This window comes from Malania oleifera, chromosome 13 (genome assembly GCF_029873635.1).
Source record: "Malania oleifera isolate guangnan ecotype guangnan chromosome 13, ASM2987363v1, whole genome shotgun sequence".
Lineage (NCBI taxonomy): Eukaryota > Viridiplantae > Streptophyta > Magnoliopsida > Santalales > Ximeniaceae > Malania > Malania oleifera.
This window is the reverse complement of record NC_080429.1, coordinates 33,033,353-33,152,121: the sequence shown is the minus strand read 5'-3', so window position 1 is coordinate 33,152,121 and position 118,769 is coordinate 33,033,353. Positions and strand designations below refer to the sequence as shown.

The 118,769-nt window shown below is 37.0% G+C and overlaps 2 protein-coding genes across 5 annotated transcripts; both read left to right on the top strand.

The window, feature by feature from the left end:
• Window positions 1-53,429: 53,429 nt before the first annotated feature.
• Window positions 53,430-102,947, top strand: LOC131146097 (peroxisomal membrane protein PEX14). 4 transcript variants are annotated; one of them, XM_058095411.1, is made up of 13 exons: window positions 53,430-53,661; window positions 53,773-53,853; window positions 72,475-72,713; window positions 72,813-72,846; window positions 72,969-73,165; window positions 73,343-73,532; window positions 73,690-73,779; window positions 89,925-89,998; window positions 90,133-90,175; window positions 90,261-90,328; window positions 100,305-100,349; window positions 100,439-100,507; window positions 102,240-102,947. In XM_058095411.1, exons 2-13 carry the CDS (start codon window positions 53,796-53,798, stop codon window positions 102,711-102,713), a joined length of 1,581 nt encoding a protein of 526 aa, XP_057951394.1. In that variant the 5' UTR covers window positions 53,430-53,661; window positions 53,773-53,795; the 3' UTR covers window positions 102,714-102,947. The 4 variants fall into 4 exon arrangements, with proteins under 4 accessions (XP_057951394.1, XP_057951393.1, XP_057951397.1 ...); XM_058095410.1 differs by having other exon boundaries at window positions 72,813-72,861; XM_058095414.1 differs by lacking the exons at window positions 100,305-100,349; window positions 100,439-100,507 and having other exon boundaries at window positions 53,466-53,661.
• Window positions 102,948-106,440: 3,493 nt separating this feature from the next.
• On the top strand, window positions 106,441-107,517 carry LOC131145791 (uncharacterized). Its single transcript, XM_058094978.1, has 3 exons — window positions 106,441-106,873; window positions 106,985-107,271; window positions 107,413-107,517. The coding sequence occupies exons 1-3, from the start codon at window positions 106,441-106,443 to the stop codon at window positions 107,515-107,517; spliced, it is 825 nt and encodes a 274-aa protein (XP_057950961.1).
• Window positions 107,518-118,769: the final 11,252 nt, after the last annotated feature.

Below are 118,769 nucleotides of genomic sequence, written 5' to 3'. Positions count from 1 at the left end.
TAGAAACAGTCAACCGACCTTGTCTTGGTCAACTGAACCCACGAAGGGGTTCAGAATCGCCCTGATATGGTCGACCAAACTTGCAGTTCAAATTATCCTTGATCGACCGAACTTAGTGATATGGTCGACCAAACCTTTAATATAGTTGACCGAACCTCTCGGGATGACACATTTTAACTGTAGTAATTACGGTTAAAATTTAATTAAACTTTTCTAATAATACCCTACATGTCCCCAACAGTCAAAAATTTTCCAAACTCTATATATACCCCATCATAAACCAAGATTAGTAACTTTGATTAGTTCCAAAATTCTCTCAAATATTATTTAATCAAAGTTCCCCCATTTGAACTTCTATTTCAAAAATTCTTTTTGGGGTTAAATTTTTATACTCTCCAAACTCTCTTTTAGTTTTTCTTGAAAATCATTTTTACAAGAGAGTTTTTTTATTTGGGCATTTATTTCATTCGAGGGTCTTACTCTCTCTTGCTTACATGTTTGAGAAACATTTTTTAGAGTAAAGCCTTGGGATTTCTCCACATATTTCCATGGTAAATATTTTGTTGAAGAAATATATGCTTGCTTTGATTTGCACATAAAGTTTTAAATGCTTGTATTTTGTTTTGTGTGTGCAAAGCTTTTGAAAGTAAAACCCCAGGCTCTCCTATATCTTATTTTGGAGAAATATTTGATTTATGGTTTAAATCTTTGAGGTCCTCATCGTACATATTAAATTCAAAGATTATAAATATTATTCTCAAAAGCACCCTTTCTTTACTAAGCATAAATCATATCCTAAGAGAGTGCATAAGTCTTAGAGCTTTAGCATTATACATCTCTGCTTGTATTCAGAAGCATATTTTTGTACGAAAAATATTTTTATTGTAGATCGGTTGGGTTTAGCCTGGAATTGAACTGTGGAGTCTCAGCTCTGTAAGTGAGATCGGTTGGGTTCAGCCCGGAAATTGAACTGGGGAGTCTCCACCCCCATAAGGGAGACAAGTTGTACTCAGCTTTGTAATTGAACTGCGGTTTTCTTTGCCCCAGAAGGAGAGGATGTAAATGGCATCTACTCCGCCCATTTAAGTGAGCAGGGATAGTGTAATTCATGAGGGGTACGCTCAAGGCGGGGACGTAGGCTGGTTTGGCTGAACCTTGATAACAAATATCGTGTGTCTCTCTCTCCCTATCTCATTTAATTATTGCACTTTAATTTCCATATGTGTTTGCTTTCTTACTCACTACTATAATTATTTGCATGCACACATTTAATTTAAATGAGATATATACTGCACACATGTATGTTTGCACTGATAGCTTAATCATTCTACATACACGTTTTTAATATTGAATGGGATATGAACTATGGTGAATCCAAATTTCTTAATTAGTCAAAAAGTTTTTAAATATCCAATTCACCCTCCCCCTCTTGGGATCACACCAATTCCAACAGATTTAAAGCTAGCAAGTTACAATATTGCAATCTCTGAATTTAAAGGGCTTATCAAATCTGGAATTTCAGGATCTCAAGCAATGGCTTACAATATGAAATAATGGTTCAAACGAACACTGAGTTTACCAATGAATATGATGGATGACTTAACATTATCCAAAACAAGATTAAACAAAATGTAGGAATATATATAAACTACTAGAATTCAAAGGCTATTTCAACTAGGACTATAGGCTTCAAACAAGAGTTCACTGTTAGTTTAAGGGTTAAGAAAAGAACAATCTTACCTAAGTAAATCGTTGGATGACTCAGTTCGATTCCCCGCAAACTCATAACACACCTTGGAATTCCTTAATCAAGCTTTGAGTTGCAATTGAACTACTGTATACTTGTAATGGTCCAAATAATTACTGAAATTACCGATAACTATGAAGGATGTCTGAAATCCTTTATGCACACTTGATCTATGGATATATATTCAACAAATGAAATGATGTATTGTTGGTCGTGTGGAAGTAACCTAGTGGTAGCCGTTTGGGTGATGGATCGAGGTCGTGAAAGAGGGGAATGAATGGAGTTGTTGGATAGTTTAGTGGTCTCTCACCACCTGATCTCTGGGGAGAATGATCATAGCCTCCGGTACATGCATGGGAGACAAAGAAAAACACTCAACTCTCAACACTCCAACTTACAAGACTCACAATTTCCAAACATATTAATGACTCTTACAAGTTACTAAGCACATGTGAACAAGCTTGGTTGCAATATTACATATTAAATAAAAGTCAAAAGAAGCTTAATTTGTGTGGGGCCATCTGGGACTCAGCTCACTTGTTTTGGTGTTCAAACGATGATAATTTCGTCTATGTCGCACGCTCAAGGCTCTTGTTCGCACTCTTTGTAATGACCCGAGGAATAATGGTATTTAAATAATAATTAAGAGAGTGGAAATATGAAAACAAAAAAGAAAATGGGGAAGCAAGCTTCGTCGACGAAGGTGCACTTCGCCAATGAGAAGATACCGAGGGGAGGTTTAGGCAACTCTGAATTTCATCGACGAAGGGGAGAGTTCATCAACAAATTGCCTCTTGACCTCATCGACGAGGTGACGTGGCTCTTCGACAAAGCCCCTAGTATAAATAGCCCAAACCTCAGAATTTACGCAGAAAAATCGGCAGAAATCCCTCTCTCTCTTTCTTTCTCTCTCCTCCCTACGGTTTCTCTCTCCTCTCTCTTTGATTTCAACTCCGTCGTACGCCAGATCGACGATCTGAGGCCACCACGATGCTCCTGGGGAAGTTCTCTCCAAATCTGCCGGAGCGGATCAATGGTGGGACCGAGTTGAAATTCATCCCTAGTTTAAGGTAAGGTTTTTTATGCAAAATTTGGTCTTTTAGTAGTTATAGGAAAGGTTATTCACGGAGAAATACTGAAGTTTAGTTCTAAGAATTGTTGGATTCAAGGTGTTGAATAGGGAACGCTGCGGGTGTAGGACGAGCGTGTTTTTGGGGGGTTTCTTTTCAGTGTCACGTAAGGGAATAAACTAAAGCAGTTATTTTTCATGCAAATTATTATTATTTATCAGAAAATTAATTCTTAGGAAAGCATGTATTATATTTGAATATTGTTGAGAAAATACATATTTGGGAAAATACTGTTGTTATATAGGAAATATGATTTTAGAATAAAATATATGATTTTACTCAGCATTGTGTAGCATGAATATGGTTTTACATGATAAGTATTATGTTATGGCAAATTTTACGAGTAAAGCATGTTTTCAGGAATTATGAAATAATACAGTACATTATGATTTTGAAATACATGATAATTGATTTATTTATTCATAATGATATGTATGAGATATTCGGCGCAAGGCCGTATTTATGAAATGTTCAGCACAATGCCGTATTTATGAAATGTTCAGTGCAAGGCCATATTTATGAAATTATAAAAAATGCTATCAATCTATTTATGTTAAATGCTATATTATCATATATTATATGCTATCAGAACTCGGATGTTAGTTTAGTTCAGTTTTAGGAGCACGGTACCGTAGTTATATAGATTAAATATCTATGTTCAGATTTGTGCTAACCGCCCCACAAGGGGGTGGGAAATGGATAGTCGATGTGACTTTCAATGTAGAGTTGTAGACGTCCACTTGGCAGTCCGGACCAGGGTGTGGCGGGCCCATCGTACTTACAGACATTTTTTACTTGACAATGGTTAGCCAGCCATTGTCAGGTCCTGCCTTCGGGCTGCACAACCCGTCATGGGGGGTAATACATGACATCAACTAACTATTCATCCTAGGTGAATTTTCAGTAGTATCAGTTATATCAAACATTTTATGAATTGTATGATTTATTAGAAAATACGAAAGAATAAGATTATTCAGTATGTTATGATGAATGTTTTCAAGTATATGAAATGTACTGTATATGTATAATTGCATCAAATATTCATGTTGTTACACAACTGTAATTAGTTTATTTTCCCTTACTAAGAAGTGTCTCACCCTTGAACTTAAATAACTTTTTAGGAAACCCAGAAAGACCGACGGATCGAGGCCGTCGTTGAGTCTGTTGAGTTACCGCTTGGAGGGTAAGTTTGGGCTAGGATCAGAAGTTTTTGGATGTGGGATCCTAGAGATGTCTTTTTATAATTTTTGGGAGATGCATATAAACATAGTCTTTTGGTTTATAGTTAAATCTGGTATTATATATATTTTATGGTTATCTGAATGATGATTTATATTTACTGCTGCCTAGGTTCTGCTATGTATGACAGGTGTCCCCGTTACCCACGGGTTCGGGTTGACTGTATTATTTAAATATTTTTTATTTTATGATAAGTTAAGCAGGTCATTACACTCCTAGTCGAAGTTCTTGAGATTTTCATAGTGTGCAGTCGACCTAGTCACACCTCATGGTGTCCTAGTCACGACCTAGTCGAGACTCTAAGAAAAAATATGCAAACTCCTTATGGATAATTTCAGTTGCGAACACCCTTTAGTATTTGGGACATAACGTTTTCTATAGAGCTCCAAATAAAGCGATCTTGGTATCAAAAGAAAGCTAACAAAATTTACCACAACTTTTGTGTTCGAAATATTTGAAGATAGTAAGGTTTTGATAGAGAAATTTTCACATCAATTCATGGGTTCCTGTAAAATAATTATGAACAAAAGGACCATCCGGAGCTTGTTCATGTGTTAACATGTCGGCGAAGGAAATGTGGACTTCCAGAGGTCATCCACGTGTCAGAACATCTAGAAAAGAAAAGCGTAACACATGCTAATCCCCATCATCTCTCCCGGGCCCAAAAGAAATCTTCTCAGAAGAATTAAAGGCAAAGTGTTGGGAGTAACATTCCGGGCTAAGATGAAGGAGGTCTTCCTTATGATTCCAGCTCCTTTTGACAAGTGGCTCACCTCTCCACTTGATCAAGAATTTCTGATATGATCTTGATTGTGTGAAATTTTCCTTGTCATCCAAGATTACATCAAGGTTCTTGGGTAAGGGTAAGGGTAAAGGCAACAAAGACAATAACGGGTTTACAGGTTCAAAAGGAGTTGGGAATTTAATGGGATCACCTGCAGAGTTAGAATTTGAAGGCTCCATAAAAGAAGATGCTACAAGAGATGGGATTAGATTTTCAACATTGAAAATATTGCTTATGTAGAGATTTGAAAAATAGTAATTAATGAAATAATAAAGGAAAGAAAGGAGCTAGTTTGGCACAGGTCCAAACCGTCGATGATTACAACAACTGAGAGCATTTTAAGTGCCAAACCGTCGACAGTTTCATCAAGCCCAGGAAAACCATGGACGGTTTTGAGTTACTACAACCAAGTAAAGGAAAAATAGTAGAAATGGTTTGGTTAAAAAGGTCAAACCGTCGATGGTTTCCCCTGCGCCAACAATCCTATATAAAGGGTTTAAGTTCATTTTATGTTTAGAAAATCAAAACTCTCTCTCTCTCTCTCTCTCTCTCTCTCTCTCTCTCTCTCTCTCTCTCTTCGATTTTTCTCCCAAAACAAGCCCGAATAACCTAATAAACATCATTTCGGCATCCCTGCTATGATTCTATGCTGTTTAACTGGAGCGATTTCACTGTTCAGGCTTCCTAGGCATCACTCCAAACTTACGGTAAGGAATTTTTTTTTTCAGGTTTAATTAATTATTTGAATATGTGGGCCTTGGGAACTTTAAAATGATAAATATTCTGGGGTTGAACTGATTGAGTTAAGGTATATGGATACATGGTTTGTGCGAGCACCACGGGCATAGTTTTGGGATCCCTGCAGGCATAGCTCCTGGAAATAGGTAAGGGGAATAGGTTTTGTCAGGCTTATACAAAAATTTTATTTAATAAATTAAAGTATGAGATTTTTGAGTAATATAGATGTTTTCTTGACTATAGAAATTTTTTAAAATGGGAACTTTGGAAATGATATACACACATATATGTTTTGAGAAGGTGGGTTAATGGGATGAGTAAAACCCTAGAGATGGTTATATTATTATTTTCAGCAGAAAAGTATCACTCAATTTGTGTGGCATGAGTTTGAATGTATGCATAAATAAGTTCGCCAGTTTTTATGGAGAAATATATATATACAGAGATATGATTTTATATGGTACAATTTTTATACATGATTAGAGCGTCCTATTAAGGACTATAGTACAGATTTCATACAATATTACAGCGTCATATTAAAGACTATAGTATAGATTTTATACAGTATTACAACGTCATGTAAAGGACTACAGCGTCCTGTAAAGGACAACAACATTCTATATAGAACAACAGTACACCATTTGATACAGAAATACAGAATAATAGCAGTCTATATAGAACTACAGTATGAAAGTATTTTATATAGAATTACAGTATTTTCGTGATTTTATACAGATTTATAGTATGACAGATTATACTGATTTTTGAAATGAAATCATGTGATTATATTGTTTTGGAAATCACATTATATCGTTTTAGAACCTTGATGGACCATAGCTAGGCATGGTACTATAGCCCCATAGTTGCTAGTACAGCCACACTTCTTAGATAGAGTGCTAGTGGCATAGTTGATTGTACCGTAGAAGTATAGAGATTACCCCTTGGAGTCAGGACTAGCTGGGTAGAGCAATTGTACTTATAGTTATAGACATAGATACAGATACAGTTGACTTAGCCTGGTTAGGCCAACCATGGCTAGGTCCAGCCTTCGGGCCGCACAACCCGAATCATGCAGGGTTAATACATGACGTTATTGTTTATCCATCCAGGGCAGTTCTTCTATGCATATATGCGCATTTACTTATGCAGAGTTATTGTTTTATAAAGAGTATGAGTAGAAATGGAAATATGTATTTTGAAATATATTTGTATTTACGTCTTTACAATTTTACATGATTTCATAGTGAAAGAAAAGGTAAGTTATGGTTGTATAACTAGAACGCTAAAACTCATATTGCCACACATTGATGATAACCTATTCCCACTTACTGAGAGGTGTCTCATCCCAAAATTCAAATATTTCAGAAGATCCAGATAAACAGGCGGAGCGAGCTCCTAGGTAGAGGAGGTTGTGGTACTACCCTAGTTTCAAGGTAAGGTTTTAAGCTGGGAGATATGTTTTTGTATAATACCTAGGGTATTTTATGGATTGTTAGGGATGTATATGTATATGTATGGAGGTTATAGCGCTCTAGTATTATATATAAGGTTCGAGTATTTTACGTCTTCCACTGCATAGATGGTATGTATTTATGGACAGGTTTAACCCTAGTACCCCACTTTGGGTCTGAAATGACATTGTGAATGTTATTATCGATATCATAGTAATTTTATATTTTTAACAGTATGAAAAAAAATATATTTATATAGTAGAATTTTCGGGTCATGACAATTTTTTATCAGAGCCTAGGTTGCTAGGTTCTATAGACTTTAGTGTACAGCGGAAAGCAATACCAGAGTATAGGAATGGATTTTGATGAGAGTAGGAACTAGGTAGATCAGGATATCAATAAGTCGTTGTTGGAGGTTAAGATGATAATTTAGAGTTTTTTTCTTTTGGCCTGGAGGCAGGAATTCCGTGACAGTTTCTATGACTTTCTTGGAATGACGATTTCAAGAAAGCCATGGTAAACTATTGTCAATTTTTTTTTCTAAGTGGTAAGACTAAACCATAAATTAGGGATAAGGATGTTAAGTTAATTGGTGGTAAAAGGATATTTTATGGTTTATAGTTAGATTAATGTATTAGTTGTGTTATAGAGTTAGGATTCTCAAACTATGTTGTTCTATTTTCAGGATGGACCTTGGAGATGGCAATACAAATGGTGGTGGTGGTGATGATGCAAGGCCTTCTAGTATGAGTGACAGTGATTCAGATGCAATATTACGCAGTATCACCCAACAAGTAATGGCTAAGATAGCAAGGAATTCAGGGGAGCAGGGCTGCCCACCAGCTCATCAGGGCTGCACGATGGAGCAGTTCACTCAAATGAATCCCCCGTCAATTTTTGGAGGAGCTGACCCGTTCGTGGCTGAGAACTTGGTTAAAGAGATTAAGGAGACATTGGCAGTTGTCTCGTGCACTGAGTAGCAGAAAGTTTTATTCTTTACTTTTAAGTTGATAGGGGAGGCTAAACAATGGTGGAGGTCAGTGAAATTGTTGGAGGAGTACAGGCCAGTGCCTATAGATTTGACCTGGAGCCACTTCCGGAAGGTATTCTTTGAGTGGTACTTCCTCGCTACTACTAGAAATGCTAAAGCAATAGAATTTCTGAATTTGACTCAGGGGCACCTGACGGTCCAGCAGTATACAGCCAAATTCATTGAGTTGTCCCGATTTGCCTGATACATGGTGCCGGATGAGGAGAAGAAGGCGAGGAAGTTCGAGGAAAGTCTAAGACATAGAATCTATGAGCAAGTGGTGGCATTCCAGGTACAGACTTTTTCAGAGCTAGTGGATTAAGCCACAGTGATAGAGACCAGCCTGTAGAGAGGTGTGAGTATAGAGTCAAAGGAAAGGGCTTATGCCTCCTGATTTCCAAGCAAGCACCAGTTAGGGTCAGCGGAGGAGATATGATGTGGTCCAGCGGTAGGTTGGGGGTTGCCTAGCCCCTCAGGGTGATCCATCACCCCCTATTTGTACTAGGTGTGATCGTAGGCATTGGGGGGATTGCCGACTCAGGTCGAATGCCTACTATCGATGTGGTCGACCCGAACATATTGCAAGGGACTGTCGTGCGCCACCAGCTAATGCACCTACTCCTAATTACTACCAAGGAAACAATCAAGCACCTTGAGGCAACTAGAAGAGGAACACTGCCCCGGCGTGGGTCTATGCACTGACACCATGAGATGTAGAGGTGGCCAGCGATGTGGTGACAGGTATCATTTCTATGTTTTCAAATAAAGCTATTGTTTTTTTTTATTCAGGTGCCACATACTCTTTTATATCTTTGAGATACATCAAGTTATTTGGGATAGAAACACAGTTGTTAGACATAGAACTATCGGTAGCCACACCAACGGGATTAGTAGTGATATGTAGAATGGTGCTCAAAGACTATCTAGTGAATATTCAAGGGAAAATGCTACCAGCCAATCTAGTGGCATTTGACATGCATGGATTCAATATGAATTTGGGAATGGACTGGCTAGCCGCCAACTATGCTAGCATCGACTGTCATAAAAAAGAAGTGGTATTTAGACCTCATGGGGAGCAGGAGTACAAATTTGAGGGGTCGTGTGTGTGCTCTCCACCACGGATGTTGCGGCTATTCAAGTGAGGAGGCTACTACTGGATGGGTGCTAAGGGTATTTAGCTTGTGTAAAGGAAATTTCAGGGAGAGAATTAAAACTTGCAGATATTCCAATAGTAAGGGAGTTCTCAGATGTCTTCCCAGAAGATTTACTAGGATTGCCTCCCGACCGTGAGATTGAATTTGCCTTTGACCTACTTCCAAGGGTGGCGCCGATATCTAAAGCTTCCTATAGAATGGCTCTAGCAGAGTTGAGAGAGTTAAAAGAACAATTGTAGGAATTACTGGATAAGGGGTTTATTAGGCCCAGTGTGTCACCATGGGGAGCACCAATTATATTTGTAAAGAAGAAAGACGGGACGATGAGGATGTGTATTTACTACAATAAAGTGACAATTAAGAATAAGTATCATCTTCCCCGTATTGATGATTTGTTCGATCAGCTCTAGGGAACACGAGTTTACTCAAAGATTGATCTCTGCTCCGAGTACCATCAAGTGAAGGTCAAGATAGAGGATGTTTCAAAGACAACGTTCCGAACTCGGTATGGCCATTATGAATTCCTAGTTATGCCATTTGCACTGACGAATGCTCCTGCAACATTTATGGATCTGATGAATATGGTTTTCCATCAAAATCTAGACCAGTTTGTAGTAGTTTTCATTGATGATATTCTGGTCTATTTGAAGAGTTCTGAGGAGCATGAAGAGCATTTGAGGATGGCACTACAAATGTTGAGAGAAAGAAAGTTGTACGCTAAATTCAAGAAATGTGAATTCTGGTTGCAGGAAGTTACATTCCTTGGACATGTAATCTCCGAAGACGATATTTCAATAGATCCAAGCAAGATAGAAGCAGTAGTGAATTGGGTGAGACCGAGGAATATTTAGGAGATCAAGAGTTTCTTGGGTCTAGCAGGATACTACTAACGGTTTGTGGAGGGCTTTTCTAGACTATCAGGGTCCTCTGACGTGGTTGACGAGGAAGAATGCGAAGTTTGAGTGGACCGATGATTGTGAGCAAAGTTTTGAGGAATTGAAGCAGCGAATCGTCACTGCACCGATTTTTTCTATTCCATTAGAAGATGGTGGATTTGTGATATATAGTGACGCATCTCAGATGGGACTCGGGTGTGTCTTGATGTAGCAAGGGAAGGTTATTGCATACGCTTCTCAGCAACTTAAAGAATATGAAAGGAACTACCTGACGCATGATTTGGAGTTGGTTGTAGTTGTGTATGCACTGAAAATATGGAGGCATTATCTGTATGGGGGGAAGTGTGAAATATTTACAAATCATAAAAGTTTGAAATATTTTTTCACACAAAAGGAGTTAAATATGAGGTAGAGGAGATGGCTAGAATTGATAAAGGATTACGACAGCACCATTAGTTACCACCTAGGAAAGGCTAATGTGATAACTAATGCCTTGAGCCAGAAGTCAGGAAGTGCCACAGTATCAGTAGTAGTTGCGCAAAATCAGGTCAGAATGGACATGGAAAGACTTGGTGTGGAGCTGGTAGAGGGAGATCACCGGACATTTATTGTTAATCTGGTACTTCAGTTGACTCTACTAGAGAGAATTAAGGTTGCCCAGATGCAATATGTAGAGTTGGTAAGGATCGGGGATAAAGTGTAGAGTGGACAAGAAGCCAATTTTAATATTTCAAATGATGGTGCTTTGAGGTTTCGTACCAAACCGTGTGTACCTGATGACATTGAAATTAAAAAGACCATTTTGGAAGAGGCACACCGTTCTCTATATATGGTATATCCAGGAAGTGCAAAAATGTACAGAGATTTGCAGGAATCCTTCTAATGGAACAATTTGAAAAGAGAAATAGCCCAATATGTAGAATAGTGTTTGACCAGTCAGTAGATAAAGGCTGAGCACCAGAGGCCAGCAGGATCATTGCAACCACTTCATATTCCAAAATGGAAGTGGGAGCATATCTCCATGGACCTTGTCACGGGATTGCCACCAGCACAGCATGGGCAAAATGCCATATGGGTCATTGTGGATCGATTAACGAAGACTGCCCATTTTCTTCCCATCAGAGTTAACTACTCCATTGGTAGATTGGCATAACTGTATATAGAAGAGATAGTCAGACTGCATGGCGTGCCTGTGTCCATCATTTCTAAACGGGACCCATGATTCACGTCTCAGATCTGAAAGAGTTTATAGAGAGCTCTGGGTTCCCAGTTGGCTTTTAGCATGGCCTTTCATTCTCAGACCAATGGACAGACAGAAAGGACCATATAGATATTGGAAGATATGTTGTGAGCCTATGTGTTAGATTTTCGAGGCAACTGGATTCAGTATCTACCATTAGTGGATTTTGCTTAAAACAACAGCTGTCAGACAAGTATTGAAATGGCACCATATGAAGCACTATATGGTTGAAGGTACCGAACTCCACTATACTAGGATGAAGTGGGTGAAAGATAGATTTTAGGGCCAGAGATTGTATAGCGAACTTCTAAGAAAATCAGGCTTATCTAGGAAAAAATTAAAATAACTCAAAGTCAATAGAAAAGCTACGCAGACACCTGCCAATGAGCGCTGGAATTTGGTGTAGGAGATAATGTGTTTTTTAGAATTGGACCAACGAAAGAAGTAAAGAGATTTGGGAAGAAGGGTAAGCTTAGCCCTAAGTACATTGGGCCATTTGAGATACTGGAAAGAATCAGTCCAGTTGCCTACAGATTAGTGTTACTCCCAGCATTATCCAGAATCCACAACGTATTTCATGTATCTATGTTGAAGAAATACGTCCCAGATCCATCACATATTATAAGTTATGAGGAACTGGAGCTCAAAGATACTTTATTGTATGAAGAAGTGCCAGTTTAGATCTTAAATCATAAATAACAAGAGCTACACACCAAGAAAATCCCACTAGTACAAGTACTTTAGAGAAACCATGTGGTTGAGGAAGCCTCGTGGGAGCTAGGGGAAGAAATGCATCAGAAGTACCCACATCTATTTAGTGGGGCCCAACACTAGCCAGAAAAGAAAATGGTTCAGGTAAGGATTATTGTAGGTAAGTAGGTTTTGTGCAAGTTAAGTAATTCAAGTGTGTTTAATGATAGATTTTCATGTAATATTTTTCTTTTTTGAGTGGTTTTGGGAGAGTTTTGTTTTGGTTATTTTTAATCTCCCAGAGCTGTTTATGTTACCACAGTATTTCTCTACTATAAGTGAGGGTAATAAATAAAGATTTGGTGGATTTTTTTTCAGTTGATGGTATAAATGTCGATTAGAAAATTTTAAGGACGAAATTTTTATAAGGACGGAAGGATGTAGAGACTTGGAAAATAGTAATTAATGAAATAATAAAGGAAAGAAATGAGTTGGTTTGGCACAGGTCCAAACCGTCGACGTTTTGAGGTCGTCTCAAAAAACTTTGATGGTTACAACAACCGAGAGCATTTTAAGTGCCAAACAGTTGACGATTTCATCGAACTCAAGAAAACCATCAATGGTTTTGAGTTACTACGGCTAGGTAAAGGTAAAAAAGTAGAAATGGTGTGGTTAAAAAATCCAAACCGTCAACGGTTTCCCTTGCGCCAACAACCCTATATAAAGGGTTTAAGCTCATTTTATGTTTAGAAAATCAAAACTCTCTCTCTCTCTCTCTCTCTCTCTCTCTCTCTCTCTCTCTCTCTCTCTCTCTCTCTCTCTCTCTCTCTCTCTCTCTCTTTGATTTTTCTCCCGAAACAAGTTCGAATCATCTAATAAACATCATTTTGAGATCCCTACTAAGATTCTCCGTTGTTTAATCGGAGCGATTTCGCTGTTCAGTCTTCCTAAGAACCACTCCAAACCTGGGGTGAGGAAGTTGTTTTTTAGGTTTAATTAATTATTGGAATATGTGGGCCCTAGGGATGCTAAAATGATAAATTTTCTAGGGTTAAACTAATTGAGTTAGGGTATATGGATACATGGTTTATGCAAGTGCCGAGAGCATAGTTTTGGGATCCCTGCAGGCGTAGCTCCAGGAAACAAGAAAGAGGAATTTGTTTTGTCAAGCGTATACAGAAAATTTATTTAACAAATTAAAGTATGAGATTTCTGAGTAATATAGATGTTTTCTTGAGTATACTGATTTGTGAAAATGGGAACTTTGGAAATGATATACAAACATATATGTTTTCAGAAGGTGGGTTAATGGGATAAGTAAAACCCTAGAGATGGTTATATTATTATTTTCAGCAAAAAAGTATAGTATAAAGTATCACTCAATCTGTGTGGCATGAGTTTGAATGTATGTCTAAAAAATTCGATAATTTTTATAGAGAAATATATCTATATATATCTGTGTGTGTGTGTGTGTGTGTGTGTGTGTGTGTGTGTATACAAAGATATGATTTTTTACGGTATAGTTTTTATACAAGATTATAGCATCCTATTAAGGACTACAGTACATATTTCATACAGTATTACAGCGTCCTATTAAGGACTACAATATAGATTTCATACAGTATTACAACGTCCTATTAAGGACTACAGTACAAATTTTATACAGTATTACAACGTCCTATAAAGGACTACAACGTCCTGTAAAGGGCTACAGTGTTCTATATAGAACTACAGTACATCATTTGATATAGAAATATAGAATGATAGCGTTCTATATAGAACTACAGTATGAAAGTATTTTATATAGAATTACAGTATTTTAGTGATTTTATATAGATTTATAGTATGGCAAATTATAATGATTTGTAAAATGAAATGATGTGATTATATTGTTTTGGAAATCGCATTATATGTTTTTAGAACTAATGGACCATAGCTAAGCACGGTACCATAGCTCCATAGTTGTCAATGCAGCCACAGCTCTTAGATATAGTGTTTGTGGCATAGTCAATTGTGCCATAGAAGTGTAGAGATTACCCCCTGGAGTTCGGACTAGCTAGGTAGGCCAACCGTACTCATAGTTACAAATACAGATACAATTGACTTAGCCTAGTTAGGCCAACCATGGTTAGGTCCAGCTTTCGGGCCACACAACCCGGATCATGTGAGGTTAATACATGACGTTATTGTTTATCCATCCAGAGCAGATCTTCTATGCATATATGTGCATTTACTTATACAGAGTTATTGTTTTATGTAGAGTATGAGTAGAAATGGAATATGTATTTTGAAATATATTTGTATATACGTGTTTACAGTTTTACATGATTCCACAGTGAAAGAAAAGGTAAGTTATGGTTGTATAAGTGGAACGCTAAAACTCATATTGTCACACACTGATGATAACCTACTCCCACTTACTGAGTGGTGTCTGGACAAGCAAGCGGAGTGAGCTCCGAGGTAGAGGAGGTTGTGGTACTACCCTAGTTTCAAGGTAAGTGTTTGAGCTAGGAGATATATTTTTGTATAATTCCTAGGGTATTTTATGGATTGTTGGGGATGTATATTTATATGTATGGAGGTTATAGCACTCTGGTATTGTATATAAGGTTCGGGTATTTTACGTTTTTCACTGCATAGATGGTATGTATTTAAGGACAAGTTTAACCCTAGTACCCCACTTTGGGTCCGGGATGACATTGTGGATGTTATTAACGATATCAGAGAAATTTTATATTTTTAGCAGTATGAAAAAAAATATATTTATATAGCAGAATTTTCTGGTCGTGACAACTTATGTTAAAATCAATGGGAATATTAAGCATGTAAGCATTAGAACTAGTTTTCTTTAAAATTTTGAAATGATCCATCTTGTTAGCACCTAACTTTCTCACCTTTCCTACAGGAATCTACTTAGGACGAATACGAACTATAACCATATCTCCCTTTGAAAATTCTTTCAACATGCAATGTATATCAGCACAAGATTTATAATGTTCAAAATTCAAATTAACCTTCATTCTTATTTCAGATTGTAGATTGTGTATATACTTTGCAAAAGCATCAGTCGGCTTACTCACTCTAGACTTAAGTGATAGCGGAATAAGATCTACAGGCTTTCTAGGACTATATCCCGTGACATCTTGAAATGGGTGGAGTATTGCTATAGAGACCTAAAGAATTATTGTAATTAAATAATAAAAGGAATGAGAGAAAAGGAAATTTCAAAGCGGGATTAAACAGGGTCTCGTCAACGAATGTAAAATGTTCGTCAACAAGAAGTCTTCTTGGACATGTCGACGTGGACATGGGTCTCGTCAACGAGAACTTACCAAAAGGGCTAATTTCAGTGCCTGAAACTCATCGATAAAGGTTATGTGTTCGACGATGAACCTCCTTCTTGGACTCGTCAACGAGGTGTTGTGGCTCGTCGACGAGGCCACGTGGACAAAGGTCTATAAATAGCCGAAAATGATATTTCATTGAGGAAAATCAAAATCTCTCAGCTCTCTCTCTCTCTCTCTCCAGTTCGGTTCTCCCTCCTTCTCTCTACCATTCTCGCCTCGTTTCTCCCCATTTCAACAATCAGAAGCCGCCACATTGATCCTGGGAGATTCTCTACAAGTCTGCTGGAACAAATTGTTGATTAGGGCAACTTGGGCACTATCTCAAAATCTGGGTAAATAGATTATTTAGATATTTCCAGTATTATCTGAGCCCATATTTTGTATTGTATGAGAATATACTGGTGTTTTGTGGAGTAAAATTAGGGTGTTACAATTTCAAAGTTATGGTGTTTTTAAGACCCTACAAGCATGGGTTGAGGACCCCAGCGAATATTTTTCTAGGAGCCTAAGAAAATTATAGTTTGGAAAATTACAAGTAGGCAGATTTAGGAAATATGAGTCTGATGATTTTCTAGGAAATTTAGTGTTTTACTGGAAAATTTGTATATACGTAATTGCAGGATTTTGAGGTTGGTATGTCGAGGGCATGAGAGTTGAATTGGAGGCAAGCCTCTAAGTTAGATAGGTAAGGGAAATATGCTATGCTAGTAATTTTAGGAATTTTATCAGTAAAATATATATGTTTAAGGAAAATTCTACAAATTATATATTACTTTTATTATCAGTAAATACAAATTTCAGTACAGGAGTTTTTATTTATTTAGTTGTGTGGCATGAGTTAATATTATATCAGTATAGAGTTTATACAGTTTTCAGAATACCATGATTTACAGTATACGTACAGAAACCTATATTTTACAACATTTTCATAATACCATGATGTACAAATTTCATAACCATATCATTCAATTATTTCAGTTAATCAGATATTTTAGTTATTCAGATAATTCAGTTATTCAGATATCTCAGATATTCAGTTATTACAGTTTATTCAGATCAGTTTATACAATGTTATGGTTATTTCAATTGTATCAAAATCATGGTAAAACTGTTAGATAATTATATATATAAGAATTATATAGTATCAGACCCTGATGGATCAGATTCAGATTAGTATTCAGAGCACGATACCATTGCTATTTCAATTCAGAGTGCAACCAAATATCTCAAATAGTACGTGAATTTTCAGCAGTCGATCATGCATTTATTATGGACAGGCTCCCCATCAGTTAGGGTTGAGGTGGCCAATCTGACTATCGAAGTTCAGTTGACTTATCTTGGCCGGCCAACTAGTGTTAAGTCCCGCCTACGGGTCGCACAACCTTGTCATGAGGGGTTAATTCATGACTTTCACTTATCCATCCAGGAAAGTTTTCTCAGTTATTATTATATATCTAGATTTACAGAAACCGCAGTCATACCTATAAATATTAAAAGTATGTTTGAATAGAATATTTAGAAAATATTTTATGTTAAGTCACATAGGTGTGAGTTATACTGTGTATTATTTATAGGTGTTTTCAGACTCAGTTGTTTACAATACTTTTAAATCAGATATTACAATTATGTAAACTCATCTGCCACACACTGGTAATAGCATATTTCACCTTACTGAGAGTTGTTTCATCCTAGTAATTTATCACTTTTCAAGTGAACCAGATAAGCGAGCATATCAGGCTCGGAGGTAGAGGGGACTGCAATACTGCCCTGTCTGTAGGGTGAGTATTGTTAGAAAGATGCATTTTGAGTGGTCTATAGGAGATTAGATGGAATATTTTTGGGAGATGTTCACGTTGTATGTATGTATTTTGGGAATACTGAAACTCTGGTATTGTAATTGTGGATGTATGCCTTTTTTTTTACCGTTGCATAGGAAATTTTATGGATGTTCAGACTTCTCGGTCCCCACTTGGATCGGGATGACGTTATAGATTTTATTCAAGGTATCAGAGTAGTATGATTTTATGCTATATATATATATATATATATATATATATATATATATATATAATGGCATGAAATTCAAGTCGCTACAATTTGGTATCAGAGCCTAGGTTGCTAGGTTTTGTAGACTCTAGAGTGCAGCGCAACAATACCAAAGTATAGAAAAAAGGAATTTAAGGTTTTGTTCTGGAGTCTAGAGGCAGGACTTCCATGGTGGGTTTTGTGTCTTTCCTGGGGTGACGATTCCAGGTAAACTATTGTCAGGTTGTGTTTCTAAAATGTAAGACTGAATCTCGAATTAAGATAAGGATGTTAGGATAGACGGATAATATGAGATTTTGGTTGGATATGTAAATTATAAGGATAAGGTCCCTAAGTCATGTTTATTGTATTTTTAGGATAGACCTTGGGGGCGACAGTGCTCATGCGAGCGGTAATGAGGGTGCAGGGCCCTCAAATGCAGGCGGAGCTGATTCAGATGCAGTATTTCGCAATGTAACTCAACAGGTCATGGCTGAGATTGCACAGAGCTCCAGAGTACAAGGAGGCCCGACTGCAAGCTCGGGTTGTACATTAGAAAAGTTCACCATGATGAATCCTCTAACTTTTTTAGGAGGAGCTGATCCTGCAGTTGCTGAAAACTGGATGCAGGAGATTAAGAAAATACTAACGGTGCTCCCGTGCATAGATGAGCAGCGGGTCCTGTATGCTACCTATAAATTGATCAGTGAGGCCGAGAGGTGGTGGAAAGCTATGAGGTTATTGGAGGAGCAGAGACTCATACCGGTGGCTATGACCTGGAGTCGATTTAGAGAGATATTCTTCGGTAGAAATTTTCCCGCCACTGTCAGAGAGGCTAAAGTACAGAAGTTTCTAAATTTATCTCTAGGACAGATGACAGTTCAGAGGTATGCGGCAAAATTCATCGAGTTTTTGTGCTTTTGCCCTTATATTGTCCCCAATGAAGATAAGAAAGCCAAGATGTTTGAGAGGGGTTTGAGGCGAACATTTATAAACAAGTGGCAATTCTTAAGGTACAAGATTTCTCTGAGTTAGTAGATAGGGCTACCATAGCAGAGGAGAGCAATCAACGAGATGCTGGAACTTCAAACTCGAAGAAGAGGTCTGTTCCCTCAGGTTTTCAAACCAGTTCTAGCCGAGGCCCATGGAGAGGAGATCGACATAGTGGAGGTCAGAGGCAGATGACGGGACATAGCGAGAATCATGGTGTACAGACCTACCCTGTGTGTTAGACGTGCTGGAAGAAACATCTGGGAGAATGTCGAGCAGGGAAAGACGTTTGCTATCATTGTGGGAGACCTGGCCATATGGCACGAGCATGTCCAGGACCATCGATCCATGCACCAGCTCCCAAACCATTCTGGGATGGTTATCAGGCACCCCGTGGAGGCTAACAGAGGAACGCAGCTCCAGCGAGGGTTTATAATTTGACACCGGGAGACGCTGAAGCTATCGAAGATATTATTACAGGTACACCTATTGATTTACCATATAAAGCTACTGTTTTATTTGACTTAGATGCTACCCATTCCTTTGTGCCGTCGGGATATGTTAGAGCATCTGGGGTAGAGACACAGTTATTAGATGTTGACTTGTCAGTAGCTATACCGACTAGATCAGTAGTGAGATGTAGGAGGGTACTTAGAAACTATCCAGTGGGTATCTAAGGAAAAGTGTTACCAACCTATCTTGTGGTGTTAGACATGCAGGGCTTTTAAGTGATATTGGGTATGGACTGGATGGCAGCTAATTACGCCAGCATTGATTGTTATCAGAAAGAGGTGATCTTCAAACCCCCAGGTAAGCAAGAATTCAAGTTTCATGGGTTCGCGTGTGCGTGCCTTGCCACAGTTAGTGTCGGCTATTCAGGCGAGGAGGCTGCTTTAAGGTGGTTGCCAAGGATATGTTGCCTACATAAAGGATCTGCCAAAGGAAGAATTGAAACAGGCTGACATTTCAGTGGTTAGTGAATTTCCAGATGTTTTTCTAGAGGACTTACCTGGCTAACCACCAGATTGGGAGATAGAATTTGCAGTTGATCTACTTCTAGGGATGGCACCAATATCTAAAGCGCCTTACATAATGGCTCCAACTGAATTGAAAGAATTGAAACACCAGTTACAAGAGTTGTTAGATAAAGATTTTATCAGGCCCAGTGTGTCACCCTGGGGAGCGCCAATCTTGTTCGTGAAAAAAAAGGATAGGACCATCAGGATGTGTATTGATTAGAGAGAAATAAACAAAGTGACAATCAAGAACAAATACCCTCTTCCCAGATTTGACGATCTATTTAATCAACTCCATGGGACTCAGATCTATTCCAAGATTGACCTCCGATTAGGTTACCACCAGGTGAAAGTTAAAGCGAAGGACGTTTTGAAGACAACTTTCAGGACCAGGTATGGGCATTATGAGTTTCTAGATATGCCGTTTAGTTTGACTAGTGCACCGACTGCATTTATGGACCCGATGAATAGGGTGTTCCATCAGTATCTGGACCAGTTCGTTGTGGTTTTTATTGATGATATACTAGTCTACTCGAGGAGTTTTGAGGAGCACAAGAGTCATCTGAGGCTGGTTTTTCAAATATTAAGAGAAAGGAAATTGTTCGCTAAATTCAAGAAATGTGAATTCTAGTTGAGGTAGGTCACCTTTCTTGGGTATGTGATCTCTGGAGACAGCATATCAGTTGATTCGAGTAAGATAGAAACAATAGTGAATTAGGTGAGATCAAGAAATGTTCAGGAGATTAGGAGTTTTCTAGGTCTGGCAGTGTATTATTGACGCTTTGTAGATGGTTTTTCCAAACTATCAGGGGCCTTGACATGGCTCACGAGGAAGAATGCTAGGTTTAAATGGTCTGATGAGTGTGAGCAAAGCTTTTAGGAGTTAAAGCAACGGCTGGTTACTGCCCCGATGTTAGCTATTTCATCAGGAAAGGATGGATTTGTTATATACAGTGATGCGTCCTAAAGGGAACTTGGGTGCGTGTTGATGCAGCACGGGAGAGTTATTGCTTATGCATCCAGGCAACTTAAAGAATACGAGAAGAACTATCATGTGCATGATTTAGAATTAGCTGTGGTGGTATATACTCTCAAGATCTAGAGGCATTATTTGTATGGAGAAAAATGTGAAATCTTCACGGACCACAAAAATTTGAAGTATTTCTTCAACCAAAGAGAGTTGAATATGAGGCAGAGGAGGTGGCTAAAGCTCATTAAAGATTATGACTGCACTATCAGCTACCACCCAAGGAAGGAAAATGTTGTGGCTAATGCATTGAGCTGGAAATCAGTGGGGGCTGAGTTGTTGGCAGTGGAGATTCAGCTTCCGATCCAGATGGATCTAGAGAGACTCAGGGTAGAAATAGTAGAGGGTGATCACCAGACCTTTATTGCCAATCTGGTGTTGCAGCCTAATCTACAGGAGAGGATTAAAGTCGCCTACACGAATGACGCAGAGTTGGCAGAGTTGAATGAAGAGGGACAGACTCCCTGTCAGTTAGGGTTGAGGTGGCTGATCTGACTATCGAAGTTCAGTTGACTTATCCTAGTCGGCCAACCAGTGTTAATTCTGCCTACGGGCCGCACAACCCTATCTCGAGAGGTTAATTCATGACTTTCAGTTATCCATCCAAAGAAGTTTTCTTAGTTATTATTATATATCTAGATTTTCAGAAATCGCAATCATACCTATAAATATTAAAAGTATGTTTGAATAGAATATTTAGAAAACAGTTTATGTTAAGCCACATAGGTGTGCGTTATACTGTGTATTATTTATACGTGTTTTATCAAACTCAATTGTTTATAGTACTTTTAAATCAAATATTATAGTTATGTAAATTCATCTGCCACACACTAGTAATAGCATATTTCGTCTTACTGTGATTTGACTCATCCTAGTAATTTATCACTTTTCATATGAACCAGATAGGCGAACATATCAGACTCGGAGGTAGAGGGGACTGCAGTACTGCCCTGTCTGTAGGGTAAGTATTGTTAGAAAGATGCATTTTGAGTGGTCTCTAGGAGATTAGATGGAAGATTTTTAGGAGATGTTCACGTTGTATGTATGTATTTTGGGAATACTGGAACTCTGATATTGTAATTGTGCAAGTATGCCTTTTTATGGATGTTCAGGCTTCTCGGTCCCCACTTGGATCGGGATGACATTATAGATTTTATATATATATATATATATATATATATCATAAAATCATGCTATTTTGATACCCCGAATAAAATCTATAATGTCATCCCGATCCAAGTGGGTATATATATATATATATCTGTGTGTGTGTGTGTGTGTGTGTGTAATGGCATGAAAATCAGGTCGTTACAATTAAGGTCCTATATATATATATATAATGGCATGAAAATCAGGTCGTTACAATTGCATTCTTATCCACTGAACTACTGAATGTAAAATTGACCACGGGAAGGCATAAATCCCAAGTTATGATGTTTTCAACTACCAAGCATCTCAATAGGTCCTTAAAGCTTCTATTCACCACTTCACCTTGCCAATTATTTTAGGGGTAGTAAGCACTAAAAGACTAATTGACACTAAAAAACGAGCCTAGCATTGTCCACAAGACTTTCAAGAAGTAACCTATAAGTTGTACATCTCTATTAGAATCAATGGTTTTGAGAAACCTATTCTTAATGACAGTCTTGTTAGTTGCTCTATTATCAATGCATATCCTCAGCGTGTTATCTTCCTTAGGATTAGGGAAAGTAGGGCAGGCAAGTGGACCTAAACTCTTCTTAATAAAGTCAAGTTCCTTCACTTCATTCACTTGTTTCATCAACATCTCATGTTCTCTCGGGTTTACTCTAGGATGTGGTAAATGAGGCAGAGATGAATAAGGAACAAGATCCATGACATGTGGAATCTTTCTTACAGGAGGTAACTCACTAGAAATGACATCCTTAATCTCAGAAGGTAAGGTTGATACTTCTAGGGGTGTTTCTTTCTCAGGAAAGGGGTATTTTAATCCCCTTGGTAACATCCACTGGCACTACCTGTATATCTTGATTTTCCTGCTCACACAGTTTTCTACTTATGGTGTTCAAGGATTCACCACTAGTTTCTTTCTTTTCCTTCTTCTTTTTCTCACATTTTGGCTCTAATGGATTCAAAATAATTCTTTTTCCATTACACCTAAATGAATAAGTATTGGATCTTCCATTATGTGAGACATCCAAATCATACAACCACTGTCTTCCTAACAAAATATGGGCAACGTCCATGGGAAGGACATCATGCCAAATCTAGTTCTCATAATCATCAGTCTTAATGGGGACTAGACATCTATGGTTTACAGACATGTTGGTGGCATCAACCCAAGCTACATTATGTCGATGGGGATGAGGCTATATTTTCAATTTCAATTTTTCTGAAGCTGACTTAGACACAACATTCACACAACTTCCACCATCTATGATCATCTTGTAGCTTTTATTTCCACACTTGATGTAAGTATGAAAAATAGAAGTGCGACGCCAATCCTCTTGATCATTGGGACTAATCATAATGCTCATCAAACTCAACTTGACACTCTTATTTAGTTCACTTGACAACTCATCCTCACTAGGTATAATTTCAGGAACATATACTTGATCCTCCTCAGACTCTCTAGTTTGCTCATCACCCTTACCTTGCTCAATGTGCGGCTCTAAATCGTCTTGAGCTAGGTTATGGACTAACTAGACTTCCAACCTATCTAGTCTTTGGCAGGTCTCAATTAGCTTTTGATTCAAGTCATGGACTTGATCTTGAAGCTCATATATTGAGGCATCTCTCTCATCATTAGTCCTATGACCTAGATAAAGATTCCCAACTTGAGTAGACATCCTAGGAGTTAGGGAAGGATTTAGACACACTAGGGGAAACAAAATCATGTGGTTGTTCAGTCTAAAACTAAAATCATGTGAGCTAAGGAAATGAGACTTTGAGGGCTTGGCCTATTCTAACCAAGGCTCTAACCTAATCTCTGATACCAAGATCATCTAGGACGGGAGAGGGTAACCTAGTCCTACTAGTTTCAACCCTCACAAGCAAGCATACACACTCAGGACACTTTAAATTAAGAACTCAATTAATCAACATAAACACAATAAACCATGCTATATTTCACATGTTCCAGCATTTTAAAAAGGTGTATGATGTTGTCCAGAAATAAGTCCTAAGAGTTCTTTCACAAAGGTATTAAGTTAAAATGCGGAAAGATGCTACTTCAATATTTCAAGAATAAAGTCCTATGATCAACACAACAATATTCCCAGGGTTGATTTAAAGCTAGCAAGTTACAATATTGCAATCTCTAAATTTAAAGGGCTTATCAAATATGGAATTTCAGGTTCTCAAGCAATGGCTTACAATATAAAATAATGGTTCAAACAAATACTGAGTTTACCAATGAATACGATGGATGACTTGAGATTATCCAACACAAGATTAAGCAAAATGTAGGAATATAGATAAACTACTGGAATTCAAAGGCTATTTCAACTGGGACTATAGGCTTCAAACAAGAGCTCACAATCAGTTTAAGGGTTAAGAGAAGAACAATATTACCAAAGTAATCGTTGGATGACTCAGTTTGATTCCCTATAAACTCATAACACACCTTGGAATTCCTTAATCAAGCTTTGAGTTGCAATGGAACTGTTGTATACTTGTAATGGTCCAAATGATTGTTGAAATTACTAATAACTATGAAGGATGTCTTGATGATGATTCTTCACAAGTTAGACTAGCTTTGAAATCATTTGTGCACACTTGATCTATGGATATATATTCAACAAATGAAATGACGTATTGTTGGCCATTTGGAAGTAACCTAGTGGTGGTCGTGTGGGTGATGGATGAAGGTCATGAAAGAGGGGAATGAAAGGAGTTGTTGGATAGTTTAGTGGTATCTCACCACCTAATCTCTGGGGAGAATGATCGTAGCCTCTCGCCACTCAATCATAAGGATTGGAACAAAGCTCATACAAACTTTACAAAGACAAAGTCCTTAATTCAATATTAAAATCTGATGTCTAACTCTGTTACAACTATTACAATGGAAATATATAAAGACTTAACATGGGGAATGGGAAGACGTAACCATAACTAACTAAACTGGCATGGGGAGACAAAGAAAATAAATACTACAATTCCCACACAAGCATGGGAGACAAACAAAAACACTCAACTTTCAACACTCCAACTTACAAGACTCAAAATTTTCTAACATATTAATGACTCGAACAAGTTACTAAGCACATGTAAGCAAGCTTGATTGCAATATTACATAATAAATAAAATTCAAAAGAAGCTTAATCGATGTGGGGTCATCTAAGACTCGAGCTCGCTTGTTTTGGTGTTCATATGTTGGTATTTTCGACTAGGTCGCACCCCCAAGGCTCTTGGTCGCACTCCTGGTCGAAGTTCTCAAGATTTTCTCAATGTGCAGGCAATCTGGTTGCACCTCATGGTGTCCTGGTCAAGACTCTTAGGAAAATCTGCAAACTATTGATGGATAATTTTAGCCGCGAACACCGTTCAGTATTTGGGGCATAAATTTTGCTATAGAGATCAAAATAAAGTGATCTTGGCATCAAAAGAAAGCTAACAAAATTTCCCACAACTTTTGTGTTCAAACTTGTTGAAAATGGGAAGGTTTTGATAGATAAAATTTCACATAAATTCATGTGTTCTTGCAAAATAGTTATGAACAAAAGGATCATCCAAAGGTCGTCCATGTGTTAACATGTTGGCGAAGGAAATGTGGACTTCTTAAGGTCATCCACGTGTCAGAACATATGCAAAAGAAAGGGGTAACGCATGCTGATCCCCAACAGTTGGCATACAAAAAATTTCCACCACCCCCTCGCTGCGGATATCTCGATGTCAATTCTTATATGTACTCATTTGGATCAATTTTGATCCTTCAAATATTTTTCGTTTCAAAATTTCTAACTTCATCCTCCTTCTAACTTGATTGGGCTTCGTTGGCCCTATGCTATACTCAATACCTTTCCAATCCATGTATAATCTCACCATTAATGTATAATAAAACCGTAACTTTTTTAGCTAATGAATTTGACACCATTCTAATTTTTCAAAAATAGAGTTTATTTGCAACATAAAGAAATTTTCATCACAATAATAAATATTCTGAGTAAATCACGATAATATGGAACATATATATTTTCATTTACATAAACAATTAACTTACAGAATATATTAATACATCAATACCTCAATATGAAATGAAATTAATGTACAAAATAAAAGTAAAACTGAAAATTAGTTAAACTGTGAATTAGTGGACACCGTTTTTACTAAACCCTTGCAAGAATATAATTATATGAATAAATGTCCAACAAGTTCACCCAACATTGAAAGGTGGTGAATGAGGTTAGAGAATAAAGGAAGAAAATGAAATGAAAAAAGGAGAAAGGATAAATGAAAGTTGGGGGGCAGGGAAAGATGAACGAATAAATAAGAGAGGCGGCATGGGGGGAGGGGGTAAGTAAGTGCACAAGCTACTTGGGTTGATATGTGAATGGGTTCGGTAAGCGCATGTCAAACCAATTTTTGGAAGGTCAGCTTTGCAACTTTACATAACACACATGCATGCAATGTGGGGAGTGGTGCCAAGACAAAACCGACTTTTGGAAAGTTGGTTTGGTTATTTAATGTTTTTTTTTTTTTTTTTGTCCATGCTCTCTCAAGTTTCCTGCAGATGTTGATGTAGAGAATCGACTTTTCAAAAGTCAGTTTCCTCACCTTTCTATATTGCTTTCCGTGTGTCTAGGTAGGTTTTTTTAAAAAAATAAAAAAAAATACCAAACCGACTTTTGAGGTAGAATTTTGTAAATTTTGTCCCGTTCGTACACATATTTGTGCTATTGCCCCGGGGACCAGTTAACAAAACAAATTTTACAATGCATGTGCAACCAGCTTTCTATCAAACTTTATATAAGGACAAAGTTGTGGGCTCAACATACTAAATTAAAATAAACAATACTTCGGTAGAGATCAATGGTGGTGTAGGATTTGTGATGGCGCGAGTGTAAAGTGATAAGATTTTATCAGATGATGCAGTCAACAAAATCCTGCCATCTAGTTCCGTGTCATCACGGTTCACGTATCCATCTTAGCAATCATTTTTCCATTCAAGTTAGTTTGAACTTGTTAATAGTAAAATTATGCATGTTAAAAGTATATATAGTAACTTTTCAATTTATCAGATAGGTAGGTACTATCACTCTAAAAAGGGTATTCTAGATTATCAGAGTTTGTCATGATGCTAGGGCATGTGCTAGGGGATTTTGGCCATATGAAATTTGGGACTACATCATAAGCAAGGTAGAATTATAAGGTCTACTAAGTTAAAGTGGAAAATAAGTGATGGTGAATCGAAATAAGGCTAATACACTAAAATTGTCATCATATATTTGATCTATCGATAATTATAAATGAAAATTACTTGTCATTATGAACCTAGTTTGATTGGCAATGAGAATGAAAATTATAAAATAATAATTATCATAAAAGGATATATTACCATATAAAAAGTATTACTTTAAACCAAATAAAAATATAAAAATTAATAGTACTCACATTTTATCTTCATATAATATTTATTTTATTATCATTATATTTTATTTTAGTTTATCAAGTGTATCAACATATACTATAGCTCATTTGCAGCAAGACCTTGTCAAGGAAATAAGATCTGAATTTTGATATCTCGATACATTCATGTTGCATTTGGGAGCATGGATTTCTAACTTTGAATTTGAATTTGAATAGATTTAGATATATTATAATAAAATTTTGTATGACATCTTATCCAAATTTAATACAACTCCAAATCCAAACATTTTTCATACATGGGGTTAATATATTTAAAAAAATTAGTCAATTTTTTTTAATATCCTAATTGTCCAACCAACTATTACAAATAAATTTGGAAATGAATATTGAAGACATCCATTTTTATCGGGGGCACAAAACAAAATTTAGTAAAACTTTATTTCATCAATGGAAAAAAAATATAGGGAAATGAGCTTTACATGGAAACAAAAATTTTAAAAAAAAAAACAGAAAAAGGAAAAAATAAAGAAGTGTTCCAACAATCTTTAAGCTTTCAATTTAAACCTACAAAGGAAAAAAAAATTAAACATGTGTGAAAAATGTGCACAATTAGAGTTAATGGTGATTGTTGAAATTTAGTGTTGATTGATTAAATTAGCATTAAACTGATTGAATCACAAAGCCTATAAATAGAGATTTCTGAAAGTGAGAAGGACACACAAACAATCATATAGATAGAGGATCAAAGAGAGAAATCATACAGGCAATTGTGAGAAAATCATAGAGTTCTGATCAAGGGACAGTCAGACAAATAAACTGTAGTCTAAAGTGAGCAACAGAGCTTGGGAATTGGAGAAATTTTGGAGAGAAAAAAAAAAGAATTTATAGAAGCTCAAAAAGAAGTTGGTTGGAGCTCAAAAGTTAGAATTTGTGGTTTGAGAATTGCAGAAAAAGAAGATTGAACGATTGACATTGAAATTGAAGACCGAAGGAGTTGAAGACTAAGGTTGGTTTCATTTTCATTTTTGTGTTTAATTTTGATTTTAAATTACACAAATTTTTGAAGTTATGGTGATTTGAGATACCAAATTTTGTTCTTAAACCAATCCATTATTTTGACCCATTAATCTAGGTCTAACCCATTGGATTGGATCTGACCCATTGACCCGAGTTCGATCCATGACCCCGAATCTAACCCATCAATCCTTGATCTGGATACCTGATAGCCTAGGTCCAATTTGGGTCTATTGACCCATTGATTTAACACTTAGCCTAGTATCTCAAACTAAATTGCGTCCAGCGCAATTACTTTGTCTTGAGCCCACTATCCCAAAGAATTGGGCCCAACCCAATTACTTTGTCTTTGGCCCCCTATGCCAAAATGAATTGGGCCCAACCCAATTATGTTGTCTTGAGCCCAATATCCCAAAATGAATTGGGTCTAGCTCAAATAGTTTGTCTTAAGCCCAATTCACCAATAAAGTAAGGTTCGGCCCAATAAAAAAATTTAAGTCCAAGTTTTCAATTAAATCAATCAGACTAAAATTGATTTAGGTTTTTTTTTTGTCTCATGGGAAAATTTAGAGAAAATTTTCTCAAGAAAATCCAAGAAAATCGAAAGAAAACTTATGAGAAAAAGAAAATAAAGAAATAAAAAAGAACACTTATCTTCGTGGAGTTTCTGGTCTGAAATTTCCTATTCTTACTCTTCCTTCGATCAAAACCTGCAAAAGTCAAGGAAAAGATAAGAAAAAAAAACATAAATAAAAAGGAAAGGGAGAAAGAAGAACGGAGAAGAAGAGAGGAATAGAAAGAAAGAAAGGGAGAAAGAAGAATAAAGAAACATAAAAATAGAAGAGAGAGAGAGAGAGAGAGAGAGAGAGAGAGAGCGAGCGAGAGAGAGAATGCAAGGAAGAGAAAAGGAAAGAGAGTTTAGGGAAGGAAGAAAACAGAAAAGAAAGATGGAGGAAAGAGAGAGAATGTGAGGAAGAAAATAGGAGAGAGAGTTCAAGGAAGGAATAAAACAGAGAAGAGGAAAAGAGACGAGGAGAGAGAGTGTGGGGAAGAGAAAACTGCGATAGGAGAGGAGAGTAGAGAGAGAGAGAAGAGAGAGAGAGAAAAGGGAGAAAATAAATGGAAGGAAAAGAAAAACCTTTTGATCAACCATAATAATCAAATAACCATTCTGTAATAATTTTTGCAAAATCATATTTCAATTCAATGTTTATAACTTTTCTTAACAAGATCACTTTTGCGACGACATGCTAACCATAAAATAAACATTGATTGATACCTTACTCAGCAAAAAGTGTCCAAGTTCACAGCAGATAACCAATTCCCCACTATAAGAATTTTACTTGCTTACTTTTATGTAAAATTCGACAGCTCATGCAAGCATAAACATAATTATTCTCCAGATACAAATGAGTCCAGAACATACCATCATTATCAATTTACTACTATAAAACATATGAGTGTTCCATTCTTAATGAAGTAATTAAAATAGTTTGCATGCATTTCATTTAACAGCTCACTTTAGTATCACTGTATAGAAAAAACCGTCGATGGTCTTCGGCTGCTTCAGACAAATCGTCGACGGTTTTTTTTTAAGCTTAGAAAAATCTGCTCTTGGTATCTCAATTCGTCGACGGTTTTGTTTGGCTAGCAAGTTCACAGTACAAAACTTCAATATTTCAAACCAACAAAACTCAATAAATTTATATCATATCACATAAATTTTTCAGGAATCATATATCATATGAATTTTTAGTTCGGTTTTAGAAAATATCATGAATACAAATTTTCATACGAAACAATAAAGAGATAGTAAATGGTTAATAGAAATCATCTTTTTCATAAAAAGAAGAACACAATAATTTTAACACTGGCTTTCACACCACATGTAAGAAATTTTATGTATTGTAGGATCTTTAACTATCATGTTCTTCACGTACGCATGTTATTTTTTTCAACCGTAAACAATAAAGGAAAACTGTAACGTAAACATACCGAGATCGTTCATGGTGTATAAAAACCGTGAAGAAAGCTCTAAGAATCGTTTCTCTCGCTTCACCCTGATCTCTGATCTATCCTTCATTAGATTTTATGGGAGTATAGTTGATGAACAGAGAGCAAAGGTAGAGAGAGGATAATCCTTCCAATATTTTCTAGTTCCATCCATAAGCATGTAGGAAAATGAACTCTCTTCTACTACTCCCCATAACAGCAGCTATATATAAGTAACTTCTCAACTTCCTAGCTATTAATCTCACATGCATTTTCAAAGCAAGATAATTAATCTATCCCTTATCACATGGGACATATACCCTTCATGTGGGACCCATGTCATTCATGTGGGACATATTCTTTGGAATATATCCAAAGCCCCAAGCTCCCTCCCTGGTGAAATGCACCCTATCTGAGACCTAACTTGTTGGCCACATCATTATCTCATGGTTAATAACCCATCCTTAGGTAATAAACACTCGCCCTCACCTATGAAAGGCCACTCCCCGACTTGAGTACAGATAAAGGAATAGAAAAGGGACAAGAGACAAGGAAAAGATCCATGAGCATCCTTCCTACTACAAATTCCGAGTAGGAAATCTTCAGCCACACTCGTTAGTTCATCAGCGCTCTTTTACTCTCCCCACCATTCTCTTGTCCCTCCCTCCTCATTCTAACCCTAGCCACCCCCAATTCATTTGGTTGTTGACAGGTGCTTGTCTTCTCTCTCTCTCTCTCTCTCTCTCTCTCTCTCTCTCTCTCTCTCTCTCTCTCTCTCTTCATGTGGCATGCATACATAATGATCTAAAGTGGTAGTGATGCATGTGTAAGTTTGAGCAGTGTGTATGGAAGTTAGGCATGAATATGAGTGTGTAGGTTGTGTAAATGTAGGTGAAATAAGAATACCTAAAAGGGGGACAAACACACATGGGATTACGTGGGAAAATGCATATGTAGGGGAAATTTTGATGTGTGTGGGTGCTCATGATTGAGTATGCATGCAATGATGTTCAATGATAGTGCAAGAGAACATGGATACATGCATGAATCATTATATGCTTGAACAAGCGTGGAAAATAAGTAAACCATGGACACGCATGTATATGTTGAGGTAGAAATAATCATATGATATTAGCACAACCTTAGCAGGTCAGCATGATTTGTCGGAATCAATGGAGTGATAAGGAGATCCCAAACTACTGGAGAATTAAGGATGGTTACCCCCACAAATATGCCTATATTAGTGGATGGACATTGAAGGATGAAGGAGTTTCAAATGGCAACAGATTCAACCAAAGATGGTAGTTCAAAAAGATAAGGAAACTCAAACAAAAATGGTAAATGAGCATATCTTAGATTCAAATCAAATCATATCACCTTTGGTGGTGTTTGAAATCAATCAAGATGCAGAGCATATCGTCAAGAATATTGCCCATGGATTTCGTGCAATCTGTTACTATATTTTTATGTTTAAATAGAAGTCCTCTATATTAGTTTAGTAGAATTGCTAAGTGTTCAAGTTTCTTTTCAATAATAAGAGTGCCTTTTTTTTTATTCAAACATCTCTATCATTTCCAATTTTTCTTCTTGGTATCGGAGCCAGTGTGAACACACGGCACAACCTAGCGGCTCTCTGCAACCATGACTTCACTATCTCTCAATGTTGGAAACTTCAATACCCTCAAACTCAATCCTACAAATTATCCCTTGTGGCGTGAACAAGCCTTGTGTAACAACCTCAAAATTTATATCATTTTTTTTTACATGAACTGTTCTGATACCCCCTGTAATGAAACTCGGGCCTCAGAAGGCACCGGGGTAATTCTGTATACAATAATCATACCTGCGTAGCGGAAACATAAGTCATACAACCATAAATACCATACAATACCGGGAATCTGTATTTCTAAACCATAGCTATATAATACATCTCTCCGCAATAATATCTATCCCAAAAATACAAAAGCTCGTACAAACTTACCCTATAACCAGGGTAACCAAGTAAACAGTTTATCTGCAAGCCTGATCTACTCGCCTAACTGGCTCACCTGAAAAATGTTAGAGTCATAGGGTGGGTCGATGCTCACTAAGTGTAAATATGCTATTACTAATGTGTGGTGACTAAGTTACATATACTTGAAATAGCATCTGAGCTGTAATAAAGGATAAACCTGTAAAGCATATCTTACATTTTTTGCAGTTAAAACATAACTGTATCATATGAGTTTTTATTTTTCATACTGCTAATATCATACTATATTTATCAAATACTGTAAAACTGTATACATATACATAACTATGCTTTATCCCTAGAACTTTGTATGTCATGATTTGACCTTTCATGACAGGGTTATGCGGCCCGTAGGCGGGACTTAACCTGGTCGGCCCTCAAGGTGAGTTACTATACTCTACACTACCTCAGCCCAACCAAACTGCATCCACTCCTAGGCTCGAGACTGGCTGTTACCTTGTCAAACTGGTCCCCTCAACCCAGCGAACTGAGGAGCTGCATCCTCTCCGAGCACAGTCTAACGGTACCAACACACTATCTGAGAAATATGGTTGCACTCTATCTATATTAGCAACGGTACAATGCTCTGTATTCTGTATCTATATCTGTTTGTAATCTTTTCACAGGGATTTGATACTATATATATACATATATATTCTTTTACTGTTTTCATCATGTTTCCAAAATAACAATGACACTATAATTTTGTAATATCTGAATATCTATAGCATCTTGATGCTATACTGTATAATCTGTCTGTATCATCTATCTATATACTTTGTCTGTATACTCTGTATGTATAATCTATGTGTATACTCTTAGTGTTATGACATTTAGGAAAACATGGCATACTGTAAATACTGTATATACTGATCTATGAAAAAACTATAATATACTAATTCTTAATAAAACTATAACATATTGTTCTAAATTAACACCTGCATATGCATATATATATATATATATGTGTGTGTGTGTGTGTGTGTGTGTGTGTGTGTGTGTGTGTATCTATCTATGAAACTATCTGATTAAACGCTGCATATGTACTTATGTCTATCTATATAATGTCTGTGAATATATGGCTATATCTGTATGTTTTGTATAATTTCATATACTGGGAAAAACTGTATAAAATTCTACATCAAATATTATCTACTCAGGCCACACATACTTTAAAAACACATATTCTGTAAAAACTACATAATAACTGGTATACATGCACATTTGTAAAATTTCTATTAATATAATCAAAACTCCTAGCATAGCATATGTCCCTTACTTAGTTTCTGAAAAGTCCTTACTGTACTCTGGCCCCACACCCGCAAGGTTCTCCACTCAATACCCTGAAAACGACATCCCCTAGAACAAAACATTAGTATTTTCCTGCATACAACATTTCCTATAACTACAGAGAAAGCATATTCTGAATAAAACACCTTACCCTGAATTTAGGATGAATTCCAAACCACTTCTACCGATGATCAGCACCAGCAGACTTGTAGATAACTTCCCCAAGAGCGTCGTAGTGGCTTCAGATCGCCGATCTGGCGAGAAGCGGGGCAGGAATCGAAGAGAGAAGGAAAGAGAGACGTTTAGAGAGAGAGAGAGGAAATTTTGCGCCACAATACACTAAAAATCTGGGTTATCACTATTTATAGCCTCGGATTCGTCAAAGAGACATGTCATCTCGTCGACGAGTTCTTAAGGATTTTCGTCGACGAACCTTACTTCCTCATCGACGAATTTCAGACTGCCTAAAAACCCCTCTTGGTATCTTCTCGTCGACGAGGCCTTATTAAGCACTCGTCGATGAACTCCCTGTGTTCGTCGACAAGGTCCTATGTATATTTTTTGGGTTATTACATTCTCCCCTCCTTATAAAATTTCGTCCTCAAAATTTACTATCTGGATTAAACACCATTATACACTCTATCATCCCGTAAAGGTAAATGGTCTACTTATTTTGTTACTTACCCTCACTTATGGCGGAGGAATACCGTGGTTACAATCTAAGTTCTGAGAGATTACATACATAAAAATAAAAGACTACCTACTAGTTAAATCATTACACGTACCTGTAAAAGGAACTTTATCTAACTATTTATGTAACAACCTGAAGAATAATGGTATTTAAATAATAAAGAGGGAGGGAAATGGAAACAGTAACAGAAGGAGGTGGCCAACTTCATCGACGACATTGCACTTTGGATGTAATAACCCAAGGAATTTTCTCATGGCCTCATCGACGAACACAGGGGATTCGTCAACGAGGGTACAAAAGGGTCTCGTCGATGAGGGAATGTTTCGTCGACGAGAAGATACCGAGAGAATGTTTTGGTTGATTCTGAATTTCATCGACAAAGGGAAGATTTCATCGACGAATTGCTTCTTAAACTTGTTGACGAGATGACGTGGCTCATTGACGAAGGCCACAGCATAAATAGTGTAAACCTCAAATTTTTACGCAGAAAACTCACCAAGAACTCTCCCTCTCTCTCTCCTACGGTTTCTCCTCCATCTCACTTCGATTTCGGCCCCGTTGTTCACCAGATCAATGATCTGAGGCCACCACAACGCTCCTGGCAGAGTTCTCTTCAAGTCTACTAGGGCAAATCGTTGGTGGGGTCGAGTCGAATTTCTTCCCAGAATCAGGGTAAGGCCTTTTATTCAGTTTTTGACCTTCTAGCAGTTGTAGGAAATGATGGAGACAAAGAAATAATGATATTCTGTTCTGAAAATGTTGTTTTCAGGGTGTTGAGTAGGAAGCCCTACAGGTGTTGGACCAGTATACCATAGGGGCTTTCCAGTAGTCAGGTAAGAAAAATATATGCTATGATAGGAAACCCTTTTACGATTTCAATATGACCTATATGTTTTGTCAAATTATTATTCAAATTATATATATTATAGTTTTCAGAACTTGATAATATTAATATTTATTTGTGTGGCTTGAGTTGATAACAAAACAATACTATATTTATAGAATTTGTGAATACCATGTTTATAATTATTAACAGAAATACCATGATATTTGCATGTTTATAGAATGACAAATTTTTTGATGGACAGTATACTCAGAAATATGCATTGTTAGTAATTTCAAAATAACACGTTTATCAGTACCATAATGCCCCAATATATAGATATTCAGACAGCAGTTCAGTTATACAGAAATTAGATTTTCAGTCAATTTATTTAGAATTTCAGATAAATTCTATGGGGTTATGGTTATTTTAGAAACCACACTAAAAATAGTATATTACAGATATTAGTTACCTATATAGTATCAGACCCTAATGGATCAGACAGTAAAGCACGGTACCATAGTTACAGATATTTAGTTCAAAGTGCAATGACTTTACTCAGATAGTAAGTGGTATGAGGTTGATCGTGCCCACATCGGGACAGGCTCTCCATCAGATATGGATTGAGGGGGTTGATCTGACTGTTGGAGTTTAGTAGACTTACCCTGGTAGGCCAACCAAGATAGGTCCCACCTTCGGGCCACACAACCCTGTCATGAGGGGTTAATTCATAACATGCAGCCATCCAGGGAAAGTTTCTCAAATATTATAAGTATAAGTAGATTTCCAGAAATAGTAGTAGCATTATGAAGAGTAAATTTATATAGTTTTAATATTTTTTATTTATACCAGCATTTATAATTTCAGTTATAAATGATATTATTTCTAAATCAGATTACTAATATAGAAATATAACTCAGTAGCCACACACTAGTAATAACATGTTTCGTCTTACTGAGCGTTGGCTCATCCCAGTGTTGAATTGTTTTTTAGGTGAACCAGCTAGGCGAGTGGAGCAGGCTCGCAGGTAGAAGCGTTGTTGTACTGCCCTTTTTGAGTGTGAGTATTTTTGGGTGGCATGTTTTTGCAATCCCTTGGTATCAGTGAGGGTAGTTTCGAGAGAATAGTGATGATTGTATTGTGGGTTGATTTGACACTCTAGTATTGTATTATGTGTGGATTTATTTTATATTATTGGCCTTCTGCTGTTTAGGTTAATGATTGAATTTAAAACTAGGGAAAAAGATTTTATTTTATTAGCAGGTCGTTTCAATTTGGTAGCAGAGCTTAGGTTTCTAGGTTCTGTAGACTTTAGAGTACAGCGGAAGCAATACCAGAGTATAGGGAAGAATTTGAGGTTTGTTCTGTGGTCTGAGTACAAGATTTTTCATGGTAGTTTCTACGTTTTTCCTAGGGTGACGATTTTAGGAAAATCATAGTAAACTATCGTCGGGTCGTGTGTCTAGGTGGCAGAACTGGATTTCAAGTTAAGATTGGGGAGGGTAGTTAACTATAAATATAGGATTTGAGTATAATAGAATGGATTAGGTATGTGCAGGAGATAAGGTTCTTAAGTGTGTTCCTGTTTTTCAGGATGGACCTGGGAAGCAATGGCATGAATGTTGGGGGAGACAGGCTAGGACCTTCCAGCATGGGTGGTGATACCGATGCAGTGCTGCGCAATGTCACCCAGCAAGTGATGGCTGAGATGGCCAGGAGCACTAGGGAGCATGGCTGTTCAATCAAGCAGTTTATGCAGATGAAACCCCCATCCTTTACTGGATGAGATGACCCGATTGTAGTTGAGAATTGGGTCCATGATATTGAAGAGACGTTGGTTGTGCTTCTTTGTACAGATGAACAGTAAGTGGTATTTGCGGCGTTTAAACTAACAGGGGAGGCGAAGCGTTGGTAGAGATCAGCATGACTGATAGAGGAACAGAGGTTGGTTCTAGTGCGAGTGACTTGGGATCGATTCAAGGAGCTTTCTTCAAGCAATATTTTCCTTCTGTCGTTCCAAGCGCGAAGGCAGCCGAGTTTCTAGATCTTGTATAGGGGCAGATGACCGTATCCCAATACGTAGCTTGGTTTATCAAGTTGTCACGTTTTGCTCCACACCTAGCACCTGATGAAAAGAAAAATGCCAAGAATTTGAAGAGGGATTGAGGCACAACTTGTTTAAGCAGGTGATTGGCTTCAAAGCTCATACATTTATGGAGGTTGTAGACAGAGCTATGATTATTGAGAGTGGTATTTAAAGGGGTTTAGCAGCACAAAGTCAAAGGAAAAGGCCGGCGCCTCAGGGTTACCAGGCTGGCTCCAGTAGGGGTCCATGGAGAGGAAGCCGTGATAGAGGAGATCAGAGGTAAACGACAGGACCTCGGGAGTACCAGGTATACAAACCTTTCCAGTGTGATAGGCATGTGGGAGACGTCATTGGGGGAGTGTCTAGCAGGGAGAGGTGTATGTTATCATTGTGTGAGACCCGGCCATACGGCACGTGCATGCCCAGGGCCGTAGGACCAGGTTCCAACTCCCAGGCCCTATCGGGGAGGACATCAGGCAGCTCGAGGAGGATATCAGGTGCCTCGTGGAGGCCAGCAGAGGAATGTAGCCCTAGCGCGAGTTTATGCTCTGACGTCGAGTGATGCTGAGACTGTCGCGGATGTGGTGACAGGTACATTTACTGTTTTATCATATCCAGTTATTGTTGTATTTGACTCAAGTGCCACTCACTCCTTTGTCTCTGCATCTTACGTTAAATTATCTAGAAGTGAGACCCAATTGTTATATATAGCATTGTCAGTAGCTACACCATCAGGGTCAGTGATAAGATGTCAAAGGGTACTTAGAAGCCGTCCAATAGAAATTCAGGGAAGAGTGCTACTAGCAGATATGATTGTATTTGATATGTGTGGGTTTGATGTAATATAGGGTATGGACTGGTTGGCTGCTAATCACGCTAGCATTGATTGTTGTCAAAAAGAAGTAATTTTCAGACCCCCTGGTGATCGAGCAAGAATTTAGATTCGTTGGTTCACGAGTATATGCTCCACCATAGCTGGTATCAGCTATACAGGCAAGCAAACTACTCCAGGATGGAAGTCAAGGATTTGTGGCTTTTGTAAAGAAAGTGTCAAAGAATGAATCGAAGCTTGCCAGTACCCCTATAGTACAGTAATTTTCATATGTTTTTCTAGAGGAACTACCATGATTGCCTCCCGAACGCGAGGTGGATTTTCCTATAGATTTGCCTCTAGGGAAAACGCCGATCTCTAAGGTTCCCTACCGTATGGCTCCAGTTGAATTGGGAGAATTAAAGGAACAATTGTAGGACTTGCCGAACAAGGGGTTTATACGACCCAGTGTATCGCCATGGGGAGCCCTAATGTTGTTTGTAAAGAAGAAAGACGAGTCTTTAAGGATGTGTATTGCTTACAGGGAAATAAACAAGGTTACTATTAAGAATAAATATCCTCTACCCCGTATTGACGATCTTTTTTATCAGCTCCAGGGTACACGAGTGTATTCCAAGATCGACCTCAGATTAGGGTATCATCAGGTGAGAGTAAAGGCAGAGGATGTAGTAAAAACAGCCTTCAAAACTAGGTACGGGCACTATGAATTTCTCGTCATGCCTTTTGGTCTGACAAATGCCCCAGCTATCTTCATGGACTTGATGAATATAGTTTTTCACCAGTATCTAGATCAAGTTGTAGTGGTTTTTATTGATGATATACTAGTGTACTTGAAGAATTTTGAGGATCATGAGGTGCATTTGATGCAGGTACTGCAGATACTTAGAGGGGAAAAGCTTTACACCAAGTTTAGTAAGTGTGAGTTCTGACTTGAGAAGGTTGCATTTTTGGGTCATGTGATCTCAGGAGATGGTATTTTAGTAGATCCTAATAAGATTGACGTAGTGGTGAATTGGGCCAGGCCGAGAAATGTGCAGGAAGTCAGGAGTTTCTTGGGGCTGGCAGGTTATTATCGTCGATTCGTTGAGGGGTTTTCAGCTTTATTAGAACCTCTCACGCGTTTGACTAGAAAAAATGCCATTTTTGTGTAGGATGAAGAATATGAGCAGAGTTTCCAGGAATTAAAGCAACGGCTCGTCACTGCACCAGTCCTAACGATTCCATATGGAGGTGATGGTTATGTTATCTACAGTGACGCGTCTTTGAAAAGGCTTGGTTGTGTATAAATGCAGCATGGTAGGATGGTAGCATATGTGTCCACGCAGTTGAAAGAATATGAAAAGAACTACCCTACTCATGATCTGGAATTGGCTGCAGTTGTATATGTACTGAAAATCTGGAGACATAACTATATAGTGAGAGGTGTGCAATATTTTCTGATCACAAGAGTCTAAAGTATTCATTCACACAAAAAGAGTTGAATATGCAACAAAGAAGATGGTTAGAACTCATTAAGGATTACAATTGTACCATCAATTACCACCTAGGTAAAGCAAATGTGGTGGCTGATGCTTTAAGCCGTAAATCAGAGGGTACAACGCAGTTAGTAGTAGCAATTCAGCACCTGATTCAAATGGACTTGGAAAGGTTTGGTGTAGAGTTAGTGGAAGATGATCCTTAGGCATTTATTGTCATTCTAGTTATACAACCTATATTGTATGAAAGAATAAAAGCTGCTCAGAGAAATGATCCCGAATTAGTGGAGGTGCTAGCCAGAGTTCAGGATGGTCAGGGAGAGGAATTCAGCATTTCCGATGATGGGGCTCTCAGATTTCGCACTAGATTGTGCGTGCCTGTGGATGATAGCATTAAGAGAACGGTTCTAGAAGAAGCACACAGATCTCTATACACTATTCATCCTGGCAGTACGAAAATGTATAGGGATCTGCGGGAGTATTTCTGGTGGAGTGGCATGAAGAGGGAAATAACAAAATTTGTGCAGCAGTGTTTGACGTGCCAATAGGTTAAAGCTAAGCACCAAAGGTCGACTGGTCAGTTGCAGCCACTTTTTATTCCCTAGTGGAAATGGGACCACGTATCCATGGACTTTGTTACTAAGCTACCACCGGTGCCACATGGTCAGAATGTCATCTGGGTAATTATTGATAGGCTGACATAGACAGCTCATTTTCTTCCCATTAAAGTTAGCTACCCTATGAACAGGTTAGCAGAGATTTATATACAGGAGATTGTTTAACCCCATGGAGTACCGGTATCCATAGTCTCGGACCATGATCCATGTTTTACATCGTGGTTCTAGAGGAGCTTGCAGGAGGCATTGGGGACTCAACTAGCATTCAGCACCGCTTTCCATCCTCAGACAAACGGCCAAATAGAGAAAACGATTCTTTAAGTTAGTGAATCTTTAAGTTCTATCTCTGCATAACTTATTATATGGGATGGGTCTGGGACGTATCTCCTTAACATAGCAACATGAAACACGTCATGAATTCTAGCTAGAGCTGGTGGCAAAGCTAGCCTATAGGCAACTGGCCCTACTTTCTCTAGTATCTCAAAAGGGCCAATATACCTAGGGCTCAACTTGCCCTTCTTCCCAAACCTCATAACTCCTTTCAGAGGATCTATCTTTAGAAATAATCAATCTCCCACATCAAACTCTAACTCTCAACGACGAGTGTCTGCATAGCTTTTTTGCCGACTCTGCGCGGTTTTGATTCTTTCTTTAATTAGTTGGACCTTGTCACAAGCCTGTTGTACTATTTGTGGACCGGAAACTCACCTTTCACCTACTTCATCCCAAAAAAGAGGAGAATGACATCTCCTACTATATAGTGCCTCGTAGGGGGCCATACCAATGCTAGCCTGATAGCTGTTATTGTAAGCAAACTCGACTAATGGCATAAACTGGGTCCAACTACCCCCAAAATCAAGCACAAAGCGTATCTTCTAAAGTTTGGAGTGTCCTCTCAGTCTGCCCATTTGTCTGAGGGTGGAAAGCAATGCTGAATGCTAGCTGTGTACCCATAGCTTCCTAAAAACTTTTCCAAAATCTTGAAATAAACCGAGAATCTCGGTCTGAAATTATGGATATCGGTACTTCATGAACACGAACTATCTCCTAAACATAAATCTTCGCCAACCTATCCATGGAATAATTGACTTTAATAGGGATGAAATGAGCGATCTTCGTCAGAAGATCAACAACCACCCAAATCACGTTCAATCCCTGACGCACTGACGGTATCCCCGTAACAAAATCCATCGAAACATAATCCCATTTCCACTCTGGAATGAATAACTGTTGTAACTGTCCTACCGATTTTTGGTGCTCTGCCTTAATCTGCTGACAGGTCAAGCATTTTTGTACAAACTCGGTGATCTTTCTCTTCATTCCACTCCAAAAAAAATACTTTCGCAAATCCCTATACATTTTAGTACTGCTTGGATGAACTATATACAATGACCTGTGAGCTTCTTCTAGAAGCATTCTTTTAATTTTTTCATCTGTAGGCACACACAGTCTAGTGCGGAACCTCATAACTCCATCATCAGAGATACTGAACTCCTCTCCCTAACCATCCCGCACTCTTACCATTACCTCTGCCAGTTCTACGACATCACTCTAAGCTGCTTTAATTCTCTCGTATAGCATAGGCTGAACAACCAAGCTGGCAATAAATGCCTAAGGACTATCCTTAACTAGTTCTATGTTGAGTCTTCTAAATCCATCAAAACTGAGTGTGGATTCTCCATGGCTGCTAACGCTGGTCCCACTGTTTTCCTACTTAGAGTATCAGCTACCACATTCGCTTTCCCTGGGTGGTAACAAATGGTGCAGTCATAATCTTTAATGAGTTCTAGCCACCTTCTTTGTCTTATATTTAGTTCTTTCTGAGTAAAGAAATATTTCAGGCTCTTGTGATTCGTGAAAATCTCGCACTTCCCACCATATAAATAATGCCTCCAGATCTTAAGAGTGTATACCACAACAGCTAACTCCAACTCATGCACGGGATAATTCTTCTCATATTCTTTAAGTTGTCTAGAAGCATACTCAATAACTCTACCATGCTACATCAACACGCACCCAAATCCCTGCATCACTGTATATTACAAACCTGTCCTCCCCTGAAGGAATAACCAGTACTGGAGCTGAAACTAACTACTGCTTTAGCTTCTAAAACTCTGCTCACAGTCGTTGGTCCAATCAAATTTCACATTTTTTCTCGTGAGTTGTGTTAATGGACCTGATAATCTAGAGAAGCCATCTACGAAACGCCAATAATAACCTGCTAAACCTAGAAAACTCCTGACCTCTTGAATGCTGCCTGGCCTTTCCCAACTCACCACTGCCTCTATTTTATTCGGATCAATTGATACACCTGTTTCAGAGATCACATGGCCGAGAAAGGTAACTTGCCTTAGCCAGAACTCACATTTCTTCAATTTTGCATACAATGAACACAACCACAAAATGATCTAAATATTGATGGAACACCCGCTTCATTAAGTCTATGAATACTACTAGTGCATTAGTCAACCCAAATGGCATCACTAAAAACTTATAATTCCCATATCTAGTACAGAATGTGATTTTCAATATATCTTTTGTTCTAACTTTCACCTGATGGTAACCCGACCGCATGTCAATTTTAGAATAAAAACGGGTCCCCTAGAGTTGATCAAATAAATCGTCAATCCTAGGGAGAGGATATTTATTCTTGATTGTCAATTTGTTTATCTCCCTATAATCGATGCACAATCTCATGGTTCCATCTTTCTTTTTCACGAACAAAACTGGCGCTCCCAAGGCGATACACTGGGCCTGATGAAACATTTGTCCAGCAATTCCTGTAACTAATCTTTCAATTCTTTCAACTCAACTGGGGCCATACGGCATGGTGCTTTAGATACTGGTGCAGACTCCGGCAACATATCTACAATAAACTCAATCTCATGGTCTGGTGGTAAGCTAGGCAATTCCTCTGGAAAAATGTCTAGAAATTCTCTGACTACTGGTATGTCAACTTGTTTTAATTCTTCTTTTGGCAAATCTTTTATGTATGCAACATACCCCTGGCAACCACCCTATAGTAGTCTCCTCACCTGAATAGCCAACACTAGCTGTGGCGAGGCACGCATGCATGATCCCACGAATCTGAACTCTTACTCACCCGGGGGTCTGAAAATCACTTCTTTCTTATGGTAATCAATACTAGTGTGATGAGTCGCTAGCCAATCTATACCTAGTATCATATCAAACCCCTGCATATCTAGGACCACCAAATCGGCTAATAGCACTCTCTCCCAAATGCTTACTAGAAAACTCCGAAGCACCTTCCTACATTTTACCACCGATCCCATCGGCGTACCCACAGATAATTCTACATCTAATAGCTGGGTCTCTACCCTAGTTATTCTGACATACCCCGCCGATATAAAAGAGTGGGTGGCACCTGTATCAAACAAAACAACAATTTTATATGGTAAAGCAGTAAGAGTACCTGTGACCACGTCTCAGCATCTCCCGGCTTCAACGCATAGACCCTCGCCGACATAGTATTCCTCTGCTGACCCCTACGAGGCACCTGATATCCACCTTGAAATGGTCTAGGAATCGGTACATAATTCGACGACATCTGACATGATCGAGCCATATGGCCAGGCCTCCCGCAGCGATAATAGACATTCTCCCCCAGCTGACACTCACCAGGATGTCTTTGTCCGCATCTAGGACAAATGGCAGGAAGCTGTCCGCCCTAAAATCCACTATACTCTACCATCTGTCTCTAGCCTCCGCCAGATCTACCTCCTCTCCAAGGGCCTTGGCTGGGACCCGCCTGAAAACTCGAGGGTGTGGTCCTCTTCTTCTGACTTTAAATCTTAGTCTCCCTTGGTAGACTCTCCTCTGCTATAATAGCTCTCTCAACCAATTCTACAAAATCCTTGATCCTCAATACTGCCACCTGTCTAAAAATATCTTGCCTCAGACTTCTTTCAAATATTCTGGCCTTTTTCACTTCATCGAGGACAATATATGAGCAGAAACGCGAGAGCTCGATAAATCTCACCGCGTACTGCTGAACTGTCATCGACCCCTGGGATAGACTCAAAAACTCCTATACTCAAGCCTCTCTGACAGAGGTAGGATAGTACCTATCGAAGAACACCTCCCTAAATCGAGCCTAAGTCATCGGCACTAGTATAGCCCTCTGCTCCTCCAATAGCCTGGTAGCTGTCCACCATCTCTCGGCCTCCCTTGTCAGCCTATATGTAGCATATAAGACTCTTTGCTCGTCGGTGCGGCGAAGTACTGTCAGAATCTTCTCTACCTCCTACACCCAGTTCTCAGCAACTGTAAGGTCAATCACTCTAGAAAAGGCTGGCGGATTCATTTTTGTAAATTTTTTCTATGGTACATCCCTGAACTGGAGATGGACCTCCCTGCTCTTTAGAGCTCCGTGCTATCTCAGTTATAACTTGCTGAGCCACACTACGTAGCACAACATCTAAATCTCCACCTCCTATGCTAGAAGGACACGCTCCATCATCACCACTAGCGTGAGCGCTACTGCCTCTTGGGTCCATCCTGCAAATATATAGAACACCATTTCAAAATCCTATTTCCTATACAAACCCAACTTATTCCATTTAACTAAACTTCAAATCCTCTATTAACCATCCCTCCTAATCCTAACCCAAAATCCAATTTTGCAACCCAAACACACGACTCATTGATAGTTTACTATGGCTTTCTTGAAATCGTCACCGTAGGAAAAACACAGAAACCACCACGAAATCCTGTATCCAGATCACAGAACAAAACCTCAAATTCTTTTTCCTATATTTTGGTATTGTTTTCTCGCTGCATTCTAGAGTCCGCAGAACCTAGTAACCTAGGCTCTGATACAACAATGTAACAACCTCAAAATTTATATCATTTTTTACATGAACTGTTTTGATACCCCCTGCTAAGAAACTCGGGCCTCAAAAGGCACTAGGGTAATCCTGTATACAATAATCATACCTACGCAGCGAAAGCATAAGTCATACAACTATAAATACCATACAATACCAGAAATCTGTATTTCTAAACCATAGCTATATAATACATCTCTCTCTAGTAATATCTATCCCAAAAATACAAAACCCTGTACAAACTTACCCTATAACTAGGGTAACCAAGTAAACTCTCTATCTGCGAGCCTGATCTGCTTGCCAAACTGGCTCACCTGAAAAATGTTAGAGTCATAGGGTGAGTCAACGCTTAGTAAGTGGAAATATGCTATTACTAGTGTGTGGCGACTAAGTTACATATACTTTAAATAACATCTGAGTCGTAATAAAGGATAAATTTGTAAAGCATATCTTACATTTTTTGCGATTTAAAACATAACTCTATCATTTGAGTTTTCTACTTTTCATACTGCTAATATCATACTATATTTATCAAATATTGTAAAACTGTATACATATACATAACTATGCTTTATCCTTGGAACTCTATATGTCATGATTTGACCCCTCATAACAAGGTTGTGCAGCCCGTAGGCGGGACTTAACTTGGTCGGCCCTCCAGGTGAGTCACTATACTCTACACAACCTCAGCCTGGCCAAACTACATCCACTCCTAGGCTCGGGACTGGCTGCTACCTCATCAAACTGGCCCCTTCAACCCAGCAAACTGGGAAGCTACATCCTCTCCGAGCACAGTTTGATGGTACCCACACACTATCTGAGATATGTGGTTGCACTCTATCTGTATTAGCAATGGTACCGTGTTCTGTATTCTATATCTGTCTGTAATCTTTTCACAGGGATCTAATACTATATATATACATATATATTCTTTTACTGTTTTCATCATGTTTCCAAAATAACCATAATACTATAATTTTGTAATATTTGAATATCTATAGCATCTTGATGTTATACTATATAATCTGTCTGTATCATTTGTCTATATACTCTGTCTATATACTCCGTCTGTATACTCTATCTATATAATTTGTCTGTATACTCTTAGTGTTATGGTATTTAGGAAAACATGGCATACTGTAAATACTGTATATACTGATCTCTATAAAAACTGTAATATACTGATTCTTAATAAAACTATAACATACTGTTTTGAATGAACATCTGCATATGTATATATATGTATATATATCTGTCTGTGAAACTATTTGAATAAACGCAGTATATGTCCTTATATCTATCTATATAATGTCTGTGAATATCTGGCTATATCTGTATGTTTTGTATAATTTCATATACTGGGAAAAACTATATAAAATTCTACATCAAATGTTATCTACTTAGGCCACACATACTTTAAAAACACATATTCTATAAAAACTACATAATAACTGGTATACATGCACATTTGTAAAATTTCTATTAATATAATCAAAACTCCTAGCATAGCATATTTCCCTTACTTAGTTTCTAAAAAGCCCCTACTATACTCTGGCCCCACACTCGCAAGGTTCTCCACTCAATACCCTGAAAACGACATCCCCTAGAACAAAACATCAGTATTTTCCTGCATACAACATTTCCTATAACTGCAGGGAAAGCATATTCTGAATAAAACACCTTACCCTGAATTTGGGATGAATTCCAAACCACTTCCACTGATGATCAACTCCAGCAGACTTGCAGAGAACTTCTCTAAGAGCGTCGTGGTGGCTTCAGATCATTGATCTGGCGAGAGGTGGAGCCGAAATTGAAAAGGGAAGGAGAGAGAGGAGTTTAGAGAGAGAGAGAGAGAGAGAGAGAGAGAGAGAAAGAGAGAGAGAGAATTTTGCGCCACAATACACTGAAAAATATGAGTTTTCACTATTTTAGCCTCGGATTCGTCGACGAGACATGTCATCTCGTTGACGAGTTCTTAAGGATTTTCGTCGACGAACCTTACTTCCTCATCGACGAATTTCAGACTACTTAAAAACCCCTCTCGATATCTTCTTGTCAATAAGGCATAGCTTCATCAACGAGGCCTCCTTATGCGCTCGTCGACGAACTCCATGAGTTCATTGACGAGGCCCCGTGTAAATGTTCTGGGTTATTACACCTTGGATCTTGTTGTAAACCAAGAATTGGTTGGCCATCTTACTAATGAAGATCCTGCCCCCACCAAATACACCATATTAGATTCAAATAACACCATAGATGCATAAATTTCTACACCAGGATTAACCAAAGCATACATTGCCTGGAAAAAGGCGGATCATCTTCTTCGTGGGTGGATAATTGGAACACTCTTTGAAGAAACACTTGACCTCGTTGTTGGCTTAGACACGACCCATGCTGTTTGAGAAGCATTTAAGAAAGCACATGCAAAAGATTCACAAGAACGTGAATTCACACTTAGACAACATATCCAAATCCATTAAGCAAATAAGCTTGATTGCCATGTTTATATATTTATTTTATTTTTTTAAAAAAAAATGTATTATTCCACCATCCATGGGCATAGGATCCAATACCCACAAATGGAAAATTCAAATATTACTATATATGATCTACTATCCATAAGATGAAAGGAATTTGAAATAAAAACTTTTATTTTCAAATGCATTATCAAATGAATTAAAAAGCGATTAATACATCTCGGGGACTTTGTAATATGATCGAGCACTCTAAAATAGTAATATGATAATTTTTTTAAAATATTATATTTTTTGGGACTTTGTATCTCGGGGGTTATGCTAGGATACCTAATGCTTTCATAAATTTTTTTTATGGGAGCCTTTTAAAATATGAAATTGTACTACTATGACTATAATATAAATCTAGGTAAGTAATAATTATAATTGGAGTTGTCTTAGATTTTAATGGAAAGGGTAATTGATTATTTGCCTAAAATATAATTCACTTTAGGAAAGAATGCATTCCACAACATGCTAATGAAAAGGTAAAAATGATTGAAATAAGACAAGTTTTTTTTTAGATTTTATAAACAAAGCATGTTTAGATTAATTCATACCAAAACATAAACTACAACAAATTGCACATGAAAACAAGAACAAATTGCATATGAAAGTCAAATTGAATACAAGAACAAATTCAAATAAATTAAATAGGAACAAATTAAGCCATGAATAAACCCTAACCTCAAATTGGGGGTTTTCAAATGATGCTTCCAATCACAAAATTTGGTTGAATACAATCAAATTGAATATATCAAGTACTAATTTATACCACAAACTAACACAAATTTTGAATCAAAATTACGAATCTTAACAAAACAAGATCAAAGTTTAATGGAGGAAACCTACCTCATCTCCCCTTTATATAATACCTTCACCAACGTTGGGGTTCTCCCTTGTCTCACAACGGTCGTCTCTTCAATCCGAGCAACGGTCACCTACAGCTCATTCGACCGTCAATAGTCCTTTTTGTTGGCCTTACAAGACTTAAAATCATGTTTTGATGATAACAAATAAGAGAAACTTAACATATTTGGTTAAGTGATGATATTTCAGGACTCAAGTATGAGAATACAAGGTCAAATGCTCATAAAGATCAATGAAAGCTTGTACTCCAAAGAAAGATGATCAAATGAAGCTTAAAAGGCATAGATTCAAAGATGATCTAATAAAATTTGAAGATCATGAGAGCATGAAAGAGAACTTGCTAAAAGTTTGAAGATCATGAGAACTTGAAAGAGAACTTGCTTAGCGCTTGAAGACAAGAAGGAACCAAAGAAAGAACAAGCGTGAAGACTTAAGTGCTTAGAATGTCAAAAGTCTTAAGAAGTCTTTATGTAAGTACTTTGTATTTAAATATCTTATAGAAATATGTTGAAAGCTCTTCTAGGGTTATTCATTGACTTAGAGACCTTATTTAAAATCTTGAAAAATGTTTTATGAAAAATCAAAGCAAGAGAGCAAAAACAATTTTTGAAAACTAAAATGAAAAATCTAAAATGGTCTGCCCAAACGACTGAGGTACACCCTCAGAAGACTGAAGATATACTTCAGAAGACTGGAGAATTAGTTCAGTCTATTAAAGCTTTTTCTGAAGGAAATTAGAAGAGGCAATACACCCTCAAAATACTGAACCCTTAGTTCAGTCGTCTAATCTAGGACTTCAGAAGATTGAATCTTCAATTCAGTGGTCTGATCTTGTGTCCAGTACAAATTTTTCAGTGTGTTAAGGAACATCCGAAGACTAAACCCAATAGTTTAGTCGTCTGAACACTGTTAACGATTAGAAATTTTAAATGTTTTAAATTTCAAATAATGGTTTCTTGTGCTCCAAATTTTCTAAAAACTTGGAAGATACTCCAAGTAATTTGGGGCAACACGAAAATACTTTTCTAAGCCTATAAATACATGGTTTTGCAAATCAAATCATACCAAGAATTGAAAAATCTGTTTTAAGTCTAAAAGCACACTTGCTCTATCAAAGCTCTCTCTTGCTCACTCATTGCAAAATCTAAATTACTGAATTTCTAGAGTGCTGATCCATCCTCCTTTGATTTCTACTACTGATCCTCATATAAAGAAGGATATTGGTGAAATCTTACTAAAGTTTCAATCTTATTTCTATTTGATATTTAAATATTGAAGTATCTAGTGTTTGAAATTGTACTAATCTGCTATATGTGAGAGTATTCTTGTACGCAAAGTTTATTTCTTGTCTTTTTTAGTTTCTTTGACGATTCCAGGTTATTGGATCATTGACCGAGAGTGAGGTATCACTTGAAGAGGTGTAGCTCTAGCCTATTGAAGGAGTGACCGAGTGTGGGGTATCGCTTGAAGTGATATTGCTTTAGCCTACTTAAGGAATGTCTAAGCGTGGGGTATCACTTGTAATGGTTTGTTCCGCCCAGAAATGAATGATATAGTGGAATCTTTTGGTGGTATTGGCCAAAGGTGAAGACGTAGGCTAGGGATAAGCCGAACCCCATAAAAAACGTGGTGTCACTCTCTTCCTTACTCTCTTTATTTTTCAGCATATATACTTTGTTGTGTGTGAGTGCAAAGTGCAGGTAGCTAAAGTTAAGAATTGAGAATAACAAGAAGACTCTTAATGAAAGAAAGTACGTTTTGATTAAACATTTGAGGAAATCTAAAAAGGGAGTACGTTGTTTAATCGTTTGCAAAAATATTTATTAAGAGAAGTGCAAACAAATTTTCATTCAATACAAGGCTTGAAACAAACTCATACATTCACAGGGTTGCAAAAGCTGAAAGTGCTAAAGACCTAAATACTTCATCTTGGTTTGGTATCTTTGGTTGTTTACTTTAAAGTTGTTGATTGGTTGATTGTTTGAGTTTTGATATGTTTTGCTTTGTGGATTGAATAAGTAAATAAAACTTTGCTGTGTGATTGTTAAATTAACAAAACGTTTAAGAATTCTTGCAAAGAATTAAAAGAAAATTTTAAAACTCAATTCACCCCCAGCTTGGGACTACACCTTAACTTTCACTTTCGTCAACGTCAGTTCTCCCTTGGCTACTCTAGTATACAAATCGCATGAAAAATGGAGGAGGAAGACTTTGAAAAAGCAGAGCAATGTAAGACATTAATTGCCTCAAATAAAATTATGATCATATTTATTGAGGTACTATGAAAGGTCTTTAATATTAAATATAATAATGTTATCACAATATACAATAATGATATCTCGGAATAAGAGAAGTCTATAGTTATGATAAATTATGTATATTAATTAATCACTTGATGGAAGTGATTAATATATCAAGGAGGTTTGAGGCTGGTCCTATCTCAACCTAGAAATCTTGTGCTAAGATTTCCATCAAATTAAGAAAGAGCATAAGGAAGCGTAAGGTTGTGAGATAGAAACACAGTCTAAGAATATACGCTTGGAGGATATGGATCAAGGTATGATTTTCTTTAACGTTTGTTGTGTAAAATTACAAGTTTCGAAGGTCCTTAAAATAAAAATGTATAAATCATGTTTATGTTTAAACTTTCATGTGGTATCAGAGCCAAGTTGTTGAAACTCGTGATTTTTTATTATGATTAAAGGTTCATGTTTCGTTAATTTTAGTTCATGAATCAAGGCACAATAACCTTCTGCTTTTCTAAGGTATAACAATGTAAGTGTGGTACGCCTTGGATAATAAAGTCTGACGGTGCAGAACCTTTGTTGTGATAATAAATATATATAAATATATATTAATGTCATTATGCTACGCGATTGAGTGGCTGGAATGATTTTATAATTATTTAAATAAAAGAAATGTTATTTTTGAAGGTACAAATTTATTCCTTTTGTGACGCAAAGTTATATAAATTTTATGACCTGATTCGTAAAAATCAATAGGATATATAATGTTAATGCATGCTAACATGAATCTGCAAGCATTCTGTTAGCATGTTTATTTTACTCACAACATTGTGATATTATAAAGTTTTTTGATTTCAATCACCACAGTGATTAAATCATTAAGTAAAGTTCTTATATGTTTGACATCAAAAATCACCGAAAGGTTGATTAATTGTTCTTATAATATAAGGATAATGATTTGATAATATTATTATGTATTATTATCTATTTATCCAAAGATAATAGATACTTATAATGAGTGCATATAATGTTACCAAAGTATTTAATTAGCATAATTTTAAAGCTTTTTATATTAATTTTTCTCCCAAAAGAAAACATTAATATATTTATGTTTAATTATTTCATTCAAGCATTAAGTGTGTTTAATTCTTCAAGTATCCGTGTCTGGATCGTTACACTTGCATGCTTCATATGTTCCAATGTTTAATGGGTTGAATTTTACTGATTGGAGTGAACAAGTTCAATATTACCTCGGTGTATTGAATCTTGATTTGGCACTCTTAAATGATCAGTCTACTGCTATTACTGATTCTAGCAATGTTGAAGAAATAATCTATTATAATAATTGGGAAAGATCAAACAAATTAAGTTTGATGTTTATACAAATAAGTGTTGCCAATAACATCAAGACAACTATTCCCAAAACTGAAAGTAGAAGAGTTTTTAAAGTTTATGGGAGAGCGTTCCCAAACAGTAGATAAGTCTCTTGTTAGGACATTAATGGGTATGTTAACCACCATGAATTTGATGGTTCACGTACTATGCATGAGCATGTTATTGAAATGACAAATATTGCAGCAAAACTAAAGACTATGTGATTGGATGTGAATGAAAATTTCCTCATTCAGTTAATTTTAAACTCATTACCGATTGAGTATGGAGCTTTTCAAATGAACTATAACACCATGAAAGATAAATGGAATGTGCATGAGTTACACAGTATGGTAGTTCAAGAGGAAACACGATTGAACAATCAAGGAATTCACTCTATTCATTATATGAACAATCAAGGAGCAATTTCATGGAAGAGTGCGAAGTAGTCAATAATTGTTGCGTCCACTATGAAAGCTGAATTTGTAACTTGCTTTGAGGTTACAGTTCAGACTAATTGGTTGCGAAACTTTATTTCAGGACTTGGAATAGTCGACAATATCGTTAAACTACTGAAAATTTATTGTGATAATTCCGCAGCTCTCTTCTTCTCTAAGCATGATAACTATTCAAAGGGTGCTAAGCATATGGAATTGAAATACTTTGTTATTAAAGAAGAAGTATAGAAACAAAAAGTTTCAATCGAACATATTAGCACCGATTGTATGATTGCTGATCCTTTGACGAAAGCATTGTCGCCCAAAACATTTATTGGTCATGTTGAAAAGATGAGCATTATTGAACCTTAATGTATGTTGTTTAATTGATACTTGAGCTCGATAATGAAAATGTTTCTGTTATTTCTGTTTTACATTTTTGTATACATAATTGCTATGAAATAATGATAACAAGATTATCTCAATTAAGTCATTAAAGTTGGACCTAATGTATGTCTCTCACTTAAAGATCATTATATGTAGTGGAACTTGTATCGTAGTGCATGGAAGGGACTATATTAATAAAGATGACATGAGACCACTATGACTCCTACAAGTTTTTTACATATTAATGATAACTAATGTATGCGCATTATGTTTATATGATTAACTACATTAAGAAATTTCACTTGAGTCAAGTGGGAGAATGTAAGACATTAATAGTCTCAAATAAAATTATAATCATACTTATTGAGGTAATATGAAAGGTGTTTAATATTAAATAGAATAATGTTATCATAATTTACAATAATGATATCTTGGAATATGAGAAGTTTATAGTTGTGATAAATTATGTATATTAATTAATCACTTGATGGAAGTGATTAATATATAAAGGAGGTTTGAAGCTGATCCTATCTTAACCTAGAAAGTTTGTGCTAATATTTCTATCAAATCAAGAAAGATTGTGAAATAGAAACACAATCTATGGATATACGCTTGAGGATTATGGATCAATGTATGATTTTTTTTAACATTTGTTGTATAAAATTACGAGTTTCGAAGGTTCTTAAAATTAAAATGTATAAATCATGTTTATGTTTAAACTTACAAGCAAAAGGCACTAAATGGTTCAGTATTTTTTACTACCACGCATCAAATGGGGCCTAGCTCTGCTAGGCAAAAGATGCCGGCTCATCAAATGTCTTTTGTTTAAAACATACTAGATAATCTAACGTCTTTTACTTATACTGAATTATCTCGGAGTTTTACAAGAGAATTAAAGTTTTCCGTACCTTTATTAAATATTTTTATATAAAAAAAACCAGAAAAGGAAAAACTCCCGTCTAGGCGCCTCTCGTCCCTCTTCTACAGTATTATCATCTTCAAGATGAGCGACGAACAGTCCCTGACGGCCTAATATCATCCTCTTCGTCACTGCCGTTACGATCCTCATCATCGCGTCGGCTTTTGTAGTAAGCTTTCTTAATTTTTATCTTCAATTATTTGCTTTGAAAGTTGTTCAATTTTTTTTTCAATTTCTTTTATTTTCTTTTCTGTTTTGATTCATTCTCTTCGAAATTCAGCGGCAGCAGCTGAGTAACTGATTATGGCGACTCAATCTATGGCTCCTCCCGTGCAGGCGGACAACAATCCCCAAAACCCAGGTGAGTTTATGGTTTTTTTTTTCTTGTTTCTTTTAATTTTCCTCTCATGTAAATCTGGTAATTATCTGAGCTTGGATTCCGCAATTCTTGTTTTGTTTGGTCGCTGGGAAAATTTGAGGGAAAGAAATGAAAAAGAAAATTTAGGCTGCTTGGCATCACTGCAAAAATTGTGGAAACAAAAACCGGAATGGAAAACAAAAGCTAGAAAGCTGAAACTGGCAAATGGTCTCAGAAGTGAAAGTGTGAAACAAATTTAAACCTGAATGAATATATGTTCATTTTTTCCTTGCATCGAATTACAATTTATAAGTATGATTGGAGTAAAGAAAATGCAAAAAAAAAAAAAGGCAAAAAAAAAAAAAAATAGAAGACAATATATAAAAATGGAAATTATAATTATTTTACTTAAGTTTTATAATTTAAATTCACTTTTTTTTTGTGCTCCAAGAACAAAACAATATTATGGTATATGAAGGTTGAAAAATGGTGTAGGTATATCATTAGTTTTATTTCAAATTATGTGGCAATTTGATTTTATTTTTTCATTAAAAATATTGTACACAATGATTTAATCCACAAAAGTGACTTTTGAATTTTTTAGATAAAATAATTTTGAATATTAAAGTTTTGTGAAAATATATTCATTATATTGTCACAACAATTGAAAATTAGAAAATCTTGTTTTAAATAGAAACTAAAAACTAGCAAAACTAACAAAAACATTGTTGTTACCTCTTTTTTAACTATATTGCAATGAGAAAAAAAAAAAAAAACAGAAATGAAACCAATCGGCCCCATACGTTTTTGTTGATAAGGTCACTACATAATTTAATGGAGCTCTTTAACTACAGAGCTTGGTCAATATTCAAAGTGCATTGACTCCAGCAGGCATGACATTGGAACCTATTTTTGCTGCTATCCTTCTATATTTTCTTGGCTTCACCATCATACTTGCATGCCTCAGTATCAGCTTCCGGCCAGCTTGCTGACCTCTGTGCTGTTCCTATCCAGTGCTTCAGTTGGTTTGTCAGTGTTGAGCCTTGTTTTAAAAGTTTTGCTTTATTTGTATTGCCTTTTATCCACTTTGGTCCCCTTTTGGATAAATGCAGTGGTTATGATTCTTGGGAATGTGAAGCAAAAATATGTTGAAAAATGTTCTTATTTCAATTGATTTATTTGCAAGATACTAGGATGGAAATGGGATGCGTTGTGCTATGCCAAAAAAATAGGTGCATTACAACTTAATTTTTTGGGCGCTCAAATTTATCTTCCTAAGTATAGCATCAAATAAGTATCACGCGGCATGCTTTTTAAGTTAACTAGTATTCCAAAAAAAAAAAATTCTTTTCACCCAAAATTTTTTTTCCTTGGAAAATTTCCCTGGAAACATTTGTTTTGAAGACATGAGGATGGAGCCTAAGGCTAAGGCTATGTTTGGTAGGAAGGATAAGGGAAATGAAGGAAAGGTTTACTTTTCCTGTTGTTTGGTTGAATGGAGGAAAATGGAAGGAAAGACAATGCTGATAGGGTAAAGTAGTAATTTTAGTCAATTACATTAATGGGAAAGTCTCTTTTCATTCTATTTTCCTCCCATTTTGGAGGGATTAATTTATAATGGGAGAGGAAAGCATTTTTCCTTCCTTAGCTTTCCACACTACGAAAGGAAGAAAATAGAAGTTTCCACGGTTCCCCCCACTTATCCTTCTTCCTTTTTCCTTCCTTCCCTATTACCAAACACAATATAAAAGATTTTTAATTTTTATGTTGTAAGCACATGAAACTAAATAGAAAAGAAATGAAAGTGAAATGGAAGCTTGAATTATGATCGATTTTGTTTCTTTTTATGCACAAGCAAGGCCATTACTTGGTGTTTGATCCTCCTAATTAGATTCTAAGGGGGTGTTGGTTTGTGACATCTTTCAATATTCTCAAGAATGTGATGCCTATTGCCCCCAGGGCGTAGCTCAGGTGGTCGAGCGAATAACCGGGAGTGCCTTTCACGAGGTCAGCATTTGCGCCTCCTAGGTTCGATTCCTCCCCTGAGCTCCTGATTTACATTCCTCGTCATGATGTGGGGCCAGATCCACGGGGCGTGGGATTAGTCGCAGACCGTAAAAACGGATGCAGACACCCGGCGTAACCCAAAAAAAAAAAAAAAAAAAGAATGTGATGCCTATGACATTTCATTCCCAAGTTTATTTGAGAAGGGAAATCTAAAGTGGTACGAATGTCCACATTCCTGGGAATGAAAGGATTCCCATGAGACATGGACATCCTATTCCCACCTCTCCCCATGGGTAAGTTTCATAGGAATCCTACTTTTTGACCCAAATTGGCCTCACTATTTTGGATTTTGGACAATAATGCCCTTGTAGTATAATATAATCACACTCTTGAGATAATACATTATTGATAAAATAAAAGTAAAAATTTTAATTAGCATAAATATTAATTATTTTTAATTAGGAAAATATATAAAATTTTAATTAAAGATATTAATTACAAAGTTCTAATTAAACATTTAATTAATTTTTAATTATAAAATAATTAAAATTTTAATTGATTTTTTAATAAAAAAATATTAGAATGGCAATTAAAAATATTGATTAACATAAATATTAATTAATTTGTTAATTAGAAAATATAAAAATGTTAATTAGAAAATTTTAATTATTTTTTAATTAGATAATATTTAAAATGTGTATTAAAAATGTTAAATATTTATGTTAATTAACGTTTTAATTGACATTTATAATTTATTAAACAAAGGTAATATTTTTTATTTATTTATAAAAATTTAATTCAATAGTTAATATTCAAACACTGTATTTCCCTCAATTATTTTGGTTACTTGATTATAAGTGTTAGATGTCTTAAAATACTTATTAATATTCTCATGTTGAACCAAACATTAGCTTGGGAATCCTATGAACAGTCTTAGGACTCTTACAATGCAAATCAAACAAAAATATTCCCATGGGGCAAACATCCTATTCCTAGGAATGAGAATCGTGGGAGTGTTATCTCCATGAAAATATTTTTGATGTCGTGAACCAAATGCCTATTATGATTCCCAACTCAATTGAGATTTCTATTTAATGTGTTTGGATTCCCAAATAAATTAGGACTGAGTCCATTAAGGACTTGGATTGGGATATTTTACATTCCAAATAGGAATAGGGTTCCCTACCTGATATATGTAACCTTATGCGGCTTTTTCTTTCAAGCAATAACATAATTCATCGCCTTTGACTGATTTGGAGGTAGATTTTCTTGAAGTGATCAACCTTATTTTCTCTTTTTATTTTCTATCCTTACAATCTCCCTAATTTCCCTATGATAAAACCCTAGGGTCTTATCATTTGGTATTAGAATCGGTGTTCTTGTGGATGCCATTAATCTGCCGATAAAGATCATCTTCACTCATATGCAATGGCCTCAAAAAATTCAGATGAGTTCTAGAATGGAAGCTAGGCTAGAGGTTGAACTTAGCAATATGTTTAAGCCTCAGTGAAGAGATCCAAGCATCCCTCCCTAAAACAACACTGTGCATCTTCCCATAATGAGACAGAAGATGATGCCTCTATGTCAACCAATAGTATGGAGCAGCCATATGTGCGCAAAAGAGGTTACCAAGGAGAGCATTTGATCATGGTCCTTCTCGCATGAAGGGGGAATTTCCTCAGTGGGACAATGATGATCCTATTGGTTGGGTTTCTAGGGTTGAAAAATACTTTTTCTTTCACTGCACTCTAGAAATATCTAAATTTGAGATTTCTGCTATTAGTCTGAATGGCGATGGTATTCAATGGTATAACTAGTTTGAAGCTTATAATGGAATGCCTTCATGGGCAGTGTTAATGGTTATTTAGTCATTTAGCATTATTATTAATTGTTAGAGTTTGGTTTGTTATAAGTGTAAGTTAGTAAGGGTATTATGGCCATTGCTATTGTACTTGATATTATAAATAGAGGGAGAGACCTATCACTGAGTTTAGGTCTTCCATTTTACCCAATTATTCAACATGGTATCAGAGCATGATTCTGAAACCTAAACCCTAAATGTTGCAACCACCATTAAACTGAAGCCTGAAACTCAAAATCCGCTGCATGTCTATCATCATAGAAGATTTTGTAATGATACTATAACCCTAGAGAACAGCCAGCAGCAGCAGAACGTCAGACCAGTTGCTGGAATTTTCTGGGCGACATTGCCAGTTCGACAACATCAAATCCACTATAGATTTGTCAAAACCAACACCATAGTCACCCACAGACACTGCCGATCTGCCCCCCACTGAAATCCCACCTCCAGGCAGTGTCCCATGTGTCTTCATGTGCTGGACGAAGGCTGCCAGGGCTGACCCCATGCGCCAGCGTGTGAAGCCACTTTCAGGCATGGTTTTGACGTGAAATGATCCAGCAGTTCCAATCTCTCTATCAACATGTTTTTGGAGTTCTTCGTGATGTTTTTTGCCCAAAGATCTCACCTTTTTTAATTCCTCAAGTGCGGCACCCAAGGAATGGTTGTTTGATGCTTCGTGAAGCAGTTTATCAATGGTTATTGAGTTTTTTGGGTCTGAAACAGTGAGATTTGCTGTGTTTTTTGATTCAATGATCTAATTCCTTCCTTATATCAAAATATCAAGCTGTTGGACATGTGTTTTGCTCGAAGATCCAATCTTTGTTTAACCATGTACTTGTGGTAATTCGTCAATTGTTGTTCGGTGTGAGCAACAGTCATTGATGACTTTCTTGGAGCAGTGACAGTGTTCATAAGCTGTTTTTTGTGAGGCTATTAGCAGTGTTATATCAGTTAGTTGGTGATTTCTCCATGGTAGTTTTAGTGGTTTACTTCTTCAATTGTTTCAGCGCTGTGAGTTGCTTTCTTGTGGCTGTGTTTGAGTTTCTTGGTGCTGTGACAGTCTTGTACTGATTTATTTGTGACTTGTTCATGGTTGGTCACCTTGTTCGTGATTGTTTTGTTTGTTCAAAAAATTAATATTATGGTAATTGGTTCCTTCATTAATCACTTGTTTGAGTGAACTGCGTACTATGACTATATTAGAGGAGGAGTATTCAAGATTTCTACAGTATCGGTCGTCTCAACAAGCATCTTCTCACATTGCGTCTTTTGCCCAGAAAGTTAATCCTACAATCTGTATGCCATTTGGTATCCTTCCTACTAGTCCTTGGGTTATCAATCTTGTTGCCACGGACTATATAATAGGTGCAACCAACTTCTTTTATGATCTCTAGTATCCTAAAAATCTACCTCAAGTTACCCTTGTTGATGGGTCCACTATTGTTGTTAAGGGGATAGGACAGTAAATCCTGCTCCTTCCATCTCTCTTTCTTCTGCTTTATACATTCCTAAATCTCCTTTCAATCTCATGTCAGTTAGTAAGCTTACAAAGTCACTAAATTGTTCTGTCACATTCTTTCCTGATTCTATGGTTATTCAGGATTTGCACTGTCGCAGCTACACCCCTTCAAATCCATTGTCGCCTTGGTTATCCGTCTTTGGACAAGTTGAAATAGATGGTTCCTACATTAAGTTTTGTATCTAATCTTAAGTGTGAGTCTTCTCAGGTCGACAAACAAGTGGTTAGTCCTTTCATGCTAGTCCATTCCGATATCTGGGGTCTTAGTCATGTCATATCAAAGTTGGGGTTTCGGTACTTTGTTACATTTGTTGATGACTACTCTAGGATGACGTGGTTATATTCAACGAAAATCGTTCTGAGTTGTTTGATATCTTTTGTGCCTTCTGTTTCCAAATAAGGACTTAATTTGATATGCCAGTCGGGATACTTTGTAGTGATAATGCTAAGGAGTACTTCAGTATCCAATTTAGTAGTTATATGACTAGCTCCGGTATGATCCATCAAGCCTTTTGTGCCCACACTCCACAACAAAATGGGGCTGTAGAGCGAAAAATAGACATATTCTTGAAGTCACTTGTACCTTATTGTATCAAATGAATGTTCCCAAAGTTTTTTGGAGTGATGCTGTGCTCATATCATGTTCCCTCATCAATAAAATGCCATGCTCTATCCTTGGCGGCAAAATCCCATATTCATTTATCTTCCCTAAGGCTCCTTTGTTCTCCATTCCTCAAATATTCGATTGTGTGTCCTTTGTCCATTAGTTAACTCCAGGAATGGATAAATTGGATCCTTGTGCTATCAAATGTATCTTTTCGGGCTATTCCTATACTCAAAAAGGATATTGATGTTATAGTTCTACTTTACATCGATTTTTTGTCTTTACTGATGTCACCTTCTTAGAGTCTACATCATACTATGATTCCTTGAGTTCTGTTGACCTTAATGAGTCTCTTCCTCGGCCTTGCCTTCCAAATCCAAACCAAGTATCTATGTCCAATCCTCCTACATTTTCATCTAATTTAAGTCCTTCTCATTGCTTGGATCATCCCAATTTACAGGTATACACATGGCAACTCAAGGGGGAAGTGCCTCCTCCAGCTTCTACTACCGTGCCTCTAGTTCCCTCATCGAATGATCTTATTTCCCATGATGTTGATCCTCCTATAGCTGTTCGAAAAAGGTAAATGCACTTGTACTCAACATCCGATCTCTAATTTTGTTTGTTATGATTTATTGTCACCCACGTATTATTGTTTTGTTAGTACTTTGTCTTTCGTTGCTCCTCCAAAATCTATTTCTGAAGCTCTATCCCATTCTGGGTGGAGGACAGAAATGGTTGAAGAGATGCGTGCACTACTTGATAATAGAACTTGGGATTTGGTGCTTCTTCCTCCTAATAAGTCAGTGGTTGGTTGTCGTTGGGTGTAAGTTGTGAAAGTCTATCTTGATGGTTATGTGGCTCATTTGAAGGCCCTTCTTGCTACTAAGGGGTATATTCAGGTGTGTTGTTTGGATTATTCTGAGTCATTCTCTTTGGTTGCCAAAATTGCCTCAGTACGTTTGTTCATTTCTTTAGCCACCACTTGTCATTGGCCTCTAAATCTATTAGATGTGAAGAATGCTTTCCTACATGGTGATCTTCCTGAGGAGGTATATATGGAGCAACCACCTGGATTTGTTGCTCAGGGAGAGTCAGGCTCAGTATGTCGACTTAAGAAATCATTGTATGGTTTAAAACAATCTCTAAGGGCATGGTTTGGCCGTTTTAGTGTTGTCGTACTTGAGTTTGGCCTTCATCGGTTTGCAGTAGATCACTCTATTTTTTATTGTCATACTCCATTTGGCAAGATTTTGCTTATTGTTTATCTGTATGACATTGTGATCACTGGTGATGATGATCAAGGCATCCAAGACCTAAAGCTTTTCCTATAGACCAAGGACTTGGGACCATTGAAGTACTTCTTGGGTATAGAAGTATCGAGATCTTGTATAAGAACTGTATTTTCACAGAGAAAATATGTTCTTGATCTTTTAGATGTGACAGGGCTATTGGGATCCAAACTTGTTGATACACCCATGGATCCCAATAGTTAGTGTTAGATATGAGTGATTTGTTGCCTAGCCCAGGTCGATATAGGAGACTTGTTGGAAAGTTGAATTATCTCACAGTCACTTGACCGGATATATCCTTCGCAACAAGTGTTTAGTAAGTTTCTCGATTCCTCGAGAACAAGTTACTAGGATGTAGTAATTCACATTTTGAGATATCTCAAAGGTGCACTAGGGAGATATCAAGATCAGGGTAACACTCATATTGAGGGGATATACACAGATGCATATTGGGCCAGGTCACCTTTCGACCAAAGATCGACAACTGGGTATTGTATCTTTGTCAGTGGTAATTTGGTGTTTGGGAAAAGTAAGAAACAAACTGTGGTGGCCAGGTTGAGTGTTGAGTCAGAATACAGGGCTATGGGGCACACTACATGTGAACTTGTTTGGCTAAAGAACATGTCGAAAGAACTAGGTTTTCCACATTCTCAGCCTATGGAGTTGATGTGTGATGATCAAAGTGCTATTCATATTGCCTCCAACCTTGTCTTCCATGAGCGGACAAAGCATATTGAAGTTGATTGTCATTTTATTCGAGAGTTCACTAAAGCCTTGCGAGGTGTTTGTGTGAAATTCATTTGTAACAAGCTAGGAGCATATGATATGTATGTTCCAACTTGAGGGGGAGTGTTAATGGTTATTTAGTCATTTAGCATTATTATTAATTGTTAGAGTTTGGTTTGTAATAAGTGTAAGTTAGCAAGGGTATTATGGTCATTCCCATTGTACTTGATATATCTTATAAATAGAGGGAGAGACCTATCATTGAGTTTAAGTCTTCCATTTTACCCAATTATTCAACAAGCATAATTTGTTTTTGGATTACTTGTTCAATTTGAGCCCATTGGATATGAGAATATTGATGAGAGCTTGCCAAAATAAACCAAAATAGCATTGTCTTGGAGTACCAGACACAATTTGAGTGGCTATCAAATATAACTAAAGATTGGAACAAAAGCTAACTCATCAGTACTTTTATTGAAGGTATCCTACTTGACATTTGGCGTGAGGTCAAAGTGTGTTAGCCACGGACTATGATTGCTGCAATTTCCCTACTTGACATTCGGTGAGGTCAAAGTGCGTTAGCCACGGACTATGATTTTTGCAATTTCCTTTGCACGGTTAAAAGAAGAGAAGTTAGGACGAGAAAGACATCGCTCCAACAAGACCATTAGCAAGCAGAATGCCACCAACACCATCACACCACCTGCTTCTTGCAATCGTCCTACCAAACAATTGACTCAAGAGGAACTCAAAGTGCAAACGACAAAGGGTTTGTGTTGGCATTGTGATGAGAAGTGTAAATAGGGGACATAATTGCAAAAAGGGACAACTCTTGATGATTGAACTAGTGGAGGAGCAAGAAGAGGTTGAGAACGACTGTACTGATTCTAATAAGGAAGACATGGAATTTGAGGATAATGATAAATCTATCGCTTCTTTAGTTCATGCTTTAGCCGGGTATGCTAATCCCCAAACCATGAAAATTAATGGCTTCCTAAAATGCCAACCAGTCATTATCTTAATTTAATACAGGTAGCATTAATAATTTCATGAATACTAAAATGCTAAACGACTAGCTTATCTTGTGGAGTAATGTGAAAAGTTTGATATAAAGGTGTTGGAAGGTTTCAAATCTGTTTAGTCAACTTTCCTATTTTTCTAAGAGAATCTCGGCTGTAAATGTGTGAATATCCTAGAATATTTAGTTTCCTTAGAAGTTAGCATCTTTGATTCTTTCCTTCTTGGTTCTTTCCTTCTATTCTTCTGCTATACATCTATTTATGCAGACCTGTACCTATGTTATGATGAATGAGAATTATTTTTTTCCACCAGAAGCTATCTTATTCTAGATGGTATCAGAGCTAGGTCCGGCTCTTGGCCTTGTGTAAACCCTAGTTTCCCTTGGCGGCTCCAATCTGACCCTAATCTCTATAGGGTTTTCTTTTTGTTCAACTCTACCCTAATCTCTTCTGTTGCTGTAGCCATGGCTGAAACCAGACCTACCCATTCTGAATCTTTCCTGTCCAATTTACCAATATACGATTGAATGATGCCAACTTCCTGCGGTGGTCACAATTTGTTAGGATGTATATTCGTGGAAGAGGGAAGATAGGGTATTTGACTGGTGAAGCTAAGGAGCTCGAGAAGACAGACCCATCTTATGCTATATGGGATGCTGAAAATTCCATGGTGATGGCATGGCTCGTGAATGCTATGGATGAAGAGATTAGTGCTAATTACATGTGCTATTCTACTGCAAAGGAACTCTAGGACAATGTGAGTCAGATGTACTCTGACCTTGGGAATTACTCTCAGATTTATGAACTGTAGCAGAAGATCAGTAATACTTATCAAGGAGATGGCAGTGTAACAATGTATTTCAATGTTCTTAAGGGCCTATGGCAAGATCTAGATTTATTCAATGATTATGAATGGAAAAAATCTTGCTGATTGCAATCACAATAAGAAGATGGTGGAGAATGCAAGAATTTTTAAATTCTTGGCTGGACTTAATGATGAGTTTGATGAAGTAAGGGGAAGAATCCTAGGGAGACAGCCTCTACCCCCACTCGGGGAAGTATTTTTTGAAGTATGACGAGAAGATTGTCGAAGGAGTGTGATGATAAAGAAAAAGGAGCATGAGATTCTAGAAAATTCTGCTCTACTTGCTACCAATAATTCTGCTCCTCATGCTGCTGGTAACACAGATTTGGCTACTGCCAATATTTCTGCATAGCGGCCTTACTCTAATCAAAGGAGGTTGGAAGGTAAGCCTTGAGTATGGTGTGACTATTGCAATAAGCCATGCCACACTCGAGAAAATCGCTGGAAACTCCATGGAAAGCCAGCAAACTGGAAGAGCAACAAATAGGGACCCTCTGGTAGCAATCATGAAGTCCCTAAAGCCAATGAAGCTAATTTCCTAAGTGCTGAGCAGGTGGATCATCTTCTTCAACTGCTGAAATCTACTTCTACCTCTGGTCTTCCTACTTGTTCATTGGCCCAAACAGGTGATAACTCTAGTGCCTAACCTTGTTGCTTAAATCTTGTACCATGGATTATTGATTCAGGTGCATTTGATCACATGACCAGTACCTCACAATTGTTTCAATCTTATTCTCCTTGTTTTGGTAATAAAAAGATTAGAATTGCCGATGGAAGTTTTTCATATATTGTTGGAACATGTTCTGTCCAAATCTTCGAAAAAATAGAACTCAAATATGTCCTTCACGTCCCTAAACTTGCTTGTAACCTACTATCTGTTAGTAAACTCTCACGGGATTCTAATTGTTGTGTCATTTTTTTTTTATGCCCATTGTGAATTTCGGGACCAACTCTTGGGGAGGATGATTGGCAGTGCTAGGATGATTGATGGACTTTACTACTTCGATGAGACTTTATATAACAATAAACAAGCTCAGGGTTTGAGTAGTAGTACTAGTTCCGTTTCTGTACGTGAACAAATAATGCTTTGGCATCTTAGACTAGGACATCCTAGTTTTCTCTATTTAAGACATTTGTTTCCTAGCTTATTTAAAAAACTGGATTGCAATTCTCTTCATTGTGATGTTTGCCACATATCCAAAAGTCACTGAAGCACCTATCAATCAAAAGCTTATCATTCTTCCAAACCTTTTTATTTAATTCATAGTGATGTTTGGGGTCCCTTAAAAATCACTACTACTTCTGGTAAGAAATGGTTTGTTACATTTATTGATGATCGTACACGTTTGTGTTGGGTGTACTTATTGAGTGACAAATCTGAGGTTGAAATTTTTTTTTAGGTTTTTTATAATATGGTTGAAACCCAGTTCCGAATGAAAATTAGTATCCTTAGAACTGATAATGGTACTGAATATTTAAACAAATGTTTAGGAACGTTTCTTTCAACAAAGGGTAGTCAACATTAATCTACTTGTCGTGACACCCCACAACAAAATGGCATTGCTGAGAGAAAAAATTGCCATTTGTTAGAGGTTGCACGTGCCCTAATGTTTTCAATGCATGTTCCTAAATATCTATGGGGTGATGCTATTTTAACTACATGTTATCGTATTAATAGGATGCCTACTTGAGTGCTAAAATACGTCACTCCCTTAGATTGCCTAAAAAAACTATTTCCTACATGTCGGATAACATCAGACTTGCCTCTAAAAGTGTTTGGATGCACAGTTTTTGTTCATATACCTACCAATCTTCAATCCAGGCTTGATCCTAGGGCAGAAAAATGTGTTTTCCTTGGATATGCTCCTAATAAAAACGGGTACAAATGTTTTAAGCCTCTGACCTGAAAAATTCATATAAGTATGGATGTTGTTTTTATTGAAAACCAGCCCTTTTTCGGCCATATCTATCTTCAGGGGGAGAAAAAGGAAATTGAAGATGAGTTCTGGCAAACCTCTAAGCCTCTTCCAAATGTTTTCCTTGACATTGACATCCACTTTTTAAAGGGTCAGGAAACCGATACTTTAACTAGCGAAAATAATGATGGAAATCCTAGTCTACCTATACAAGGCATACTTGATTCACAAACAGGGGGAGAAGTACTATCAAATATTCCTCATTTGAGCTTTGTGTTTATACCAGAAGAAGAAATCATCAGAATATTAGAGCTCTTTCTTCAAATCCTGAGCAAGGCCAATCATCATCACCTACACAAGTTGGTCCTCCTTCACATACTCCAGGTACTTTTTCTTCTTCAGATCCTTGTTTTGATAATTCTTCTGATCTTGACCTGCCCATTGCCCTTAGGAAAGGAGTTAGAACCTGTACCTCACATCCTACTTCCAACCATCTATCCTATCATAGACTCTCCGATTCTCATAAGGCATTTACTTCAAATGTTTCTCATCTGTTTATTCCAAGAACCATTTAGGAAGCACTAGATCACCCGGAATGGAGATTGGATGTTCAAGAAGAGATGGATGCACTAATTGCTAACGACATAGGGGAAGAAGATTGTTGGCTGTAAATGGGTATTTATAGTAAAATTCAAGGCTGATGGTAGTGTAGAAAGGTACAAAGCAAGACTTGTGACGAAAGGGTTCACACAAACATATGGAATTGACTGCTAGGAAACATTTGCTCCTATAGCCAAGATGAACTCAATCCGTGTGTTGCTCTCTCTAGCAGCTCACTTTAACTAACCCTTATATCAACTAGATGTGAAGAATGCCTTCTTAATTGGAGACTTAGAGGAGGAAGTCTTTATGGATGTACCGCGAGGATTTGAAGGGAAAGGTGGCAAAGGCAAGTGTGCAGATTGAGGAAATCATTGTATGGACTCAAACAATCTTCTAGAGCTTGGTTTGAACGCTTTGGGAAGGTAGTAAAGAGTCATGGCTACAGCCAAGGTCAAGCAGATCATACTATGTTCTATAGACACTCGAGTGAAGGTAAAATGGCTATCCTTATTGTCTATGTAGATGATATAATTCTGACAGGTGATGATAGCAATGAGCTAGAAAGGTTAAAGAAATCCTTGCTCAAGAATTTGAGATCAAAGACTTAGGAAACTTGAAGTATTTTCTTGGTATGGAATTTGCAAGGTTAAAGAAAGGAATTTTTGTTTCCCAACGCAAGTATGTGCTTGATTTACTTGGAGAAATAGGTCTTTTAGGGTGCAAAGCAGTAGAAACACCTATAGAGCCGAACATAAGACTCCAACTAGCTAAGGTTGAAGAAGTGATCAACAGAGAGCAATACCAAAGATTGGTAGGGAAACTCCTTTATCTCTCTCATACACGTCCTGACATAGCCTTTGCAACAAGCGTGGTATGTCAATTTATGCACTCACCAGGACCCAAGCATTTTGATGCTGTGTACAGGATTCTAAGGTACCTAAAAGGGACTCCAGGTAAAGGTTTATTATTTGGAGGACATGGGAATTTACAGGTTGAAGTATGCACTAATGCAGATTGGGCTGGAAGTACCACTGATAGAAGGTCAACTTCTGGCTATTGCACCTTTGTTGGAGGAAACCTAGTAACATGGCACAACAAGAAACAAAATATGGTGGCAAGGAGTAGTGCAGAGGTAGAATTTAGGGTTGTTGCTCATGGAATTTGTGAAGCACTATGGATCAAAAGGTTGCTGGAAGAATTAAAGATTACTAATTCACTACCAAAAGGTTGCTGGAAGAATTAAAGATTACTAATTCACTACCAATGAAATTGTAATGTGACAATAAAGCTGCAATAGCTATCGCTCACAGTCCATTTCTTCATGATAGAACTAAACATGTGGAGGTAGACAAGCATTTTATCAAGGAGAAAATAGATGAGGGAGTAATCTGTCTGCCATATATCTTAACAGCTGAGCAAGTAGCAGACATATTGACAAAGGAACTGCCAAAGAAATAGTTTTAAAACTTCATTAGCAAGCTAGCCATGGAAGATATCTTCAAGCCAGCTTGAGGGGGAGTGTTGGAAAATTTCAAATCTGTTTTGTCAACTTTCCTATTTTTCTAAGAGAATCTCGGCTGTAAATGTGTGAATATCGTAGAATATTTAGTTTCCTTAGAAGTTAGCATCTTTAATTCTTTCCTTCTTGGTTCTTTCCTTCTATTCTTATGTTGTACATCTATTTATACAGACCTGTACCTATGTTACGATGAATGAGAATTATTTTTTTCCACAAGAAGCTATCTCATTCTAGAAAAGGTTGCAGATGGAAAGAACTTTACATGTTAGAGCAAGTGTCCGAAGGTTGTGCTTACTATTTAGAATCAAGAGTTGTATGTTGATTTCTTTTTACTACACTAGAAGACTATGAAGTGGTTTTGGGTATTGAATGGTTAAAAATTTTAGGTGATATAACTTGGAGTTCTTCTAAACAAATTATGAAGTTCACCATGAACTTCCAGAATGACTCTTAAAGGCAAACATTTTGGTAATGTCACTATAGTTTCAAGACATTGTATGGAGAAGCTCCTTAAAAAGGAGCAACGTGGATGCCTAGTACAACTTCGAGCACTAGAAGAGTTACAACATCAATCTGGCCCGAATGAAGGGCTAGAATCTCTTAATTCAGAGTTTTCTGACTTGTTTGTGGAACCTTAGGAATTGCCACCTCAGTGAATACTTGATCAATGCATTCCTTTATTGCCAAGTAGTAGCTGTACTAATGTCCATCCTTGTCACTATCCTTATTTTCAAAATGTAGAAATATAAAGATAGTTAAAAAGAAGTTAGATGCTGGCATAATTCAACCAAGTTCCATATTCTTCTCCTGTGGTGAGGAAGAAGGATGGTTCTTCGCAGATGTGTGTTGATTATCAAGCACTAAACAAGAACATGTGAAGAATAAATATCCTATCCTTATTGTGGATAGACTCTTGAAGATCACTTATGTCTTTTGCGAATTATACTCACCACTCTTTGTGAGCATCATCTGTTTGTCAATAAATCTAAATGTAGTTTTGCTTGACCGCATGTGGAATACCTTGTGTATATTGTTTCCTAAGAAGGTTTTTCAGTTGATCCTTCTAAAATACAAGTCATGAAAAACTGACTTATTTCACAAACAATCAAGATGCTGCAAGGATTTTTGGGGTTGACTAGTTACTGCCCAAGTTTGTCAAAGATTATGGAAAGATTAGCGCTCCACTAACCGCTCTACTAAACAAGGATGCATTCAAATGGAGTGAGGAAGCTGAACAAGCCTTTTTCAAGGTTAAGCACGCAATGTCCACCACACTAGTTTTGCCTTACCCAACTTTCAACAAGATGTTTGTCACTGAGTCTGATGCATTAAGAGTTGACATTGGTGTAGTAAAATGCAAGACAAACGCAAACGCCCCATTGCTTTTACCAGTAAGGCTCTTTCTTGATCCCGCATAAGCATGTCTTTTTATGACAAAGAGATGCTAGCCATTGTTTAAGCAATTACAAAGTGATCGGCATTTCCAAATCTAAATGATCACAAGAGCCTGAAGTATTTTTTTGAAGCAACGAATCTCTTCCATAGAACAAAAGAAGTGGGTCACTAAGTTGTTGGACTATGACTATGAGATTATTTACAAGAAAGGGGCCGAGAATGTGGTGGTGAATGCACTATCATGACTTCCTGAACAAGTTGAAGTTGTAGCTATTTCTATACCTGCATGTGCTACTCTTGATCAAATTAGGAAGGAATGGTGCAAAATCTAGAGACTAGAGGTATTATCCAAAAGGTATGAGAAGAGCCAACTTTAGTCCTTCCTTGCTTTTTGGGATTCTTTAAACTTACTGTACGATGGGAGGATTTTATTAGTTCTTAATTCAGTCCACAAGCAAACCATATTGCAAGAATTACACGCATCATTGATTGCAAGTAACTTTAGATTTCTTAGAAACTACAAGTGCATTTCTTCAGGTGTTTTATTGGAAGGGAATGAAGGGTGAAATCAAACAGTTTGTGGCAGATTATGATGTTTGTCAATGATAGAAGGATGAAATAGTGGCAAGTCTAAGCCTTCTATAGCCTCTTCTTATTCCAAAGAAGCTTGGACTGATATCTTCATGGATTTCATTGGGGACTGCGATTTTCTTGTGGTAAATATACTATTTTTTTCTTGTGGACCATCTCACAAAATATGCTCAATTTTGTGTTATACCCACCCTTATATTGCTACAAGTGTTGCAACACAAATGAATATGAGCACTCATCATCTATAATCAGATGGGCAAAATGAAGTTGTTAACAAGTGCTTGGAGACTTATCTTTGTTGCTTTGCTAGTGACAAACTGAAAGATTGGGTGTGATGGCGTCCATGGGCCGAATGGTGGTACAATATTCTTATCATTCCTCCATCAAGTTGACTCCATTCGAGGCTGTTCATGGTTGGGCTCCTCTTGTCCTTGCTGGATATTCAGTTGGATCCTCCATAATTGATCAAGTTGATGAGGAGTTACATGATCGAGGTAGAGTGCTTCAGCTTCTTAAGGAAAATATTGTTGCAACTCAAGCTTGTACGAAACAAGAAGTTGATAAGCATTGTAATGGAAGGGAATTATCATTGGAGGACTGGCCTTTTTTCAAGCTACAACCATATAGAATGATATCTGTGACTGTTTGTTCTTTAATGAAATTCTCTCCTCTTTCTATGGGCCTTATAAGATTGTGGAATGTATTGGTCCTGTTTCTTATCATCTTGACTTACCAACAAGTTCTAAGGTACATTGAAGTTTTCATGTTGCTCTTGCCTCAAAAAGAAGTTAAGGGAGCGAGTTACTGAGCAAAGCCACTTGCCTGATATTGCGCCTATTGGTGAGGCTCAAGTGCAGCCACAAGCAATTTTGGATCGCCAAATGGTTGAGTGTAGAAGTTGAGATATAATTGAAGTTGTAGTTCACTAGTCTCATTGACAAGCTGAAGATGCAACTTGGGAAAATTATCAATCCTTGGAGGAGAGATTCCTGGAGTTTATTGATGCTTAGCCTTGAGGACAAAGCTGATTTGAAGGAGGTGGGAGTTAGGATTGCCGAACCAACTGGGATTTCTATTTAATGCGTTAGGATTCCCAAACCAATTGGGATTTCTATTTAATGTTATGTCCCCAAATCAATTGAGATTCCTAATTAATGTGTTACGATTCCCAAATCAGTTGGAATTTCTATTTAATGTTATGATTTCAAAATCAATTGGGATTTCTATTTAATGTGTTAGGATTTCCAAATCAATTAGGATTGAGTTCATTAAGGACTTGGATTGGGATATTTTGCATTCCTAATAGGAGTAGGGTTCCCTACCCTATACATATGTAACCCTACGGGGCTTTCTTATTCAAGCAATAACATAGTTTAGAGCCTTTGACTAATTTGGAGGTAGATCCCCTTGAAGTGATCAACCCTATATTCTCTTTTTATTTTCCATCCTTCCAATTTTCCAATTTCCCTATGATAAAACCCTAGAGTCCTATCAATGTCCCCTAACAGGGAAAATTAAGAGAAGAAATAGATATATTTTAAGAGTTAGAGAGAGAAGAGAGCTGTTTTGAATTTAATTTTATAATTCAGATATATCATTCTTTGCTTATTTTCGTACAACACACCTTTTTTCACAATAAACTATTCACAAACTAAGCAAGTCCTTTTGTAATGGGTAGATATATTCTAGCATTCATCCTAGGCATGGTAACATATATTACTGAGATCCAAATTCTATTCCTAAAATCATCAAATTGCTTAAAGTAACAAAAGAGAAAATTTAATTACTTGACAATTCTAATAAGACTATGTATATGGGTTCTTGAAAGGGGAGGAGAATTTTGGTTGTGAACAAGGAGAGAGGTTGTAGAGAGAATTGGGCAATTCCCGAGAAGCTCAAGCGTGGATGATGGTAGGTGAAAGCTTTTTTGATGGCTGAAAGGATTCCTTGAGCAAATGGAAATATAAAGGAGGTTAGGGGGATTTTAGAGAGAGAGAGAGAGAGATTGATGGCTTTTGTTTCAAGAAGATCCTCATTGATGTATGATTGTGGATATATTTATAGGGGAAAGGTGGATGGGTGTGAGGTGTCATCTTCCTGTTAGAGAATGTTATGTCATGTCTTAGCCAATGAGAAGAAGTGATAAAATTTTTGGCCCATTAAAGTGGGGTGACACATGGTCAGGATAAGGGGAGAAATATGAACACTCACAAATGACACGTGGGGGATGCTTGACAGCTTGAGTGGTCTAGGAAAAGGCTTGGTGTCAGGATTCCCTTTAACAGACTTTGATTCGAGCCTACCAAGCCAAGACTCTCTAGAACATCCCAAGACTAGGGATTGGTAGAGATCCTTGAGACCCTCCACGGGTTTCTGTGACTAATCTGGAGAGCGTGCTGCCAATTTTGATCCCCCCTCCTGCAAATTAACAATTAATCAATAATAGCATGCATATAAATTATATGTGTCAATTTCATTATCTGGGGCGAAATAGTTTCACGCATTTAGAAACTTCTAAAGTATGTTATCTCAAAGCTACTTTCTTAAGGGTCCTGCAGCAATGGGCTATTACTTGGTCTTTTTTATCTGGTCGGTATGATTGATATATGCCAAAATGGTCATCTGCTGGAACAGAAGCACTTCTATTTTACTTTTACCCTGTTATTATGCGTTTCATACGGATAAGCTGTGTCTATCTATATTTTAGAACTTGTACAACCGACAAATGAGGATCAGCGAGATGCAAATGCAGAGGTTGCCAAAGTATCTTCTACACCATCTGTGTTTGTGAACACAGAACCCATGCGAGAAGAACAAGTGCAAAATGCTGTGAAGTTCCTTTCACATCCAAAAGTTAGGGGTTCTCCTGTCATCTACAGACGATCTTTTCTTGAGAAGAAGGGTCTTACAAAGGAGGAGATAGATGAAGCTTTTCGTCGTGTACCTGTAAGCAAAAAAGTTTTATATATTTAATTTTTATGGATGTTAGATTTTTCTATGTTTTGCTGCTAAATGATCATGTGTTACATTGCCTGCAAATCACAGGACCCACCACCAACTCTTTCAAGTGTGCAAGCAGGTAGCACAAATCAAGGTTATTAATGTTAATGCTCTAGTGTAATTCCCATCCAAGAATTCTTGGGTTTGACCAAAGCTTTTCTTTCCTTGTGTGACTAATGCCCTATCTTCCCATATTGATAGCGGATGGGCAGTTGAAACCATCATCAAATGTTCAACCACAATCCCCAGCACAAACTCTGCAGTCTGCAGCAGCTGCTCCTGCAAGTGTTATGTCCACAGTGGGCACTGTGACCAAGTCCAGATTTCAGTGGTCTCATGTCTTTTATACTGTAGGATTACTGGCAGTTTCAGGTGCTGGGACAGCTGTACTTTTTAAGGTATTGTTGAATAACCATACTATCCAGTATTATAGTAGCATTAATAGATACTTTAACAGCTAATTTTCCTCATTAAATGCTGTTATTTGTTTTGTATTTCATCAGCATGCTTCACAACTTTATGCTAGGTTTCTGCAAGTTTGATGTGATCTCACTGATATCATATTTTTTGTTTAGAATGCTATCATTCCCAGGTTGAAATCTTGGATTCGCAAGGTCGTGTTGGAAGATGATACTGATCTTGCAAAGAAAACTAACTCAAAACCTAGTTTGGAAGAAGAAGCAGCAGCTGCTGCAAAAGCAGCCGCAGCCGCAGCTGTTGATGTGGCGAAAGCAAGCCAGGAAATGCTGATATCGAAAAATGAAGGTGGGATTATAAAGTGACTTCAGCTTAATATATTGCATGTGAGGTTGCAGTCCTAAAGATGCTGGTTTTTCACATTTTCCTTCTCTTTTTTTCAATCAGTTCTTTACTGCTGATTAATGGCCTTCTTGAGTGCTAAGTTTTGTTATGTACTTGTCAGAAAGGAGATACTTTCAGGAGTTTATGAATCTGTTAGATGTGCAAACACAGGAAATGAAATCAATGAGTACCGCCATTCAGAAGTTGGAAGGTACTAGTGCAAGTGCTTTTTGATCAAATAAAAATGACCTTCAATTTTTGAAATTCTATTGGTCTGTGGTGTGATTGGACACTTTTAGGAACTTGGTTATGAAGACAACTCCATTTATTAAGGACAAATTATAACTTAGTGTATGCACATGTACACATATCTACTGCATTATCTGCGGGTTTTTGCATATCACAATGTCAACCATATGAGCTCTTCAATCATATTCCCTACTGATTTATGACCACAATTTGACTTCTTTAGTGCACATAAGCCAGGCTTCAGGCCACTATCGTAAATGTCTTTTGCCAACTATAAAGGGTCCAGATTTTGGAGAGCACCTATAGGAAGCTGCCATTTTTTGTTGCATTTTTGGTTCTTTGGTTGCATGTAGTAGTTGCTTCAGGTATAGGTTTATTGCTATCATAATCAGCATCATTGTACTTTGTTAACATGGGTCCAAAGGTTTGATGCATCTTCTCAGCTTTGCTAGAAATACTCTGGACCCTGCCTTTCCTTTATAGAACAGCTATTCTTTTCACATGCTGCAACATTTATTAACTACTCTTAGCTGATGTTTCTTTGAGTTTTCATGAATGCGTGCTGTATGGCCAGCATGTAGAGTGTCAAGTTGTATCACGACTTACATTAGTACTCTCCTTGAATTTCTTGTTTATCAAATACTTTGGTCATTACCTTTGCATGTGCACATTCTAGCACGGGTAAGGGGATTGGCTTGTGCATGCCATATTTCTAGTTGAAACTTTGTTGCTTTTTTTTTTTCTCATTTTTCCATTTTTTGTGACACAATACAAGCCAACTATATGGCTTTTATATCTAAGAAACTGCTTTAATTCCTTGAGCTATTTAATGTGTTAACATATGGGGCTATGGTTAAACTTTCCATTGAATATATATATGCCACTTTGAATAGAAATATTTTATGTTTTAAGTCTTATAAGGGGATTTTAAGATTTAAAATTCATCTTTTATGTGTTGATATATTCTTCACCATTGTTTTAAAACCTAGATGCCACCAACGTAGCAAAGCCACTAGGGATTGGTCAAACCAATTGGATCGGTGAGTCAAACTGGTGGTCAAACTGTTGACATTAGATAACACACGCACACACACATCCTCCAAGGATTGGTCAAACTGGTCGGATTGGTGAGTCAAATTGGTGGTCAAATTGTTGACATTAGATAACACGCATATGTGCGTGTTACAAAGAGAGTTTAATGATGATGGTGATGTTGATTATTATTATCTTCATAAGTCAAACAAATATTAAGTAATAGTGAGAGGATTTGTTTATTAAAATTTTCTTTAAATGGTATATGAGTTCTCGATTAATTCATAATATTAAGTATGAGTAAGTGGAAGTTCTATTTAATAAAAAATTGAAGGTAAAAATTTTTAGAATTTGATTTTTGATACACTTATATATTTATGTTTGCTTATTCATGCTTATATTTATAGATACATTGGTTACATACTTGTTCAATTATCATAGGGTACATTAGTAATGCTTATGCTTTACCCCAACAGAGTCCCAAGTTCTATGCCTGCTGGTTACATAACTATGGCATTTTTTTTTTTAAATAAAAAATAAAAAATCAGAGGCAGGTCAACTTGGCTAGTTCACCTGTTTTGATTGGGCATGTGCAGACTTCTTAACACTTGAGATGGTTTTGCAACCATGCATAGGGCCCTTGCCCATTGGGAGGATTCATACCTATTCCCTTGTGTAGTAGGGTTCTTAGGGCAAGAATTCAACAACATGAATAAGACTTTGAGTTTTCTCATTGCACACTTTGTTTTTCTTCTCGTGTGTATTTTTCTTTTCTTTGAACATATATGGTTATTTCTCTCATCTTGATTGCTTTCCTCCAGCATCATTGTTACCAAAACAACAACAAAACCAAGCCTCAAGTCCCACTAGGTGGGGTAAGCTACATTGATCATTTTCTACCAATTTACATGATTGTGGCAATTTCCTCCAACAATTTTAGGGGTACTAAATCCTTACTATCTCATTCCAAGTTATTTTAGGTCTACCCCTACCCCTTCTATTGCCCCTTATAATAACTAGCTCGCTCCACCTTACTAGTGCACTACTTGGCCTATGATGGAAATGCCCAAACCATTTGAGCTAACCCTCCTTTATCTTATCTTCTACTAGAGCTATGCCTGACTAACCACGAATATGTCCATTCTATAATTTATCTTTTAACTTATACTACTCATCTACTTTAGCATTCTCATTTCGACAACTTTTACTTTTTGGATATGTTGTTTTATAGTTACTCAACATTCTGATCCGTATTGCATAGCTAGTCTTATATCTGTCCTATAAAACTTTTCTTTTAACTGTAAGAGTTTTCTCCGATCACATAGCATGCTGGAAGCACTTTTCCATTTTGCCCAACTTGCTTTAACTCTATGTATTACATCTTCGTCAGTATCTCTTTTAGCTTGCATGATAGATCCAAGGTATTGCAATTTAATAGTGCTATTAATTTCTTGACCGTTATGATTCTTTTTTCCAATATTCTTCCTACTATGACCAAAATTACATTTCATACATTCTGTCCTATTCTACTTATCATGAAGCCTTTAGATTCTAAAGCTTCTCTCCATAATTCTAACTTAAATTCTACCCCACCCCTAGTCTCATCAATCAAGACAAAATCATCTACAAAAAAAATATACCATGGAACCTTATTTGGATACTCCTAGTAAATTCATGCATTACTAGTGCAAAAAGATAAGGGATCGAAGCATATCCTTGATTTTTACCTATTGTGATTGGAAAGTCCCTAGACTTTCCACCATAGTTCTAATGTTAGTCATTACTACAACATACATATCCTTAATGACATTCGTATACCTACTTCAAACTCTTTTTTTTTTCTAAAACCCACCATAAAGCTTCCCTAGGTTCTTTATCATAAGCTTTCTCTAAGTCAATAAAAACTATGTGCAAGTCCCTCTTCTTTTCCTTGAACTTTTTCATTGATCTTTTTAAAAAATATATAGCTTCTATAGTAGATTGCCCAGGCATAAAACCAAACTGGTTTTTTTTTTTTTTTTTTTTTTTTCTGAAATCCTCATTTCTAACCTTAATCTTCATTCAATTACCCTTCCCACAATTTTATTATATGACTCATAAGTTTAATTTCACGATAGTTATTACAATTTTGAATATCTCCTTTATTTTTGTATATCGGAAAAAGATTCATATAGCCGACTCCATCTAGTGGGGCTTAAGGCTTGTTGTTGTTGTTGTTTATTTATTTTTCTATATAGGATTAAAGTGCTTTTCCTCCATTTATCTGGTCTTTTCTTAGTTTTTATAATTGTGTTAAATAAATTGGTTAACCATATAATTTCATAATCACCTAGTGTAGAAATCCCTGTAGTGTGAACGACGGCCACGGTTGGTGAATGACCGCCAGCAGTGTGAACGACAACCACCTACCATGGTGGGTGAGCCACCATCACCTACCATGAGATCTTACCACAAGCCAGAGGCTATAAATTGAGACACCCCACCGAAGCTAAACTACACATCTCAACTGCAAGTTGTATCCTCTTCTTTTTTTCCATATTTTATTCTCTGTGTACATGTTAAATAGGGACTTGAGTTGATGGGGACAAGTCCATCAACAGTCGAGAGTCGACAACCTTAGAGACTCAAATGAGTCGAACCAATGCCATCATCAGTTCAAATGGACTAGATGGTTCTTCTGTCCAACTATCGGCAGAAAAGCTCAACGGGAAGAATTTTCAACTATCAGCAGAAAAGCTCAACGGGAAGAATTTTCGGGAATGGGCCCAGTCCATGAAACTTGCAGTCGACGGCAGAGGAAAGCTTGGGTATCTTATCAGCGACTCAAAGAAACCTGATTCAACGAATGTTGTGGCACTCCAGCAATGGAGATCGGAGAATTCCTTGATTGCCTCATGGCTTATCAACTCCATGAAGCCAACTATCGGGAAAACATATATGTTCTTGCCCACAGCAAAAGAGGTGTGGGAGGCAGTCCGAGAAACCTACTCTGATGTTGAGAATGCTTCCCAAGTCTTTGAACTTAAGACACGCCTATGTTAGATGAAACAAGGGGAGAGGGAGGTGACAGACTATTACATGGAGATGCTGGCGCTACGGCAAGAACTGGATTTAAGCAGCGAAGAAGAATGGCGTTGTGCTGAGGACAGTGCGCTGTTTAAGAAGAGATTGGAAAATGAGAGAGTTTTTGAGTTCCTTGCAGGCTTTAATCAAGATTTAGATGATGTATGAGGAAGGATTCTCAGCCGCAGACCTCTACCATCCACTCGAGAAGTGTTTGCTAAAGTGAGGCGTGAAGAAGCAAGGTGCAAAGTCATGTTGAAGGAAGCTACAGCCACGGTACCAGGGGGCTCAACATTTGTATCTCGTTGGACCTATAGTGGGCCAAATACCAAGCAACCAAAGGGCACCTCTGGTGTGAACATTGCCGAAAGCCTAGCCATTCCAAGGATAATTGTTAGGAGCTTCATGGCAAGCCAGCTGATTGGAAACCACGGGAGAGCGCCAAAACCAGAGGCTGTCTAGCCTTTTTTGAGACTCAACCCGAGAGGCAGCAGGTCGCGAGCAACCATTCTGACAGTGGCAGCAGCAGCACCTTCAGCCATGACCAACTACAGAAAATCATGGAGATGCTATCTGCTCTCCAAGCCTCGGGTCAGTGTCAAAATAATTATGTCTCTATACCTAAGATTAGTGACCTAATGTTATTGCATTCTTGGTTGGGTCACCCCAATTTTCAGTACATGTGTCATTTATTTCCTTCGCTATGTTCGAATAAAATGTCTCTTGATGTTCAATGTGAAGTGTGTGAACTCGCAAAACACCGAAGAACTTCATTCCCAAAAATCCAAATACAAACCCACAAAACCTTTCACAATCATTCATAGTGATGTATAAGGACCTTCCCGGTTTTTCTAATCGCACACACAAAATGGTTTGTGACATTCATTGATGATCACACTTGTACTTGCTGGTTCTACTTGTTAAAAGATAAGTCTGAAGTACGTTCGGTGTTTATTAACTTTTATGCCATGGTCCAAACACAATTTCACACCAAGATTCAAATCTTGCGTACTGACAATGGCATGAAATATTTCAACCACACCTTAGGTCTCTTCCTTCAAGAAAAAGGGATAATTCATCAAAGCTCATGCGTTGACACCCCTCAACAAAATTTTGTTTCCGAATGCAAAAATAGACACATTCTTGAGGTAGCACGAGCCTTAATGCTCACTATCCACATGCCTACAATGTTTTGGGGTGATGCTGTTCTAACAACCACTTACCTTATCAATAGAATGCCCCCTTGACACTCTACTTGAATTTTTCCCTACCTCTCGGCTAGACTCCAATCCCCCTTTTCATTTATTTGGCTGCACTGCCTTTTGTGCATGTCCATCCTCACCAGCGCACCAAGCTGGATCCTCGGGCCACCAAGTGTGTCTTCCTTGGGTATTCTCCATCCCAAAAAGGTTACAAGTGCTATGACCCTATTTCTCGTCGTCTCTTTATCAGCCTTGATGTAACCTTTTTCGAGACCACTCCCTTCTATCCCAATTCTTCTATTCAGGGGGAGAATGTGAGCGAATCTCAGACTCGGAATAATTCCAATGGTGACATGTTTTTCCTAGACTTTCCTCTCACCAATCTACAATCCTCCTCCACTTCCTTGCCAGTCATAGAAGGAAACTTAAACTCATGGGGAGAGATAGAACAACAAAATAACAAGGATACACTAGTCTACTCATAAAGGCTGAAGCCAAGTGGTAATGAAAAACTCATACCCGAAGCACCAAGAGAGTCAGAACTGGTGGCAGCTCCGAGCAACCAAGAGCCCAACCAAGAAACTCCCAACAACTCAGAATGGGTAATAGAACCTACTCCTAATAAATCTGATGATATTGATCTGCCCATTGCTCTCAGAAAGCATCCTCGTTCATGTACCCTTCATGCAATTGAAAAATTTGTGTCCTATAATACCTTGTCCAAGGGATACTGTGCCTTTACTTCTAACCTTGACAGGGTCAAAATTCTAAAGAACATTGAGGAGGCACTTGAAATTCCGGAATAGAGAGAGGCTGTAATGGAGGAGATAAGGGCATTGGAAAAGAATGGAGCATGGGAGGTTATGAATTTGCCATGAGGAAAGAGACCAGTAGGCTGCAAATGGGTATTCACTATAAAATACCGAATAGATGGGACAGTTGAAAGATACAAGGCCCGGTTAGTTGCAAAAGGATTTACTCAGACCTATGGCATCGATTACGCAGAAACCTTTGCACCCGTGGCAAAGTTGAACACTATTCGAGTGCTCCTATCCCTGGCACCCGATCTAGATTGGCCACTTCAAGAACTCAACATAAAAAATGCATTCCTAAATGGTGAGCTTGAAGAAGTGTACATGACATTACCCCTGGATTCAGTAAAAGGGCGAGGAAAACAAAATCTGTAAATTGAAAAAGTCCTTATATGGACTCAAACAATCTCCCAGGGCTTGGCTTGATAGATTTACAAAGGTGATAAAAGGAGAGGGATACTGCCAAAGATAGTCCGACCATACTATGTTTTTCAAACAAAAAATGGGAAGAAGACTATTCTGATTGTGTATGTAGACGACATTATCCTCGCCGGAGATGACATTGAGGAAATGGGAAGATTGAAGAGAGTTCTAGCCACAGAATTCGAAGTGAAGGATTTGGGGAAAATCCGATACTTTCTAGGGATGGAGGTAGCTAGATCAAAGAAGGGAATGAAAATACACCCTTGATCTCTTGACTGAAACAGGCATGCTAGGTTGCAGACCAAGCGACTCACCTATTAAAGCTAGAAAAAGAACAAAAGATGTTGGGAAGCTAGTAGATAGGGAGAAATATCAAAGATTAGTCGGCAAACTAATCTACCTGTCACATACTAGACCAAACATAGCTTTCGTAGTAAGTGTAGCAAGTCAACATATGCAATCTCCAAAAGAAGCACACCAGGAAGCAACCTTTAGGACCCTAAGATATCTAAAGGGTTCTCCAGGGAAAGGCTTATTGTTCAAGTGAAGTGAACAAAAGGAAGTGGCAATATTTACTGATGCTGGTTAAGCTGGCTCCACAGAGGATAGAAGACCCACGACTGGATACTGCACCTTTGTATGGGGAAATCTGGTCACTTGGAGAAGCAAGAAACAAAATGTTGTAGCAAGGAGCAATGCAGAGGCAGAATTCAGAGCTGTTGCTCAGGGAATATGTGAAGGATTATGGCTGCGAAGGCTATTGGAAGAACTACATGCTGAGTTAAGAGTTACCTATCAAGCTGTATTGTGATAATAAGGCAGCTATCAGTATCTCGCTCAACCCTGTCTCGCATGATAGAACCAAGCATGTGGAAGTTGACAAACACTTCATTAAAGAAAAGGTGGAAGAAGGAACTATTTGCATGACATATGCCCCTACTAAGGAGCAGATTGCAAACACATTGGCCACGGTTGGTGAATGACGGCCACCTACCATGGTAGGTGAGCCATTGCCACCTACCATGGTGGGTGAGCCACCACCACCAACCATGAGATCTTGCCACAAGCCAAAGGTTATAAATTGAGACCCCCCACCGAAGCTAAACTACACATCTCAATTGCAAGTTGTGTCCTCTTCTGTTTTCCCATATTTTATTCTCTGTATACATGTTAAATAGGGACCCAAGTATGTAAAGAATACACAATTGAATATACAATTGATTCATTCTCATTCTCTACACCTAGGCATTTCTAAACTTGAACTGGGATGTCATTTGGTTCTATATCTTTCCATTTTTCATCATTTTTAATGCGAACTTAACTTGTTCTTAACTCTAATTTTGGAAATAAATCTCATATTTTAACCTTTTTTTTTTCTTTTCTCTTTTTTCAATTCTAAGTTTAAGCCTTTTGCTTTGTTTTCTTCAAATAACTCATTAAAATAACTTTGCCATCTTTCTTTTATGCCATCTTCCTTAACCAAGGCAATATCATCCTCATTTTTTTTTATACATTTTGCATTACCTAAGTCCTTGTACTTTCTTTCTCTATCTTTAGGAAGTTTAAATACTTCTCCTTCCCCTTCTTTTATATATAGTCTAGCATATAGATTATAATATGATCAATGTTTAGCTTCACTAATGGTCTTTTAAACATATTTTCTTGCCTTTTTATATTTTTTAAGGTTTTCTATGTTTCTACATTTTTGCCATGTTTTATACCAAATTCTTTGTCTTTACAACTTTTTGAACATCTTAATCCCACCACCAACTTCCTTACCATATGAGAATCTTCCTCTAGATTCACCTAAAATCTGTTTTTCTATCTTTTTAATAGAGCTAGTTACCCTATTCCAAAGAGTATTTGTGTCTACACTATTCTCTATTGTACAATCACCATCTTTGATAATTTTATCTTTAAATTTTATAAGATTTTTTTCCCTTTAGGTTCCACCACCTTGTTCTCTTGCATTGCTTTATATTACCCTTTCTCTTCCATTTTTTAATACATATATCTAACACTAAAATTCTATGTGTGGTTAAGCTTTCACCTAGATAAATTTACAATCCTTCCATGATAAACTATCTACCCTCCTAATTAAGACAAAATCTATTTGACTTTTATTTTGTCCACTTTGAAGGTTAGTAAGCGTTCTTTTCTTTTGTTAAAGCAAGTATTCATTGTAATAAGATCATATGTCATGGCAAAGTCTTAAGACCATACCCCTAGACTCATTTTTGTCTCCATATCCATCTCCTCCATGTATTCTCTCATAACCTTTATTATCCTTTCAAATGTGTCCATTTAAGCCAACTCAGATGATAATTTTCTTAGTTCTTGATATCCCCTGTATAATGCTATTCATATCTTCTCAAAATTCTCTTTTAAGGCTTTTTGCAAAGCTTGTTTGAGGAGCATAAGCACTAATGACATTTATTATCTCTTGACCTAAAACCTTCTTGATTTTTATAATTCTATCCCCTACTCTTTTAGCATCTACAACATTGTCTTTTAAGTATTTGTCTACAATGTTTCCTACCCCTTTCTTATGTTTTCTTTTTCCGGTGTTCCAAAATTTGAAATCTGATTTTTCAATATCTCTAGTTCCCCCCCCCCCCCTACCTACCTAGTTTCTTGAAGGCATATTACATTAATTTTTCTTCTAATCATTATGTCCACTATCTCCATGCTTTTACCTATAAGTGTCTCTGTATTCCAAGTTACTAATCTAACTCTAGTCTCTTGAACTAACTTCACTACCAGCCCACATCCAGAATGATGTGGGAACCCTCACATATTTGACACCATACCTAGGTGACAACGCAACACGTTGCTTTAGGGCGACGACCTAGCCCACCCTTGCCCATCTTTTGCTAGACTAGGGTGGTATAGGTGCACATCACTCATAGGGAGTGCCATAGGGAATAATCGGTAAGGATACGTCATAGAGATCTACAAGTTTTAAGTTGGCTATCAGCTACCTAACGCAACCTTCCACCTTTTCCTGGGCTTGGGACCAGCTCTATGTGAAAAGATTTAGGACATTGAGTGCATCATATGCAGAGTTTCCAACATCATCATTCCATGCCGTAAACCTTTAAAAGCTATATATATTTAAAGATAAAAAATATAAATTAAAATTGTCATGCAAAATAGTTAAATAACCACAGAAACTCGAATCCAAGTCATATAATAAGTCAACAAGCATAGGTGAGTCTATCCCATAATTTCATTACTCGTCTAAAAACATATTTTTCATATTCAAGCTCTTTTGGTTGTGCCCTGCAGATGTCTCTGCCAACTTTTTTGGAGGATGTTGGGTATTTTTTATTTGCCAGGACTTCCATGACTTTTTTTATGCCAATGCCGTTGCTGTAACAAACATTCTGAGTTTTTCCACTCTCCTGAAAGTCTTGTCGCAAGAGAAGAAGTCAAATTACAAGTCAGCATAAATGAAGACTTAATCTATGAAATCATAATGTGGCATCTTATGTCACTAGATAGCATACGGTGAGGAAACAAGGAAAGAAGCCAAAAAATCTTCAGCTCAAAGTCCTGAATTTACAGGGTAGCCTTGAAACAAAGAGAATGTAGTTAATCAAGTCAATTTTTAAAGTGATTTTTTTGGGCATGCTTTTATTAGTATGTTTTAGGGCTGCTCCATGCTGAAGTTGTTTATCCTGATCGCTCAGTATGCAAAATATTATGCTAAGAGGCAGTTCCATCAATTGTCACCAAGGGTCACACAGGACATCATGCAGGGGCTGGGAAGTTGAGTGCCTTGGTTTTTTGTAATTATCAAAATTTTGGGCATTTGGCTTTGCTTATTTCTTTTGCCGAAGCAAATACTCCCTTGTTGGGTGGTTAGGATAATTTTATGATAAACTCTAATTTCTATTAAAAGAGGTTATTTATATCTTATTTTTGTGACTCTAATGCACAGCACAGGAAGGGAATAGGGGAAAAAATGTATACAAATCCTTATAGTGAAGTCATCCCTTCGATGATTCTCTCTCTCTCTCTCTCTCTCTGTGTGCATATGTGTGAGTCCATGTCCTTTTTTTTTTTTTTCTTTTTTAATGATCATTTCTGTGTATATTATAGGTTGTCTGTGATGGGGATCAACATTCCTTGACTGTCTCCTTTGCAGATATGGTGACATGTGGATGACCTCCGATGTCCACTATCATTAAATTTGTTTTGTAGGTACACGTGGACTACTTGAAGACTTGTGAAGACTTACATATTTATTTTTGAAGACTTTAGGTGCATACAAACCCATGTCGATATATTGAAGCAAGATTGAGTTCATGACCCATGTGGGCCCCACACGGTCATGTGGACCCTACACGGTTATGTTCACCCCACACGGTTATGCTCCATGGACCCCACACGGTTTTGGCCTTCCTTTTGGCACATGCTTGAGTCTCACATTTAATTTGTAATAATGCATGAAAACAAAGCTTGCATGTGTGTTTAGTAAGTTGTGAGAGCATTTATTAGATTAGGACTTAGTGCTTTGTCCCCTATGCTTTGTCCCTCATGCTTTGTTTCCCATGCTTTGTCCCCCCCCCAAATGCTTTCTTCCCATGCTTTGTCCCTCCATGCTAAGTCTATATATATCCTTCTCATTGTAAGAACTAAAGGAGATTTTATGTTGAATATTGAAGAAGAATTTCTTTGCTAAAAGCTTGAAGCTTGTCCAATCTTTTGATTGCGTAGTGTGAGGCTACAACATTCTCTCCCGAGATCAAGTGGTGAGAGACCACTCTATCCAGCACTACCATCACCCCCTTCCCTCTCACCCAAATGGCCTCCCCTCTATACCCACATGGCTTCTCTTTCTCGGCACATCCATACTCGTCCATCATTGCATTTCAAAGCTTGGTTGAAGGGCTACCGGTGTGGTCTAAGCTCGTGTTGCACGATGCCAAGTCATCCAACAGTTCTCTTGGCAAATTCGTAACTTTTCTTGACTCTTTACTTGATTGTGTAAGCCATTGCTTAAAGCCTAAAATACTAAATTTGAGAAGCCCATTTGAATCCTTAGATTTCAATATTGTTACTTGCTACCTAATATCAATTGTAAGAATATTAGTTTGTTAACTTAGAACTTGCAATCTTGACTTTGAAATTAACATCTTTCCACATGAAAGGTTGATTCCTTGATAAGGAACACTTGGGACTTGATTTCTGGACAAAATTATACACCTTTTCAAAAACCTTACATGTGAAACGTTGCATAATTTATGGTGTTTATGTTTGGATAATTGAATTCTTAAATCAAAGTATTCGAGTGTATGTGCTTGCGTGAGGGTTGACCGTAGGACTAGGCTGACCATACCCATCCTACATCATCTAGGTATCAGAGCCTAGGTTGGATTAGGCAAGCCCTCAAAGTCCCATTTCCCTTGGATTCGGCCTCCCCAAAAATTCCCCTCAAAACCGTGACCCCTTTACCCAAAAATCCCTTTGCCGTGAACCTCTTTCCCTTTTGTGTGTTGTGTTTTGATGGCGACCTGAGCTGGGAATCCTTACCGAGGTCGTAGGATTGATGTTGAGAGAGATACCTCAATAGATGAGCTGTCAAGTGAGCCAAATGAGAGTGCCCGTTTGAGTGTGATGAGATGCATTATGATCATTCCCAAGGATCAGGAGGATTGCCGTCGCACTTCTATTTTCCATACTTACATCATCAAGTGTGGGAGTAAAAGTTGCAAGATGATCATAGATGGTGGTAGCTGTATGAATGTTCTATCGAAATCTGCAGTTAAAAAGTTGGATTTGAAAGTTAAGCCACACCTACAATCATATAAGGTAGCTTGGGTTGATGCCATTACCATGCCCGTGAGCCATAGATGCCTAGTTCTCATTAAGATTGATGATTATGAGGATGAGATTTGGTGTGATGTCCTTCGACGTTGCCCATATTTTATTAGGGCGACTATGGTTGTATGATTTGAATGTCTCACATAATGGATGTGCCAACACTTATTCCTTTAGGTGTAATGAAAAAAAGAATTTATTTTGAGTCCACTAGAGCCGAAATGTGAGAAAAAGAAGGAAAATACAAAAACTAGTGAAGAATCATTGAATATCATTAGTAAAAGGCAATTTGAGCAAGAGAGTCGATATACACAGGTAGTGTATGTGGTTGTCACTAGGGAGACTGAGGCACCCCTTCTTAAGCATGAAACACAACTGGAAGTATCACCTATACTTTCTGAGTTTGAGGATGTCATCTCTAAGCGACGTAATGAGTTACCTCCCTTGAGAGACATTTGACATGTCACTAACCTTGGTCCTAGTTCATCGCTGCCTAATTTACCACAGTTCTCAAGAGAACATAAGGAATTGAGGAAAAAGGACTTTATTCAGGAGAGCATAAGTCCATGTGCCTGCCTTGCTCTCCTTACTCCCAAGAAAGAAGACACATGGAGCATGTGCATCAATAGTAGAGCAATCAACAAGATCACCATCAAGTATAGGTTTTGCCATACCTAGACTAGATGATATGCTTGATCAGAAGGTAGGATCCAAGAATTTTTCAAAGATAGACCTTAAAGGTGGATACCATCATATTAGGATCAGGTTGAGATATGTTTGGAAAACCTTATGGGCATTACTAGGTACCAAGCTCAAATTTTCTAGTGCCTATCACCCGCAGACAAATGGGCAGATTGAAGTGGTAAATAGGAGCCTTGGCGACCTATTGAGATGTTTGGTAGGTGAGAACATCACAGCTTGGGATTTATGTCTTCCTATGGTCGAATTTGCATTCAATAGTTTAGTAACTAGGACCATAGGCCTTAGCCCATTTTAGGTTGGCACAGGATATAGTCCTAGGAAGCCTGTAAATCTTATTCCACTGCCACCTAAGTCTAGAGTGAGTGAACGGATTGATACATTTGCAAAGCATATACATGATTTACACTTGAAATAAGAATGAAAATTAACTTAAACAATGAGCATTATAAATCTAGTGTTGATGTACATCTCATGTTGCAAGAATTTTTAGAAGGCGATATGGTTATGGTCTGTATTCGTCCCGAACGGATTCTTGTAGGAAAGGTAAGAAAGTTGCATGCCAAAAAGATGAGACCTTTCGAAGTTTTAAAGAAAATTAGTTCTAATGCTTACATGCTTGATATTCCTATTGATTTTGGTATAAGCAATGTGTTTAATGTTGAAGATCTAACTCCCTTTCTTAAAGCATCATCTTTCGTGGAGCCTTCCAATTCTAACCTTGCAGGTGATCCTACTCCGTTCCCCACTCCTCATGAGCATGAAAACCAAAAGTTACCTTGGCCTCCATCTTTATCCATACCAAAGAAACTTGATGAGATTGAAGAAATCTTGAATGAAAAGACAACATTCACACGAGCAGGATCATACCAAAAGTTCTTGGTCAAGTGGAGAGACAAGCCACTTTCCGAGAGGAGCTGAATTCTTAAAGAGGACCTCCTTCGTCTCAACCCGGAGTTGTATTCACAGGATGTCACTTCTCATTCTTCGGAGAAGAATTCTATTGGGCCCGAGAGAGATGATGGGGATCAACATGCCTTGACTGTCTCCTTTGCCGATATGGTGACATTTGTACGACCTCTCGATGTCCACTTTCATTAAATTTGTTTTGTAGGTACACGTGGACTACTTGAAGACTTAGATATTTATTTTTGAAGACTTTAGGTGCAAATAGACCCAAGTTGATATATTGAAGCAAGATCAAGTTCAAGACCCATGTGGGCCCCACACGGTTATGCTCCATGGACCCCACCCGGGTTTGGCCTTCCTTTTGGCACATGCTTGAGTCTTAAATTGTAATAATGCAAGATAGCTAAGCTTGCATGTGTGTTTAGTAAGTTGTGAGAGCATTTATTATATTAGGACTTAGTGCTTTCTCCCCCATGCTTTGTTTCCCATGCTTTGTCCCCCCACGCTTTGTCTCGCCCCCTTCCCCTCCCATGCTTTGTTCCCCCCATGATTTGTTTCCCATGCTTTGTCCCCCCATGCTAAGTCTATATATATCCTTCTCATTGTAAGAATTAAAGGTGAGTTTATGTTGAATATTGAAGAAGAATTTCTTTGCTAAAAGCTTGAAGCTTGTCAATCTTTTGATTGCGTAGTGTGAGGCTACAACGTTCTCTCCAGAGATCAAGTGGTGAGAGACCACTCTATCCAGCACTACCATCACCCCCTCTTCCCTCTCACCCAAATGGCCTCCCCTCTATACCCACACGGCTTCTCTCTCTTGGCACATCCATACTCGCCCATCATTGCATTTCAAAGCTTGGTTGAAGGACTACCGGCGTGGTGTAAACTCGTGTTGAACGATGCCAAGTCATCCAACAGTTCTCTTGGTAAATTCGTAACTTTTCTTGACTCTTTACTTGATTGTGTAAGCCATTGCTTAAAGCCTAAAATGCCAAATTTGAGAAGCCCATTTGAATCCTTAGATTTCAATATTGTCACTTGCTGCCTAATAAAAATTGTAAGAATATTAGTTTGTTAACTTAGAACTTGCAATTTTGACTTTGAAATTAACACCTTTCCGCATAAAATCTTGATTCCTTGATAAGGAACACCTGAGACTTGATTTCTAGACAAAATCATACATCTTTTCAAAAACCTTATAGCATGTGAAACGTTGCATAATTTATGGTGTTTATGTTTGGATAATTGAATTCTTAAATCAAAGTGTTCGAGTGTATGTGCTTGCGTGAGGGTTGACTGTAGGACTAGGCCGACCGTACCCATCCTACATCATCATGTAACTTTATTGATTTTAAAAAGTTAGTTTATTTTGAAAATTCATTTTATAATAATTTTTTTTGTTTTTTGTTCTGGTTGTACTTGTTGAAGTGCTTTTATTTGTAGTTTCCTTGTTTTTAAAGTTCTCTTAGAAAGCCCTTTGCTTATAGATGTCTGGTGAGATCATCTAGCAATGTGCATGGGGATGCATGCCACTTCTACTTTGATCAAACTGAATATGTGCCCAGCAACTGCCTGCACAACTTTTCAGGCCTTCGAGGCAATGCAGGGCTCTAGTGAGTATTCTCCTGGGGGAAGGTTAATGGAAAGGATACTGAAGTATAACAATGGTTGGACAAGATGGGTTTATGGTTGACTGATCCTTGAGGGAAAGGAGTTCATTTAGATTGTGGTAAAAGCAAGGAGAGAAAGGGTCAGCTTGAGTTTGTTAATTTAAGGTCCTAATATCAATTACAATAGCAAGGATTTAAGGAGGCGCTTTCTAAGTTTGAGTTAATGTTTTTTAATTTTCCTACACTTTTGTTTTTTAAAATATTTTTTACATTCTTTTTTCTTGAATACTTCTTGTCCTCTTTTAGCTCGTAATTCTTTTTCTTCTCTCTTAATATCTTTATTTTCTTGTAAAAATAATTTTTTAGCCACAGATATGCCCATGCAAAATAACATTGTAATGCAAATGTGTGTCTTCTAAAACTTGTTAAGGAATTTGAAGTGCTAACTTGATAAAAAATTCATGGGACTTTTAGAAGATCTCTCACCAATGATTAATTTGTTAATTTTGATCATTTCTATGTAATGATTAGGACAAAGTAACAGTTCGGGAAGAAACCTTCTTGTTGAACAAGAAAATCGTAGAGTCTCAGTGACAAGTTCAAAGGTGAGCTGGATATAGGCATGGCATGAGAATGCTTCGTAATTAGTTGAAACAATTTGGAACTGTCTGCCTGCATTATCTTTGAGTTTTCAAGTTGATTTTTTTCTACTGATGCAATTAGTTTCTGCTTTTTACAGCAACCAAATGTAAATGGCAAGGCAGAACTTAACTTGCGCTCAGGTTGTTACTCAGTGTTAACTCTCATATGTTTAATCTTTATGTGACAATAAATTCTCATGCCATTTAATTGAAATGCCCTGTACAGTGAGATCTTCATCACCGCCTGCATCCATGGAACCCTCTGTCGCACCTCATCCAAAGTCATATATGGATGTGAGTAATTCTTGTGACCTTTTTGTTGTTCAATAGTGTTTCATGGAAGACCTAGGTTTAGCACAGTGGAGCCCAGTGCCTTTCACATGTCTTCCTCATTATCTCAATGTAAAATCTTGAATTTTTGTCCTTCTTCAATCACACGCACCACACACTTCTTTTGGGGGTGGGTTGGGGGGAGGGGCAGGGGGCAGGCGGTCACATGAAGAATTATTCCAGATGATGGTATAAGAAGTTTGATTGCCTCGTGAAAAATAAAATTATGAAACTTCGGAGAGTTGTTTAAATGGAGATGCTTAGAGGTGTAGAAATTGTCAGGAAATTAAACTTACGAAGCAAACAATGAGACTTTGGGGAATGAAAAAATTAAGACAGGATATGAGGATATCAGTAAGACAGTTCGAGTTTATGCTTGGGACATCATCTATGTAGGCTTTTTACTTTCTTAGGTGATTTTTTTTTTTTTTTTTATCGTTTTAAACTTATCTAGGTGATTAATCGAAGTATAGCAATGTAGAGAGGAGAAAAAAATATTCTTGTTCATTTAGGAAAACCTTTTGGTGGGGTCCTCACAGAGATGGTCTGAGTTTTAGAAAAATAAGATTTCCAGCAGTTGTATGGCTGTAATCAAGGCATTTATGATGGGGTGGTAACTGGTTTAAGAATGCTTGGAGAAGAGAGAAATGTATTCTTTGTATCAAGGGTCAGTAATTCAGCACCAAGTCTGGTCCTTTCTGCTCATTACACGTGGATGAACTTACTACATATTTGATGTAGCTTCATCACATGGTTTGGTTAATTTGCTAATGATATAGCAGTGGTTGTTGATACTAGAGTAGGGTCAAATCTTCTTGTCCTCTTTATCATCTCCTTTTTTCACTAACTCCGGTCCTTTCTGTTCATTATATGTGGATGAACTTACTACATATTTGATGTAGTTTCATCACATGATTTGGTTTATTTTCTAATGATATAGCAGTGGTTGTTGATATTTGAGTAGGGTCAAATCTTCTTGTCCTCTTTATACTCTCCTTTTTTTCTCTGACAAATTTCGTTGTTAAAACTGAATATATATTATAATGCTTGTGGCAGGACAAAGATGTAATATATATTATAAATTTAGTAATTTTATATGAGGAAATGTAGGCATATTTGATATTAATGATCAAGAGCAATGTTTTAAAAGGCTTTAATGAAGCGCGCCTCAAGGCAAGAAATGCCTTGAGGCTCATTCTAAAATACCAAATTCCAAAAAGGCTAATGCATTACACACTGAGGCTTATGCATTTGTACAAAAGGCACACCTTTTGCACCTTTTTATTTGAGGCTTATGCATTTTGGGAGTGTGATTTGCAAGTAAGATTTTGCTAGAAAATATTTACTCCATGTTTACATAAAAGAAGGAATGTCATAATATGAGTTGATTTCTAAAACTCTTGAGCCTCAACCTTCCAAAACAATTGAGCTGTATCTTACATATTGAAAAATAATTTGAATTTTGTAATTTTATAGTAATCTCTTGTCATGATTTATGAAATGAATTTAAGTTAGCAATATTTTTTTATGGCCAACAAGTATATTGCAAATTATATTTGATTTTTTTGTTTACATTATGTGTGATATTTTCTCAATTTTTTCTTTATTTTTAAAATATGTAATTTATTTACATATTTTTATCTAAAAATAAAATCTCAAAAGGCTTACGCCCCAATGCCTTAAGGCTTACACCTCGCCCCTTAAGTGTTAGAGCACTTTGCCTTACACCTTTGCCTTTTAAAACATTGATCAAGAGTTATGTAAACATAAAAATGGTTTGTTTCATTACTTATAATTAATTACCTACCTAAATTTTGTAGCAGAATCTCTCTCTCTCTCTCTCTCTCTCTTTGACACTCCTTCAACGACTATTTAAGAGCAGTTTTCCCTCCATTAGGTGTCTGCAGTATCCTAGCAAGTGCTCCTCCGTCGTCTCTCTTTCTCTTTGCTCCAATGGGTCTTTGAGAATCACGCTTTCTTGTACTTGCATTGGTCTCTCTCTCTCTCTCTCTCTCTCTCTCTCTCTCTCTCTTGTGAAAGTACTCCTTTGTCATTGAATTGATTTGAAAGAAGATATGGAGGAGAATCTCCTTAAGTTGGTGCAGGTCGAAAGCAAGACTTTCAATCTGCATTTGGAAAAGTTTGGGGAAGGTGGTTTTGTTCATTTGGAGGAGAGATCCTGAGTCAAAAATCGGTGGATCAGGATCACCCTTTTGGCTTAAAGTCTCCACAAAACATCTGGTAGATTGCTTTTCTGGGTGATGAGTAGATTGAGCTGCAAAGGGAAATTCTTGGAAGTGGGAGTGCAGTGGAACAAGAGAAACTCTATATTCATTCCAGGGGGGTTGAAAGGGGAAAATTGGTGCAGCTTTGTTGAAGCCTTGGATTTGGTGAGAGGTAAGCAAATGATCCCTAATCCCAAGGGAGAGTTAGGGAAGGAGCCTGCACAACCAACCAAACAGTCATTAAAGTTGGAAGGATGCCTTGGTTGGAGAATTGTCACCAAAGTTCTAGCAGGGTGAGTGGCATTGCAGCAACTGTGGAGGTACTAAACGATCTCTGGTGAGCATGGTGGCAGTAGATGGTCCAGTGTACATCGCTTCAGCTAGGATTTGTGATGTCAAGAAGGCTGAGGGTTGGGAGTCCAAGTAATAAAGGAATGGGCTTAGAGTTGGGTGGGCCGGGGATTATACATATTGCTGTGAACTTGGGTCATCTGTTGGGTACTATTGGGCTTGACCCAAATTTATTTAAAGGGCAGTATGCTCCGATTAATTTATTTTCCCGAGAGCAGGCCCAACAGGCCCAATATAAGTCTCTGGCTTTGCAGGGAGATGGAGGAGCTATCCTCTTTGTTAGTTTTGTTGAATAATTGTCGAGTCTCATTGGAAGTTGATAGCCATTCTTGGTCCTTGGATCCTCAAGGTTTTATTCCTGCAAATCTTTTTGTGAGTTTAGCTCTGGTTTTTCTTTTCCTCTCTATAGAACTATTTGGAAGGCCAAAGTCCCCTATAAAATCAAACCTTTTCTCTGGTTGGTTGTGCTAATAGGATCAACACCAATAACTTGTTACAGATTAGAAGACCGTTGAGAAGGCTCTATCTCCATACGTATGTGTGCTTTCTTTCCATTGCTCTGAAACTGCTCTACATCTTCTCTTACATTGTGATTTTTCCTGGAGGATTTGAAAAAAAGCTATTTAATTATTTTGGGGAATGCTGGGTTTGTCCAAAGACAGTGGAGTAGTTTTAGGAAAATCATTTTGTTGGTTTTGGAAAGAAAAGTAGAGTTGTGCCTTATTTACTGTTTGTTAGGGTTTGTGGATGGAACAAAACACACACATTTTTTCGAGGAAGAAGTTGTCTCTCTTGCTGGTTTGGAAGAAGATTCAACATTTGGGCTCTCTTTGGTGTGTGGGTATGGGAACTTCAAGGGGATGCGCTCTTTGGATATTCAGGGTGATTGGCTTTCCTTGTTGAATTGATAGAACCTGCTGATTATTTGGGGATGTTTCTAGTGTTCTTTTTGGTTTTTCATTTTTAATTTTTTTTGGGTAACCTAAAGTTTTGAAAGGAGATGCCTTACTTTCCTGCTTGTACATTCCTATAATCCTATTTTATCAATAAAATTCTTTTGTTATAAAAAAATAAAAAATAAAAAAAATCTCTGGCTTTGCAAAGCCCTTTTGTTAGATATCAAGCCCAAAGTCCATTGGAAAATTCCATTGAGCAGCCTTTAGTTTCAAGTAAATCACCTAATTACTACGTCCAAAGTTTGGAAGAAGTGGCTCCAGGGGTGGGTGTCACAGGCTGAATATTTCACACCTTGTGAAGTGCCGTGTGCACTAGCTAAGCACTATTGCTTAACTAGTCGGTAAAAAATTATCACGGTTTACCACAAGAATACATTCACAGCAGTTAAATGAAAAGTAAGTCGAAGCAGTAAGCAATTCATGAAAGCAATGGGGGAAGCAAGACATTATACATTGAAGCAATGTAATTTATTAGTAACACCTCCATAAGCAACATGTGTTTAGCAAGGAAGCAAGTAGGCTAAATACGTTTAACAAATGCTAGTGAGTTCTACCAAACTAATGAGCACTCACCCTTTCCTAAAGAGCTTTATATGCTATTTTAGCTCGGGCATTAAGAAACATCTCCAAGGAGTCATACTCTCACTTTACACTAAGGCTCACACATAAAGCATAAAACCTATTTACATGATGGTAAATCATCCCATGCACACAAGGCATGCATCACAGGCAAGCATAATGCCTTGAACAAGCTTGACTCGTGACATTTTCCCCCACTTATGTGGTTGATGTCCTTATAGACTTTGACGCTAGGTACTTCAACTTTGTCCATGAACAGTTGCAAGTTTTCTGTGAAATCCAATTGATTTCTTCATCTCCAAGGCCTTTCCACTTCACTAAGAACTCATTTCGTTCTTCATTGATAATGTGAACTTTGTTTGCAAGGATGAGTTCGACTTCTCTTCTACCAGGTTGTGCTGTCTTCAGTGGTGCTTTGGTTGACTGACTTTTGCTTGGATCTTCAGTGTCGGTGTTGAATGGATTGAGAATAGTAACATGAAAACCAAGCCGAAGGATCGACCTTGTAAGAGGCTTTCTCGACTTTAGCTAACTAGTCCTTCATATTTTCCAAATAGTCTCCTATCTCAACTCCGTAGTGACTTGATCTATTCAGGATAGAGCTTAACAAGCACTAAGTCACTCACATTGAATGCAATAGTCTTCTCTCCTGATTTGTCCACTTCTTCATCCACTTGGAAGCTTTCTCCAAGTAAGCTCGAAAAGTCTCTACTTTCTCCATGTTTTGGTGAAAATATATGCTCTTGGACTTTTTCCTCTGTACGACTCATCCACTATGTGAGGTATTAGCAGTTGATGGCCTGTAACAAGCTCGAAGGATTCTTATTGGTGGTTGAGCTTTTTTGGGCATTAAAACAGAACTACATTAATTAGTTGCATCCGATTCTTCTCATTGGTGGTGTTGAAATGGTGTGAGTACTCTTCTGGTAGCCAATTGAATCTCTCCATCTGTTTATGGGTGTTAACTCAACGACATGTCAAGCTATGAATCGAGGATTCTAAAAAGTTATGTCCAGAAGTTGCCAATGAATCTCGAGTCTCAGTCACTAATAATGTCTTGGGGAACACTCCAATATTTCACAATGTGTTTGAAAAACAACTGTGCTCTCTCCTTTTTTGAACTACTAGGAAGCACTGATACCAATAAGGGATAATGATACGATACGAGGATACGGCGATACAACAATTTTGTGAAGACAATGATATGACACAACCGAGATACATTAATTAATTAATATAAATATATATTTTGGCATGCTTTTCCTTGTAAATGAAAAATATTGAAGTAATAGGCATCATTCATGCTGAATTATGAATTGTATAATCATTATAAACTCAAAGAAACATTCATCGTTCGTCAACAATAAAAAAGTGGTCCAAGTCTCCAAGGCTTCCAAGGAAAATACAAAGAGAGTCATAATACATCCATCAAGTATGACAAATCTAATTAACATAATATGTCATAAGACATCCATTAACTATGCATCATTATTTTCACCATTACCATATGTGAAAAACACGACTTTCATATTTGGTTCATCAAGTGAAAGGCTTGCAATCTCAGGCAGCTTAGCACCTCCAAATGGCTTATCCCAAGTATCTCCTCCAATATCCCATAACTTGTTTGGTCCTTTCTTGTATTCTTCAGTTTTTCTTGATAAAAGTTGAAGATTAGTATGCACATTTACCAAATCTTCAACACATTTTGCTGCCATCTTGTTCCTCTTCAATGAGTGGATAAATAAATAGGTACTCCAATTCCTCTCACAGGAATTGCATGATGGAACCCATCCCATGCGCACAATGCAAGCTGTTACAAGCAAGCAAAATGCCTTGAACAAGCTTTGCTCGTGACAATGGGTAATGACACAGATGGGCACCACAAAATTGGTTTCGAGCAGTGTGAGAAAATGGAGGAAAAACATCATCGGGGTGCTTATTCTACAATACGGCAAACTGTGTGGATGAGCAACGCGAGAAGTGAAGCTGTGGGTAGATGGATGAGGAGAGGGATTTATTGAAGATAGATGAGTTTACAAATGATGTTGCTATGGAGAACTGGGGCAGCTCTTATGGAGGATTATGGTTTGATTGTTTGAAACTGGAACTGCGATGATGCTAGATTTATTTGCGACAAGGCAAGGATGGATGGTGTAAAGCCATTTCAGGCTGCTAATTAGGAAGCAAGCAACATTAAAGGTTTATACCCTTGGGAGGCAGAAGAGAAAGGATATTAGGGGTGACTTAATAGGAAGAATCTCAGGGCAAATGGGAGGCCATTATGATTCTCAAAAAACACTGTGATGGAAATTTTTACATGAAGGCTCAAATGGAATGAAAACAAACTTGAGTAAAGTTAGTGGGGAAACTTCGTAAGAGAAGAAGTGGGGAGATGTATCAAATGAGGAGGGTGATATGGACAGTGATTTTGATTGTGATGAAGGGCTGGCCTTATGTGAACAACTTGGTTATGGTTCAGATGATTCTGATTTTATGGGGGTTCATTTTCATATCCAATGGATGATCTAGATGGAGTTCTTGGATTGAGGAATGATGAATTAGAAGAGGTAGAAGATAGGATTGAGAAAAATGATATAAATATTGATTTTATTTCTTGTATTCAACATATGCTAGATAAGAAAGTATGCAGCTAGCACACTCAGATGGAAAGGAAGCTTGCTTGGATGAAGGCATAATCAGGGCTAAGAAGGGGAAGAGGGAGTTGGCTAATTTTCAATATTCCATCAATTATGATAGGAAAGGTCTGAAAGGAAGTTTTCTTAGGTATTGTTTTGTTTAAGCTTAGGTAGGGTCTTGGGTGGAGGGTAATAGTGGTATGGATGGTGGGCAGTTTTGGCTTGAGGTGATCTTAATTTTTTTTTTTACTTTGAAGATTTCTCATCCTCTACTGCTTTTACTTTCTTTCTCTCTTAATATATATTCTTTTATTATCTTAAAAAATTATTTACCCAAACTGAGATTTTGAGACTACAAGGTCAGCATTAGACATAGAACAAAAGTAGGATGTTTAAAAACTTAAAACAGAGGAGTACTTTTAGATTATCAGATTATCTTTTTGTGACTGTAGAATACTGTTAGGTTGGAAGGAAAATTTTGAAAGGACAGTTTTCAAAATCAACCACATTATATAGTCAAAATATTGAAAAACGAGGAAAATACATGTTCAAGGAATAGTGATAGGTGAAATGAGGATATTAAATTAGATGCATCATTAAGACTGGAAATATATAATAAGTACATACATATACACGAGGGGTTAAAGATATAGCACCAATTGAGGACAAGATGGATCTTGTTAGATGATTGGTTAAGACAATTTGGACAAGAGGAAGATGAAGAATGAAGATTGAGGTAGTGAGAAAAATAGATAAGTAGATGATAGGGTTGACTAGAAGTAGAAATGCTTTTGATAGGGAACTTAACATTCTTACAAATTTTTTCAGTAGTCTCTACAAGTCTCATTGTGAGGCCAGTTCTGATGATCCCAAATGGGTTTTGAGGAAAGATGGGAACTTCTTTGTCAGCTCTTTTTATAAAAACCTTAGTTCCCCAACTGGGAGCAGCATTAACCTGGAAGCTGATTTAGAAAATGGCAGCCCCTTCAAGGGTTGTTTTTTTCACATGGGAAGCTACTCTTGGAAAGATCCTTACTATAGACAATCTTCAGAAAAAAGGTCTCCCTCTTGTCAATAGATGCTTTTTATGTTCGGAGCAGGAGGAATCAGTCGATCATGTACTCCTGCATTGTGCATGGACCAAGAAATTGTGGAACTTAGTCATCGCCATCGTAAATCAGAAATGGGTCACTGCAGCTGCAGTGAGACGTGAACTGTGGGCTTGGAAATGGATCAGATCTAATAAGGAAGGGATACAACCTCTCTCCCTCGTTCCCCTTGCTTTTTTTATGGGCCGTATGGAGAGGAAGGATTAGAAGAGCCTTTCAAGGAATTATCTCTAGCTGGCATTCTAGGCTAGTTGAAAGGGACCCTTTTGTAACCATTGATTTTCTTGTTACTTTTCGGTAAAGTGTGTTTCTTTCTTCTTGTTTCTTTGTACTTGGGTGGCATCCCCTTGTGTCAAATGCACAGTTTAAAATTCTAAATTTCTAGATGTAGCCTTTTAGTTTTTTTTTTCTTTGATAAACAAGAATCGGATTAAAATAGAGAAGAATGTACATCATAAAATTAGAAAAAGGAAGAAAAAAGAAAAGATAGAGAGGATAAGAAATCCTCCCTTTATATCAATTGAAACCAGTTACAAAGAATGCAACCTAAATAGAGAACCAAACCCAATGTAATGGGGCCAACCAATCCTGCTGCAAGTCTTCCAGAGAAACATGATGGAAAAAACCATTTGTCGACACCCACAGCGATGCAAGATATACCGCTTTATTCTGAAGCAAATTGTTAGTAGTAGCCATAACTTAATATTCTAGCGTTCCTTTACAACCCAACACACCAAATAATATCCACAACAGTGCAGTGCCATAGCTTTCCTATCCTTTCATTTGCCAAAACCCCTAAAAGTAATGGTATAAAAGGGCCTTCAAAGTGTAGGGAAAGACCCAATTTTCACCAAATATACCAAATAACTTATTCCAAATAGCCATTGTGAAAGGGCAATGAAGAAAGAGATGCACACAAGTCTCTTCACTACTCATGCAAAAGAGGCAAATGTCAGGGGATGGGGCCTTTTTAGGGCTTCTCTTTTGAAGCAAATCATTGGTATTAATTCTTTCAAGTATCTCAGTCCAAATAAAAGCTTTTACTTTTAAGGGAGCTTTAGCTTTCCAAATTAAAGGATACGAAGCAAAAGGATCCATAGTAGAATCACAAGTCAAGAAGTGAAAAAGATTTACAAGAGAATTTTCCAGAGAGATCTAAACTCCAAACCCTATTATCAATCCCCAAATGAACATGAAAAGAATTGAGCAACGTGGTAAAAAAAAACCGTCTCATTAATCTCTGTCATTTAGATTTCTCCCAAAATGGAAGTTCCCAGAATGCCCATCTTGCAAAAGAAGAAAAGCTGAAATTGGAGTGTCATGAAGATTAGATAAATGAAAAAGATGAGGGAAAGTGCTGGCCAAAGGCATCGCCCCCACCCAGTGCTCCTCCCAAAAGAGAATTCCCTCCCCATTACCCACTGTATAATGGAATTAGGAAGGAAATGATCATATATCTGAGATACAAACTTCGAAGGACTCGAATAAGTAGTTTTAATTCCTACTAGCATTCCTCCCATTTTGTAACATTCAAAGTTTACTGCGAATTACCTTATGCTAAAGAGAATTAGTATGGCCTTTAGTTTATTTTGATTGTTCAAAATATCCAAAGCGATTATGAGAATGCAATTAGAGAGAGAAAAAAAAAAAATGTTCTTTCTTTTTTTAGCAGCGAAGGAGGTGGGGACAGGGGACTGGGGACTGGGAGCCAGCTGAATGTGAATTCCCTTCAATTTTAATTCACTGTCCTTGCCAAAAATTAATTTGAATAAAAAATAATTCACATGAAAAAACCATAACTAGAAAGTTGAGTATGCTGATGCATCAAATTTCAAATGCATCGGTTTGTGCTACCCTAGGAAGTCTAGTTTCTGTCCTGGAACAGAATTGGTTACTGGATAGTGGACATATATTTTATCAATTTAATGAATTATAAGGCTTGGAAAAATACTATCAATTTCTCATGCAAGTTGCAAGGTGAGAGGCTTGCTTTGGATTTTAATGGAAGCATTAACAAGGGCTTTTTTTTAAAAAAAAAATAAAGCAAGGAGTTGCCCTTTTTAACATTTAAAATTGTGATGCAGCTCATAGACATGGTTCAAAGAGGGGAAAAGCCTCCTAACATTAGGGTGAGTCCCACCTTCACTTGTTTTTATGTTGAGATTGACTGTTTATTGGGTTTTATGCTCATTCTCTCATTTTCTGGGTTCATGTTCAGGACATCAATGATCTACCCCCCAATCCTAATCAGCCACTTCCAAATCCTCGCTTAGTACCACGACCTAAGGTTTGCCTTCTTTTTTTTGGGTGAACTTTATCCATTAGATGTTTAATTTTCAATAATTGTTTTCATGGACTAGTGAAGATTGTTTGAACATGAGGTTTAGTCATAGAAGTTCGAAGAATGCATAAAGAACACTCCATTATATTGGCCTTCAGTGTCTATGACTGTCCATTTCATATGATTTATGTGATGGCAACCATATTCTATTGATGATTGGAGAATGGCTAAAAAGCTGATGGAAGCCTTAGGAATATGACCTTTTGACTGTATTGGATGTTTCCCTCATAATTTGGTCACTTTTTAGCCATAATAGGGCTCACTTTTTAGCTATATTTGATAGGGTAAAATTCTAATAGACCCCCAAGTTTTCTGAATATAACACTGCAGTCCCTAAGTTTGTTACAACTATCCAAAAACCCCATGATGTTATAATTTATTGACAAAGTAAACTCTCTAGTCAACGGATAGTTATTGTTGAAAAATTATTTGCATCATTTATAAAATTATTTATTTGCCCTTTCATTCAATTTAACAAATTATTTATTTCATTCCATAATATGTCCAAGTATATAATGAATATTCACTAAAATATTTTAAAAAATATTACTTATAAAATAACCTACCCTTCTTATTCATGAAAGCTACCAAAGATGTTCATATTTTATTATTGACCATTCTTTTTAGCTTAATAAAATTTTACCTTTCTATCATAAAAAGCTTTAGTTTCAATTTTCTGCACAATTTTCCTTGCAGAATGCAACTGGCAGGCATATAAACAAAACAAATTCCAGAAAACAGACATCCTTCTAACAAATATCAAGTAGTTTAAGCCAAACAAATTTTACAAAGTTTAGATTCTGATCTGAATCGGTTGGACTTTGAGTGTCTATTGCTGCTTTGCCTGTGTAGGGTTGCACTGCCTGTTGTCTTCTCAGGGGCAACTTCTTGTTTCTACGTCCTCCCCTTTCTCCCGTAATGATTTTTCAATAATTCGTTTTAATTTGACTTCATTTTTTTTTTAAACCTTGTATTTCATCTTAATTAGTAAGGGCTTGTTTTGTTAACCAGAATATGAAGGTTATTAAAGAGTAATATTTTTATAACATTATAATGAATATTTATTATCACCTTTAAACTTTAATTTAAATTATGGTAATGGAAAATGGGCATTTTATGTGTGTGTGCGTGTTTTTTTTTTGTTTTTTTTTTAATTTGAATATTTTATATTATATGATTGATATGAAATATAAACATTTTAGGTTAGCTTCAAGCTACTAAAAAAGTGTTATGCAGCAGTAGCGTATTTTCTAAATGGCAAGTTATTTTATGTGTAATATTTTTTAAAATATTTTAGTGAATATTCATTGTCATACTTGGGCTTTACTCTATTATAAGAATGTAATATATATTTTGATAATTAATTGAAAGGGTTAAAGGGTAATTTTATTAATGATACAAACTATTTTTAATGTCGGCTAACTGTAACAGGAAGTTGATCTTGTCAATAAATTATAATTTAAGGGGTTCTTTGGTACTTTCGAGAAACTCAGAGGGTGCAGTGTTATTTAGAAAATCCAGGAAATATTTGGATATTATCCTATTTAATATTTTTTTTTCTTGGCATATTTAATATGGAGCTACCATGTTTGTGTTGGAAAATAGAACCAACCAGGAATACCTCGTTTTTGTGCATTCTCTGTAAACAAACCTGATTATTGTTCACCCTCCCGAGTAGCCTTGGGAGGTTGGCCAGGGTCAAAACAGATCAAGCTATGTCCTTCAGTCTCAAGTGGGTAGTGATGGCTTCAATATCAAGGCACAAGATAATGGACTCGCCCATGAGTCGAATGGGAATGGTGAGAGTTCACTGCCTTGGTCGCAACATAAAAATGTCAGAATCACAGAAATTGAATCTGAAGAGGAACTGAAGACTCTGCCTTATGGTGCATCTACCATGGAACGACCAATTCAACGAGCATGGGTTCCTCCCCAGCCACCCCCTTTTGTCATGCCAGAAGCAGCTGCTGCGATCCGACAGCTTAAACCATCAGCACCAAAAGAACAATTTACCAATGATCAGCTAGATGCGCATCCTTCGGATGAAACTGATGAGCTGCAGAGGGTCGCAAGATTATCGGAATCAGGAGGGGTGGAGATCAAAGGAGTGAACTCAGAATCAAACTTAAGTGATGCGCTGGCACAGGAGTAGAATCCTCTCAATGCACTTGATTTGGTACCCTCTATGTATCTGAAATAACATCTGATAGAATGAGAATATATGTTGGATCAATAGGGATAAATAATTTTGGTCCTCTTGTGCTCATTCTGTGATCTATGACTCTGTGTGCACTTTACTTTGATGGAGGGAAATAAAGAACATTTGTGTGTGAACGAAATGGTTTATATGGTCCATTTATATAGAAGAAGATTGTTTTGTACTGTATCCTGGCTGCACTGGTAAAACATTTTCCTGTTGGCTCTCTCTCTCTCTCTCTCTCATGTTTGTGCCTTTCTTCTTCTGTTAATTTTTTTTTAAATTTTACATCCATAGTCGGATTCATTTAGGATTTTTGCAGTCATTTTATCAAAAGCAAGAGTATGGATAAGAAATGATTAAAATGAGTAAACAAATAACAAGAATCCTTCAGAAAGGCATTTGGTTCCTCAAATATAAGAATATTTTTGTTTGATTTACATTATAAGATTTCAAAGAATGTTAACAAGATTTTTATGTCCTATTTGGTTTATATTCAATATGAGAATCATGGCCACCATTTTAAGATTTCAATATATCTTTGGCATAAGAATTTTTAAAAATCACAAGTTCAAAAAATTTAAAATAATTAATTAATTAATTAAAACAATTAATGGCAATATAATGTCTATATATTAATCATTATATTATACTATTATAACATTATATTAATAATATTATTTGAAAATATAATAATAGTATGATAATACTATATAAGGGCATTGTTGCCCAGCTTGTAAAAATAGTGAGTAATTCGGTTCAAAAAGTAGGATTTTTATGGAAATATGATTCTCGTGAGATTCATTTTTATCTTTTGTAAGAATCTTTACGTGTTTTTAGGAATGTGAAAATGTTCCTACCCCATCAAATTCTCATATTTAAATTAATGTGGGAGCACCACATTCCTATCAATCTTGAAAGATGTGTCAAAAATTTTCCCATGTAACGACATTTTTAATAATCTCTTTTTTGGGATGAGACATCTAAGTCATGGGAATATTTTTATTTGAATTACATTGTAAGATTTTCATGTCAATGTTTGACTCAACATAAGAATCTTGTTTTCAATATAATGATTGTTATACTATTAACATGTGTAAGCATTACATAAAGTGAAATTTAAATTTTTAGCAAAGCCTACTAAGAATACATAATTAATTCATTTCCCAAAATTTTTAAATATCATAATTTTTTTAAAAAAATTAATAATTAACTAAAACAATTGATGGCAACACAACTATTTTTAAATTCTAAAAATTAAATGATTGTTGCACAATAATATTATTATTTATTATCGATAATTATATTTTTAAATATAATAATAATGCAAAATACTATATTGTAGGAGCATTTTTTTCCCACAAGATAGTGAAGGCATTTGGTTCAAAAAGTAGGACTCCCATAAAACTTACATGAGTGTAAGAATAGGATTTGTCAATATTTCATGGGAATCTTTCATTTTCAGGAATGTGAACATTCCCATGACATCAAACATCACTCTATAAGCTCGTCTCTACCACGGTGGCCTTATCCACCAGTGTGAAGAAATCTTACACCTGCAACATAGCCACCTGCTTAAGGATCTCCTGCTTTAGACCACTCTCAAACCTCCAAGCCTTTCTGGACTCGTCAGGTACCATATAGGGAGCAAAACGTGACAACTCCACAAATCAGGTGGCGTACTGCTGAACAGTCAGCCGTCTCTGAGTCAGGTTCTTCATAATGAGATGTTATGGACATCACATTTTAAAAATTTTGAAAGATACTACACACATCAAATATGTGTGTAATTAGTTGTCTTCAAATTTATTGCAAACTATGTTGATAAAAATATTTTAAAATATGATTTGCTTATCTAGAAAATATACCTTCTCATTTTAGATGAGGGCATGAGGGTTGTGGTGGATTGGACATTAGCTTGAACTGTACAGTGAGAGATAGTTCTTATTGTATAGCTTTTCTTATTCCTTTGAAATTATTATCCTGTGTCTTCAACATTAGAATTCTAAGTTCTGACCTCTAAGATGTAGCTTAAGAGAGCATTGATTCCCCACATCTTTCTAAATTTTCAAAATGTGATTAGTGAGTATCTAGAAATTTTCTCTGAGACTTTTGAAATGTAGAATGCTCACAAATGTCAAATCTTCATTGACCTATAAAGAATCTTTAGAATGATTTTTTATTTATCTAATTTAACCTTTATATTATTTGGATTGATATTGCTGATATATTCATATTAATTTATAATTGTAGTGGAACATAATCATATTTTAAATTTAATATTTTATAAATTAATATATAAGCAATGCTTTCTAAAATTCCAATAGGGTAGGTGGTTTTGTTGGTCATAACATTGTATGCGATGCTCATGACATCTTACGAGAATATGATACGGCACGAACAATAACGTTCTTGAAAATGAAAGGAATTTCATGTCTTATGGGCATTATATTCCCACCATTTCCTATAGATAAGTCTCGTTTATGCGAATCCAATTTTCGGACCAAAATGCCCTCACTATTATGGCCGGTTGGATAACAATATTGCCCCTACAATATTATTATCACACTCGATCTATCATTAAATCAAATAAAATAAAAGTAATATCATTATTTTATTATAATAATTTAATGTAATAGTTAATATTTAAACATCATATTATCTTCAATTATTTTGGTTAAATGATTATATTTAAGTGTTACATTTTTTTTTTTCAAAATTTATGATTATTGAAAATTTTAAGATATGGATTCAGTTAGATACATATTCTTAAGTAGGGTTTTATGTTCAAAGTATAATATCATATATTAGTTACATATATGCCAAGAGTATAATAGTCATTTTATTGAAATACGTGTTAGGATTTTCATGTTGAACCAAACATTAACGATGGGAATCTCGTATATATTCTTAAGAATATTATAACGTAAAATAAATAAAAGTATTTCCATTAGATCGACAGACATCCCATTCTTTTAATTAATTGTTATTTTTTTACAAATTATTTGTATGGTTGTAAGATTTTGATTTTGAAATTATGAAACAAAAGAGTAAAATAAAAATTATTGCAATATCTAGAAAAAAATTGAAGGAAACGCACTAGAAAAACAACCATAGAAGAGGAGGATGAAAAAGACGAGATAAAAGTGAAGATAATGGTGGTCATAAAGTGAGTGATCACTATGTTGTCGATATCATAGTAAAACCCGATAAGGCTAATCTCAATACCGTTTCATACTTCAACTTTATCACCTTTGAAATTTACTCAAGCCACCCAATTGAAGACGGGTGTCGAAATGAGCAACATGAAGAGGTCTATAAACTCTTTCTTAAGTGTGGACAGTTGTTTGATTTTCGGAGTTAATTTCGAAAAATTAAATTGATTTTATGGCTTTCATTAGGGTGTTTAATTGTGAATGGGTATCAAGACGAGCAACATGAAAATGTTAATAAATCCCTTCTCAAAGTGTGAACAATTGTTTGATTTTTAGAGTTAATTTTGTGAAATTAAATTGATTTTATTGCTTTCATTAGGATGTTCAGTTTATTTGAAGTGTAATTGGTTTTTTGATCAATTTGAACATGTTGAATTTGATATGTAACAATTCAAATTAAGTTTTGAATTTTTCATCTTTTGGAGTTTCAATTCAATGTTAGCTTTGTGTATGGCTTCAATACAATCATGGCCAGACGAGCTCTGTGGCATAGCATCTACCAGCTTAGTAAGCTCCCTTCCCCATGGCTTCTTTTGGGGGATTTCAACTATGTACTTTCAGCTGCTGAGAAGGAGAATGGTCGGCCTATCTCAGACTATGATACTAGAGATATGGGTGAATGCTTCTTCAACTCTAGTCTATCTGATCTGAGATCATCAGAGTGTTTCCTTACATGGACAAATGGTACGATTTGGAGCAAATTGGATAGAGTGATTGCTAATCAGAGATGGATTCTGGAGGGTCGAAGTGCTAAGGTTGAATTCCTTTTCCCTGGGATTCTCTCTGACCACTCGGTGTGCCTCATTTCACTGTTTGAAGAGGGGTGTCTGGGAAGGCGATCTTTTAAATTTTTCAACTTGTGGACTCTAAACCATAATTCTCTAGCCATTATTAAACAAGGTTGGGATGCTCAGGTTCAGAGATTTGAGTAATTCAAATGGGTAAGGAGACTCCAGGGCCTGAAGAAACCTCTAAAGGCTCTTAATGTCTCCTATTTCTCCCACATATCAGCTAGAGCAGAGAAGGCAGGTAAGGAAGTGATCGAGATACAACAGAAACTGCACAACAATCCCTTGGATGGTGACCTGCAATTGCTTCTGAATGAAAAAAAATATGAAGCTGTTAGACTTGCAGAAGCCAATAGAATGTCCATCTCTCAGATTGCCAAAAGTAGATACTTAAAGGAAAGTGACAAAGGCACTACTTTCTTCCATAGTCTGATGAGAAGTCGAAGGAATAGGAATTACATCTCAACGGTTACCAAATTAAATAGGGATCAGACCAGGTCCCAAGCTCAGGTAGCTAAGGAGTTATTGATCTTTTACAGCTAGCTGCTGGGAAAGGAAATGGACTATACAATGATAAATAAGAGCACAGTTACAAGGGGTCCTTTGATTAAAGACTCTCAACATGCTAATATGATGGCTCCAATATTGAAGGAGGAGATTAAGATGGCCCTTTTCAGTATCAGGGATAGCAAATCCCCTGCTCCTGATGGCTTCAGCATGCTTCTTCAAAAAATCTTGGAACATAGTGGGGAATGATTTCACAAGTGCAGTAAAGGAATTTTTTACCACTGGAAAGCTATTGAAATAGGTGAATCACACTATGATTGCTTTGATTCCTAAATCCAACCATGCTAATTATGTGGGTGACTATAGACCAATTGCTTGCTGCAATGTCTTTTACAAGGTAATAGCTAAAATCATTGCTTCAAGAATCAAGCCTGCACTAGAAGGAATTATAAACTCAGCACAATCTGCATTTATTGAGAAAAGAAGCATGGTTGAAAACATATATATTGTCTAGGAACTAGCAAGGAAATATGCAAGGAAAAGGATCTCTCCAAGGTGTATGGTGAAGATTGATCTTAAAAAGGCATACGACTATATCTCATGGAGATTCCTTAAAGAAATGCTGGACCATCTGAACTTCCCTCCTACCATGGTAAATTGGATTATGGAATGTGTCTCCAACACCTCATACTCTATATCCATTAATGAGAGTATATTTGGATTCTTTAAAGGGGGTAAGGGTCTTCGCCAAGGTGATCCTTTGTCCCCGTTTCTATTTGTGATTTGTTTTGAATATTTCACAAGGATGTTGAAATCCCTGGAGGTTAACCCTAATTTTAAATTCCATCCTAGATGTAAGAATCTCAAGATCACTCACCTGGCCTTCGCTGATGACTTGATACTCTTTTCTAAAGGGGATGTTGCATCGGTTAAAGCCCTTATGGACTGTTCGAAGGGTTTCTCAAATTGTTCTGGATTGATAGCTAACTGTATGAAATCTAACCTATTTCATGCAGGTATAAAAGAATACGACCTTGAGTGCTTCAAATAGGCTACAGGCTTCAATGTTGGATCTTTCCCTTTTCGATACCTTGGGATCCCTTTGGCTTCATCCAGACTGAACTCAAGTCATTACTCCCCTCTGATAAATAGGATTGCTGATTTGTTCAAGGGTTGGTTTGGCTTCACTTTATCCTATGCAGGGAAACTTTAGTTAATTAAGTCTGTCATTCAGGGTCTTGAATGCTTTTGGTTATCTATTTTCCCAATCCCTAATAAAGTTTTGGAGCATGTTGTCAAATTATGCAAGGCCTTTCTTTGGGGTGGGAGGAAGAAGCCTTTGGTTGGTTGGAAGGAAGTGTGTCTGCCAAAATCAGAAGGTGGTTTTGGGGGTGATGGATTTGAAAGCCTAGAATTTTTCCTTGCTCACAAAAACCTGTTGGAATATCCACTCTAAAAAAGACTCTCTCTGGTCCAAAAGGGTTAATCAAAACTACTTGAAAGGTTCAAGTCTTTGGGAGGCCGGGATAAAACATGACGATTCCCCACTATACAAAAAGTTCATTGGAATTAAGAATCAAATTATGTTAAGATGTGCCAACCACCTAAATGTCACGCTTCAACTTTTTTAGGAATGGGACCTTGATCACACTAGCTCTTCCATTTGTTATAACTTTTGGAGAGCTAAAGGAACTACGGTTCCTTGGTCCAAGGAGGTATGGAAGAGTGGAAGTACCCCTAAACATGCTTTCACTCTTTGGCTGGGAATTAAAAGGAAACTTCTTACTTGTGATAGGCTCATTGATTTTGAAGGAGACCTGTATTGTTCCTTTTGCTGCCAGGAACATGAATCCATTGATCATATATATTTTTTAATTGCAGATTCTTCTCTTAGGTTTGGAACACAATTAGAAGTTGGTCGGGGCTCAACATGGCTATGACAACACTTAGAGCTGCAGTGAACTGGCTACGAAAGGAGGTCAGGGGCACTAGGATTCTTTCAGTAGGCAAGAGAGTTGGCCTGGCCTCTACTGTTTATCTCATATGGAATGCCAGGAATAGAAAAAGATTTGAAGGAAAATCCATTTCCCCAAAGGAGCTGATTGTGACCATCCAGAAACATATCTACACAGTGGTCTATGACAGATTTGGGCTACACACAGTCAGAGGAGTATAATCTCATTTTGGATCTTGTTGTATGAGTTTTGAATTGTTGTAGTTGGCCAAAAGGCCCCTAGATTGCACAGGTTCTCTTGTGTTACTTATTGCTTGCAATTTTGATGGGGCTTATAAATTCCTCCCCCCCCCCCCCCCCCCAAACCTGGGTATGCCTAGAGATCCATGTAAATACTTATTTTGATCAATACATTTACCCTTACGATAAAAAAAAAACTTATTACTCTTTCGTTAATTAGTCTTTCATTCTCAAATTATTATAATAATAAAGACGTATACTAAAAGTTCCAAACCTTACAAGCTTATATTATGGTAATTAAGTCTTAAAATTCATATGGATTTTAATCCAATTATGATTTAATTATAGAAAATTTTAAATAATTTATCATTAGTTGATACAAAAATTAAATTATAAATTTATTATACAATTTCAAAAATTAAATTATAAATTCACGGGGTTGTTTTGAAATAAATCGATTTTATTTATGGCCCAAGGTGTTTTCAAGGTAATAATTATGAATAAATTATATGCTTCCAATAATTAGTAGAATAAAAATGTTATTAGAATGATAGAAATCAATTTATATTAGTGGTTAAAAAATTTTAATTCAATTATGATTAGTTATTATAAAAAAATTTAATTTAATTTGTAACAAAAATTCAATAACAAATTCATGTTACTATTTCAAAATATTAATAATTTTACTTCTGTTTCAAAATATTAATCAACTTATCAAATTACAATTTATTACGAAATTTTAAATTTAAAATCACATTTTTTTCAATAAGTGTTTTCATGGTTGACGATGTATTTAATTAGTTTTTGATACTCAAATTATTATACAACAGATAAATTGACTGAAAGTTCAAGCTTCTGTCCTCCTCGGAAGCTCATAAATAAAGTCTTAAAATTTGTATGGATCTTAATCCAAGTTTAATTTATTTATAAAAATTTTTAATTAATTTACCAAGAGTTGTTACAAAAAGGCAGTTATAAATTTATCATACAATTTAAAAATATTATTAATTTTGCTTAACGGTCAGTTTCAAATTATTTAATTAGCTTATTATATTACCAATTTTATTTGACAATTTCAAATTTTAAAAAAAAAAAAAGTAGCTCAACACCTAGGATCTATTTAGACTAAGGATTTGATTGGAAAAGGAAAGAGAAATAAGAAGGAAACATACTTTTCATTATATTTTCTCTCTATATGAAATAATATTAAAATAAAAATTTATTCTAGTATAGTTAAAAATTAAGAAACAAAATTTTAGTGATGCTTCAAATCAAAAAATTTTTCATTGGGAAATCTATTGTCCATCATACTTTTTTTCACATAAAATATTGTTAAAAATACAAAAGTTGTTTTTGTAAGAACCCAAATCGTGATATATGGATTAATTATGTAAAAGAATGCTAAAATGGTAAATTGAGCAGAGTTCGTTGACGAGGTCAAGGTTTGTCGACGAAGTCTCTTTTGTTCTTGTCAACGAAATTTAGAGGCTCATCAACGAGGAGAAGGTGAGAGATTTCGGGAAACCGGGAATCTCAGGCTCGTCGATGAGGTCGTCATCTCTTCGATAAGGAATCTTCAGTGGCTCGTCGACGAGAGCGCCATTTCGTCGACGAGGGTGGCTAAGTCAAAGACCTATAAATATTAGTTTCCTTACTTCCAAGCTAAGTAATCTCAAGAATATCCTCTCCCTCTCTCTCTAGAACTTGAAGAACTCTCTCTCTCTAGATTTTTTCACCATTTGTCACCTGATTCGTAAATCCGGCATTACCGCATAGATTAGGGTGAGTTTCTCTTCGTATATAGTGGATCGAAATCTCATTTCGAGTAGTTTTGGGTTTCAGGTCAAAATGAAGGTAAGGCTTGGTTTTCTTTTTTGATTCGAAATATATGTAGTAGTATGAGTTGTAAGCATGTATTGTACTGTGGTTTATAGGTTTTGGAGTCGCGGTTCGTAGTTTTGGGGACTGTAGAGTTTGTAGTTGGAATTCGGGTTAAGGTAAGGGGATTCAGTTTATATCAGTTACTTTTCAAAATCGGGATTGGTAAACTTGCAGGCTACGATCGTATGTATATTTTGGTATCTTATTTGGGGAAATCTATTGGGTAAAATACGAAATTTTCGGGTTACAGTTTTTGAAAAAATTTGGGGATTTCAAGTATTTGAAATTAGGATAGCTTCCCAAGAGGGGGGTGAATTGGTATTTTTAAAATTATTTTTAATTTTGATTCTTAATTATTAATCAATCACAACAATTAAATATAAAAACAATTCAATCCACAATCAATCAAAAACTCAATCACCTTGTAATAAATTGCTGAATTTGTATAAGCCCTATGTTTGTTCAAAAACTCCCAAGTCTTCCTTATGTTTAGCTTTTAAACAAACTTTTAGATTAATAAGTTTTGGTTGATCAACCAACGTAGTCCCTTCCGGTTTCCGCAATCAATGCTGATCAAACCAAAAACAAATTATCCTCCGGTCTATTTAACAACTAAACACTCAGAATTAATCGATTAAAAGCATACACGCAGATTATAAGTCTTTGTTGAAAAAAATAAAAATAAAAATAAAGAGTAAGGAAGAGAGAGAGAGAGACACACAAGATTTTACGAGGTTCGACTTATACCCAGCCTACATCCTCGCCTTTGGCAAACCACCAAAGGATTCATTAGTTTAGTTCCATTGACAGGTGGAACAATACCGATTACAAAACAGTCCTTCCGTTAGGCTAGAGCCTGCCTCTCCAAACAATATTCCCTTATTTGGTCCAATGATTCTACAGTCTTGAATCATCTATGAATAAGAATCAAGATAAAGAAATTTTGTGTACAAGAAAACACTCTCACAGCAGAGTAGGTTAGTACAACAATTAGCACAATAATACTTCAAAGTAATTCAAATATAAAAGAATTTGAAGCTCAATACTTAGTATGAATCACCAAATAACTTTCAAAAGATGAAAGATTCTGACTTTGAAAACTTTACTTCGAAATATAAATCAGTAGCAAATCAGTAGTTTGAACATGAGAGTTTGAGAGCCTTTGAGAACTTTGAATACTTGAAGATTGCTTGGTGTCTCAAACCTTTGAAGATTGGGGCTATTTATAGATGTTTAGAAGCAATTCCTGACCCCCAAAGTTTCCTTAAAATAGTTTCCAAGTATTTTAAAATAATTATCCAAAAACCTTGTTTAAAAAATCTTCCTATTAAGAGTTTTTAAGCCAACGTTCGAGTGGCAGTCGCCTGCCACGACTTGGCAGTCGATTGTCACAGAACAAACTCTCAACACAGAATACTGGCAATGCCTATCAGAACCAAGGCAGTCGCCTGTCATGTTCACGCAGGCGCCTGACAGGTTTAGGCAGTCGCCTGTCTTGCTACTGACTTTTTAAAAAACCTCTTACTTAATGTGGCAGTCGCCTGACCCTTCATTATTTCAAAATAATTTCTTTTTCAAAAACCCTTTCTTCTCATTGATTTATAAAAATATATTTCTGAATTTCTAAGAGTTTCAAACCAATTTATATCTGAAATTAACTTGAAGTACTTACATTTAGAACATCTAAAAAAAAATGATCCTTTGTTCTTCAATCTTGTTCTTCCATCATCTTTGAGTCTTCAATCTTTTCTTTGAGCTTTCACCAATATATCTTTAATCCTCATGCTCTTCAAAATCTCTTTGTAATCCATAAACTTTATTATACTCTTCTTTTTAATCCATATGCTTCCTTATGCTCTTGAGCTTTGTCTCTTCCTTTAAGCTTTGCCTTAAGCTTTGTCTTTAAAAACTTTCACTTGAACCATATTAAACACATCATTGATTTGTTATCATCAAAATAAGAATTGTAAGCTTTATTAGGCAAACAGTATCATCTCTACTTTGTTTGGAAAATCATTTGTTTTGTTTAAACTGTATTATTGAGATGACTGTTATCCATATTTGTATAAAAACTGTATACTTAGGTTGGAAAATGATACGATTTGTTTGTAAACCCAATAAGTGTGGAATGTATGGTTGTATGTAATTGTTACAGGTATTTTGCAAAACAACTAGTGGCGGTTAATTACCGTATGCTGATGAGTATAGGAACGTGAGTTCCAAAATGATTCCAGGTTTTGTGAAATCGGCTATGTGGCGGCTAATTACCGTACGCTAAAACAGCTATGTGGCGGTTAATTACCGTATGCCGAGCCATGTACCGGTTCATTACCATGGGCGAGAGTGTCCGGCTCTATATCTGAGGGTGTGAAATATCACCATGTATCCCGGATGGTCATTGAGGGGTGTGAGCTACACTGTAATGACAATGTAATTGCTGTGAAGCTTCAGGTTTCATGGAGTAGTTGCGCATTAGTGTGAACTACATCGTATTAGCAATGTAATCGCTATGAAGCTTTGGGTTTCATAGTGTAGTTGCATATTAGTGTGACAACATTGACCGTATGTTTTGGGTATCGTATGTACTGGAATGGATTTGTGAAAATACTGGAACTGTATGAAATGTTTTGAACTGTATCGTATTGTATGGTGTTATGTTTTACGTAAAATAACACTAGTATGCTACACATTGATATAACCTTCTTTCTTCCTTACTAAGAGGTGTCTCACCCCAAATGTACATACAAATGTTTTTCAGGTCCATTGGGCAGCCATGTTTAGCATCCTAGCATTTGGAAATGGGGGTGTCGTTAGCTACTGCTAGTGCCTATTAGGTACGAGTCTTTGTATCTGGGTTGTCGAGATGGTTTTTTTTTTGTAGACGCCCGGAGTATGTTTTGTAACTATGGGAATGTATATTCTAGTTTTGTATAGACTCTGTTATGGTACTGTACATGTATAGAAAGACCGTATTCCGCTGCGTATCTGATGAGTATGGATGTGTATGTTTATGTTTTAAGGGCATCCGTGTACCCCATGGGGTCGGACCCTCTTTTGGTATTGTATCATGTATGTTTTAATTGATACAAAGACATGTTAGGTTATTATAATTACACTTGGGACCCATCTACGAGTTCGGGGCATGATAGCTTGGTATCAGAGCTAACCAAGTTGTTAGGTCTTGTAGACTTGGTTAGGTATATTGATGTGTACATACCAGAGTATAGGATGTAGGAAATGGGTAGTATAGGTCGAGGATTGTGTTGTTGCTAGACGATGACTCATTGGCAGTGTTCTGTGTCCTTCTTGGAATGACGATTTTAGAAAGATCACGGCAAACCATTGATGGATTCGTGTCAGTGTGATGGGACAGGCCTAGACTCGTAGAATTGGTAGTTAACATGATTAGGTGATTGATTGTGTTAATTGTGTGCGATATAGGAATTCTAATCGATTCCTACTGTATTTTCAGAATGGAGCCCAAGGGCAATAACTTGGAAAGTGGTTTCGAGGGAACTACGAGTGATGAGACTCCTTCTGTGCCTTATGGGTTGACAAAGCAGGTTATGCGAGAGATCGGGCGGAGCGTTAGGAGACGCGAATGCTCTCCTACTAATGTGGGGTGTACCATTGAAAGGTTCACACGCATGCACCCTCTGACATTTGTAGGAGGACCTGATCTAATTATGGCGGAGGATTGGGTCGAAAAGACCAAGAGGATTTTGAAAGTCCTCCACTGCACAGATAGGCAGAGAGTCCTTTACACTACTTTCCAGTTGTCTGGAGAGGCCGAGCGTTGGTGGACTGTGGTGAGTCTGCTTGAGAAGTAGAGAGCTGGACCAACGGGTATGACGTGGAACCAATTCAAGGAGGTATTCTTCGAGAGATACTTTTCAGTTTCCACTCATGATGCGAAGGCCGATGAGTTTTCGGGCCTAATGCAGGGTACCCTAACGGTGCAGAGTTATGCCGTCAAATTCATCGAGTTGTCTCGATTTGCGCCGTACTTGGTTCCGAACTAGTATAAGAAGACTTGGAGGTTTAAGAGGGGTCTAAGGAAAGACATCCGCCATCTTGTGGGAATGCTGCAGATCCGTGAGTTCTCTGTTTTGGTTGATAAAGCCACCATAGTTGAGACCGACCTTTGGGGAGATGAGGTGGTGCAGGATCAGAGGAAGAGGCCGGTATCTTCTGGTTCTCAGAGTGGCCCTCATCAGGGACAGTGGAAGAAGAAGAAGAACTACAGCTCTAGTTATCAACAGAACACCGAGCGGTAGAGTTATCAAGAGGATCCATCCTCTACACCGTGCGCCAAGTGCGGTAAATGGCACGATGGAAAATGTAGGTCATTTTGGGGTAACTGCTACAACTGTGGCAAACCGGGCCACCTGTCGCGGAGCTATCAGGCACTGAGGAGAGATACGCATGCACAGAGTTAGAACCGTGGGAGTAATCAGATGCCTCAGGGTAACTACCAAGCAACCACGGCTCTGGCGAGAGTGTATTCACTTACTCCAACAGATGCGGAACATGCTGGGAATGTGGTGACAGGCACCATGTTATTACTTTCGAATAGAGCTGTCATTTTATTTTATTCAGGAGCAACCCATTTGTTTATATCTAGTAGTTTTGTGAAGTTGTGTGGGGTTAAAACCCGAGTGATGGATGAGAGGCTGCCTATGGCTACGCCAACTAGGAGTGTAACGATCTGTAGTAAGATGTTAGTAAACTATTCAGTTGTAATTCAGGAGAGACTGCTACCAGCGAATCTTGTAGTATATAACATGTCTGGTTTTGACGTTATATTGAGGATGGATTGGCTATTCTCCAGTTTTGCGGTTTAATTATCGTAAGAAGGTAGTAGTGTTCAGACCTCCTGGGGAGCAGGAGTACGAGTTCGTCAAATCGTGTGTGCGTTCGATGCCACAGGTTCTATCAGCATTATAGGCGAGGAGGTTACTCTTGGATGGTTGTTAGGGGTACTTGGCTTGCATGAAGGAACCGCCACGGAAAGAGTTGAGGCTCGAGGATATTCGAGTGGTCAATGAATTTTTAGATATGTTTCCTAAAGATTTACCCAGTAAACCTCCGGATCGTGAGGTGGACTTTGTGATAAAGTTGCTACCTGGCAAGGCACCGATCTCTAAAGCTCCATACCGGATAGGTCCTGTAGAACTTCGAGAGTTGAAGGAGCAGTTGCAGGAACTACTGGACCAGGGTTTTATTCGATCGAGTGTTTCACCCTGGGGAGCTCCAGTTTTGTTTATGAAGAAGAAGGATGGGTCGATGCGTATGTGCAATGATTACCGTAAGATCAACAAGGTGACTGTGAAGAACCGTTACCCATTGCCTCGTATTGATGATCTCTTGGACCAGCTACAGGGAACACATGTCTTTTCGAAGATCGACCTACGGTCAGGGTATCATCAGGTGAGGGTTAAATCTGAGGATGTGGTGAAGACTGCTTTCCGAACCAGATATGGCCACTATGAGTTCTTGGTTATGCCGTTTGGTTTGACCAATGCTCTGGCAGTGTTTATGGATCTGATGAACAGGATTTTCCATAAATACCTAGATCAGTTCATAGTGGTGTTTATCGATGACATTCTGGTATACTCTAGGAGTTCGAAAGAGCATGAAGACCATCTGAGGTTGGTACTACAGATTCTGCAAAAAAGGAAGTTGTATACCAAACCGAAGAAGTGTGAGTTCTGGTTGAATCAGGTTGCATCCTTAGGCCATGTGGTGTCTAAGGGCGGTATCTCAATTAATCCTGGCAAGATTGAAGTTGTGGTTGACTGGGCAAGACCGAAGAGTGTGCAGGAGGTTCAAAGTTTTCTAGGATTGGTGGGTTACTATCATCGGTTCGTAGAGGGTTTCTCTAAATTGTTTGGACCTCTGACACGATTGACCAAGAAAGGGGTGAAGTTTGACTGGACCAGTGATTGCGAGCAGTGTTTTCAGGAGTTAAAGCACCGTTTGGTTACTGCTCCAGTTTTGACCATTCCTTCGGGGGATGGTGGTTTTATGATCTACAGTGATGTGTCCCTAAAGGGTTTGGGATGTGTGTTTATGCAACAGGGTAAGGTAGTGGCTAATGCTTCTCGGCAACTTAAGGAGTATGAGAAGAATTACCCTACACACAATTTTGAGTTAGCTGTTGTTGTTTATGCCCTAAAGATCTAGTTTCACTGACCACAAAAGTAGACTTGGAAAAGCAGATCGAGTCGGATAATCTGTGACGGATAAGACGGATTATCGGGTGAAAAAATCATAATCCATATTCGACACGTTTAAATAGCGGATTGGGCAGTTTCAGGTCGGATAATTCATGGCGGATGGGTGGATAATCCGCCATTCTCAAATGTAATTTTATTAAAAAATTATTTTGTATCATAATAATTTAAGTTGTATATGATAACTTGTAATTAGTTTGTGTATTAACTTTTCTAGTAATTATATCAATCATTCAATCGTTTATACCAATTAACAATTCCTGATTCATGTAATATTTTCTTTTATGATATTTTGTCCATTGCTTAAACTATGCCTATTTCACTATATGAGGATTCCATGATATTTTATTTTCCTTTTTGTAATATTTTTTTTGTGGTAGTTCCTAGGATTATAAAAATGTTAAAGTTTAATCCTTTCAATAGAGCGAACACATGCAAAATCTTGGATCAAGAGTTGATCAACAACCACACACTAAAAATATCAAGTTCATTTTTTTTTTAATGTGAAAAACTCATGTTTAAACAGTTAAGACATCACATAAAAAATACATGGAAAATTTTTCTTGCCTATTTTACTTTAATCATAGTGACACAATTTTACTTATAGACTATTTTTTATAATAATAATAATAATAATAATAATAATAATAATAATAATAATAATAATAACATCGAAGCAATCAAATTAATACATACCATGCTAAATCGTCTTCAATGGCCTCAAACGAACTTTTAAGATGACGTTGGAAGTAACTAAATTAATACATACCAACAAAACCCCGTGTGGGAAAAACTTAAAAAAAAAAAATAGGGTAAAATATAAGCCAAAAATCAATCGATTGATCATATATCAATTTTTTAATTATATTTAATTTATTAAGAATATATATATATATATATGTATATATATATATATATATGTGTGTGTATATATGTATAATACCTAATAGTCTCAAAAGATTCGAGCTGACTCAAATACGTGGGATGGGTAACTATAGTGCCCTCTAACTTCATGTTGGTTTTGTCGAATGTAATGGGAGTAGAAAGATACGAAATGAAAATGTGATCATAAAGAAGGATAAAATTAGATAATAAAGTCAATTCTATTCACCATCCCTAATATTTCATTCCATTTATATGTACCAAACATATAAACAAAAGTCTGTTGTTGTCTCCATGATCTTCTCAAG

Coding starts and splice junctions, on each gene's coding strand:
- LOC131145791 (XM_058094978.1), top strand. CDS start 106,441: ATGGCCAGACGAGCTCTGTGGCATAGCATCTACCAGCTTAGTAAGCTC. Junction 106,874..106,984: donor TCTAGCCATTATTAAACAAG/GTTGGGATGCTC, acceptor CCCACATATCAG/CTAGAGCAGAGAAGGCAGGT. Junction 107,272..107,412: donor AGACCAGGTCCCAAGCTCAG/GTAGCTAAGGAG, acceptor CCAATATTGAAG/GAGGAGATTAAGATGGCCCT.
- LOC131146097 (XM_058095410.1), top strand. CDS start 53,796: ATGGCGACTCAATCTATGGCTCCTCCCGTGCAGGCGGACAACAATCCC. Junction 73,780..89,924: donor CGCCATTCAGAAGTTGGAAG/GTACTAGTGCAA, acceptor TGTAATGATTAG/GACAAAGTAACAGTTCGGGA. Junction 100,508..102,239: donor GCTTAGTACCACGACCTAAG/GTTTGCCTTCTT, acceptor CCTCCCGAGTAG/CCTTGGGAGGTTGGCCAGGG.